The sequence below is a fragment of the Dermacentor albipictus genome, chromosome 4 (assembly GCF_038994185.2).
Source record: "Dermacentor albipictus isolate Rhodes 1998 colony chromosome 4, USDA_Dalb.pri_finalv2, whole genome shotgun sequence".
Taxonomy (NCBI): domain Eukaryota; kingdom Metazoa; phylum Arthropoda; class Arachnida; order Ixodida; family Ixodidae; genus Dermacentor; species Dermacentor albipictus.
This window is the reverse complement of record NC_091824.1, coordinates 94,053,805-94,162,251: the sequence shown is the minus strand read 5'-3', so window position 1 is coordinate 94,162,251 and position 108,447 is coordinate 94,053,805. Positions and strand designations below refer to the sequence as shown.

At 47.2% G+C, this 108,447-nt stretch overlaps 2 protein-coding genes across 2 annotated transcripts; both read left to right on the top strand.

The window, feature by feature from the left end:
- Positions 1 to 11,270: 11,270 nt before the first annotated feature.
- On the top strand, positions 11,271 to 25,029 carry LOC135919989 (uncharacterized). Its single transcript, XM_065454029.1, has 3 exons — positions 11,271 to 11,986; positions 14,949 to 15,169; positions 22,547 to 25,029. The coding sequence occupies exons 1-3, from the start codon at positions 11,350 to 11,352 to the stop codon at positions 24,623 to 24,625; spliced, it is 2,937 nt and encodes a 978-aa protein (XP_065310101.1). The 5' UTR covers positions 11,271 to 11,349; the 3' UTR covers positions 24,626 to 25,029.
- Positions 25,030 to 45,439: 20,410 nt separating this feature from the next.
- On the top strand, positions 45,440 to 105,891 carry LOC135920003 (homeobox protein rough-like). The gene is made up of 3 exons (XM_070537969.1): positions 45,440 to 45,710; positions 89,171 to 89,405; positions 102,839 to 105,891. Exons 1-3 carry the CDS (start codon positions 45,440 to 45,442, stop codon positions 103,086 to 103,088), a joined length of 756 nt encoding a protein of 251 aa, XP_070394070.1. The 3' UTR covers positions 103,089 to 105,891.
- Positions 105,892 to 108,447: the final 2,556 nt, after the last annotated feature.

Below are 108,447 nucleotides of genomic sequence, written 5' to 3'. Positions count from 1 at the left end.
GCTACAATGGTGATTGCTCAGACAAATAGCCGTTCGTAAAATTACGTACATCTCCCGTTATCGTTGGTTCATGGAGAGGGGCTGAACGGCGGAAGCGTTTTGCAAATCATTTAGTCTACGAATGTGCGCCGCAAACCATTCGCCATCATCGAAGTTGAAACACGTTCTTTCATCGAAAAAAAACGACTAATTGAAAGGTGCACCGTTATGATTTCGGAGGCCACGGCTCCAAAGACATGCTGCGTGAAGTCATCAAAACATCGTTGTATTTATTATTATTTTTATTAGTACTAGTAGTAGTAGTAGTAGTAGTAGTAGTAGTAGTAGTAGTAGTAGTAGTAGTAGTAGTAGTAGTAGTAGTAGTACTATACAGAATGTAGAGGCAGGAGAAAGTATTTGGATCAGGAGAATCACCTATTGAAATATTTACACATATCTAATTTCTGCTAATGGAGCTTAATCAAAGCACCAAAAAAGTAAATATAAAAACAATATAATTTGTATAACAATTATTTTAACACAGGCATCTATGACAAGACGCGCGCACATGCCGGGGGGCACCCGGTGCCTTCAGCTTCGAGCAAACAACTATTATGCCCAAGAAAAATAATATTTTATTTCAGGCAGGTTTCGCAGCCGCGTTTCACGCACTATCACATCCCAAGTCCTTGCAAACATCCTCAAGTGCTGTTGTGCCTTTCTATAGCCTTGAATAAAGATTAATTAGAAACTATAAAAATTTAAATTGTTTTAAGAGGAAGCTTTAGCTCGGGTGCTCCTATCTAAATACATGTAAAAGGAGAATTTGTTTTTCTGGGCAAGCACTGCACTAAATTTGGCGAGCTCTGTTGCAATTGAAAGAAAACGTAAAATCTAGGGACTGTTTGGTTCCAATATTAGATTTAGGTTGTCAATTTCTTCATTAAAATTGTCAAAAATCGGAACTTTTTAGAAAACGAAACTATAGAGTTTACGATTCTGTAATTCAGCAGCTAAACATGATACCACAATTATGTTAATTTTATCTAGTATTAGATCTAAAGTGGACAAAATTGATATATTACAGAGGAATACCGAAAAATTTAGTAATATGGAAACACAGCTTTTGCAGAAGCCTTGTCACAACGTGACAAATTCATGTAAAATGTGAAACAACATATCGAATTTGTACGCCTTCAATGATCTAATGTACGCCGTTTACAGAACCGCGATAGCTGTTCTTGATGCAGAGCTATTAATTTGTAAACTTCGTCTTTCTATATTTCTTAAACCACCGAAATTTTGAAAAAGCGTTTTACCGAAATTCAGCCCATCAATTGAAATTCTGCTCTAAATATTCACTAGAATTTAACTTTCTCTCTCAAATGCAACAAATTTCATGAAAATCGGTGAAGGGGTTATTTCAGAACAACGTTTTTGCGTTTTACATGTATTTGTATAGGCCGCCTCGGAGCTGGGCCCAAGCTAAAGCTTCCTTGTCTTGTATTCTCAACAGCGGCGCATATCCACTATGGGGGATTGGCCAAAAAGCAGGTGGTTTGCCCTATGCTTAGAATTAAAGCGAAACTAGCTTTGAATAGTGGAGCGTGTGACGATAGAACTGTAAAGCTTCCTATGTGCAAAGGTGTGCTTTCTCTTTAAGTGACACTCCCAGAGTGTAACTTAGGAAGGGTTGCTTTGATTTCGCCCCTAAAGTTAATGCGAAGCAAATGTATTTCATATCCGCTACCATAAAGTTCGCTGGGTATGGTGCAACTCTGCCGTCTATGTTTATGCTCCATAAGGCTTTTTCTGCACATCTTTCCTCCATGCTGCGCTTTCACTCCACTCAGTAAGCCACCGGTATGGTGGCGCCATCTAAAAGGCATCGCGCGAAACAGTAAGCCACATTGCGAGCCCCGCGAGAAGCTTGAGCCTTGATTGTATGGTTTCGCCATCTATACACCATTGCCCAAACTAACAAGCGCTTGACACGGCCTCTGAGCATTGATTGCATCGTTGAGGTCAAGTCGAAGAGCACATTTAATGTGAAATGCATTTTTGGAATTATCAAACCAGAGTTCTGGCCGACTATATGTCTAACCATCTTTCGTAGCCTGATTTCAAGATAGTGCCGTATGTAAATGTGAGCTGATCCCGAAGGTTAATGCAGTTTAAATGTATAGACTTGACCTCATTCCCGGTCTTCCTTAACGGAGCCAAAATCCTTTCAAATTTCTACGATTTCATTTTTAAGACAAAATAAATCTGTTCGCAAATTTGAACAACAATCGTAGCTGTGTTCTGCCTCAAGTTTTCATACACCTATGCACCCCCCACTCTCGAAGGCGAGGTGATGGCAGTTTCTATTGAGATTGCCGAGGCAAGCAGTTGGTTGGCAATCTCGGACGCCATACTCAAATTCCCTGCTCGGGAAACTGTGAGGCCCATGCGCAGCAATGTTTCTGTTTATGCTTATTAGCTCAACCGGCAGTCTTGTTCGAACTAAACTCGTAAGTACTACCGAGCTTTGTTGTCCAAATAGAAGCAGACAGTGGCTGGTCAGTTACCCAGCGCATGCCTCCGAACCCAGCAAGGCTTGAGATCATGCTAGTTGGTGCTCCATGTTACGCACACCCGTACGAGGACAGGAAACTACAAAGACAAGCGCGAGACGCTTACCTTCGTCGTTGCCTGAGCCCCCCTAACCCGGTGTGCGCCGTAATTCACAGCAATCCGAAGCTAACGCCCACGAAATCGTCAAACACAGCCAGCGCCGAGCATCTCGATCGCTTCGAAGAGCATCGCGTTGGGAAGATATTTTAGGGAGCTGTTTTAAAAAATGGTGGAGCTCATTTACAAGAAGTTCGGCTTAACTCGAAGAAATAAACATGCTGCACTGCGCCGGGTCACTGCAGATGGTGACGAGGAGGGCAATGTAATTGGATAGGCACGCACAACAAAACGCAAGGCGATCTTTTTTAAGTTGTATATTTTTTTGTTTTTCTTTAAATTGTCTGGGGCAGATGTCGTAATTAGTGCCGCCGAGTGGGAATACTCAAACAGACTTACATTTCTGGCACAATAAATCAAAACACATTCAACTAATTAACGAAAATTCACTAATTACCTTCTTCATAACTTAGACACATATTGCAATTTACGAATTGGAGCCAGTGAGACTTGAACACGTAGCCACTTGAAGTGAAATTCCAGGATGACACTAGTTCCGAGATATTTTCAAAAGTGTGGGACGAAGTGCATGGACGTTCCAGTTACTTCTGGCTTCATTGCATGAAAGAAAGTTTCGTAAAAAAGTAAGTGGAACAACAATGCATTTTCAAGACGAGTTTGATCGCGCATATCTCCAAACTCTCACTCCCGTCGTGGGATTAGCCGGGTCCGCATATTATCGCGTTTTCCTGGAACCAATAAACGTTTATTCACTCGCTCACTCACTCACCCACTCACCCACTTACTCACTCCCTCCAAACTGGTGTCATTCTGGAAATTCATTGTCAATGTACGCGCCACGAAAAGTCACCGTCTACAATTCTTAAATTACAACAACACGTGCCCTAAAGAAATTCATGAAAAAGGTAATTAGTGAATGTTTGTTGATTAGTTGAATCTGTGTTTCGATTTCTTGTGAAAGTAATGTGCGCCTATTTCAATATTCCAGCTCAAGAACTAGAATGTTATCTCAGCAAGCAATTTTTTAAAATGCCATAAAACCTATAGATTATCACCCCGTAGAGTTCCATACAAAACTCACCTACACTTCTTCCCTTTTTCTCTAGCAGTCTTGTTTCCATGAGACACCTTCCTAAATACATTTTTCAAATGCGCCAAACATTTTCTCGGCTACCATTGCATTTTATGAGCTGCACAATAAAATAATAACATTTATTCGGACATTACAACCTAGTGCGTTTGTCAATATGAAAATGGTTCTTTCTGAAAACCCCGTGCGGGTTTTCCACACACCCTTGTGCTACAGACGAATGACCATTTTCCTTCACAGGAAAATATATTACCTTTCCACGAATTAGCTGTAACATGTTCCTTTAGACATGAAAACTTTTCACCAGTCTAATCGTCACCAAAGAAGTGACAGTTTCGCAGATTTCGTCTTGCCTGATTGCTGCCAACCATGTTATAAATGGGGCGCAGCATATATATGTATATATATATATATATATATACACGTAAAACCGTACGTGTTTATAAATAAGGTAGAAGTTCCACTTCAAATTCTTCGGTATTATGAAACAACGCTCCTGTCAATAGTTACGGTGCACTTGAGCTTTAGTATATTACTCTGAGTACCGGATCATACTGGCTTATGTTTAAACGAGATGGCCGATTCGTTAGCGCAATCATCTCTGAATAGACGTATGATTTCTACTCTCTCAGTATCACTTTCCATGCCAGCAATAAGAGTTCGTAAATTTTCTCAACATACGGACACAAGCGACTCATCAATAACGTTCTTGACAGATTTCCAACATCTCAGGTTACTCTGGAGGAATCATTACGACAATTGGAGGTGCTGGTTGGAAGAGTGCATTGCCATAACCACCCACTAAACCTATATTTACCCATGTCTGGTAATATCACCGCTATGCCATTTTTGCAAGAAAATATTGGTCACTAATTATTTTTATTCTGTCACCAGTTCTTTGTGCAAAAAGAGTTACTTGGAGCTCCGCTTCGCAAACTTAAGTGATTCGGTCCTGCTCTCAGTTGGGAGGCTTCAGCACTAGGTTTTCCACTGGCGGCGAGGAGTTACGGAGTCGCCATCAGTTGGAAGCGCCTCCCTTGCGTAGTATGAGGGATCACGCGGCGCGCTCCTCATAGGTTTCGCTTACGGCGCTCAATAAAAGCACCACGCGGCAGCCCTCCTGGACATTTATGTGAGTACTCTCTAAAACGAGGGCAGTTTTTGACTGTCCATGTAATAATCTTGGGCAAACTGAAAGCACAGAATCGTTTACAGACGCTATCTCATTACCGAATACGTACAGCGTACGCCAGTACGCGCGGTCGCCGTGATGGAGTCTCCCGAACCGACTTCTTGCATAAAAGGTAGGCAAACACTGAGAGTAAACCATGTTAAATACGTTCTTATAGTGGGTTGTCTGTATAACCAAATAGAGCATAACAGAATGAAGCCTCACTGCAGCGATCGCACGGGTCTGAAGCGATCGACTGCGCGTCTGCATGCGTGTCCGCGCACAATGTTTTGCTTTCGCTATGAGCACGTTTTCGCACTATGCCGCGAACTTAAGGTACTAAGCATATGAGTATGTAAGATTACACTAGCAACCATTGTTGCGTGGACGCCATCAGAACTGTTCAAAAATAATTTTGTTATAGAGCCTTCGACGCCAACGGCGACTGTTCTGTGCCGTCGCGATGATTCAATCTATTTTGTCTTCTGAGTTCTTGGACATGTTCATATTATTTCTCAACTTGCGTCGCACTGTATGTTTATCGGTCTTCTCAGCGTGCGATTTCCCTCTGCTTTTTCGTAATCCAGTACATTAATGCATAACAGAAACGCGGCCATATCGCATGCCTTTTTTAATGTGCGTCTTACCGCTACCTTTCTGTTCCAGTGAACTCGCCAGTATCTAGCATCAAGTTCATTGACCAAACTGTCATGGCATTAACCGGGCAGCGGGCGCGGGCGAGCGTATCAGTACGCGTTTTCTGCTACTCGCCGAACATCGCAGTCACGGCGCCGTAGCAGAAAGCTTCCTCGCGTCTGTGATTGCTGCATACCCGAGTTGCAACCGATGGCTCGCTGCCGGTTCTAAGTTTCGCGAGCCAAGCTTCACGCAGCTCCTTGTCCTGCGGCTACGTGTGAACAAGGCTGACACCGGGCTCCGTTGCATACGTCGGCCGCTGCGGCACCGAGAAGTAGCCTACCATGCTGCACGTCTCCAAAGGCGGCCACTACCGATTAGAGTACTTTCAAATGGTGTCCCGCAGACACCCAATGTGGGCAAGCCTAACCACTTAATCACAAACGCAGCGCAGCTGGGACTTTCAACTTTCGTTTTCAGCTCTCTTCGGCGCCTCCGAAGCAGCCGACGAGGCCGCTGTGCCCACGTGATTCCCTCATGCCACGTCACGCCGACTGTGGCGCCAGCTCTTCCAGTGGTGTAGCTCGAGGCCAATACTGTGCCTATAGGTGGTGGTGGTAGCAACTTTATTGACATTCTGCTCAGTTATGTTCTGGCAGGCCCGAGTCCTAGGATGGCCCTCGATACTAAATTTCTTCCAGCCTAAATCGTTCAGTACACCCAACTTAATTTCTTTCAAAATCAACCATTTATTCACGTGGTTCAACTTATTCCATGAATAAATATTTGCTCCGAAATTTTGACTTCTCGTGGTATGCATTCGCTCCTGCAATCATCAGTGCGTTCAAAGCCACAGATGACCCATGCCCGCTGTGGGTACGTGCCATCTCTTGAAGACTTAACATCATCTTAAAATCGCATGCAGCAGAATAACTTCACGAATGATCCTGCACCCGTCTGTAGATGAGGAACGGGCAGGTAGGTGTGCTCTGCAGTGGGCGAATGAACTCCCTACGCGCTAAACTGTGGGCGGATCTTCTTTGCGGCAGTTTTTATACTCCCCAATAGAATGCGTTTACGCTACGATCTGTGGGAGGCCTGCATGCAGCCTGTATTTAAAGAAAAAACAGCCAGGACGGAGTAACGAAGGGCGTGCCGGCATGGTCTCAAGATAAAGTCGAAGGGATCGAGACGCGAGGGCACACAAGGGCGAGGGTATCAGACAATTTACATAGTAAGCAATACTTACAACTTTCATCCCGACAAGTAGTTATTCCTGTATATCCTCATCACCATTCATCATCTAATCATCACCATTAAGGGCTTCTGAATTTGGGTTTTTCGCCAGGGGGACGTTTGCTTGGCCGTACTGGGACATATCTGTGGCACGAGTATGCCACGTCAATTTTCCTGAATTATTAATTGGATCCTTCACGAAATTGCCGACCGTATAGCAAATCGTTTTATTGCAGTCAAATTTGACGTCTATGGCTGTCTATACGTGAATATACTTGATTCATTCCCATACTATTTGCAGAATTTTCTCTTTACGGGGCCTTCCTTCCTTTATTAAATTTTCTCTCCCTTCCAACCACCAGGTTCTTTGCAATACCCCGCAGTGCGTAAGTGAAATTGGATAAGGAGAAAGGCCGCTTGGATTTCGGCAAAATAAACGGACGTCTCGTTCACGTCTGGAGCGTCAGGCCTTTCGCTATGAAATCTGCATGCAAGGGGTACGAAAGCTTTATGAAAACGAGAACAACTTTGGCAAACTGGAGAAGTGCAGTTGCTTCGAGCGAATTTCGCTATCATTCTCTTTGTTCTTAGAATTCACAATTTGGCTTTGACGAATTATTTTTCGCCATGCTGCGGGGCCATTGTGAGTCAGAGAATTATCGCATTCATAGCACGGAGCGGGAACACGCGTCTCCCGCAAATGATTAGCTGAGCATATTCGAGTTATAGTTAAAGCGGTTATTGGTATTAATTAGCAAAAAAAAATATCTGAGGAAAAGGCAATGTCGGGCGTGATACTACTTTGGTTGGCTGTAGTGCAAAGGAATAGAGTTTTGTTGAATGACTTGGTTCAACATTCTGAACCATCCCATCTAAACGAAAAAAAGATACAGCCGACTTGCGCGACTCCGCATAATCACAACCCAGTTTCTAGCGAAGCTGTTTCTCAGGAATTTTCGCAATAAGAGTTTTGTTTGTTGCCTGTAAATAAATCACATAGAAAGAGAAAGCGAGATAGAAGATCTTTATCAGAAAACAGACTTTTGCAGGCGTGTATACAACCGCTGACATTCTAATCTGTATAGGGATGGGGAGGGGGATTAAAATTTTCCTGAGAAGAGCGGGGAAAAATTAGTAGGGTAAAAACAACTCTGAACTGTACGAGTGAACCTGGTAAGGACATATTACAGGTAAGACGGTGGGCGAAGTTGGTCGTTTTTATATTATATAGTGAATATTTAAAGCTTTCCGAGAAGACCAATTTCTGACACACAATGAAACAATAAATACAGGCACCCCTCCGCTGTTTTGAAGGGCCGGTCATTGGACCTAACATAATAGGCGACGTTAGCGGATCGCATACTTTGACAAAGTGCCCGTATATGAGTTTTGTTTGAAATATCGTCCACATGCAATGCTTTCGAACACTCATGAGAGTGGCTTGTTGGGCTAGTTGGTACATGGTTATGCTAGGAGAATGCCAGCAAACTTTAGAGTAGGAAAAAATCGAGAGGCAGACATAGACAAAGAGGCAATGCCACCTTCCTGTCTCTTTGTCTATGTCTGCCTCTCGATTTTTTCCTACTCTAAAGTTTGCTGGCATTCTCCTAGCATTTCGAACACTCGTTAAAAAATTTTTGAAAAGGCAGTAAGTCAACCACAGACATTTTATTTCATCAGAACATTGGTCACAATGCCCCCCCCCCCCCACCACACACACACACAAACACAAATTTCATCTCGGTTGCGTCCACAGTTCTCCTGCAACAGTCGGACAAATTCTGCGTTGTTCGTAAAACACTATAAAGCTACGGATCGCTTGCATACTTAATATTATGTACAAGCCATGATTAGCCTCCACAATTTGAAATTTCCTTATTCGTTAACCATACCCTATTTTAATGGGAAGAAAAAGGTCCCTTAGCTGGTTTACTGAGGGGCCAGGTTGTAAACGTCGTATGACGCATGAATATGTGTGAAGAATACCATAGGGTACAGTTATTATTTGAGACACTTGCATATTGAGCCAGAAGCACGAAAATTTTATCCCACAACGCACTTGAACTTCCTCCCATTTTCAGAAAATTTAGAGTGCTTGCCTTGTGCCGTTATTTTAATAGTTTGTCAGACATTGCGAACTACGGAAGTATACGACACTCTGGAATGCTTGAATAAGTAACATTCCGCAAAGGCTGTAGTTCACCTACACTGGTTAAACATTGGTCGCTCTTCAGTCACAACAAGCTGTCTACATCAGAATGTAAACGGCGCGCCTCAAAGAGTTCACCGAGGCAAACGCGAACCAGCAACTACATGCCATGCGTACCTTATAAAAATTGGGACCAGGTGAGTATTCAATATTATTTTCAAAGCACATAATTAACCTACACACTCCAAACCTTAACTACACGTCACCTATAATGTGTCTCCCATTTCCACTGAATTAGAAATCGCTAATGTATTTGTACCTTTCAGGCGTTTCATATAGCACCTCTATACAGGTTAACAACGACTGTTTAGACGTTTTCATTTACACCTTCTTGAAACACACAAATTTCAAAATTTGCCGGTGCATTTGCCCTAACATTACGCACATTTTCTCAATATATATACTTCGTGGATAATTTGGATTTTAAAAAAAGAACGTTGTAAGAACTTGCCTATAATGCTTTCGGCCGCTCTTTTCGCATTACCAGCTTCACTGTAAGGTGACTGGTACCGAAGACAGACGCATTTCCATCCTCTTATAAGTGTTTAGTTCCTTGCCCACGAAACGATGCAACCTCGTTCTTTGTGCGTGGCGCTCTTGAAACAGTTGCTGGGCGTTTACAAAATTCAGAAAACATTGAAGCTTGAAGCCTAATTAATTAATTAATTAATCCCACACAGGGCTGATTTTGCACAAATGCCCCAAGAAAAGTGCACACGAGGAAGGCTGCTGTGATAGCGTAACTGGTGAAGCACCGAGCGCATAATGCGAAAAGAAGTGCGGGCCCGGTTTATACCTGAGAGGTGTAATCTTTTCACAAACTTTCATTTCCATTTGCCTTATTACTAGCGCGATGCTGTTAGCCTCTTGGTGGTCGTCATATTTTATGTCCGCGTTCGTTAACAAAAACGTGGGCTGATCCCGCAGGTAGCGCATTATCGGGCAGACCCGCGGCGGAGGTGAAGCAGGCTTCAAGCGCTCCGCCAAGTGAAGCGAAAAGTGCGCACATTCTTTGAAATCACGCATACAAAATAAATGACTGAATTCGCTTCAATAAAGAACAAGCACAAAACAAGCACCCGAACCCTACATTCAATGACTGACACGTGAGGAGAAGGAGAAGTAGTTTAATGACAGGAAAATGTAGAGAGGTCGGCCGGAAAATGGAGCATCTGGCCTGCTACTCTACGTAAGGGAAGGGGAAAAGGGGTAGAAAAAGGGTCACAAGGGGGATGATCATGGGAGGAACGAAGTGAAGGACACATTGTATAACTGTTATCACAAGCGTGAGTCCAGGTCCGTGTAACCCGCGAGAAATTCCTAAGGGCGTTCTACATTCTGAAACAAATGTACACCCTTTGGGTCGTATCTTGCCACACAACAATGATCGTCATCTGTTTTGCTTGCATTTTCTTTCTTGAAAACGCTGAGCTCGCTACTTTACTGTCGAGAATGGTCTGTCGTGCTGATAAGGCGCACGCCGTTCGTGACTTGGAAGTACCGGGCTCACAGCGTTAATCGTCACACATGACGATTATTGTGTGGCAAAATACAACTCAAATGGTGTAAGTTTGCTTAAAAGTGTATGGCGCATCTCGACGCATGTGTTCGTGGCATAATGGTTTCGATATCGAGCTTCTGTATTAGAGGTCCTGTGCTATAAGCCTGCCGTCGAACTTCTTTAATAACGTTTAATTATTCATTACACAATACCTTGTTGAAAATGTGTTTACAAAGTCACGAAGCCGTTTCAAGACACAACGAAGTTTAGCCAAATCCATATAGTTCCCAGAATTCCTATGCTGGCTGAACCACCCCGATTGCTGCTCCCGTAGGCGATCCCGTTGCAGCACTGCTACGGGTATGCCACACAGAGTTTGGGCTAGAGAAACTACCGCGACCACAAAGTGATTCTCTCTACCTTTACTCTAAAGCAATAAAACGTTTCATACAGCTATTAGCAGGTCTAGTGGTTTTGCAACAGCTTCGCTGGATCTCCACTTTGACAGGGTCGGGTTAGCGAGTTAATTTTTTTATTCGTACACTCCTTCTTTCTGAAGGGCTCTTACTACGGTATTACGGATTACTTTAGTTATTTTTCATCAGTTGCTAATTTATTTATTCTTTTTCTTATCGTAATACTATCTGATTCAAAGCCTATCCCCTTGGATGGGTTGTGGAACGCGTATTTTTTCACGGAAATCTCCCTCGTCATCATGGCGGGCACGAGACACAATTGAAGAAGAAGAGGAGCTCGTGCATCTCGAGAATTGTCGTTCCTGCCAGCATATAGCAAGAATCTGCGTCTACGTTCGCCCGAAAGATCGACCACAGATGGAGAAATCAACGAAAGATGACGTCCGCTGCAGACCGACGGGCTTGGCGAGTAATGTTTCAGCCGAAACAGTCGCCCCGCCTCTCCAGGCCCCGAGCGGGTCTTCCAACGTTGGCCGAGCAACGACCGATCATTCAGCTCCCACCGCCACGGCCGTTGCAGGACGCTCTCGGCGACGTCGAAACAAGACATCGTCCACCTCTTCGTCCGTCTCGCAAGCCAACATCGCCGTCCGCCCGAAGAAGCCGAAGCGCTCATCGAGAAGCTCCCGGACCTCGTCCTCGCGCTCAGAAACAGCTGAACCTGTGGCGCTTACCCTAGGGGGCCAGTCGTCCACTACAGCGTCTGCTTCATCCCGCCCGGAGGACGAGCCAACGTCGTCATCTAAGAACGCCCACCGGGCCACCAGCCGCAGTGGCCATCCTTGCACAGACGAGCTTACGCGCGAAGACCGCCCAGGTGAAGCATCCAGTGTAGGAGGCCCCCGATCGCTGAGGGCGACGCGAGAACAGGTCGTCTATGACCCACGTCCAGCCGAGACCGGTCGCAAGTGTTCTGCAGAGAAATCAAGCCTGCCGGGGACTAATGCTCGTACCAAGCAGGCACCGGTGGGAGTTGGGGCTGCTTTTCCGTCAAGTAAGCACTATTGTTTCTTTTTTTTAACAGCGAAGATGTTAGCCTCTAGTTGGTCAGGATTTCTGGTGGCGCGACCTCATGGAAAAAGAATACCTTCGGGGATAAAGGAAAAAACTTAAGCGATTGAAACGAAAAGTATTTACATTCTTTGCTATCACGCATACTACGTGCAGCGCAACATTAGTTTAAATAAAAAACAAGCACAAAACAACTACCCAAACCCCATCATTGATAAGGCACCCCTGATAGCAGTGCTAAACACGTAGTGCTTCCGCATACGTTTGCCGGCAAAGATTACTGTTGCTCAAGCTGCCGTGATGATGGCAGCTTTCTATAAACGAACCAGCCGAGCAACAGTTTTCATTGTTGTTGCAGCACCGCTGTGAGTATGCAATGCATAAGCAGGCCTTCCGAGGAGCAGCATGAAGACAAGGAGCGGCAAAGGGAAAAGAAACTGCAATACGACCACTCAGGGCGTGGTGCCAAAAGTACCATTACTCCCATTACTCGAAATTGTCATTGCTACCGTTACTACCATTACCCTAAAGCAATAACGCATTGCACAACCGCCTCAGCAGTTGTAGTGGTAGTCTTCAACAGCTTCGCTAGACGTCCACTTTCGCGCGGCCGGGATAGCGAGTCAACTTTTTTTCACGCATCCTGCCGCAGACGGGTGGTCGACTATATGGAACGAAGGACAAGTCAACAGTCGAAGAACCCCTCGATCAATCCCGTTTAATAGCCGTAACACATGCATAAATAGTGCCAACGGCGCTGAGTCACTCTGGACACAGAGAGCACTTTGGGGCTACAATAAACGTGAGGTGGTGCGAGAAATTTGGAAATGATTAATGGTGCCAGCACTAACATTCGCGAATGATATTCTGTGCTTAAAATCGGGCGTTGTTACGGGGTTAGAAGTTAAAGATCGGCAAGCCGGTTGGCTTTAAGAGGAGGGGACACCGTGAAACCACAAAGGGGCAGTGCAGGATGCCATGAGCTAAAACTCTTTTGAAGTGGCAGAAGGACAGATCAAACTTGGTTTTGAAGAAATTTAACGCTCTCGCGTCAAAATTTGCTGTGAGGCGTGGTTCTACTACAGGCGGCTCGGGCCGCCGCGCGCGCCCTCCCGCTGTGTTTTGAAAGCCATCTGCCACGGGCACATAGTCCGGTGTGCGCTGTGTGTTCGAGCCTCAGCTCGCATTGATGCGAGACGCAGTACGAAGGTCAATGCGCTCGCTGCTGCTGCCGCGTTTCTTCACTCCAGCGTTTCGACAGCAAGTTTCCGCAGTCGAGTCAGGTGTGTTCATGTTTCTTAGTGCGTGCGTGACACCGTGTTTGTTAATTTAGTGAGTATGTCTATGTTTACAAGTTTGTACTGCTGATAAAAGCACTATCCTTATTTCCTATAGTTAGCTATCCACTAATTTGCTATCGCGATGGATGCCTCACCTTTCGGGTGACACTGCGACGTTTTTTGTTACAACAAAGCGTAACACCACAAGGTGACATGGCCAACCTGGAAAGTGTATTGCTCCCTCCTGCCAGGCTATATATATATATATATATATATATATATATATATATATATATATATATATATATATATATATATATATATATATATATATATATATATATATATATATATAGGCGGCTCACATCAGCATCACATGCCTGCAGTCCCGCATGACAGTTTTGACAGCTGAAGGTAAAGAACGTTTAGCTTCATGCGTACATATGATTCGCGTTGCCATATAGCCTAAATGGAGGTAGCTCAGCCGGGGTAGATGTACTCAGAAGTCTTCCTTATTCACACTGAATTCTTCTGAAGAAGGAGAAGTTGTTCTTATTAGCCTTATAGGAAGCTTCTAAAGAGGGCACGCCGTATCCTGTCTAACTGCCGTCACTGAGCTCGTCATGTCCTTTCCATGACGAATTCTTGAAATGCAGGATTAGTTGCGCATTGTTCGGAGTCATCACTGTCGAGCTTTGATGCTGGCCAGACCCCGCGAGTCGAGAGGGGCCGAGGACACTTTAGCGCACTGTGGTGTCACAACAGCAAGTGTGCTTTACTGCTGCCCTGCAAAACAGGAGTAAACTCAGGTGGCGCAACCAGGCAGCTTTAAAATCTTAAGTAACGAAAGTTAGTCACATCCAAGGCTGCCTGCTCTCCGACGCATTGGTGGGAGCTGGCTTATGGCAGGGTTGCTACGCAGTCTTCCTCTTGGATCTGATACACTGCTGAAATGCCGAACATTTATTATTTTTTACATGACATCCTCTTAAGAAAGATTATGCCAACTCTACTACATTGTGTCAAAGAACTCAAGCAACAACGCGAAATAAGCTAGATAACTGATTAGCACCCATGCTTGCCCGAACTATCTCCTACAATTATTTTATTTTATTTTATTTATTTTTCCTCAGAACAGTGATAAAATCAAAATCACTACTTCAGGAGAATTTAGCATCAGGTGACTTCGCAGGAAAAACTTTATAATTATTTCTTCTGTGCTTGCCCTAATAGCGCACATCGCTGTTTTTGTGTTGTCACTGATGGCCTTTTTTTGTCTTTCCTGAAAGAATCAACGTGCTCGTCAGCAGTATTTATAAATAAGCAAGCCAATAAGATTGTGCAGCTGTACCACCCTTATGTAAAACACGCACAGTCAGTTTGTCTTGATCTAAGATTTCAATCTTGAGTTCAGAACATAAACTCGTCTGCCGTGTCTGGAACTGTGATCGACCACAGTACGTATCAAAACTGCACTACCTTTTCACTCCTATGAGGTTTTCAGTGACATCAACACCCTGTGTTGACGCAGCAACACATTGCTTACGTTCACAGACTTCATTTGCAGCTACGAACGCTCAGACGTTGACATTCTTTTTGCTTTCCTACATGCTTATCAGTATCGTCTTCTAATTCCCGTCATGGATGCCTGTTGCGCCTGCGCAGTGCTGCAACACCAGCATTCCGCAATGAACCGGGATTCCAACCTGGAAGACGGGCGCGTCACGCATCGACCCGATACGGCGGTTCCTGGACCAGCAGGGGCCCCTGAGATAACTCGCGGAAGCTTATCCACGATGGATAGCCGGTTGAAGTTCCAGACTGACCTTGGCAACGGGACTGGCGCGACAGGATTGACTCCCAGCATCCTGGAACTCCGTAAACTGGTCAGTAGACTGTCGCGTTTCGCAGCTCCGTTTTTATTTGTTGGAGCCAGTGGGTCATCCGTCCATTGTTGTTGAGGTACACAGATAACATTCAATCTCATCGATAAGTAAACGACTCCGCTTAAGGGGCTGCTAATCCGGTGCAGCTTTTACAATGTTTTTCGTTCGGCAGGACAATTGGTCATTGGCAGGTCGACTTCGCTAATTACATGTCCAGTATCAGCCATCAGAATTGGCTTAAATTTTCTCAGTGCTTTTGCCAATGCTTTCTTTTTTTTTTTTGTAAGGTGTCACCCTCGCGTGTTGTGCAAACGCCCTACGACAGGAGGAAGTGGGAGGGGCACAAACGCTTGCAATAAGGCTTGTCGTGCTGAGGAAAGGGCCAATGGCCGCATGCGATACCGTTCGGGGCTTAGCCCACGATAAACCAGAGCGCCTAACCGAACCGCAACTCAACCAATAAAACCTGAGCTGAACCGTTATTTTTAGCCAAGCTGGCACCGAACCTAACCAATGTGTTTTCGCCCTTTTCGGTACTGAACCTGAACCAAAGCTTTTTGGAGAAACCCTTCCAGACCTGTCCGACCACAAGTTGAACCCAACCAAGGGTTGTTTCTTCCTGAAATTCTGCGGCCATGCAGGAGGATGCGCTGACGAGGGTAGCCAACGTTCCTCGTGTCAGTTTATCAACCCGAGCATAATGTTAACTTTGTAAAAGTAATCTGGCTCGGCAAGGTGATCTCATTGTCCCACAAAACTGTACGCATTGTAGGCGCTTGCCCTGCCATTATGATAAACTTTTCATTATATTACTCGTCTCTTGATTTCCCCAACTATTGCTGTTTCGCCTATAGCCACCCAAAAATCACCTTTGCTGGTTAATAAACTATTTCCTACAACACTTGTCTATGAACGCTCTCAAGCCACATCTTCAACTGGAAGTCCTCAGGGCTCACCAATAAGTACCCTACTACGGAATATTATGATTCTTAGGCTTGCAAATCTTTCCTTTCCGCCAGTTGTATGAACAGATGTAAACGACGACGACACGTAGTCGTCACTACTGCGACCAACCGCTGGGATCAAGACGCATAAGTCACCACCAGCCCATAAAAAATCGTGCTACATATACTTCCCCAATAGCCATGCCAATACTTTTACGCGACTTTGCAACCCCACTGTTCGTTCAAATTGAGTCACCCCCAAATGCGAATAACAAATAAAAAAAACTGACGTTACTTTTCATTCGAACCTTTACTGAACATCTCAACTACCTCCAGACAAAATCAGAAATTTTTAATACCATTTCCTCACGTTTTTAATGCATACTTTGAATGCCTAGATGACATGCGCCGTTTATATAGAGTTGGGCGAACAATAATGCGACAACGTCAAGCGCACCGTGTCGCAAAAATCCGGTGTCGGCGTAGGCGAGTCCCATCCACGTGCGCGATAATTCCCCGTATATATTTAGGTATATGCACTTTCTTTTGGAAAATACGAGCAGTTAGTGCGTAACGTTCGATTCGTATTCAGCACTTCGAATACTCGTACTTTTATATCATACGCATCACCAGTTTGGAGGTTCTCATCTCTCAATTCACTTCCAAACTGACCTCCACACAACCCACTCTCCTACTCAGCATCACCGGCGAATCCCGCACAACTCGTGCGGAACGCGTAGTTGTGAGTCGTGCAGCACCCGCCTGGTCGCATCTCTCGTCCTGCCTTGTTTTCCCGCTCACTGTTTAGCTATCAACATGTGCCAGCTAGGCCAGCAGTTTATTATGCGAAGCATACTAGCCGCACAACCACCCTCTTCCTTGCTGCGCCGCGCACGGCCGCGTAGCTACCATATGACGTCATAACAGCTGCAAAGCGGACGCTTAAGCTTCGCCTTCAAGAGTGGAACGCAAGAGCGTTCCCGTCGACCCGCCAAGGGGTGCAAGACAATGGGCTACGGCGCAGCGACTACGCGCCCCGCATTGGACGCGGTGAGCGTCGAGCAACGCAGCGTTCGGCGCGACAACGAAATGTGCGCCTGGGCATGCGCCGCACGCCTGAGCCGACGCCGACGACACCGGCTTTTCTGCGACACGAGCTCCTTAACGCTGTCGCGTTAAAATAAAGGCTAGTATGCTTCGCATCCTGGACTTAACCTTAGCTAAGCCACAGTCATTTTTTTTACGGGTACTATAGTATGTGTACTCCTAAAACTAACTGCCATCTTTCGCTAAGATGAACACGTAATAGATGGGCAGTTAACAGTGCACTATGCATTTACTGCGTTCTTTACCTCATGCACAACGAATGCGGGCAACTTCAAAAATCAAGTGAAGGAGAAAATATGAGGGAGCGGAGAGGTACTAAAGCATTTTTTAGGTTAACAGGGCGCCACAAAGCTCAGTAAATGTACAAATTCGAACCCTTAGACACAATTGTAGTGGCACTTGCTTCTTGTGATAGCCTGTTTTTTATAGTCAACGACCGTCCGAAAAGAAATGGTCTGCAGTAGATTTACACACCTAGAACCCAAGTAAACTGCTAGATTTCTCTAAAGGGCATCACGCATTTTTCAACCGGAGGCGCACGAAAAAATGTTTTTTGCCTTTTAACACACTTGAACCCAAATAAACCAGTTCACGAAACTGCGAACCGGTTCGAACCATTATGGTTTCTACTCCGGAGCTGAACCTGAACCGAACCGAAATGCGTGAGCCCGAACCGAGCCCGAATAGATTACGGTTCGACACCCAGCGTGACCCTAGGCTAGCTATCGATTGCAGTGCTTTGCACATGGGGTGGAACAATTTCTATTATCCCATTAATTTTTGACAAGAAGATCTCACAGACTCGTCAGCACTCAGGCAATGACTCTGCTACGCAGCTCCAATGTTACATTTGGCCGAATGACTGCTTACATAAACAGTATATGAGGCTCGTCTCCCCTTAAACGCCACTTTGCATAACTGAATAACTATCGTCAATGTTTGCCTCAGTAAGCGATCAAAGTCGCCCATCAAGGAGTGGCTCAGGTGATATGGAAAAAATGTATAGTTATCCGGCGAGTTACGTGCATTACCTTAGTTATACTAGGAGAATGCCAGCAAACTTTAAAAAGGGAAACAATCGAGAGTCAGACATAGAAAAATCGACAGGAAGGTCAGCGGCCACATTCCTGTCACAATGTTTGTGTCTGCCTCTTGATTTTTTACCCTTTTTAAAGTATGCTGGCATTCTCCTAGTATAACCATGTGCCACCATATACACCATATAACCGATGCCAAGTACCGCAATGAGCCGCTCTCATGACTTTAGAACGAGAAGAAAGGTGGTTAACCGAGGGGACCAATTTTTATTACTCATATCATGAGAAGCCAACAAACAAAGACACAAAGGAAAACCTAGGGGAAATTACTTCTACTTACTAATTGAAATAAAGAAATGATAAATTGATGGCAATGAAAGTGGACGAAATAACAACTCGCCGCAGGTGGGCAACGATCCCACGTCTTCGCATTACGCGTGCGATGCCGCATTACGTGCGAGTTATGACACTTTTCATAACTCGCCTTCGTCGTTCAGTATTGTCGTATGCTAGTTTTTCTCCGTATACGCACGTGCTCTCTTTCGCCGTGTGATTTAGTACATTTTCAGTTTGCCTGGCGATACGCCTCGTGTTCTTCTTATTTTTTTTTCTTCTCGTGCATTTACTCTTCTTGGTGCATTGCATTCAAATGTATTTTACATGAATGGTGCAATGACTATAACCTCACCTTGAATGCTGCTAAGACCAAAGCCACGACTTCCAGACGCAAAACAGGAAGCATTTCTTTTTATTATTCTGTAGCTTCCGTACCTTTGTGTAAGGCCCGTGAGATCAATGTCGTCGGTGTACTTTTTGATGCTACCTTACACTTTCCTGTTCACACTAAACGCGTTGCAATGCGGTGTGTGCACTTTCCTGACTTTCTTGACGTGCTATCGAGGGAATTAAATTCTCCTGCACCGTTCCGCAAGCTGTGCTCAACAATGTCTTCCTCAACTCGAATAAGCGTCGGTCGTACGTCTTAGCACACGCCACCACCGCTTTGCTAACACCGAAATTTGGCGTTGTTCTAGCGCTGTTGGATTTTTATCGTTGTCCTTACTACGCTGCCGACGTAATCGCTCCGACCTACTGGTTTCTTTTCTAACTTTTTTATGGTATCGTCACCGGGCCCGAACTCCTCAGTTGTATCATGTTTCATATTCCGTGCAAGATCACCAGAGAATTTAGTGTTTTCCCAGTTATTGCCTCTCATCACCAACACTCAACCATCCACAGAACACTGAGCCTCTGTAGTGCTTATTTTCATTATGTTTTTCATAACTCACTGTCACTGTTCTTTTCCGAGCTTTGCGTTGTGTCATAGTCTCAGACTTTGCTCAACTGCCCCATCAATCAATCAATCAATCAATCAATCAATCACTGCATCCATCCATCCATCCATCCATCCATCCATCCATCCATCCATCCATCTATCTATCTATCTATCTATCTATCTCTCTATCTATCTATCTATCTATCTATCTATCTATCTATCTATCTATCTATCTATCTATCTATCTATCTATCTATCTATCTATCTATCTATCTCACAGGCCCATTTAAGGGCTTTGAGTAAGAGGGAGGGGGTGGAAGTGTGCAATAGAAGTGCTTCAACAGGAGTAATCAGCATAAACATAGATGCAGCCAGGCACACCATAAATACAATGTCCAAGATTGTTTGTCCAGGGTAAGCATTAGACAGCGTAAACACAATACCGTACTCATACAACACTCAAAGTTCAATAATACAAGGATGAAAAACATCGAAAGAAAGCAGGTCAAGAATATCCTTATACAATGTTTCTACAACAAACTTTGCAAGGCGTCATGAAAGGCGCCATGATTTCTTAAGCACGCAATGTTATCAGGAAGGCTGCTTCATACTGTTATGACACGTGGCAGGCCTGATTTGTGAAATGACCTGCTATAGATGCGCTATAAATCATGGCTATTGTTAAGGCGAGGTGACATGCGCTGGTGCGTCAACGGGCAACACATGAGACTAAAGGAATTAGGTTCTGTTTTTTTTTTTTACGTGCCAAAACCACGATTTGATTATGAGGCACGCCGTAGTGGGGGACTCCGGAATAATTTGGACCACCACGGCTTCTTTAAAGTGCACCTATATCTAAGCACATAGGGTGTTTTCGTATTTCGTCCCCCATTTCAATGCAGCAGCCGTGGGTGGGATTTGATCCCGCGACCTCGATTATCATGAACGTATCAATGAAAAAGGCAAAGATAATTTATTGTGCGACGAATTTGAAGTGGCTGGAGCGAGATATCTGCTTTAATTGTAGTTACGCGGCAAATTCTGTCGTAGTTACTAGTGATGAACCGCGCTGCTCTATATTGAATTGATTCTAGCCTACAAGCTAAGTCATTTTCGATGTGGAGACCATAATTAAATTCTAACTGTGGACGATCGAAAATCTGATATGCCAAGTTCCGAACTCTAGCAGGGGATTTAGGCTACTTCCGTCGAATATAAACCAGAGCTTTTGAAGCTCTTGCGCAGGTAGCTGTTATGTGTTTACTCCAGAAAAGGTGAGTTGTAAGTTCGATGCCAAGGTTCTTATTGGAAGATGTTATAGGGACGACGGTGTTATTTATGGCGTAACAAAAGCGAGAGTCTCAATGTTTGCGCGAGAAGGCTATAGCTTGACGTGCATTTGTCTGAGTTTAGCGTCACCTGTCATGTACTGCACCTGAAACCGAAAAGGCTGAGGTCATTCTATAATAATAAATGGCCATCGGGTGTTGTTATCATACAGTATAGAATGCAATCGTCTACGAAAAGCCAAGTCTGCGATCATATGTTTTGCGCAAGGTCATTAATGAAAATTAAGATGAGGACGATGGACATCGCCATGGCGGTACGCCAAAAGTAACGTCAGAATGAAGCGATGAGTGATTATCAACGACAGTGAACTGCTGCCGCAAGGAGTGAAAATTTCGGAGCCAAGCTAAAGTTAACGAATACAGTCGGAGTGCGGATAATATTGAGATGAGGCGACAATGAGCGACACTATCAAACGCTTTCGAAACATCTAAGAATGCACAGTCGATTTGCTGCTTGTTATTCATGGTGGAGTGTGATTTTGTGGTATCTGAGTATCTGAGCAACTGAGTATCATAAGTCTTTTCTGAATTCTTGCTGATTAGAATAAAATATATCCAGAGATATACATAGATGTATGTCAGAAATAACGTTCGAGTTTTTCAAGTCCAAAGCAAGTTTATCAGATGATAAGGCTTGCCCAAGGATCTAGCACTACATTTGACTTAAAACTGTAACGGCATTTTTTATTATTTTAGTTAATATTTTCAATACCGAAAGATGTGGATGATTTGATGCTATATATTAATTGGTTGCATAAAAGGATATTTAATGTCAAAGACTATGGGAACAATGGAACAATCTTCCTATGTTTCCTATTCTATTCATCTTGCGCCTTGCTGTATGTGCACTTCCTGTTTCAAAAATTTTCATTGTATTTATTTTTTGTACTCATATTCCCGTGCAGTTTTTTACAGCGACGCTGTATATGGCGAGCCGATTCGTCCGTCTATCCGACGCCTGTACGCCGAAAACTCCTGCGGAGAAACCCCGTTTGCATGTGAGAAAAAAAGATAGAAGTGCGCGATTGGTTGCGCCAGTAGTTACGTCGTTGCTGCCCGTCGCAGCTGAGCGCCCGCGCAGCAGTTTCCCTCCGGCTCCGAGATAAGTAGGCCACGCGTCAAACGTGCTCCTGAGGAGCAGGCAGCTTTCGATCAGCAACACCGCGACCAGAACCGTGGACGAGCTCGTCTACTCCGTGCCGACGCTGCAGCCCAAGCACAAGAACAGGCTCATGCAGCCGAGCGCAAGCAGCAATTGCGTACCGAGGATCCGGAAGACTACCAGGTGGTCGCTTAATGAACCGCCACGATTATTCCGATGTTAAACACCGGGCCGCACGTTTTAGCTTCGCTGGTTAACCTTGTGGGCGGAGTGCTTGGGCAGTGATTTTTTGTAAGTGTATGCCTGCGCCATCACCCAGACATTATGAATGCTCCTGGACACGGTAATTGATTGATTGATTGATTGATTGATTGATTGATTGATTGATTGATTGATTGATTGATTGATTGATTGATTGATTGGATTGATTGATTGATTGATTGATTGTTTGATTGATTGATTGATTGATTGTGTAGATTAATACTCCATTATGCTTTATCCATCCAAGACGCCAATCAAGGCCACCCAAGAGTGATAATTTCTTCTACAATTATCTTTACAGGAAAAGCCTGCCTCGGAGAAGCAGTCACTGTGGCGAAGCCTACACGCAATTGTCCAAAAATCACCACTGTATCGCGAGACGTGCGTATCTGTGGTGATGCTAGGTACAGCTGCGGGAAGTCTCCTTCTGGGCTTACTCATAGTCGCAATCTTCTTCTATAGAGCTAATCCGAGCGTAGTCAACGTCTGTGGAAATAACGACTGTGTCGATCACGTTGCGACCCTCGGTTTGACACGAAACGACATCTCTGGTCCTTGCGAAAATTTTGGCCGATTTGTATGTTCCGGAATAAAGAACAGGTACGGCTCATTGGCCGGAAGCGTTGTATCGCAAAGGGTACTGGACTATACAGCCAAAGTTGTCATGCAACACGTGAAAAATTCAGTCTTCAGCAGGCCATCCGAACTAATCCGAAGATGTCTCGATCCAAACAGTCGTAACGACGTCATGTTGAGAGCTCTCGGAGACTTTTTACGAGACAAAAGCTTCGCCTGGCCGACCGATAATGATACCGGCGCTTTCCCAGACGCCGACTCACGAAATTATTCGCATCCCCTGAAAATATTGCTCGATCTCACAGTGACCTGGGCGATGCCAATCTGGTTCCACTGCGACCTCCTCGTTCGACGTGACAGCAATGACCGGGCATTTAGACTTAGTCCGTCTATTGTGGGATATGCGGCTAAAAAGTTTCAAGAGATCGTGGCGAGTTCCGACTTATACTTTACCTACGTTGAGGTCACAGCAAGCATAATTTTCCCGTTTCGAAAGCCAACACCTGCATTTGCTTCTTTTGTACGGCGCAGTAAAACCATCCAGGAACAAATCTACAACAACTTGTCATTTGTTTTCACGAGTTCCATTTACGAGCCCAAAAAAGTTCCATTGAGAGATATGCCTTCGTTCGTGCAGCAGCTATCGTTCGACGACTGGCAGAGGGTGCTGCAACAAGTGTACAATGTGCGTCCCCCAATCAGCCGCGATGACGTAGTGTTTGTGACGAACCATCGGCTACTGGTCACCATGTGCACGCTCTTCAAAGCCTACACTCCGCAAGAGATCGCGTTCCACAGCGTGTGGTGGTTTGCTCAGATAGCGTGTATCCTCACGAGCAGTGTCCTGTTCAATGCAATCAGCACAGTTCAGCACGGAGGTCACGTGTATTCCACATACTGCGCCATTGTCGGAAGGAACTTGTACAACGTTTGGCTGGCGGCTGCGTCTAAGACTGATACGTCTATCCGAGATCAGATGAGAATAGAGAAGTGCTTAGAAAACGTGAGGACTGCTGCTGTTGAAAAACTTGACGGTATCGCGAGGATCGAGAACTTGCCAGACGACGCAATCCAGACCATGTTCACGCAGACGGAAACTATCGTGTGGCCCAATGGCAGTTTGGCAAGCCCGGAAGGCTTGCAACGTCACTACGGTCCAGTGCATAATGGCTCCGACGGATTCTTTGGCGAAATGATTGCGACAGCGCGTTTCCAGCAGCGCTTCATCGGAACCTATGAAGGCAGTGTGGCTGCGAAGATATTTGTTCCTGCGAGTTCACGCCTGACTTACTACGATCCCGCACAGAACGTCATATCTGTGGCGACAGACCTGCTCGGACCGCCTTTCTACTATTCTAGTGGCACCAGCGCCATGATATACGGCGGGCTCGGCTTTCATTACGCCATGGAGGTTGTGATTGCGTTGAACAGCATGAGTGTTCTAATCCGCAACAACCTCACTTCGACCCCGACCCAGTCGTTAAATGCGAGTCTCTGGGTCCCGTGGACGTGCGATAATCGCGATTTACTTTTTCCGGAGCTCCCAGCGCTTGCCTTGGCCCACGCGGCGTACCTACGCTTTCGTGATGTGGACTCGGACCTCCCTCTGAAAGGCTTGAGCTACAGCCCGGAACAGATCTTTTTCATTACCTTTTGCCACTCGACGTGTTGGTTCTACCCGAACAATACCAATTTTTCTCCCACCTGCAATGAAGTGGTCAAGAACTTTGCGCCATTTTCGACAGCATTTTCCTGCCCAGAGGGTTCAGAAATGAACGCTGCAACGAAGTGCCAATATCTCTAGTACGTTTATGTTGTATTATTTGTATTCGCTTTTTTGCAGTAAATCCGTCTCCGTCACCAAATGTTGCAGTCAGCCATTGACACCTCGACGGATATCGCCTGCATAGCCAGGAATTTTGGGCATTGCCCTTCAGACTTTGTGTCAAACTTCACTGCAGGGCACCAGCTTATCTCAATGGGCAGCATTTCTTAAAATGATATGTCGAAAAGCTACCCGAATTTGGATAACTTTCAGTTAGCAACGTCGAGAGAGCAAGGCTGAAACGTTACGAACAGGCGACTGCTGGAGACAACAGGAACCATGGTGGCTGTGTTCTGTGCAAAACTCTAAAGGGTACAATAGATATGCTATTCAAAGCGCATTAGATGTGTTCTAAATTTCTTGGAATTTTTTTTCTCCATTGATATTTCGTCCTAATACGGCATTGCCCGTCAATCTCTCGCTTCAAGGAGATGTGGCCGCAGGCATCATCACCGTCGTTATCATGGTTCGTGCTCGTTGCTCACAGTGTGTCCTCGTAGCATGCGTCCGTGCTTGTACCGCCCCAGCCATCCAGAACTGTGCTCCACATTAACCGAACCCGCACACTTTTTTAAAGGGGATCAGTTTGCGAAGTCTCAAAGATGTGCAAAGCGAGAAATAAGTTTAGGCAAATTCATGTACTACACATAATTCCCTTGTTGGCTGCAGTTCTAGCGCAAGGAGCAGCGCTACAACTGCAGTATCTATAGCAACTATACAGGATCAACTATACAATCAACTATAGCAGGAAGCATGCATGGTATTCAATTGTATGCAGACAGTGATGGAAGTAACCAAGAGGCAATGTAAACACAAAATTGTATAATCACTTTTGTAAGGCGAGTAGATGGCAAGGCGTGCACCCATGCCCATAGGTAGACTAATGCCTTCAACTTCGAGTAACGATTTAGTGGGCCGAATGAAAGCGCATAGTGTCCAATGAATTTTCGTTGTTCAAGTGTGAAATACCTACCGGTCACACCTCAAGTCCTTGGAAAGATCCTTGTTTGCGTAGTAAAGAGTTCCTGTTACGTTTCTCTGGCCTTCCATAAACATCCGTCAGAAAAGGTATGAGTAAGAGGCGATTGGAGGATTGGTGCAAGAAAAGTAGGGAAACGACAAAAAACGGAGATGTACAAAAGCACAGTTCACATTAGGGGATCAGAAAATTTGGGTGCAGCAGTTCATAGTGTTTTTATTCCTTTTTTACTTTTTAACCTAGGTAGGACATTAAGGAGTATAATGGCATTAAGAGTATAATAGTATTAATTCTAGCCTGAAAGGTTTTAAGGGCTACTATTGGCACAAAAACAGGGCGTTCTGTGTTTAAGTTGTGCTCTCGTAGCAAACATAGGAATCGTTATGTAGTGATATCGCGCCTGCAGTCAGCATGAAATCAACGTTTTATTCCTCCATCCGGTGTTCCCTAGTCGCTAACTGAAAACTTGTTTAGTAAGTACAGTACGAGTCTTAGATGTATGGTTGTCCACAAACGATCCAAAGGAGATGCTATGAGCGTCCCCTTTGGCACGGGGCGGTGGGTTGCGCCACCAAGCTATTGCTGCTATACTCCTTAATGTCCTTCCTAGGTTAAACAATAAAAATGGAAAAAAAACACTATGAACTCCCACACACAAATTTTCTTATCTCCTATTGCGAACTGTGCTTTTGTACGTCCCCGTTTTTTGTCGTTTCCCTACTTTTCTTCCACCAATCCTCCAATCGCCTCTAACTCATGCCTATTTCGGGCATATATACTTTTCCACTGCTCTCGCTGAACCCAAAGGCCTCAAGGAGGCCAGTGGTGCCTAAATTGACCACTGGGTAGACGTCTTCACATTCTAATGAAACGTGCTCCATAGTTTCCCTAGCTTGAACGCAGCAAGCACATGTTTCTTCTTCCTTCTTGTAACTCGCTTTATAGGTGCGTGTCTAAGGCATCCCGATCTCGCTTCGAAAACTAATGAGCTTCCCTTTGAGTTATGGTAAATTGTTTCTTTCCTGATTTCGTTTTTTTTTTCTCTTAAGTAGTTACTCATGGCAGGTTTCTTTTCCATTGCCGCCACCTATGAGATTAGTTCAGCCTCCCTGATTTTCCGCTTGACCTTCTTTGTTGCTGTGTTGCCCACTCTACAGGACGCATATTTGCTGGTAAGCTTCCTAGTTCTTTTCCCCCCCTGTGAATCAGTTTTTTCTGTGCAGAAACATAAACATTCTCCCAGCCAATTTACTTTCTTCCATATTCCTCAGCCGGCCTTCATACTCAATTTTACTGCGAGCTTCCCTCACTTCAAAACTAGTCCAGCCCATATCACCCTGCACAGCTTCATTTGTAGTCTTCCCGTGAGCGCCCAATGCGAGGCGACCCACTGACTTGGTTCCCATCGAGCCCTGATTGTACCCCTGGTTTAAAGCCTGATGATGATGATTGTAACCCAAATGTACGCAGAGGACGCCATCTATAGTGAGCCGACATGAAAGGCACTCATGTGGGCCTCCTCACATAGCCCGCACACAGCTCCGCACATGGCCCACGAGTTGCACACACGCAATGTCGAAGGGTCCGTCCGTCCGTCCGTCCGTCCGTCCGTCCGTCCGTCCGTCCGTCCGTCCGTCCGTCCGTCCGTCCGTCCGTCCGTCCGTCCGTCCGTCCGTCCGTCCGTCCGTCCGTCCGTCCGTCCGTCCGTCCGTCCGTCCGTCCGTCCGTCCGTCCGTCTGTCTGTCTGTCTGTCTGTCTGTCTGTCTGTCTGTCTGTCTGTCTGTCTGTCTGTCTGTCTGTCTGTCTGTCTGTCTGTCTGTCTGTCTGTCTGTCTGTCTGTCTGTCTGTCTGTCTGTCTGTCTGTCTGTCTGTCTGTCTGTCTGTCTGTCTGTCTGTCTGTCTGTCTGTCTGTCTGTCTGTCTGTCTGTCTGTCTGTCTGTCTGTCTGTCTGTCTGTCTGTCTGTCTGTCTGTCTGTCTGTCTGTCTGTCTGTCTGTCTGTCTGTCTGTCTGTCTGTCTGTCTGTCTGTCTGTCTGTCTGTCTGTCTGTCTGTCTGTCTGTCTGTCTGTCTGTCTGTCTGTCTGTCTGTCTGTCTGTCTGTCTGTCTGTCTGTCTGTCTGTCTGTCTGTCTGTCTGTCTGTCTGTCTGTCTGTCTGTCTGTCTGTCTGTCTGTCTGTCTGTCTGTCTGTCTGTCTGTCTGTCTGTCTGTCTGTCTGTCTGTCTGTCTGTCTGTCTGTCTGTCTGTCTGTCTGTCTGTCTGTCTGTCTGTCTGTCTGTCTGTCTGTCTGTCTGTCTGTCTGTCTGTCTGTCTGTCTGTCTGTCTGTCTGTCTGTCTGTCTGTCTGTCTGTCTGTCTGTCTGTCTGTCTGTCTGTCTGTCTGTCTGTCTGTCTGTCTGTCTGTCTGTCTGTCTGTCTGTCTGTCTGTCTGTCTGTCTGTCTGTCTGTCTGTCTGTCTGTCTGTCTGTCTGTCTGTCTGTCTGTCTGTCTGTCTGTCTGTCTGTCTGTCTGTCTGTCTGTCTGTCTGTCTGTCTGTCTGTCTGTCTGTCTGTCTGTCTGTCTGTCTGTCTGTCTGTCTGTCTGTCTGTCTGTCTGTCTGTCTGTCTGTCTGTCTGTCTGTCTGTCTGTCTGTCTGTCTGTGCGTGCGTGCGTGCGTGCGTGCGTGCGTGCGTGCGTGCGTGCGTGCGTGCGTGCGTGCGTGCGTGCGTGCGATTAGCACCTGCGCAGTTTGTTGGTAAACTCAAATGCTATACACTGGACACAAGTTTCCTTCCAATCAACACGACTTTGCCTTGGCCAGCTCCATCGTCGAGGATCAGCAACGGGTGATTGGGAGGGCCCAGGACGTCGCCCGAGCTCAAGGCATTCTGGAATGAGGACGCCTCTCGGAAGCAACATTCACATAATAAAGATGATTACTCTCCCTCTCTTTCTCTCTCTCTCTCTCTGCCTTCGCGACGAGCAGCATCGCGTATGAAAGGTATTTTAGGGATGCGTTTCGCAGAGGAGAGCGAAGTTATAAGAAATGGTGGAGGTTATTTACAGGAAGTCTGACTTTACTCGAAGCAAACAACCTCTGCACAGTGCAGGCGAAGGATGGTGGGAGGCGTTGATGAGAAAGGCAAAGAAATTCTAGGGACGCAAGCAAGATAAGACAAAAGCGCAACCAGTCAAGGTTTCAGTCGCGGCCACAGCGGGGCGCTGCATTACCACATATTAGCAGTAGCAGACAATCTACATGCAAGCGCTCTAAGCAAGCTAGGGCAACAAGCAAAACGCTTTTTTTTTTTATGGACCGTCATATCCAGTGCCACATCCATCGGTATTGCTTCGGTTGCCTCGGTTGGCCCATTTCAGCGTCAAAGGCGTCCGTTTGAGAGCGACACATGGCTACACAGTGCCACATACTCAGTGACTCAAGTCGTTCCAATGCTTGGTTTCCAATCGTGTTCCCTCAGCACAGCAGCCCGATGCGCTTACCGATTCAACCATAAACTACCCCAGACCCAGGTTGGCGGGAAAACGGCTAGATGCATAGCTAGACTCTCCGCCTCCGAAAATGTGCGTGGAGTACCCAAAGAATGCTAATCACATTAATAGACAGACAGACAAATAGGCAGATAGTCATGCCCCGGAAAGGGCGTCAAATGCACTAAGAATGCTAATACCATTAATGGATAAAAGTGAGAGCATGAACACGGCATGTTTCTTCGCGATGAAAATGTTTAAAAATATTGCCGGCTATTTATGTGAGCCCTCACAATACTCTCTGAAATCGCTCTTCGATATTAAGCAGTGGCATTCGTCGTTTCTGACGTTTCTCATGTGAATAATGTCGACTTCTCTGGTCTTGTTCAAATGATAAGCTGTCAAAAGGAACTTAAATAGCAGGGAGAGCAGGAAAAAAGTGAGGTCTACATTTCGGCTCTTAACAATATCGATGTTAAGGAAATGCGTTTGATAAAACCCTTGAGATCATCGCTCAGAAATTTAGTCTATTAGTGACACTGTGTTACGTGAAATTTCGACATGACGCACGCACTTTTCACACTTCCGGTTGTGTGAACCTACTCAAGGTCAAAATACATCTGCGTTAATAATTGGTCGCAAGTTGAATTTTCAATACTGAAAGGAATCCGGTTTAATATATCCCAGAGTAATTGATAACCCCTAGTCTGTAGCTGAGTCCAGCTGGAAATCTATTTCTCGTAAAATTGTGGAAATCAATTTCGATCCATGTATGACTTCCTTTCTGTATGCAACTATCTCACGAATCTAACTTTTGAAGATTCTGTGACGTGCCAGGAACCAAGTGCCATTTGTTGGTAAACTTCCGAAGTGTCTCTGCATTCCAGTTTTTATGTCATCGCCCTCTGAGCGCTGTCCTCTAAGAATGCACCTTGCGGCATCGATGCCAGTAACTGATCTTTCATGGCAGCTCGCATAAGGAGTTGCATGAAAAAAAAAATTCGCAGTGAGCTAGTGAATCGACGAACTTCCATGTTGGGCAGAGCTATATAAACTCTTACACGCTTTTCTTGTTTGCTTCAAAGCAAAGGGAACTTTTTTCGCTGTTCTCCGGAGGTGCTTTCTTGGCTAATCTTGCTCTGCGAGTTGTGTAGACCTATTCACAGCCCCTGTGTCAACGACACCTGCCCTATGTGGGAGATTGGCCAAAAATTGTGTCGGCCAAAAGAAAAAATAAGGGAATACTGAAATATTAAAGCAATGAAAAAGAAGGTGAGTAAGTTAAGTTATGGGCTTTTACGGGCCAAAACCACTTTCTTATTATGATTATGACGCCGTAGTGTAGGACTCCGGAAATTTCGACCACCTGGGGTTCTTTAACGTGCACCTAAATCTAAGTACCACGGGTGTTTTCGCATTTCACCCCCGTCAAAATGCAGCCGCAGAGGATGGGATATCATCCCGCTACCTCGTGCTCAGCAGCCCAACACTATAGCCACTGAGCAACCAAAGCGGGTAGAAGGTGAGTAAATGCTGTTCAGAATCAAGCGAAAAATTGAGCTCAGTTCATAAAAAATACCAGATTAAAGTACAAAAACATTTCCTTTAATTTACTTTCTGAATTCATCAATCAAACTACTTGACACAACAGAAAAATTCCTGCTAGACCGAGCAAACATACCCGTCACTACGCGCAAGCGTCGAAGGCGCCCAAGGGTACGAAAACCGGAACGGGTAATAAGAGTCCGACAAAGCAAAGCACTTTTTCGAGATTTCTTTTTCCTGCAGTAGAATATCGTCAAGAGAGTAAACATTCGTCTATCGCTTCATCCTCCCCACGAGTAGAACAATATGGCGATGGCGACAGATCAGACCCGTGTAAATAGAAACACAAATATATGTCATAACGTAGCCCATATCGATGGCAACTACAAGTCTTCCTGGTGGGCATAGTTTACATTTTCTTGGACTAAATAGTTGTTTAAAATGGGAAGTCTCGACTCGTAATATGCCTCCGAAATCTGGCAGTTAAATTTAGATCGCCAGACCAGTTATAAAGATAATTTGACAAATGCATATGCTGTTTCGTTAAAAAAATAGTCCTGATACCAAAGGCACATTTTTGTACGAGAAGCAGAACAAGAAGAAGTAAAAGAAGATGCTCCAGGAGTTGTGGATCGTTGAGCAGCTACATCTTTCTAGACTACTCAGGAGCAACAGAAGGCCGGCTTCGCAGCTTCCGCGGCTGCCAAGTATCGAGGCAGCATCTTCCGAACCTGTGTCATGTCTGAGCGAGGAGGCGCTGATAGCGTCCAGTATCGATGACGGCCAACCCGACGCGCCAACTAGGGACGACGGGCGCCTAATCTTCCCTCTCCTATACTTCGCCGTCGCCTTAGTCGCACTCGCCGTCGCTCTGACCATCGTCTTTCAAGGGAAATCCCCGCTGGCTTCAATCTCGACCGCACTGGGGCAGTACGACGACGTTTTCGAGTCCGCTAGCTTTGCATCCTCCGCCGCCGGCTGGGTGCGTGAACGCGAACAGAGTGAAGCTCCACGAGTCTCCACGTCCCGCGTTCCCCGAAAGGTTAAACGTCGTCGGCCAACAACTCGCAGCGGACCGGAGGAGGACCTGTGTGTGTTACGACTGGCCAATGACAGCGTCTCAAGTACAGGCCGTTACGGAACGCGGACAACGAGGTGTCTCGTACTGTTGCACTGTTGCGCGAAGCTCTCCGAGACGATGGACATAAACTTCGCCGACGCAAACCTGAGGGAGCGTGGGCGTGGCATCGTAACCGCCCGTCATGTAGGCGTCATAGTAGCCGGCGGTCGTCACGATTTATCAGCGCACGGAGCAAACGCCACTGCGTTCTCTCGTCGCGCTGTCCTGTGGGCGTCGTGGAACAACTACAGCCGTATTTACCTCCCAGTTGCCGGCAAGATCGTTTCGGTCCTCAACACCACGAGGCTCGTTAAGGACGTGTTACGGTCCTCTAACGTCACGTTCGGAGTCGTAATGAAGGCGGCAGGGAGTTTAAAGAAGATTTCTGCTACACTGGGGAAAGGAAACCTCCTTATTGACACTAGCCCTTCGTCCGAAATTCTGTTTGGTCATGAAGTCAGTGAAAAGTATATTTGTTCTGTTCGCAGACTGATCTCAGATGGCGAAAGTGGCAAGGTACGCCGCCATCGGCGCAGGGACGGCGATAACGGTTCCGTGCCTACTTGCGAGCATTTGCGGTTTTTGTAGTCCAGTCTGGCACACTGCTTTATACAACATGCAGACGACGAATAGAGCAAATAGGTGCAAATGATTTGTTTTTCTTGCCATACGCTAAATGTATGGTAATACCGTGAAAGAACTGATACCTGGAGATACCTGAAGTCAGAGCATGGGTTTTGGGCTGTATTATTCGTAAAGTATCACAGTATTTATTCATTTATGCCCCTGATGCTTGATGGAGGAATCAATCGGCTGGTTGCACTTTTCCAGTTCCAGTTTACTGACCTTCAACATGAAGCTCAGTAAACTATGCTAATATAGCAGTTCATTATTGTGCTCCCTTCAAGTACAAACGTAGCCGGTAATGTTGACAGCCGACGTTTCATTACGGACTTTACGCAACACTCAGCCTCGCTTTAATACTCTTCATAATTTTTTGTAGTGGTAGAAACTAGTGGGCACATCAAATTGTTCATACTTATCAATATCACTTGCTTGTATTACCCGTGTGTCCTGGATATCTTTGATGCACTGATGCATCACTCCACGTAAGCCACTCCAAACAAGTACTTCTTTTATAAACGCTACAGGATCTTATGTCCGCGTGCAACGTCCCCCTCATTAACTTACCCATATGACATTGGCTGTTTACGCGCATGACGAGGCAAGAATAAACGTATAAAAAGCGATAATCTAATCGCCTGCTCCACTAATCAGTCTTTTTAACTGCATTCTGTTTAACGGTGATAGTGTAGCAATCCCAAACGCCTAAAATATTTTCTTCCCGGTTATTCTAGAAACGCTGTAACCCATTCATGCTACTGCATGCGTTCCTCTGCGATGTAATGCAAAATAACCATCTAGCGGGCACCACACCACAAGCCACATTTCCTCCCATTTACAGCAACGTACGTCCGCACGTGTATTGCCTGTTCGCATTCTGATGCCGTCTACTGTCGACGTACGGCTGCAAAGAGGCCAAAGAAAGTGTGCGAAAGTCTACATGTTGCTTGAATTCTCGCAAGAAAAAGTGTCTGTACATTGAACCTTTGCTAACCTACACTTAATTTCTTCTTTATGGAAACTGATTTTAACGAGGCCACCCCACATGTCATCTCGAATTTCCCGCCACAACGCTTGAGAGCGTGGGTTCCGATTGCAGCCACAGCGGAGCGCTGCATAAGCACATAAATATGGGCACAGGCAGACAAGCTAGATAAAAGCAATTGCATGAAGAGTTCCTCGATGCTCACACTTTAGGCCAGCTAAGTCAAGCGGTCTTGTTGCTCCATCTAGCAAGAGACGAAGAAAACACCAAAGAAACGCACGGAATTCGTGCCGTTCATTTCATTGTGTGCACGTTCGACCTCCAGAAACTGTTGCACGTTGTACAAAAAATCATCAGGGGACATTATTTCTCAAAAAAAAAAAGACGCAGAAGTTCATTTAGGACCAAAATGCTGAATTCTTTCCTGGCGAAATGTCTCGTGTTCCTGTGGTTACCTCAGAAAATTAAATATACAGGATTCGGGACAAAAATAGCTTTGTTCATCAAGCTTCATAGTGGTGACGGAAGTCATCATTTTTCCCGGTGATAGACACAACAATTACTACTTAAGAACAATTAGTTATTAAATCTTTTAAATAGAGAGTACAGTGGGTATGTTATTGTTGCAGAATTAAATACAGGCAGTACTCAAAGGGTGGCATTTCGCTGGAAACTTCGAGCCTAGCACCAGTTTCGAGAAATATGGACTCAAAGTAGGCTGTAAAATGCATTGTTCTTCGTGTTACAGTTAACTCACTGCTTTTTGTCTAGAGTGTGGAAACGCATTAACAGGAACAGTATTGCACTGCACTTACCAGTTCCAGTGTACTTATTTCTTGAAACTAGTGAAACGCTTAGAGTTGCTAGCAAGTGTTTATGCTTTGGGCAGTGGCTGATTTAAATTCTGAATTTGGATCCCTGATGTATTTAAATCTTAATTGGTGTTACCTTGATTATTAGCAATATATGTGTGATTATCGCTCATATTATAATGTCTGCCACTACTGTTAAGCTTAATCAGCAAAAGTTACTATTTTATTTCGAATCCCCGTTATTAACATACTGGTAAGCTTTATAGAAAGAAGTAACCGATCACGGCTAGAATTACTTATTTCCTAAATGTAATTGATTAAACTTACCAATTATTGCTGCGTGAAAGCAACTGAGCAATTACTAAAAAATGAATTCAATGCTTTTAAGTTGCTTTCCTCCGAATGTTTGTTACTTTTCTACAGATACTGGAAATGAAACGACCTGGGGCCCTATAACGTAAAACTATTCCAATATGTTTCTATTCCAATTTCCTGACGTCAAATTTGCGTAACCACCGACGCAAGCACCGGGTGGTCACTCATAGGGTTGTCTGAACAGACCAATCAAACGCTCTCCTCGTTCATAGGAGGTACCTCTTGTTTGCTTGAAAAACGAATAACATTGCCTACAGTGAGCGGCTTGTTGTATCTAATTGGCTGACAAGAGGCGAGGAGAACGCTCAAGTGGAGAGGGATTCACTAGGGCATAGCCAGTGCACTAAAAACCGATAACCGGATGAAGAGGGTGGTGCCGGCGTTTGCGATTGGTCGGCTTTCCCTTACTTAGCTTGTGGCGGCTGGTCGAAAATCGCGGCGGCATGCAACGGAAGCTTAACAATGAAGCTAAAATTGACCCTCAGCAAAGAAGAGTTGGCAGAATGAGGTAGTAAACGTGTCGAAAGTGCTTAAAAACGTTACACGGTCACGCAAGAAGTTTTATTATACGCAAATACACCCATGCTCTCCGGCAGGTGCCAATAGCCAGCGTCTCAGCGATCGGCGGCAGCTATCTTTTATTCCTTTCGGAACGGGCCAGCCTGCGGCTATTCCGAAAAAAATTCAGTTTTGTTCGGCATATTAATGCATCTTTATCGCGTACACGTCACTTTGACGCGGTGAGTTCGAGCGGTTTTGTGACGTCGCGTGACAGGTAGGTGAAGTGGGTGCAGCCCGAAAACTTTTTACCAATAGCCGAGGGCTAATGGCGAAAAGGGGTCGAATCAGAAATAACTGTTTTTCATTTTTCTGTCAAATCATGCATAATCAGTGTGCACACATCATATCAGATGGGGAGGTATTGCGGTTTTTGTAACGTCACGTGACAGACAGGTGAAATGGGGGGTGGTCGAAAAAAGTTTTTGACCAATCGCGGAGGGCTGATAGCAGAATTGGAATAGAAAAGTTTGGAATAGTTTTACGTTATAGCGCCCATGGCCTGGCTCTTTCTCAATTCATGTTCTGTAGTTCTTCACACATCACACATTGTTTACCTTGTCCGCGTGCGTGCGTGCGCGCGCGCGTTTGTGTGTGTGTGTGTGTTTCTGCGTGCGTGCGTGCGTGCGTGCGTGCGCGTGTGTGTGTGTTTGTGCGTGCGCGTGTGTGTGTGTGTGTGTGAGCATTCATGTCTTTCCAAGGCACTCTCCTCCCCTCCTTCCTTCCCTAGCTGCTGGTGGCAGAAAATAGCGCCTCTTCCTCTTCACAGTCTCTCTCTCTCTCTCTCTCTCTCTCTCTCTCTCTGCAGTGGTGTCGAAAGCCATTTCAGCTATCGAAATTACAAGTGGTTGGATGGTGTGCTTTCGCTGTTGTTGCCGCTTGAAGCCGTATATCATTGCAGTGCGTTTTTTTTTTCATTTTCTTTTATGCGAAGCATATTACGAGGGCTCAACCCAGCTCCTCAGGCGCGGCGGTGACCATGAAATCACGTGACACCGTGACGTCACGACAGAGGAGAAGTGGCTTTGGCTCAACTCTTGCAAGACGGGCTGGGTTGGAATCGAACCAGGGTCTCCGGAGTGTGGGACGGAGACGCTACCACTGAGCCACGAGTACAACGCTTCAAAGCGGTACAAAAGCGCCTCTAGTGAATGCGGTGTTGCCTTAGAAACGCGCTGTTTCTAAGGCGTGCGTCTCTTGCTCAGGCGCACATTTCGTTGCCGCGCCGAACGCTGCTTTGCTCGACGCTCACCGCGTCCAATGCGGGGCGCGTAGTCGCTGCCCTGTAGCCCATTGTCTTACACCCCTTGGCGGGTCGACGGGAACGCTGTCGCGTTCCACTCTTGAAGGCGAAGAAGTAATGCATGAGTTGTTTCTTCGTCTAGCCGAACCAAATATAGCCAAGCAACAGCAGTTCACCAGGCTAAACAGTGGTTCAACAACTAAAATAAAGGCTAGTATGCTTCGCATCCTGGGCTTAACCTTTCCTAAGCCACAGCCATTTTTTTTGTTACTAGAAGAACGAGAAAAGTGAACAAAATATTGTGCCACCGATGGTTATCCACCGCTGTTATACTAGTGGAGATAAAAGCGATAACCGCGCGCTGTTTATGGTTTGCGGGCACTGTCCAAGAAGAAAACAATATCAAATTATATAAATGCGTGTCTTTCACGAGCTATGTAGGCCAACTAGAAAAAAACGAACAAATGTTACGTCTTCTTCGTGGGGTGCAATGAAGTATCGAATGGACGATAATTCAAAATAAAGTATTTGCTAAAGGTCTTTTCAAGTAAATTTGAAAATGATATCAATTCTATCACAACGGCGACAATTCATAGTAGATGCAAAAACGCCTTTTTTCATGCAGCCAAGTGTTCACAAGTGGCGTATCACTGTGCAATTTAAAGAAAAGTGTTTTTACGCACAGGGTAAAGGCATCTTGCGTACTCGCTGAAGTACTTCATGCCCTGGCAGACTAGAGAATGTAGAAATGTAAAGGCGAGGTGAGAACTTCATTCATATGAAATATTTAGGCAGTTGTTTTCTCAACACTGTGTAGAGATCTTCAGTAGAAAACCGAACCACGAGGAAGTGCAGAGCAAAACATACTTCAAACATTAAACCACACAGACAAGAAAGCTCAGAATATTGGAATGAAGCTATAATGTTGCTTAAAGCATTGAAGCCATTCACTTCTATGAATGATCGTAGTATTGGGTGTGAAAAAGAAATGAGAAACAATCTGTCGCACAAATAAATCCACCCAACCAAGTCCGCCAGCATACACGAGTCTAAAGGTGTTTCCTCGCCTCGAAGGCTCATAGGTACAAGGCCACACGAATGTAGCGAATATTTTGTGAGAACGTTGAATGTAAGTCCTGGAACAATGAAGAACCTGCAGTACGTAAAACATTTTAAAGCGAAAGCTTTACTGGCCGCGAACCTGTAATTTCGCCGTGGCCGTGCTCCAAATAAGCACATGACGTCATACCGCGTTCCTCGTCGTTGCGTTCGCCTCCGCTCGCTTCGCCAGCTGCGTCGCATGCTTGATATCATGTCGGAGGATTGAAGAGGAGAGCTCGCGTGCGCCGCAACCACAGTTGAGGCGGCAGTATGGATGGCGACAATTCTGATAAGCAGAAGGAGGCCTGGAATCGACATCGGAACTAGAAGAAGAGGAAACGAATCACCCAGGAAATAGACGAAAAGCGCGCCGAACCACTGGCTAAACGCCGCAACATAGCTAGACAACCAGACTAACCTGGACGTGCAATCAAGATTAGCCAAGGCCAACCATGCTATGCCTTAGCTTTCGCTACGTATATCCTGGCATAGCCGAGCTAAGCCACTGCCAATATTTTATAGCTAGGAACAAGTTGCAAGCCGCTGCCCTACCAAATATAGAAAGGCGGTGTGGAATAAAAGTAGCCGAACAGCGTTGAAGATCCGGTACAGGTTTTCGGCAGCGTGAGCCCCATGATTATGCATCAAAAGGAACACCGATGCATCTAGGTGGGGCGCTTGTCCATTCCATACCAACATAGTGAGTCGGGGTGCATTCCCATAAACCAAACCAAAGACCTGTGCTCTTTGACCAGCTAATCTCGGCACGAGAGGCCATTCCAAATTTTTTAGTCGATGATAGAACTTTGTCAATGTTTGGTTTGTCTGAGCAGAAAAAGGCAAGATCGTCTGTGTAAACCAATACCTTGAGTTCGTTGCCAAATACGTAAAAACCATGAATGTCACTGCACTTTATAATGCTTGTACGCAATAGCTCTAAACAAAGGACAAATAGAAGTGGCGATAACAGACAATCTTGTTTTACAGCGGAAAGAATAGGCACCGGCTCCGAGAGATTTCCATTAAAATGACACGGTTAGAACAGTTTGTGTAGCACATGCGAACGCCTTTGTAAACAAAGGAGCAAATGTTAACGCATTCTAAAGGTTTGAAAGGGAAGACGTCGTTCAATCAATCAAATGCTTTTGCTAAAGCAATCTGAAGCAGTGCAAAGTTGTCACAGTAGAATGAGCAATACTGAAGAGCTGTCCGGACTCGGTGACTAGGATTAAGGGTTACGGATTGGATTCCAAGAGAAGGGAAGCGTAGCAAGGGGCGTCAGAAAGTTAACGGGGTGGATGAGAGTATGAAGTTTGCAGGGACAACATGGCCACAATTAGCACATAACCGGGTTAGTTGGAGAAGTGTGGGAGAGGCCTTTGCCCTGCAGTGGGCATAGCCAGGATGACGATGATGATAATGATGACGACGACGACGATGAGGAGGATGATGATTATGATTATGATTATGATTATGATGATTGTGGTAGTGGTGGTGATGGTGGTGATTCCCAATGAGACGCACAATAAAAGGGAACAGGAAACAATGTGTATACGATTGCAGCAGAAATTCATTTGAAGGAGGCAGTGAAATTATAATCCATACTAAATTGAGCCTTGAGAAAGTAAAAGCCTTTATCAACCTCCTTCAACAACCGCCTGGTGCATCTCTGACAGATGATACAACTATTTCTGAAATGTAGTTGACTATGCGAAGTTGTGACATCTTAGAAATGGTCGGTTTACCTAACAAAAGAACAATGACCGGAAGACAAGTTGCCTAACCAAGAGGTGAAGCAGGCCAAGGGCCCCACTCTCAAGAGGAAGAAAAAGATTGTTACACCGCATGGCCTCAACAGGTCAACTCATCCAGTAATGTTTGTGTGCTTACCTATGCACATGACATAGGCTTCTTTGGTCCTGACAGGAAAACAGTAAAAAAAAAAAAGATGGGGTTTTACGTGCCAAAACCACGATCTGATTATGAGGCACGTCGTAGTGAGTAACTCCGTAAATTTGAACCACCTGATGCTCACCAGGGGCTCCTTAACGTGAGTGGACACGGGCGTTTTCGCATTTCGCCACCCATCGAAATGCAGCCGCCATGGCCGGGACTCGATTCCGTGACCACGTGCTTAGCAGCCCAACACCATAGCCACTAAGCAACCACAGTGGGTAAGAAAATTGTAGAGTCTGTCCTTGTCGTAACGCAACAGTTTTGTTCAGTTTCTGGAGCAGCAGCTAACTTTGAAAAGAGTTCAGGACCTTGGTTTTCTATAGTTGATGATGCCAACTCATTTCGCAGTTATTCAATGAAGTCCGGACTTCATTCAGGTGTACCCCTCTCTGATTACCGCAATATTAAACCTCACTGGTCAGCGTAAGTTGGGGAAGTACAAAGTAAAGCTAACAGCTCGCAGGGGTGGCAGTTCTCCATATGTAGCCGAGCTGACGCTTGTAATGTATCCCCAGCAGCTCGACTACTGTATGTCATGCATCTATTATACTGATCGCGGCCTATGTTGCAAGCTTTTCATCGTGTGTTTGCTAATTATGTAATGCCACCGCTGAAGCTTGGCAGTTTGCCTTTCCACTTGGTATATTAACGACTGCCTCAAAACTGTTATGGCCCTTGCAGCATTATTTTTGTTGATTTTGGTGTTTTGGAAGCTAATTCTTGTGCGTTTCACATACATTCTGCTCTAATGTCTTATCGTATAATATATTTAACGCCCAGATCCGCTTCTAAATGTCTCTTTCATTAGAAAAGCGAGCTCTCCGTCTGGTTGTATTGCAGTGCACTGATTGCTTTCGAAGTGCGCTATGGCAAGTACTCCTCCTCCTTGTTTGTGCATGTTCCTAGCTTTCACATGTGATGACGGGATGGTATGCGTTTATAATCAGGAGCTCTGAATGTGTTAGGGCATTCTTCTTATGGATTGGATCCGCCATTCCAACGTATATTTAGCGACAAACTGGATTATTCGCGCGTACGTAAGACATAGCTTTGGATATATATAGATATATGTATATATATATATATATATATATATATATATATATATATATATATATATATATATATATATATATATATATATATATATATATATATATATATATATATATATATATATATATATATATATATATATATATGGAGCACAAGCTTGTTCAATTTATTCTGACGCGAAGCACGAATGAAACTGATTTCTATGACATTTCATCCTTCGTGTACAAAAAAGGCCTGCTTTGCCATTCCCATCGCAAGACCGGCGGATAGCTGAGTAGAGTGGGTCTTGTATTATCTGTCGTTGTTCGAAGACAGGCTGGTAATGATGCTTTCTCAATGTCTGCAAGTCGATCATGCGAATTATCGTGTACATATTCTTTGCACTGTAGAAGTGCATATTCATGCGGAAGCTGCATAGGAAATAGTGTCATTGGGGCAGAGAGAGAACGCGTGCAAAAGCGAGACTACAGTCCTAGCAAAATCTACCTCTATGGTCACCTTAGAGCATAAACTTGTCTTGACGTCGGTTCTGTTTCATGCCCACAAGACGGCACCGACCCTATACTTTCCTTTCCTACGTGAATCTAATAATAAGAAAGGGGGACAGTATTGATATCCAAGGTATTCCGCGCAATTCAGAGAAGTTACAGTGCTGAATGCATAGCAATCATTGATAATGTTTCTGTAAATGGAACTTGGCCCACCTATGCCGGTTTACGCGAAGCTCAAGGCAGGACCCATAAATCGCGTGTGATGAAGGTGCCCTTCCCGTCTCCATCACTGTTGGACGTGAAGGTATATCAGCCTTATCATCACTTATCGGGTGCGCAGTCGTTCTCCGGCAGGTCCTCTAACACCACTCTTGTGCTTCCCCAGTATGCGACAGCGAGAAACTTCACGTGCTTAATTCCTATAGTGCAGATAGGCTTATAAAATCGCCTGTCGTAGATAGGACAATTTTCTCGCATTACTCTGGCAGTGCGATGTTAACCAATCAACAACTTTCCCAAATAAAACTGTAATCCTTCGCGTTAGAGCACACATGTCTCATTCGCAGAATGCAACCAGTAATAACGCCAATTTCACTTAGCATAAATTCTGTGCTCAACACAGGGTCGAAAAATATTTCCTCAAAGTCTGTGAGAAAATCAGCACAACCTTCTTTCATTGGGGCTGGTAACTGTGAACTGCAACGTGAGCAAATACGTGTGCAGGATCTCCTGTGGGCTTGTGCGCGGACACAGACGAATTGAGAGCTCTATACATCTCTCTGCAGCTGGAAGGCCGGGAGATGACCAGGAGTTGTTCTTTGTTTATATACAAAAACCATGCAACGCCCGCTCACGGAACTTCCTGCATTTTAGTCTACGCCGCCGTCTTATCCACGTGCGACATAACCCGAATGTTATGGGGCCTTTTTTTTTCGTGGTATGTGCTACCTCCCTGTTATAAATTAGAGCACGCGCTTTTTTTTATGTCACGTGTCATCACCCTTGCTCACCTTCGTCGCACTCCCTGCCGCGGCATTTTGCAAAAGGGGCGATGATCACGTGCTTACTCTGAAGCACTTCGAGGCGCTCATGACTTACGTCCCCTTGGAGATGCGTAGTTTTGGACACCAACAGTACGTCGCACAAACGTCGTCAAAATTATCATGCTCGCGCGGTATTCTCGAGCGATCACTTCGAGGATACAATCACTTTCGCTAAAGTTGAACCATGAGCAGCACCTCGCCACCCCGCGTCCGTAATGAGGTGGAAAAATTAAAAAAAAGCTCGCAGAAAAACCAATCAAATGTCGCTGTCAACAACTGTAGTGTTGATAAAGGCCTGATTTGTTGAGAAAAAGAAATCTACGCCTTTAAACGCCCCATTGATTCTATAGAAATAAAAATGCGGAACAGATCAATTCTGATAAGGAAGGAGTATACAGAGTGTTTCACGTAACTTGAACCAAGGATATAAAAAAGCGGTTAACCGCAACTGAATGAAACCAACGACATATGGTTTGCCGCCATGTGGCGCTCCTTGGGATATTTGTTATATTAAGCCTAATTAATTAATTAACTAAGATAAAATATGAAAAATGTTTAATATTCCCGTCCGGGCCAAGTGCGCTTCGTTATACGTTGTAGAGGACATTTCAAAACTACCTATCCAATTTTTTGTGGCAACGTACATTCTGCGTGGTGATGTTTTTCGGGCGTTTAAAGAAAGCCCGCGAAATATATGAAATAAAACCACGTGACTGCGCTCGCGCCCTATCGTATCGCAGCGCGCTCAACCGTCCGTCGAGCGTATCGCGTATCAGGGACGACAGTGCTTCCTTTCCGTGTGTCATCGTCAAAGACGCCGGCGCACTGTCGAGCCGATGTCTGGAGCCGCGGCTGCTCACTTCGCCACGGTCCGCGCGCATGGTTCTTTCGTAGAAAACGCGTTTGAGAGCGCCGCTACGGTAGCGCATGAGCGCAGCCTCGTTGTTTTATTTCATATTTGGCTGGCTTTCTTTAAACGCCGGAAGAAAATCGCCACGCATCACGTACGCTGCCATAAAAAATTGAATCGGTCGTTTTGAAATGTCCTCTACAACGTATGCACTTGGCCCGGAAGGGAATATTAAACATTTGGCATAATTTATCTTAGTTAATTAACTAATTAGGCTTAATATAACAAATATCCCAAGGAGCGCCACATGGCGGCAAACCATATCTCGTTGGTTTCATTCAGTTGCGCTTAACCACTTTTTTATATCCTTGGTTCAAGTTACGTGAAACGCCCTGTATGTGTTCTGGGCTATGTCCAAAGTTTATAACAATCGTTCTTTTAAGATACGTGAAACGCCGTTAAAACTACAGCTGTAGAGTTCCTTACGGACAGAAATTTTGGCCCACCAGCGTGCCTTTCGCAGCCATGCATGCGTTGAAGCATTGTTCTCGGCGAATATGCTATTATCCGGTCAGGCAATGAGCTCAAAAGGAGGTTCCACATGCCAGTTCATGCACCAAGTGAGAAACGGCACCATTTCTTATGGCAGAGTGCTGGCCCGAACGGTACAGAATTTTTAACTCTATGGAAGCCCATAAAAATTGTGAAATTTTTGCTGAGACAGAAATAAATAGACAAAACGGAAGAAAATAACGCCAAAAAGTGAAATTTAGAAGTGGCCATACGTAGTTTAGCGACCCTGTATCTATTTACTTCACTCATCGGGGTTCTACAGTATTTATTCGTAATCCCAAAATTGCAATTTTTAAGACATGTAGTCGCAAAATTTAGCGAGAGTACAGGTATGGTTGTGCAAGCGATTGTCGAGCATTTCTGACTACCACCTGCTACGTCGTGCAGTAGTTCTCCGATTCGACGCAAGCACTGGTGCGTTACCATTACGTCTGGTCGTTAATTAGACCCTCCCCCCCCCCCCCCCTGCCCCGTTTTATCTCGTCCTGTGATTCACAGGCCTGCTTCTGTCACAGCGGCAATTCTGAACTTTCGAGTCCAGTGTAGTGGTACGCGGAAGTCGTCTGTGCCGTAGCGGACGAAGTTGATCAAACGAGTGACGTTTCTAGACACATGCATTGTAGCTTTGATGATTCTGCACTGTATCAACTACATTCCATGTTCTTCGCTCTGGACTTAAACCAATACCAGTAGAACCCTCACTTTTATTTTAAAACATTCTGTTCATCCGAAAGCAACAACATATACAAAGCAACTTTAAGGAGTACCGGTTTAAGACATCGATGTTTATATTCTAAACGCAAATTACATACCTGTGACGCACGCTGAGCTTTCGAGCTCCGCATATCAAGCATTCTCCCACAAGTTCACACTTTTGGGGGGAAAGAATATAGAGAAAAGAAATCGATACTACGAAGCCGTAGGAAAAAAGGAAATGAAAGACAGCGGAAACAAAGACGCCTCGTTGTCGTTTCATTTTTCGCTGCTCACTGTGGAGCCCGCGCAACGTCCCAACGTCCTGTCTTAATCTGCAATTCACGAAACGCATTATTCTAATGCGTAGCTTTCGAGAGCAAATACTATAGTGGTCGTGCTGAGAATCTTCATCTCCGCATACGAGCTCTCGTGCGTGTGAAAGTTGGGTATTCACTTCCTTCTCACAGCGCAGCAGCGTACTCAGGGAAAGCAGAAATATACGCCGGTGTGGTTGTGGATACGGAGGCAAAAGCGGCCGGCGCACGTTTCCCAAATAACCCCCAAACGATCCGTCCCGCCCCCATCACACCCCGAGTATGGCGCAAGCTCGTGGCCCTCTTCGCGGACCGCCGACAGCGGCAAGTGCCCCCTTCTCGGAATATCTTAATTTCGGGGTCGACCGAGCCTTTTATGCTGCTTCCCGCGCTTTTTGCGCCGCTCTGGGCAATATACATATCATTAAAGAAACGCGAGCATCCCCTCCTCCCATTTCCCAACTGCGAGAGAAGGTCTCGGCTGCGTCTGTCTGTCGCCCGAGCCCTGAGCAGCAGACGACGCCCCGCAATTTCACGGCGCAAAGTAGCAGACGAAGCGGTACTCGCGGCGCCGGCCGTGGGGGTGGGGGCCGGTGATTTCCTCGCCGCACGCGATTCGGATGGTGAGGAGCGCGAGAACGCCGCGACGCCGAGTAGCCAATGGGAACGTGCGCCGACCGCCCGGAAGTGATACAAAGCTCCAAAGTGATCACGTGGCTTCCGGCGCCGTCCAATGGCAGGCGTCGTCTGCTACTCCAGCCGCCTCCCCGGTTCAGCGTTTTCGCTCTGTTTGTTCTTCTTCGCTTGATCTTTTTCGCATCTTCTAGCGATCTCGCGCTCCCGCGCTATCGTCGCCGGTCCGCTCGCGGTACCGCCGATCTAATTTGAACGGCGTCTGTAAAAAGCGACGAAAGGAAGCGTATTAAGCGGCGAGAATCTTTGACCGAGTTCAAAAAGGTGGGCACAGCCGTTCGTACCGATGAGACACGTTGTCGGAACGGGGGCGGCATGAAGCAGGGTGACTCGGAGGGCGCTGAGGAGTCCGGCCCTCTGGAGGCCAAGACGTCATCCGGTGGTCGACCGTCGGCATTCACGCCGGTTCCCGGTACTGCAGAGAAGCCCTGTTCCCCGGTCGAGTCCTCACCTGCTCAGGCTCCCGTCATGGGACCCCAGCTGTTCCGGCCGTTCCTGCCAGCCATGTTCCCGGCTCTGGAGCCGGCGCTGTTCTGCCGAAGCCTGACGGATTTCGCCTTGAATCCAGCCGCATTACCCATGTTCTGTGAGTAGAGCAAGCAGTCTATGGGGTCGGCTTTTGCCCAGGTGCTGCTTTGGTAATTTCGAAGAGTGGCAGACCGAAAACACTGCGTTCCGGACTCTAACAATTGAAATAGACCACTAAATGAGCCGGTAAAGCTAAGTGTGACGTGATTTACAAAGTTAATATGACATAATCATAATTCGCCGATTCCTAAAATTTCGCAGCTTAGCAAGCAAATGACGAATTCCAAGTTTTAAGGAGAGAAAGAGTTTTTATAGCGGGCGAATGTTACTCGCACAGTCATTTAGGCGAACAAAATGATTATGCATACCGCTAGAAAATATCATTGCTAAGATGCAACGACTTCTAGTAAACCAGGTTAGCATTGGTTAATGTAAACTTTGTATCAAACCTCATTAGCTTGTTTTCTTTTCTTCTTCTTATGGCCATTGTTCACAAGCCTGCTGAAATTCGTAACTGTTTCGAAACAGTCCGTAAATGCAGCTAAGCATGAAGGCAAGCATAATATTTACACTGCAGTGACAAAATTACAAACAGCACCGAACAACTATTTAATCTGAACGTTTAATAGTACACTTATAAAGATTGTTCGAGTGATCTTTGCACTTTTGGACAAAGCATAAGCGCAATTTATTATCGATGAAATCTAGGCAGCACACGATGCTCTGCTACTTCAGCTTCACTGCTCAGTTACTCTTATTGCGGCAAAGCCTCCTTTAGCAGGCGATGCTGAGAAGCAACAGGTAGCGAACTACATAAATCAGGCTGAACAAAAATAACACAAATGGGAAAAAAATGTAGTGCGAGATATGCATAAATAAGAGAAACATAAGAAATGTGGAGAGCAACAGTTTATGGCTTCACACCAGAGTTGCAGAGTTGCAACTCCGGAGTTAGAATGATTGGGGCATTTTTAAACACTCGGAATGGAATGGGAATGGAATGATAGCACTAGTATGGCAGACAGAATGAAAATGGAATGGAAGTCCGCAATTCCGGAAAAGAGTTGGAATGGAATGGACTCAGTGGCGGAGCGCTAATACTCCAGTTTGAGCGACACCACAAAACCGGTATATTTAGCCACTTAAACTAAAGTATACATGGCCAATTTATGACATTTCTCAATTTTTACTTAATACGTACGACTCTTTTAGCATCTCCCTATATGACTTATTCTGCCGCGATAGTTAACAACACCGTATTCTACACATTCTATATTTCTGATGACCCGGAAACTTTTCTTCGTTACCATGATGAAGTCCATTATAGAGACAGCAATATTTCATCATCATCAGCCTATTTTTATCTCCATTGCGGGACGAAGGCCTCTCCCTGAAATCTCCAATTACCCCTGTCTTGCGCTAGCTGATTACAATTTCAGCCTTCAAATTTCCTAATTTCATCACCCCACCTAGTTTTATGTCGTCCTCGACTGCGCTTCCCTTACCTCGGCACCCATTCTGTAACTCTAATGGTCCACCGGTTTTCTACGATACGCATTACATGGCCTACCCAGTTCCATTTTTTTTTCTCCTAATGTCAACTAGAATATCGGATATTCCCGTTTATTCTCTGATTCGCTTTACTCTCTTCCTGTCTCTTAACGTTACGCTTTCCATTTTTCGTTCCATCGTTCTTTGCGTGGTCCTTAACTTGCTCTTGAGCTTCTTTGTTAACCTCCAAGTTTCTGACCCATATTTAGTACCGGTAGAATGCAATGACTGTACATTTCTCGTGCAAACAAAAGTGGTAAGCTCCCAGTCAGGATTTGATAATGCCTGCCGAATGCACTCCAACCCATTTTTATTCTTCTGTAAACTTCATTCTCATGATCAGGGTCTCCTGTGAGCAATCGAACGAGATAAAGGTACTCCTGTACAGACTCTGGAGGCTGACTGGCGATACTTAATCCTTGTTCTCTTTTCAGGCTATTGAACATTGTCTTCTGCATAATAATCTTCAACCCCACTATTTACACTTTCTTGGTTAAGGGCTTCAATAAATTGTTATAATTCGTCCCCAGCGTTGCTGAAAAGGACCATGTCATCTGCAAACCAAAAGTTACTAAGATATTTGCCGTTGATCCTCCCTCCTAAGCCATTCCAATCTAATAACTTGAATACTTCTCCTAAACATGCAGTTAATAGCATTGGAGAGGTTGTGCCTTCTTCCTTTACCCCTTTCTTGACAGATAACTTCCTACTTTTCAGGGTAGCTGGGGAGTTTTTGTATATATTTCCCAAGATATTCACGTATGCCTCCTGTACTCATTAATTACGCAATGCATCTGTGACTGCTGGTATATCTACTCAGTAAAATGCCTTTTCATAATCTATGAAAGCCATACTTGTTTGTACTTCGCAGATTTCTCAATTAACTAATCAATCATAAATGTGATCTACTGTAGAATATCCCTTCCTGAAGACAGCCTGTTCTCTTGGTTGACTGAAGTGTTGCCTTCATTCTACTGGAAATAATCTTGGTGAATATTTCATACAATACTGAAAGCAGGCCAATGGGCTTATAATTTTTCAATTCTTTAACGTCTCCCTTCTTATAGATTAGTATATTGTTGGGGTTAATTCAGCTCTCCGGCACACTCTAAGTCGTGAAGCATTGCTTATAAACGGCTGCACGTTTTTCAAGCATGATATCTCCTCAATCTTTGATTAAATCGGCTATTATTCCATCTTGTCCTACCGCTTTACCCCGGATCATATCTTGCAACATTTAGTGGGAGTGACCTCCAACTTGTTTGTCGAAAAGTTGGTGAACTCCTCACATTTAGTAAACTTATTACATTCAGTCAAGAAGTTAAGTTGCCAATAATTATTCGATTTAGCAATAGCACGCTTGACCTACGACAAAGGGTGGGAGGCCATAAGTGGTCACTTCGCAGACGGTCGCACGTTTCGCGTTTATACGGTGATTTTGAAAGAGCACCATGGGCGCAATAACGTAAAACTATTCCAAACATTTATATTCTAATTCTACAATCAGCCTTCCGGGATTGTACTTTTTTGGACCACCTCCACATCACCTGTCTGCCACACGACGTCACGGAAGCGGCGACAGCTCCCCATCTGGTATGACATGTAGACACTGATTATGCATGATTTGACCGAACAAAAGAAAAATAGTTATTTCTGATTCGACGCCTTCTCGCCATTAGCCCTCGGCTATTGGTAAAAAGTTTTCGAGCTGCACCCACTTCACCTGCCTCTCACGCGAAGTCACAAAACCGCAAAAGCTTACCGCGTCAAAGTGACGCGTACGAGTTAAAGATGCATTAATATGTCGAACGAAACTGAATTTTCTCCTGAATAGCCGCAGGCTGCCCCGTTCCGAAAGGAATAAAAGATGGCTGCCGCCGATCACTCCGGCACTGGCTACTCGCCCCTGCCGGAGAGCATGGGTTTATTGGCGTGTAATAAAGGTTTTTTAGTGGCCATACAATGTTTTTGAAAACTTTCGGCACGTTTACAACCTCGTTCTGCCAACTCTTCTTTGCTGCTGAGGATCCGTTTTAGCGCCATTCTTAAGGTTCCATTGCATGCCGCCGCGATTGTCGATGAGCCATCGCAAGCTATGTAAGAGAAAGCGGACCAATCGCAGACGCCGGCACCACCCTCTTCATCCGGTTATCGATAGTTAGTGCAGTTGCTCGGCCCTATCGAATCCCTCTCCGCTTGAGCATGCTCCTTGCCTCTTGTGAGCCAATTAGATAAGACGAGCTGCTCAGTGCAGGCAATGTTATTCGTTTTTTCAAGGAAGCAAAAGTGACCTCCTGTGAACGAGGAGAACGTTTGATTGGTCTGTTCATACAAATTTACGCGTCACCGCCCGATGCTTGCGTCGGCGGTTATGCAAATTTGACGTCAGGAGATTGGAATAAAAACATATTGGAATAGTTTTACGTTATACGGCCCCTGCCCCGTTCCCAAAGGAATAAAAGATGGCTTCCGCCGATCGCTCTGGAAATGGCTACTCGCACCTGCCGGAGAGCATGGGTTTATTTGCGTATAATAAAGCTTTTTGCATGGCCGCATATCGTTTTCGAGCACTTTCGGCACGTTTACGACCTCGTTCTGCCAACTCTTCTTTGCTGAGGACCCGTTTAAGCGCCATTCTTAAGCTTCCGTTGCATGCCGCCGCGATGTTCGACCAGCCACCGCAAGCTAAGTAAGAGAAAGCGGGCCAATCGCAGACGCTGGCACCACCCTCTTCATTCAGCCATCTATTTTCAGTGCAGTGGCTCGGCCCTATCAAATCCCTCTCTCCTTGAGCGTGCTCTTCGCCTCTTGTCAGTCAATTAGATAAGACAACCCGCGCAGTGTAAGCAATGTTATTCGTTTTTAAAGCAAATAAAAGTGACCTATGAACGAGGAGAGCGTTTGATTGGTCTGTTCAGACAACTCTGCGGGTGACCGCCCGATGCTTGCGTCGGCGGTTACGCAAATTTGACGTCAGGAGATTGGAATAAAAACATATTGGAACAGTTTTACGTTATAGGCCCCATGTTTCTTTCGCCCGCTGGCGAGTATCTACAAGGCGCGATAACAGGCGATAAGAAAGTTGTGCTGAAAAATGATTCCCGTTAATTCGCCAGAAATGTGCAACAAGAAAAGGCAGCAGACTTCCGCGATTACATTGGCTTTTAAACATTGTTATACATTTTGACACATTTACTACGGCAGCAGCACTCTCCATGAAGACCACCATCTTGATTTTGCTTGCCTGCTTTTTCCTCAGATGGTTGCGCTTGTCCGATATGGGGCACACGTTCTTCTCTAAATTTGTACTTGGCTTCTCCCAAATTAATAATAATTAGAGATATTACTGGTAAAAATGCCCTAAAGATATAAGGGGTCACAAAACGCGTTCATTGTTCTGCAAAATAAATATAGTATGTAACATTAGTTGTTACGTTAATAAGACTTCAAAAGTATTTCGTCGTCGTCGTCGTCGTCGTCGTCGTCGTCGTCGTCGTCGTCGTCGTCGTCGTCGTCGTTGTTGTTGTTGTTGTTGTTGTTGTTGTTGTTGTTGTTGTTGTTGTTGTTGTTGTTGTTGTTGTTGTTGTTGTTGTTGTTGTTGTTGTTGTTGTTGTTGTTGTTGTTGTTGTTGTTGTTGTTGTTGTTGTTGTTGTTGTTGTTGTTGTTGTTGTTGTTGTTGTTGTTGTTGTTGTTGTTGTTGTTGTTGTTGTTGTTGTTTCACTAGGCAAGAAAGCGTAAGTGAAAAACAATTATGGAGAAAGCTTCTCACTAACTAGGATTCGAAGAACGGAATAGAATAAACAATTATGGAAAAAGCGTTTCACTAACTAGGATTCGAAGAACGGAATAGACCAGGGGAGGTATTCTGTAAGAGTCCACCTAGTGGGCTTGTCCTTTTTGTCTGCTGTTGAAGTTATGATTGGCTGTGGCTCCTGGCTGCTGTGGACGCGCAGCCCAGCCCAACCAATGATAACTTCAACAGCAGATGAAATGGACATGTCACTAAGTGGATTCTTGCAGAATACCTCCCCAGGTCAGCCATTCTAGGACATTGAGTGGTCCACCTTTCATTATTCCGAGGAGTTAAAAGGAGTAGCATCACGGGGATCTCACTCTCAGGAATGAAGTGGAAATTGAATGGAGGGATCTACTTCGCAACTCTATGAAGACAGGGTGCAAAAGAACGGCGTCAGAAATCGTAAAGCCGGTGATCGCGTATGAGAAGCGTAACATATTGAGCAATAGGGAATAGAGCACATGTATTGATTGTTCTGCAGCCGAGTGATCAGTTTTTGTCTCTTTTAGAACGTTGGCTACATTAATGAACATTATACAGGAGTGTTCTAGTATTCTCATGAGTTATTGTAATTGAGGTGGCTTCATTCAAAATGCTGAAGTTTGTACAACAGCTGGGTAGCACATGGTAGTAGCTCAGTGGGTGCTTTTTTGACTAACGTGAGGTCTTTAAGCGGGAAGTAATTCAGATTGGCAAAGGCTCAGAATAGTTTGTTGAAATCCTTATCAAAACACTGAAATGGTGTTTCGCCTTATCTAGCGCGAGGAATTTTGTAAAGGATCATTTGCTTTTCTTTGGAGTCGGCTAAAGTATTCAGCTGTAAGCCTTCCTCTACAAAAAGTAATGAATGTGGGAGCAGATACGAAGACGGAAGCTCCTGAGAGATTAAAGAAGTCGCAGTTTCGCCAGAAAGGCGAGGCATTGAGATAGCAAATTATCAGACATCCATACGAAGTAAGGACAACACTTTTATCAGCCCTTATCAACATGTAAACATTCGCTTGCTAACTAAATTAACAAGCATGGTGTCAGCGCGTACAGCAAACATGAACACATCACACTCGATGAGCGCGGGCATTCGCTTTCGAAACGCTGGCGCGAGCAGCGCGGCATCAGCAGCGAACGAAGTGACCTTCGTGCTGTCTGTCGCTTCAACGCAAACTGAGCGCCGAGAACACATAGCACGCACAAAGCTACGAGCCGTCGACGCACCTAGACTCTGCCCCCAACGCAGATCAATTAAGATACGTACGGCCGCGCGACTGCATGCAGCCGCCACATACGCAATTGCAGCCGGAGTAGAACACCGCCCCCCCCCCCCCTCCATCCTCTTCCTTTGGTGCCTCGCAACATTGGGTGCACCTAACATTTGAATCGGCGACGGGTTTCGCCGCCGTTGTGCACAAGATTTCGCAGTTTTTCGCACTGCAGGGTGTCACCCAACCTAGTGGCCGTGTGACAGTAAACGAAGTGTCACGCCAACAAGCGTTGGTAACGCTTTTCACAACGATTTCAAACTAAAGCAATACGTGACAGCGTGCGGCAGCTTATTCAATAGCGCAGTTTGACTGTAAGCCATTAAAATATTACCAGCTTAACTACCAACACGCATTAATGCCCTTCCACAGTATTGTTGTAGACATAAAGCTCCGGTGCTGCCAAAAAATTACTGATACACACCCGCGCCGGCAACGCTTCCCTCGGAGCGGGCATGAGAATGGCGGACGCCGCAGCGGACGACGCAGTTGTCTCCACTCTGTACGGAGCGACGGGCGAGGAGGACATCGAGACACCTTAACATATATCATCGCTCCTGGTGAGCAGTTGTGTGCTAACCATACCACGCTGTATTAGGGCACTGGTCTTAGCGGAAGGGAGAGCATAAATGTCAAGCTAAATCTACGTGATCCTTTTACTGGGCGATGGCGGCGCTCCTCACCACGCCAGCGTTGTGAAACGCCCGGTCGCTGCCGGGGCGCTATTTCTACTGCGCTTCAGCAGTTCACTCACGTGCTGCGTTATGCCAATATCTTAAACCCGCGTACTTCTAAAGCACCTCCCGAGAAGCTCGAGCGCAACACCAAATCTTATAGTATTGTTTCCTCTGCTTCGCCCTTTGGATGAAACTATCATACTTATTTTTTGGACATCCTGAACAATCATAAAATACTGTCCCTTCAGGGTCAATTTTACTTTGGAAAGTAGGAAAAAGTTGGTGGGAGACCCACCTGGCGAGTAAACCGGCTGGGTGAGCTTGGGAACCCGGCCTAATGTGATAGAAAAACTATCCCTAAGCAAATGTAATAGAAAACGATCAGAGCGGTCGCCATCAGAAGCATTTTTGACAATCGTGTATAAAATATGTTAACCTTAGCACACCATGCACACCAAGAGAAATCAAAACCTATAACCCTACATAACAAATGACAATGTCAAAGGCCCGCTTTAAATCCAGATCTGTTGCAAATGTAGCCTATGACGCGCTTGTGCTCAATTCGCGTTACAATGTGCACTACACAATCCATAGTTCAGCGTAGTGTCGTAGCTGCAATTTTTCGAGAGCAGCGACTTTGCATGCGACGTCTCTCAAAACTACATGTTTCGTCCCACAGAATGCGTACCCAACGTAATTGCCAGATAACATGCCCGTGACACTGGTTTCAGGACCAAATTGTTTTGGCCGCTTCATCTAAGGCCACAACCGATTTGAGAAGTTGGCCTCACCTGGCTCGAACCCACCGATACTACTCGTAGGTAATATTATAAAGTGCTTCCTGTTAAGAAGCCCAACAGTTCAGGCCATTTTGGATGCCAAACTCTGTCGCTCATCCTTCACGCAGGCATGGGCCAAATGTGTGTGTGTGTGTGTGTACGCACGCGTGAACTTGTGTGTTCTTTCCCACTGTTCGCTGAACAGACACTATGCTATCTTATCCAGCAAGACGTGCGTACATGTCAAACTGGCATTCTTATAAGAACATACGCATTAAGACGTCCAGATAGAAAAGGCTGTACAAAGTTACTGGGGCAAGGTGCGAAGTCTAGCTGGTTGGTAATCGATCATAATTAAACGCAACTCGAAGACGGGTCACTGCGTCCTGCGCATCGTTCCGTGTTCCGTCTACACTTGCTCTCTTAACACTAATATGGCGCGTAGGAAACCTCTTCAAGTTTACTTTAAAAAAAACGAAACCAAGCCCGTCTACAACAAGCGAAAATTTTCACGCTTCTTTCCATTTTCCCGAGAAGTAGCATAAACTCTCATTGTAGGAGATTTCGCGAGTGACACCACCTTCGACTGCGTAAGGCACCAGTAAAAAGGAAAGTCTACGCAGCATGTCTGTTTAAATACGTGCGGACATGTAATGCTAAAAAAGTAGAACTAACGAGGATTCCGCCTACAAATAGCATACGCTCTTAATGCCAGTTCGAAGTCTACTGTTTCGTCGTAGGGACGCTCATGACGTCAACTCCAATGCCACAGGTCAAGTTCGCCCGCTATTTATACGTGTCTCACAACACATTCCACATTAATCGCTCGTGCTCACGTACTATCGAGAATGTGCAGCATTCATTCGCAACGAGCACACAATTTGATCACACAGTTTGGTGCCTTTGCTACAGAATGGGTGACAACGCTCAACAAATTTCAGAGACTACGGAGGAGTCTTTCCCGACAAACAACATGATAACACCAATAATCAGGTGAAACCAAGTGCCGGCAAAAAAGTAATTCAACGACGCTCGCCAATCTGTGTGATAATGTCCTGTATGTTCGCAATTCAACAGTCAACCTCGTGGATTACATGTTCGATGTTTACGAGAACTATCTCTTCGCCATGTAAATGTGATTTTCCTATCTTAACGAACATTGTTATAAGTTTTGTGATCAAACTCTGTGGTTTTACGGGCACAAACGACGGTTTGATTACGAGGCATGCCGCAGTGTGGGACTGCGGATTAATCTTGCCCGCCTGGAGTTCTTTAAAACGTGCACCCGTTGCATGCTAGGGTGGCGGTTCCTTGCGTTCCGATCCGGACAGAATGCGATCGCTGCGGCACGTAACGAATCCACGACCTCGCACACAGCAGCGCAACTCTCTAGCCACTGAGTTACACGCGGCGCGTGCGTGCACATCACTATGCAAAGTCGCCTTTCAAACGGCATTTCAAACACATTTCATTCGCCTTCGTCCATCGCGCCCTACGACGGCCGGGTGCCTCCACGCACCCTCTCGCAAAATTTCGAGCAATGCCGATATCACTGATCGAGATTCATCGCCTGGGCGAGTGCTACACACACTCCATCGGCGAACGGGGCTCACCCGCGCAGCTTTTTAATTGCTCCCAATTGTCGGGTGATGTCGGGGGGAACAAGGGGGCAATATGAGCGATCGCACGCGGTCGGCCGTGTAATGGCCGGCGACCAATTGATTGGCGGACAGCTGTTCCCCTTCGCGCGAGTATCGGCCAGGTGTTTAATTGGTCGCAAAAAAAAAAAGGAACCCACCGCCACCCTCTTTTTCTACAGCCCGAAAGACGGAGAGAGCCCGAAACCCCAGCACCCCGGCCGACGTCGATGACGCATGGCTCGCGGCGAGGGGGCACGCGAGCTTCGATGGCACACCTGCGCGTCCGACGCCGTTCGCATGCGTTCGGTTTCGGCCCTTCGCGCCCGGGGCCGTTGACGCGAAAGGGGCATTCACGTAAGCTTGGTTCGGGGAGGTCTTGAATGAATTCTCGGATTTTGACGGTAAACCGCGTGCTCCCCACCGCGGTGGCTCAGTGGCTACGGCGCTGCACTGTTATCGCCAAGCATGAGGTCGTGCGTTCGACTCCCGGCCGCGGAGAACTCGTTTTAGCGCGATAGCACGTTAAGGGCCCCACGTCGCAGAAAATCCGGCATCGGTGTCCGGCGCCGGCCGTCCTGTGAGCGAAAATTGCCCGTACATATTTAGGTGCGTGCAAACGCCACGTCTTGCTATATAGGATGCGGTATATGCGGGTTATATTGTCCACACCGTTCTACCAATAATGTTTCTCGCGCCTTGGCTTACATTCTTGACACAGTTATTTCTCGGAATTTTGAGAATGACAGCCCACAAGCAAATGTCATGAAACAAAACGCCGACAGCGCGTGCCTTTTATGGTAAATCTTCGCAGGTTGAAATATTAAAAGAGCCAAATGATAACAGAAACCTGAAAATGACGTGAATATTTAGGCACGGCTCTGCACCATCTCCGGGATCGGCCCACGCGAGAGGCTGCGTTTCCACCAGAAAGCTCGCCTTCGTGCATAGCGCTCGCCGCCAGCGTTTTTCGGTAAATATTGCGGTTACATAAGCTGCAGTTGCCGGGAAGCGTGAGAAGCAGTCAGGGCTTTTTGTATGCTATCGCGTTCCACTCTTAAAGAGAGAGAGTAAAACTTTATTCAATGTAAATAAAATAAGGCACGATGGTTGGAGCCCCTATTCCAGGGCCCCACTGGCACGAGCGGCTCGCTGGGCTTGGTCCAGAAGAGCCAACTGGCTCTCCCGACCCTCGTCCGCAAGCCATGCCTCCCACTGCCTATTCCTCATTAGTGGATGTTGGTGTAATATGGGACTGTATATGTCTATATGTGCACTCCCATGTGATGTGTTGTAGTGTGGGTGTGTCTGTGCACCACGGGCACTCGTCAGAGAACCTCGTTGGGTGTATTCTGTGTAGGTGGTGCAGGTTGGAGTATGTATTCGTCTGAATACGACGCCAGTCCCTCTCCTGTTGGCTGTTTAAATCGGAGTGAGGATGTCCAAAACGTCTCCGCTCCTGCCTTTGTTGTAGGAGGATGTCACGAGAATTCGGTGGAAGGTCGTCGCTAGGCCATGCCATTGCTCGGACGTTCAAACCTCGAGCAATATGGTCTGCCCTAGCGTTTCCTGCCAGTCGCTCGTGTGCCGGACACCATACGATAGTGTGGTGCCCCTCTAGTTGAGTGCCTAAAATCTTGATTATTGATTTGGGTGCCGTTCCTTGTAAAAACAGGCGGCCAGCCTCTTGTGAGTGGGATAATATGACAGCCGAATTAGTTTGGCGCTCGGCGTCCTGAATGGCCAAGGCGATGGCTGCAGCCTCTGCCACGCACGCCGAGGCGGTTTTGAAGGATGCCGTTGTTATGTTGTTGTTGCATGTAGAGACTATGGTGAAAGTGTCTGAGCAAGCGAAGCTTAAGCGTCCTCGAAATTTTGATGGGGGTGAAATGCGAGAACGCTTGTGTAAAGAACCCCTGGTAGTCAAAATTAATCCGGAGTCCTCCATTACGGCGTGGTCCTTGCATCGTGATTCTTGCAGTAAAACCCCAGCGTTTAATATTTATAGGGATGGAGCGTTATTACAGGGAAATCATACATACATAGCGAAGAGAGAGTTCTCATAAACATTCATAGCGCTACCGTTACATGGTCATCGTCACAGCTGCCATATAGTTAGGATCCTCATCATATCGTCGCGCCAAAGGTGAAATAAGTATAAAATTTGAAGGATTCAAATTTCTCGGGACATGGAAAAATATATCGTTTAATGATCATATAGAACACACAAAAAACATGGCAGTTCCCCGCACCTTAAGGCAAAGCCTTCAAAGTGATAGCAAGGTCGCCCGCGAGTTCCTCGGACGGCGTTCTAAGAATACGCGGAGGCGATGTGGCGCGTCGAAGCACACGAGACAACCGCGCTGCTGCGCGGCAGAAACAACGCCCTGGCCGATACCAGGCGTCTCACACTGCTGGCGCGATTAGGAACTCCCGCAGCATCGTTACGGGCGTCGCAGCTCAATGGCGCACGATATGAGAGCGACAGGAAAAATTGTCAACGTTTGCCAGCGCCTAATGAAAATATTAGATCGTTTTAGCATGGCATTGACTGTCGACCATTTCCAATCTAAGCTGTGCACGCACCACGGGGATGCGCATGCGCGCAGATACTTAGCACGAACGCTAATGTGTGTCTGCGCACTACGCTCGTACCAGCAGCGGCAGGGGCGAACGCTGTAGGACTGGCTGAGCGGAGCGTGACAGCACGGCCGCTCTCGGTTTCGTCGTTTTTGCAGCAAAATACCCCTTGTTAATCCTCGACGCGCGGGCAGCGCATGTGCCGTCGATACCGTGACAGCTCGACGGTGGCCACAATGGCGGCGGCGACCCCGACTTCGCGAGCGCGCCTCGAGTGTCCGCATTAATTGCTGTCGCAATAAATCTACAATACCATCACCAAAGTAAAGGCAGGACATTTTCGTTTAATTAGTGTGATTCTTTGTGGTTATTTCTACTATGCCATAGTTTTTTTGCTGACAGGCCTTCCTCTTATACAGGTGTTTTATCTGGGATATCCTCCTGCATATACCACGACGGATGTGTTAAATTTGGTTTGCCTTCACAAAGTTCAACTGGAACACTCTCTGTAAATTGGTCAATGCCGGCGGCCCTGTCATACACCAGACCAGCAACACTTCTATTCTTGTCCGCTGCTAATAAGAGCCGAATAGCTCGTGCATCGGCGGCTCCTATAATTCTGCCTGGTTCGCGCGTTTGATCATTCCTCATTTACTGATGGAATGGCGTTTTTGTGCTTACCACAGCGTCGCCAGTGCGATTCTGGCCCATGGCGGTGGAGTTTCGGCGTAGGCGAAACCCGCAAAAAAAAATGGTCAGCACACATCGATTAGGTGCAAGTTAAACATCAGAGCAAAAAGTAAACACGCTCCAAAACCGCTGAATTGTTTTCGTTTGCGGTCTAGTTATTCCATGCTTTTCTAGTGCAATTTTTAGGGAACGATTAGGATTGCTTATTTTTTAGGCTCTTCACCGTTTATAAATGTCTATTTTTATATCCCCGGTTACCCCGTCATATTAGCGAGTAGTCAGAGTTTTCACAAGCACGCCCGCCCTTATGAGAGTCGCATACCTGGTGGATATTTTCACGCGCACATTATTTCGCTTTTCTTGCCGGTGACAGTTCATTACAAGATTGTCACCGTTATCAAAGTGTCATTCGACATAAGACTCACTTACTGTATCCGAAAATTCATAAAGGTATACTAACTTGATATTTCTGAATGTTCTTTCTTTCTCTCGTTAAATCAAAATCCCAGAGTTCTAAACCTTATAAAAAAAATAGCGACAAACCTGATAGCGCTGTAAATAATTTAACAGCTTTTCCAAAGCCAGTTTGGTTTCGTTTCCCTGGGAGAATACTGTGTCGGGACCTGGAAGGCCACAGTAGTCACCTCTCGCAATTACAACTTTCGCAACTGCCACAACGACTGACCGAGTGACACCTGCAGCGATATCTTCGCGTTAATCGCTCCTCCGACATTCAATTACGGCTTCAGAGAGAAAGAGAGAGAGAGAGAGATAAGACAACCTCCATTACCCGGTCTACCGTACTTCACTTGAAAACAGCGACTTCCTTGAAGGCTGCGAGTCTATTTAGTACCACGTACATCGCAAAGCTCCTTTGGGAGCGCAGCAGTAAGCCGTGCCAGGTGTCCCTAGATGATTTCAGGCTCTCATTCACGCGAGATCGGGACCACGCAAGTAAAAAGAGGGAGAGAGAGAGAGAAAGAAAGAAACGATACGAATTAATCCTGCAATAGAGTGCATAGAAAAGCAGCAAAAAATATAAACGTAGAGTCTATAGTTCCGTCACCTATACCCTCACCACCCACTCCACAGAAAAAAAAAGAGAAAGAAATAATGTAGGCGATGGGACGAAGGAAGTGAGCGAGCACTGGGGGAGAGAATGCACATCGGGAAGGCGCGGGCGCCCGCCCCTCTCTCCACGGGCTCCTTGGCGACTGTAATTAGGCTGGGGCTCCCCAAATCCACCCCAGGTACAGACAGGGCCACGTCGGCTGCTGCCGCGTCAGGCACGGGACGGAGCGTGAGAGGGGTGCCCAGGTATAGGGAACGGTATGAGAGACAGGGTTTAGGGCACAGCGAGAGAGGAGGTCTCCGTAATGGCGCCATTGATTGCCCGCCGGGTGTAAAATGGGCGGCTGGGACATCCGTCATGCACACCCTGTACCCATCGCGCATTTCGCCCTCCTTGCCTTTTCTTTTGGAACTTCTTTCTTTACTTATTTCCTACCTCGCTTTAAGGCGCCCCGGCCTTTTGGTTTAGGGGCAGCAAAGCAAAAAAAAAAAAAAGAAGGCAGAGAAAAGGAAAGATGATGCTGAGCTTGTCGGGGAAGAATGGTGAACTTTTGGTACGCACTGTGTATAAGATGCGTTAATGCCGAAAGCAAGCATAAAAAGGATGAACTGGCCCTCCTAGGCGTATTTAACTGAGATGTCGCTATTGAGTTTTCTGTCATTGATAAAAATATATATTGCCTTGTCGGCGCTTTTGTGCGCAGGACGCTGTAGTCTACAACATTACACAAGGACCAATTCTTCACGAGGCCTACGATTATGCGCGGATATTTCGATGTGACTTACGCAGTGACGTGCGGCCAGCCGCTCGTTCTTGACCACAAAGTAAGGATCTCTTTCTCTTAAACTTGTTCAATTAAAAGTTACAGATAAGCATACTTGTCTGTCAAGAATCTCGGCTGCTTTAGGGCACACGTGAATTTGGGATCGAAAAAGCTCTCTGCGCTACACTTTTTGTTGCCTAAGCTATGCTCTAGAGAAAGGAAGCGACAGTTATAGACGATTGAGACCACAGCTACAAAAATGAACAGCTACAGAGGTATATTCGTTGCTCGCCTAATTCGAACGACGAACTCTCTGCCTCTGTCCATGGTTTCACGTGTGCGATGTTTTCTCATTCGTCAACGGCTCTCCTGTATCCTCGTTCTTTTCAGCTCTAGTCTGGCGTACTCGTTCCAAATCCTATCTGTTGTTCTCACTGCGCTCATCCATTTCGGCCGTCGTCACCTTGTTGGCACTGCAGCGTTTCAGAAGAGTGCGACACACTGTGCCATAAAGTAACATTCGTGCCAAAAACAAAACAAAAAAACACGTCGACAGCGTGCGACAAACGCGGCTCCTCACCCACAGTCCGATGTGTAAACCGTCGCACGCCCTCTCCGTTCAGCTCCGCCGCACTCGCCGCGACGCTGGCGTGCACGCGTGGCGGCCGGCTCGTTTAGCCGGAGTCGCCTCTTTTTTAATGACCTCCCCGCGGCTTGACTACCTCTGTCCGTGCAATGTGAACACCCATTTAGGGGAGAAAAGAATCGAGGCCGCCCCACTGTGGGTCGGCGGCGTTTGAGAAAGGGGGAGGGGAGGGTGGGGGGTCGCTTTAATGACACGCGCGTGCAGGCAGCTCGACCCATCGTTTTCTTTTGCGCTGTTCTGCGTAATCGGCCCCGCCGGTGCTGCTCCGGGACAGCTGGTGTACGTGCGGCATTTAGCGAGAATCGGCGACGCCGCGAGCCGATCGGACGTGTCGTAAGAGCAGAAATCTCGCTGTCAAATCCGCGGGGCGACAAGGAGGCTGCGCGATTAGCGCCGCACACGAATTCGCTCGGCGTTCGCTCGAGCCTTGTTCGCGGAAAAGCGCCTTGTTAACAGGAGGGCCTAAATTGTGATCGCGTCCAATGATCAGCCCCCCTCTCCCCCACCGTAGGCTCTGAGTGGGAGAGTGAGTGTCTCTGAGGCTCATTTCGCACGGAGATCGACGCATGCCACGCGAAGGACAGCGGTCTCGCGTGATATTGCCCCGAGGCAGACAACGGGACGCCAATCAACTAGCCTTGCGGCTTTCGCGTTTGATGCAACATGACCGTGGCCTGTTAACATAACCGTGACACACTTACATAAGCCTGACAGGGATTTACCTGTCATTTGTGTGCTCCTGAGTGCACGCACTACGCGAAGACTGCGGTTCAAAAGGACGCATGCACCGCCATAAGCCGTGAGTGACTATGGCTAACACTCCCAAGACTAGATGAGAAAGTGGGCTGGGGAACAATCGCCGCTGTATCCTTAAAAAATATATATACCACACGTGTACAGGCTCGCCTCTCACCGGCGGCAAGTTGCATTTTCCTCCACTTTTATTTCCAATTTTCTAACTATTTCTGCATTTCAATACACACCAAATTTTCCCTGTGATTTGCTTGATTTCATTGTGAGATGCGCATGTCGCGCTGGCTTCCAGTCGCATCGAGGTGGTACGAATGGGACGCGTCGCGTTCCCTCACCCGATGTAGTAAACCGCAGCGAGTCGATGAGCCTCTCCTTAGAAACAAGGGTCGAAAGCTGCGAGAGGCATGTTGAACTTTTCTGGGCTACACAATCCAAACCACCGCTTGCGACAGACGCTTGTGTATATTTATTGTACAGGGTGCGTTCTTACCTGCATGTGCTTCCCTCTCGGGTTTAGATTTACTTCCCTGCTCAAGTGTAGAGCAGCCGACAGGGCGCATAATTGGGTAAGCTCGAAGTCCTTCACATATTGTTTAAATTTCTGTCTGTTTTTTCTGTGTGTATGTGTGTATACGTGTGCGTGTGCGCGCGCGCGCTTGTGTGGAGGGGGGGAGGGGGGGAGGGGGCAATGGTAAATTCCGCTATTCATTTAAAATCGAACCGTTCTCCTCCAGCTCCTCCAATAATGGCTGCATTTCTATCACACGTTTGATTCCTACAAATGAGCAATCGGGTTCGATAGATTTTTGTCTCTCATGTTTCCCACAAGCCAAACTGTATGGAAATCATGAGAATATATAGCCTACACGCATAGGAACTGATGGACAATCTATTCTGCCGTCGTACACTTCGACCTTCCACGCCGATCGAGTACATGAAATGAAGTTTTTCGAGCACCCTATACGAAATGAAATTGCGACGACGGAACGACTGCGGGACAGAAATGGAGGGCGGGCCGTACATACTCGTAAGCCGGCCGGCGGATATATATGCAAAATCCACCGACTTTGTTTTCAGTTGCAAGACGTAAACGCTCGCCCCGAAACCCTCCTTTATTGATCCCTTAAAGACCATCTTGGAGCAACGCCTCGAGCCAAAAGGGCTGCGTCAGGCGAGGGTTGCGCACCCTTAATCGACGATTTGCGCTCCACAATCTCGGAGCAGTTTAATCTCGTTCGCCGCGCTTCGATTACGACGTACAGACTGCTTGCTTCTCGCGGAATCGCCGAGGTCGCCGGCGGCTTCGGAAACATTTCGCCGCTCAGTCACTTAAGCGATTTTTAATAGCATTTCCCGGTATATATACTTCGTTCTGTTTTCGCCCTGCTAATCTTCTCGCCCGGACGGATCTTTCCGAGGCGCCGTGCTCTGCATAATGCATGCGCGCGAAAGGGTTAGGCTATCATGATGACGATACCGAGCGTACTTGATGCTCTTTCTCCTCCTTTATTTTTTTGCAACCGATCACAGCCACTTGCGTGTTGTAAGGGGGGGACCTACGATTATTACTCGTATTTTGTAGCTAAGAAATTCCCCCGCACCCCACCCCCTACAGGTGCCCGTGTGTGCTAAGTGAGCAAAATGCTGAGAGATTTGTGACCCCGGCCCCCAGCTTTAGCAGAACACAAACACATATACATCACTGAAATGGGAGTCGTACCCATCTAGAGCGCGCTTATATTCGAGCACCATATACGTCACGTTCCTTCGCAACCCACACGCCTCCCCTTACATAATGCAGCGCCTGTCCGCCTCTCTATCCGGAATGCATTTAGGGCAGGCAAAATGGGCAGTTACGGCGTTTCAAGTAGTCCTCACTTTTGTAAAGAAACATTATATTCAATGTAAAAAATAACCATAGCAAACAGGAAACAGAAACCGTAAAAGCATCAGATGTTAGACATCTCAAAGGCAAGCAGTCGTGCCAAATCCACTGTAGTTCAAATCATAGTGAGAATCACTTGTATAGAGTGGTCAATCGACTGATTTCGTCGCCATCTTTTGTGAAGAAAAAACAAGTACAAGCCGGGGGCGAAGCAACAGGACCACGCATGTTCACGGGGCATGCTCTGTCGAAGCGCTATGAACAACAAACAAATCTCGAAACCAGCAGCTACCGCTACGTACAGCTACCACTATAGTATACGTACAACGGCTACGTACGTAGCTGTTGCGGACGCTCGCGCATTCCGCAGCCGGCCGCTCGACTAATCTATAGAAACGTGGTTATTCACACTGTACTCCTTCATCATCTTCGTCTTCCGAAGAATGTCGCGAAGTGGATCAAAATGTCACAAAACCTTTGTCAGTTAAATGTTTTGTCTGAGATTTGTGCCCTGCTTGCTTCAGAAAGCATGCATTTCTAACAAGTGCTGACATCTCTCACAATATTTTAAAACATAGACACAGCTTGTTTTCGCCCAGTTGTCTGTAGTCTCTTACGCTTTTTGTGCACATTGAGCGTTTCTTAGAAGGCACTCCGCGATTTTCTTTTTACCTCTCACTTTTTTTTTTACACTTCCGATTTGATATCTCCTTTTCCCGGAGCGTTTGGCGTGCAACTGAAGTATTGCTTTTTGCTTCCGACGAAGCCTATAAGCAAACCGTAAGCGATGAAGAGATTACTCCGAGCTCCCTCCTTTGATCCAGGTAAACCTGGCCTGTACCTATACCTATGCCTCCATAGCATTGAAACAGATATACAGAAGGTCTAAAAAAAACTTCCCGAACATCGTTTTCTCTGCCTGTACGCTGTTCCTTGGAGGCGCTCGTAAATGGGTGCAATAACGTAAGATGCGTTCCGCGATGGCCACGCGATCTTTCCACGGGGCAGCCCAACGTACGTATACTGCGAGGGGGTCGCCCAACGAATGTGGCGTGTTATACAGCGGTATTGTTAGACGACCCACGTCTTTCGATCCCGTCCTCAACTATAGCGGTGTCGATACGCCGGTGGGTCATCTGCGTTACAACAACAATTGCGGGGTAATCACTATGAGCGTGATTCGTTCGACCAATGTGGGATTCCTTTGTTCATCGGCGCCGAGAGATTCTGTTGGTCGGGAACAATGCGAGACTCATTCGAGCCTCCGCAGAGACGAACGCCCAGCGGAAGGGTGCGCGCGCCCAGAGGCTTTCGGAGAGCGACCGTGTGGGTCGCGGATTCGTGCGGCCGGCACACCTTATTCACGTGGTGATCGCGGGCCAGTGACCGTGAGAATACAAGAATGTGCGTCCAAAGCCCAATGTCGGATTCCCGAAACTTCTCGTTCGTGCGGGGTGTTTGTTACCGGCTAATACTTTTCGTCATTATTTCCCTATTACTTCATTATTTCATTAATCAATAAATAAACCATTCTATAAGGACGCCAGCAAAGCTTTCAAAAGCAGGTTTAACAATACTCCGCATGTCCCGGTCGTATTGTGTTCCAGCGCTCCGTTTCAAAAGAAAAAATAAGTGTGCTATATCCGATAACAGGGCAAACGAATGATCTGAAAGTAACGGCATCATATAGCGCATCTGGGGAGGAAACCACAAAGCTTTGCGTCCGCAACAGTTCTTCCTCATGGGCCGGCCACCTTCTCTAATTAGTATATGTCCAACATTACGATTGTCCGGCGCCCTCTCTTGACAGCTGTTCTATAGTAAGAACTTTCTTGTTGATACGGGCTGCGAATAGAGGCAGACCTAAATACAGTGGGAAGTGGTGCGTGCGTACAGTAACCTATACGTCTTTATGCCAACAACTTTAAAGGAAGACTTAGGGCTTACAGTTGGTTTGTGTTTACTCAACTTTCACAGCAAGTTTTCTTGGTCCTCCTGGTACAGCAAAGCAGTTTATATATATTTGCATACCTGGGCTAGATTCACAAAGCTTTTCGTTCGTAAGTGCTATTCACCATTGGCCGACCGCGATACGCTGGCATCTAAACTAGTCTAGCAGAGATTTTTTTTTTCGTGAAAGCGGGCCCTGCTTCTTCCGGACAGATACCACAGACTGTGTGCACAGGCTCCGCATGCCCCAAGTCAACAGAGGGTTTGAGCGTGACGGTATTCAGGCCGGTGTACGCTAGCAATCTGCGCACGACGTCTTAGCCAGAGCACTGGAGCGCATGCGCACGACGCTCGTGCCGGCAACGGAACGTCCTTCCTCGCTTCACTATAAAGCCGATCGAGCGAGGCTTGGTGATATGCGCACGCTTGGCTTCTTGGTCGCTTCGCAGCCAAGTGCATCTCTCTCATCTCGGCGAGAGGCTCTTACAAAAAATTTTGAAATACCTACACTGCCTACAGTGCCTCAGGGCGTGAATTCTGAATGGAACGGAGCCGTAAGCGACGCTCTGCTAAAGCTGTGTAGTGACGGCGCTGAGCAAGATCCAATGCCAATACCAAATGCAGTCATATGACCGATCGAATGTTGTTTACAGAAGGAGTAATCAAGGCTGGTCATCGCTTGAATGCCCTGGCTACACTGCTCAGGAGCTGTTCTCACTTCGCACTCGAGCAAATTAATCCACCAATTAAGTGGCAGTTCAGGTTTTCGGTGACGAGGTGAAATTCGTTGTTCCCCGACCTGTCGAATGGCCGAGTCAGGAACAGCCTCTACGGAAACAACGCCACGTAATGCAAGAATTCCGAAGAGTCTTGATTTTTGCGTAAGCGCATCTCGCCATCGCAGAAGCGAACTTCTGCAGTGACTGACTGGTTTCATTGTCTATCAGCAAATTAACGTCCGGACGAATTAGGCAAGCAACGAAAGAAACCGTTTTATTGAACGAAGCCGACCAATGGATTTTCTTTCCCGCGAAATTCGAGTTGAATCAAAGCAGAATCAAAGCAGCGATAAGTACTAAACCATAACTTATGCACATTAAACGCACATGTTGGAATCTATATGTCAAGCGAAGCGCTATTAAGAGAGAGATAGGGATTCTTTTGGAGAAAAATCAAGAGGTAAGTGAAGCGTCGTAACTGTCAGCAGCCACACCGAACCAGTGAAGGTAGGCAAGGAATGCTTCGCTCCAAACTCAAGTCACTATATCGGAAAAACCTTTTGAGGAATTAATCACCTGGAGTGAGCCGCTATGGTAGCCATTGTTATGCAACACACACGGACATCTCGTGCGAGAAGAGGAACTGCGGGGCCAGATTTCGGTTAGTCATATCCATTTTTCAGCAACGCCTGTATTCGATTTCAGGCACACTCCTACTATACTGTCTCTTGCCTGCGCCGTCTGCGGCAAAAATGCCGGGGCTGATAGTCGCGTGGGTTATAGCTGTTCCCCCGAAGAAACACATCTACGTGCGCGTCCACCCCGCAAGCCTGCATTATAAAGAGTGCAGGTGTTCTGCGCGAACCTGCACTACCGCGCCGCCCCACCAAGCGCACCGAGTGTATACTCCATCTGCACACGACGAGAGGAATCGGACGTCGTGGCCACTCTGGTACGACCGTCGTCAACGGAGGAGGTGGACCTCGCTCGTTCGCGAAATCTGCTCCGCGTCCCACCGCCCGCTTTTGATTGCTCGTCGACATCGTGGTCATTGCGATGAAGTGCGACATTTTATAGGCGAGGTGCTTCGGGGCGATCGCCTCCTCGTCCGCATCGATCCTCTAAAACGAACCGCTCCCGCTTTTTTTGGCAGTGGTATAACGCCTGTGATGTGGGGCTCCTCTAGAAGAAATAAAATGAGCGCGCGCGAGGATATTGAGAATGTCCGAGAATACCACCTGCGGCTGTAAGTGCACGATCTTTCGCGCCCACGCATTAGACGAGGGCCATCTTAAGCAGCGATTTGTTTGGTTCAGTACTCAGAAAAACCGGGTCTATATGTGGCTTGCATGGTGGGCACATTCTAGCAAAGCTGCATTGAGCGTTTTAAGAAGGGGCAGATACTGCGACACAACACAATGTAGAGCTGCACACCACTGGTCTTTCTTTTTATTGGTTTTCTTTCAGCAGTGCTGTGAATGAGCACTCAGAAGCACACGCGCATAGACAGTCATGCACGCAAACATTCAAAGGCTTAATAGTTTGTACAATCACCAACGCGTTCATTAGACGAGACGTTTAGTCGACAGTTTGATGCAATGCAGTCTGGCGAGGGGTACGCGTACTGAAGCAAGAGGAGAGAGCACTCAGCCAAATAAGAAATAATTAAGAAAACAACTATTGACGTTTGCGATGAGGCATCGCAAGTACCATAGGATGTACCCGAGCCCTCTGAGCCCAAACGTCGCATTCTTCCTTTCTAATCGCGGCTCCCGAGATAGTCGGATCTTTCAAGGATCCTCTATTCTCAGCTGTCTGCCACTCTAAAACAGCCATCGTTATCGCCTCGTCTAAACGGACTCTGTCACTGTTCAATCGGTATTAGATTGGCGCACCACTTATGGAAGCCACCACTACATACGTTCTATCTCATCGAAATAGCCGCGTTTCCTCGTGTACTGTACCCCCGGCTTTGCTGCACAGAACTGCAGCGCGGGAACTGGTACCGCGACAGACGGCGGGAATGAGTCCCATAACCCTCCCAACTTTCACCCTGCTCTCACGTCATGCGCACTGCCGCCACGAGCGGTCGTCTTGTCCGAGCAAGGCGGTGGAGCGAAGTTGTTTCCGAGAGCGGGTGGGGGCGCGTTCGCGGGGTCTCCGATTTCGATGAGATTTTGTGCATGCGTGCCTCGCTCCTTCCTTCGCCCGCGCTTGATATTCGAACGGACGATAGACGGCCACTTTGAGGGAACGACTACCATTCACGCGACCTACACACACACTGCCCACCTCGCTTCTCTCTGCGTTTCCCAGATGGGTCCGCTATAGGAGTGAATTTGAGAATGGCCCATCGCTGTTTCCATCGAATAAAGCATAAATTTTAACTTGAGATTCCGCACTTAACTACGTGGGTTCCACTTGATCTGCAAACGCAGAAGGAATGCAGAGCTATTGGGCGCGTGGAAAGTTCAGAGTCTCATCAACCCTACCCACCGTCCTCCCGTCCCACAACCCCGCCTCCATTTCGTTTGTTTTCCTCCCAACTTTGTTAGACACATTTTGGGTTGGATGATGATTCTAGGTCCAGGTTTTGTGGTCTCCACGTTAACCTAAACTGCATCTATGGTCGCAAAAAAACGCTGTTAGGGACCGCAGCTTCTCATTTTCGCATCGTTTGAGACTTGGGAGTAGGGCTATGGCCTGGTGCTGATACGGCTGTTCAGTTACACTGTAGAAACAGTTCGAAGAAGTGATAGCGGCCTTCGAATGGGACGACATTCACGCAAGCAAATGTTTATGTAGAGTTTTCATTGTTAGTAGTTCATTAGCAGCCATTATAACTTCTCCACACACTCTCACGTAATGGCGTTCGTCCTTCCTAGCACCGTGTTTACTAAACTTTCACAATGGCGCAGGTGAAAAAAATGAAAAAAAGAACAATGCATAGCGATGTAGAGGTGAATGGGAAATTTGTCTACCTACATGCCCGCTTTAAAACTTGGATTACATTTTAGACTAATCTTTTCGGAGGATGCGCTCTACAATGCCACTTAATTCTTTTTTTTTCTTTAACGTGACACATACGATTGTTCCGACAACTGTATGACGTTTTCTCTCTTTCTGTCTTTTTATGCTTGTGATAGCAATAGCTGGGCTATATGTATCCATTGCACAAAACTCGAAGCCTGAGGTGTCTGCTATTTTATAAAAGGAGGCGTTGTCCAGAAATTTCGATAAGTGCACCCGAAACATCTTTCAAGTACCGACCAGACTTGAGTATTGCTTATTTAAAAAAATCACCTCCAATGCACACCCTAAGGATGGTTAACCAGCTGAAACTTGCGGCCTTGGTGTTTATCACTGCGTTCATCCCTACGGCTCATTAAACGACGACTTGGTAGGCTGCCGGATCCTCGGTACGCAGTTGCTGCTTGCGCTCTACTGCTCAAACCTGTTCTTGTGGCCGGGCTGCAGCATCGGCACGGTGTAGGCCAGCTCGCTCCCGGTTCTGCTCGAGGCGTTGCTGATCGAAAGCTGCCTGCGCTTCAGGAGTACGTATGACGCGTGGCGACTTCGGCCACATTTCGGAGCCGAAGAGAAACTGCTGCACGCGCGCTCGGCTGCGACGGAGAGTAACGACGTCACTACTGGTGAAGCCAATCGCACGCCTGTTTTTCTGTCCTTTTTTTGTGTGTGTATGCACATGGAGTTGCTCAGGAGGAATTTTCGGCGCACGGGCGACAGGTGGACTGACGAATCGGCTAGCCATATACAGCTTCGCTGTAATATTCATTAGGTTGCATGACAGGAGTTGCTAGGTCATGTGAAGCAGTACGTTGCAGGGAAGCTATTTGGCACAGTCATTGACTCTGGGCTTTCGAGTGTCTTTTTTATGCATGTAAAACGGATAACTCTCAGCGCGTAATACGTTCGGTACACCAATTAGGGCCACTGTTAAGCAGTCTGGAATCCTATACGCCAGCTCTACTACTTGGACATGTTTGGTTGGCCGCTGTGCGTTGTCTGTTTGGTACACATTGGCTTACACGTACCTATATACGAAGCTTCATTAACGATTTTTGTAATGGCATGCTCTGCCCGACTGCCGCCGATTTCGTTCGTTGACAGTTATTGGCTGTCGGATCGTTTTACAGCAAAAACGCTCACCGCAACGCTCACCGCCCTCATAAAGCTCTAATGCCCGCTGCGTCAGCCAGTCACAGCGCCGCAATAAACAATTCGCCTGCTATTACCGCTATCGCGTACCGTCAATCGTAGGAGTCCCAACGGTTTCGAGTGTCGACTGTTGCGAGCGATCTCGGTTAACGCGAACGCAGTCAAGCTGAACGCCGCAACAGCCACTCCGCAAGCAACCCTTCCCAACCGCAGTGCAGCCACAAACGCACACCCGGACGCCACATCATCGCAATCAAATCGAAAGAAGAATACAAATGGATGAGCCGTATGGCGTGTATGCGGCGTCTTTCGCGCGTACAACCGAAAAACGGTCTCAAATCGCGTAGTCTTCAGCCTGCCTATAATAACAGGGTGTGTGCCCACGGAGCAGCAAAGCATGTGAACATCGGGGTTAAACCGGCTCGTGCTCCTCGACGCACTCCACCTTTCTCTCTCTCTCTCTCTCTCTTTATCTGTTTATTGCTTTAGTTACGTGGCTTTCAGTGTTAACGCTTCAGTGATGGCGTCATCGGACAGTGTGTCGGCAACTCGCAGCTGGTCCGGTCTCGTATTTTCCTGATAGAAAGTTTTTTCCCGGTGCGTGTTTTCTGCAGTCGCGAAGTCTGACAAGTAAATAACAGATCTGGCATAACATTTTTAAGCCTTAGCACTCGCAACGGAATCACTAGCGGCGGCCACGTGAAAACAACCGCGTGCATTCGTGCTTTAATAAATCTAAGTAGATTCTTACTTCCTTGAAATAATACCAGAACCAGCCACAAAATACATACCGGCCATAGTACATAGTCGCCCATGAAAATCTGCTACCACGAGCAGCTTGACGGAACATGTTACCGCGTGTATCGGCAATATTCCGCTGACGTATTTTCATCGGCTTTCGACTTGGCACCGCGCATTGTTTACGTGCGCGCAGATAGCAACAAATTCTGCTTCGTAAGCAACAGCGGTAATGAAAGTTGTTGACCTTTGAAAAAGTCTCTATAAATGAGGAAGTTGCCATATGTTCACGAAATCTCGTTCAATATTTCTGGCACCATGTTTGCTGCTCACTTTCGCCGTGGCACAGAGTGAAAACAAAGAATAAAGGAAGGAAGGTATTAGTGGCGATGTAGCTGTAAATGAGAGAGAAGTACGTTAGCATTATGTTGCAACCCTTTAAAGTCCCGGATCCACGATTTACACCTTGTGTGTGCGTGTGCGTGCGCGTGTGCGTGCGTGCGCGTGTGTGTGCGTGTGTGTGCGTGTGTGTGTGTGTGTGTGTGTGTGTGCGTGTGCGTGTGTGTGTGTGTGTGTGTGTGTGTGTGTGCGCGCGCGCGCGCACGCTCTTCTACGCTCGCCCATTCCCTTTCTACCTCTACCACGCGACCGGCTTACCACACCTCACACACACGTTATCCCACATTTCATTCCCACATTCGCATTTAAAAATTATATACAGCGACCAATTGGTAAAAGCAGCTTGGTCGGTTGCGGTTGTGTCATGCCCCGGAGTAATTAAAGCTTCACTGGGAGTTATGCCGCAAAAAGAAAAGTAATAGATGCGCGCTGCAGAATCAAGTCACTCGGCGCAAACCTTTCAAGTGTGGGCTTGTAATATCCGGAGCCAAGAAGCCGGACCCTCACTGGAGTACTCGAACGTCTGCGACAGCTGTATTTCTTTTTTTTCTTATTTTAGTTCCTGCTACAAAGGAGTATCTTGTACACTCGTCGTGTGTGGCACTTCAAGAGGCAAAAAAAAGAAAGAAAGAAATAAAGGCGCTACCACAAAATAAAACAGAACGCTAGAAATGCGGACCTCACGCCTTGGCACGTGTTCATTGTGGCGCGTGAAAGCCTCGCCGGGTGTGCAGCGCACGGTTGGATTGGCACAGAGGGCGCCTTCCGACCGCCAGCGTTCGCGGGGTGCTCGCGGAACGCAAAAGAGGCCAGCGTGCTTGTGACCACCACGCTGCGTGTATATACGGTGATGGCTCTCCCCACGAGCTAGCAAGGCCCGGAACGCAGGCAGGCCTGGTACGACGCATGGTGTCCCGTGGCACAAGATATCTGCTACAAAAAAGAGGCATAATGGCCGCAAATTGAGGGATACTTCCCTTCTTCCTATATATACCACAGCCCGTCACCTACCGCACCGGCCTCCTACTCACCCCTCTGATCTCACCTCCCCCCTCCCCTTGCCCTGCTCCTCCCTTAATTCACTCCCGCTCGCGCAACCGCCCAGTTCCCCACAAACATGGGTATTGCGATATTCGTGAATAATCGTTGCCTTCAGCCGCGTCATGCGCTTGTTCACATGTCTATATACACGCGTCGCATCGTATAGAATGCTATTAGCGGAGCATCCGCGGCCATGCGTGAAGACCGGTGAGCTCTCAATGAGCGGCGCTTTCTTTTTTTTTTCCTTTCTTTTTCGTCGCAGATTTGCCGCGTTGAACGGAATTGTGCAGCTATCACAAAAGATGAAAGAAAAAAGGTGCTCTACTATCTGTTGCGAAACGCCGCATTAGAATTCTGAGTGACAGCAAGCTTGCCCATACGCGCTGGTGCCCAGTGCCGCCAGTAAACTGACACCTTTGCCTTGACGCGGTATTAATCCACGTTCCCTCACCTAAAACGCCGTCCGCATTAGTCGTAAATTGCTTGCGCTGAAACGCAAGTACATTCAAGCGACTTGAATGTGCTTGTTGAAATACTTCTTCTCGGAACCGTTGCCACGAAAGTGGGAGTGAGTGAATAAACTTTGTTACGGGGACCAAGCTGTTAATGCCCAAAGGTGGACGGCCACCCTATTCCAGGTAACCGTGGCGCTGTGTTGGAGCCTATAGATCAGTTCACAGGCCGTATCTGGTCTTCAAGTCTTAGGCGTGTCAGCTAGGCCTCCCACTTGTCTCCTGTTGGTGCTTCAATGGTGTTGAGAAACTTTACAATATATATATATATTACAATCGGGTACAAATTTCTCCGCGCGAAATGAGCGGGATTCCTCGAATCCCGTAAGCTAGAATCAAACGTTCATCGCCTTCGAATTCATTAGAGAAGCTATTTGCGCCTGTATAGCACGTTCTACTACGATTATGTTGCAAAATAACTTTAGGACAGGAGAGGGGGCAATGCCTATTTGTTGTTGATGCGTCCTATAAATGTCTTGCACTAGGTTTGCAAACTTTTGCAAACAGTTTTTATATAAATCACTCGCGTTGTTGATAATCCGACCAGGTGGTCTTCCGAGGTATCGCCAAAATGTAACAGCCTGGTTCCCGCTTTCTTCAGCGTTTAATCGCGATTTGCGACTGCCTGTTCTGTGATCACATTTGCAGCAAGACATAAACAGCTAAAAGTGCGCTACCTAACCACTCTTTCAGACCACCTTAGGGTGTCGGTCAAGCTACAGTCTATTGAACAGTATTGCGAACATACCTCTTTAAAAAAGGTTCGTTAACTTTACTTATTATTGCTGTAAGTGGCCAAAGAAACATGCTTGCTTACTCGAAGCGACAGGTGCTCCGTAATTAGAAAGCTCGCGTAAGAGCTTGAAACCCGTATTTTGTTCGCCGTCTAAAACGCAACCACAAGCGGTGGCCCGGAAACCCCGACTCGGCTAAGTAGACTGCCCTTTTTTCATTAAGCCTATCTCTTCGTCTGCAACGCTACGACCAATATGGCTGTCCATCGGCACGGATCAAGCGAGCAGACGTTCTCCAGCGATACTTCCTGGTCGCGAGCTTCAGCCTCCCTCCGTGATTGGCTCTCGCAACTTTCTTCCTCGCTTCGGCGGCGTCAAAACCGTCACGGTCGGTCGCGCGCGCGCCCCAAAGTAAACTTGGGAGAGCGGTTCGCCACCGGCACAGAGCATCTGTTGCGGCGAGCGCCTTCCGCGTGCACGGTTCGACGCCTTCCGCGTGCAACGCGCGTGCGGCGCTGCGCTCTTCGCTCGTCACACAGCTGTCGCGAAGCTCGCAGCACCGGTCGCTCGCGGCGGCATTACGGCCGGGAGCATTTCTATTAAGCCTCCGTGTAGACAGTACTCGCGCTCTTTTACACCTCGGCTCGCTGGAAATCTATTACGCGGAAATGGCACCGTCATTAGAGTCGCCTTGGCTTCTGTTTCGTCGTTTTACTTCCGCCTTACGGGAAGGCACGTCTAATGCAGACCTCTCCCTGTTTTCTTGTATACGTATATAATTTTCCCTCTGGCTGTCTTCTCTACTCTGACGTTTAGGAGTAATCCTCGAAGTATGTGAATCACATCTGGTTTGCAGAGAGTGCATCGGGATGGCTCGGTTGGCTGAATGCATTTACTGTCGCCATATGCTCACTGATCTCGAACAGAGAAGCTGGCAAATGGATTTCCGTTGATGCGCGAGTCTCTAGGTCACCAGTGGCAGTGAGAGTTTAGCGGCTCGCACTCTTGTGTTTGTAACCTAGAGGCGTTCAAAGCGTTGATCACGTGGTATATACAAGGCGAGCTTCAATACGAAACTTCCCTGCCCTTTCCGCTCTCTCTCTCGCTCTCTAAATACGAAATCCCTCTCTATATGCAATTTGCCTTTACTGTCGCGCGATGCTCGAAAAGCTTCTGCTGTCATTCATAAAGGGAGCAAACGTCACTCATTTTGACGGCAAGGTCTTCTTTGCTGACTTTATACGAATTTCGCGTACCTGGGATCTGGATATCTATGTAGGTAACCTATAAACAAAATGGTAATTTAGTTGGTTTTTAATGGCATAGTGGTATCAAAATGTAAGTCTCAATGGGATAAAAAGTTGGAATTAGTCGCAGAGAAGGAAAATTTAACGATACGGACGGAAATACGGTCCAAAAAAAGAAGGGGGGGGGGGGGGCGCTGTATGCGTGCCAGCCAAAGTTGATCCGAAAAAACGCAACGTCGGCGTAAGAAGATGGAGAATGATGAAAAAGCTCGAGGCATGAGTGAAAGAACAAAGGGTTCCAAAAACATGTAAGGTTTCCACAATGGAACGAGGAAAATATTACAAATGATGCAAAAATATTTGCAGATATGCAACATACAACGCGTATGACGTAGTAGAGAGAGAGAGAGCAAATGATAAAGGAAAGGTAGGGAGGTTAACCAGGACTGAGCCCGGTTGGCTACCCTACACTGGGGAAAGGGAAAAGGGGACTTAAAGATTTAAAGAAGAAGAGAAAGTCCACTGGGGATATCGTTCGGTCACTCAGTCCGGGTCACAGACGCTGACTCAGTCCAGTAGCCTTCAAATATCGCAGCAGAGCTTTTGTGGCCTTTTGTAGCTGCGATATGCGAGGCCATGGTCCCAAGATCTTCTTCAAGGTGAACGGTGTTCTGTCTAGCTGATTGAGAGCTGTGCAGAGGTCATGCCTTTCGTTTTGAAAAGATGGGCAGTAGCACAGTAGATGTTCTATCGTTTCCTCGGCACCGCAGGCATTACAGTCGGCGCTATCAGTCATTCCAATCAAAAACGTATACGCATTCGTGAATGCGACGCCCAAGCGTAAGCGGCACAGCATTGTTGCCTCATTTCGCTGAAGTCCTGGTAACAGCCGCAGTTGCATAGAGGGGTCGAGGGAATGCAATCGTTCTTGGGTGAATTCAGGTGTGTGCCACTTCTCTAATGTCATACGGTCTGCTACCTTGCTTAGGTGTTGGGCTGCGTCGGTCCGCGATAAAGGTACAGAAACAAGGGTTGCTCCTTCGTGGGCTTTCCTGGCAGCTTCGTCAGCGAGGTCGTTGCCGGAGATACCGCAATGGCCGGGCAGCCACTGAAACACGACGTCGTGTCCTTTCGCTATCATACAATGGTGCATTTCTCGTATCTCCGACACTAGTTGTTCACACGACCCGCGACGAAGAGATGACAGAAGACATTGTAAGGCCGCCTTCGAATCGCAGAATATTGCCCACCGATTAGCGGGTTGGTTGTTAATGTAATCAACGGCACCTCGGAGGGCAACAAGCTCCGATCCGGTCGATGTTGTCATGTGAGAAATCTTGTATTGGATGCTAATTGATCGTGATGGTATAACCACTGCGCCGGTGGAGCTGGTCTGAGTGGAAGAGCCATCCGTATATATGTGGACTCGGTCAAAGTAGAAAGTGTTCAAACAATCCAGAGCTGCTTGCTTCAGGGCCAAGGTAGGCAGGTCGGTCTTCTTTCTTATTCCTGGTACCGTGAGACGCACTTGAGGTTGTTCTAAACACCACAAAGCTGAGGTTGAACGTGCTGAGGGTGTGAAGCCCGATGGTAGACAGGCACGATGGATGCTGACCTCGTTGGAGAAGGACGCCTGCGGTCGTCGTTCGGGCAGGCAGGCAAGAGAGCTTGATTGTATGCGTGAAACATGACGAACATGGGCCCTAAGCGTGTCGATGCTAATGTAAGTCGTGATCGGATGGTCTCTAGCCATTATAATGGTTCCTGCTGTTGAGGCGCTCCGCGGAAGTCCTAGGCAAACACGTAGTGCCTGTGCTTGCACGCTCTGCAGTTCTCGAAGATTTGACTTGCATGCGTATGACGTAGTAGTTTTGCGGAAAACCCGCAAGGTGGAGAGAAGTAATGAATAAAGGGAAAATGAGACATCCACCTGTTCGTAGCAATTGCTACAAAGGAAACCCATACGGGTTCCTCGAAAGAAAAACCTCAGCGTTGAAGAAAAATTCGTCCTGGTCCGGCACTCGAACCCGGAACCACCGCCTTTCCGGGGCAGCCGCTCTACCATCTGAGCTAACCAGGCGGCTAGCAGATGGCAGGGCGAAGTCGAATTTGTCGACAACACGAAGCAAAGGCAAGAGTTTGACGTAGTAGTTCTGCGGGAAACCCGCAAGGTGGAGAGAAGTAATGAATAAAGGGAAAATGAGACATCCACCTGTTCGCAATTGTTCTAACAGAGTTCTAGACATCCACCTGTTCGCAACTGTTCGTAGCAATTGCTACGAATAGGTGGATGTCTCATTTTCCCTTTATTCGTACAACGCGTATGTACGGGATTTTCACATTTCGTCCCCATCGAAATGCGGCCACCGTCGCCGATCCCGCGTTCCCGCCACACCGTAGCCATTAGGCCACTACGGCAGGTCGTTCAAACGGACAGTCAATTAATAATCTTCAGAGCAGCCCAGGAGTGGCGCTGCTTAAGTTTAACTAGAGAGATTTAGGACGACTTTCACTTACGCCCGTTCGTACACTTTGGCAACGGAGTTGATAGCGCAAGAAAGTGAAGTTTATGAGTGATGTGGTCACGCGGCAGTTTGTAGCTTGCGCAACGCTAGTATAGCTTTCGAGAGGCACCAGAGCCTGCCTACGGAACAAGCGCACAAAGTTTATCTTACTTTTAGACACTTCTAAAACAGCCGCTCAAATCAACTCGCGGTAAAGAACGCGAGCGTATAGGGCGCGTGCGAATGCACGCTTTTGCGCATAAGCAAAAGAGCTCCGAGAGCCCGCTCCGCGCACGCAACCTTTTTCCCCGCGCCGAAAATCACTCACACCCGTCCGGCAAGCCGCGTGCGTTCTGCCACCGCTGTGCTACGTTGCCGCGCGGCAAAACAATAAACACGCGGCCGCGATTTCGCGTTCGCGCAAATCTAGACGACTTATAAGAACTTCTCTCGCGCGGGGAGCGCATCTGCCGAGCATCATCAAACTGTTGGCGTTCCGAGATTTTGATTTAGAGCGCGCTCTCCGACGTCCGCGGGCTTCCGACGCGGGTGCGCAGGCGAGAGTGCTCGGCACTCGTGAAATATGGAGCTCCGCGTGTTGATGGATGGTGCGCGTCCTTCGTGACTTTGCCAGAGCGTATGCCTCGCCGCATTGTTTTCGTCGAATGAAGAAAAAAAAAACGACCACCTCACCCACTCACCTTCAACTAGACAGTGCGCGCGCGCGAGTGTCCAAACGAAAAATCTTTTCCGGAGAAGCGCCGGCAGCTTCTTTCTTGTTTCTTCTTCCCTTTCTCCTTCTGCGCTCCTCTCTCGGGTGCCGAAGAGGCGAGCTCGGTGGGCTACCGGTGCTGCTGCTTTGGCAAAACCACGTGCGCGTCTCGAAATCAATTTCGCGTTTTCGAATTACGCGCGCGCACCCCCTCCTGCTCTAATGAACGAGGAAACTCATGAGGATGAGCAATGGGCCGCCCTGCTCGAGGCGTCCTCATACATGTTTATAAATGAGTGGCCGATGATTTCGGTTTGAGATGAACAACTTCTCGGTGAAACGGGAAACAGTATACGTCGGTTTCGTGTTCTTCGCTCGAGTTTGTTCCCTTCGGGAAACGTAATGTAGTCCGTAATTACTACAGCGCAAGCGACGAAGACGAATGGGAGACGCGAAACGACGGCACCATGCGCTATCAACTGACATTTTCTTTCATTTTTTTATTGTAAACAAGCAAAAACGAGGTAAAAATGATCGACTGGACTATTCTGCGAAAAGAAGGCCCCACACCAACTGCCGAAGACCTTGAAGAGTGGACCAAATTCATCACAGGAAAGGTAGATCAATGATCAACTAACCACGGAGACACCGGCAATGGACCTCCCCCTTCTCCACTTGTGGGAAGCTCGTAGAAGTCTTATCCGTAGAAGGGGAAAAAACGGAAATGGAAAAGAGTCCTGAAAAACCGTCTTGCTGAGCTGACCGAACAAGCCGAAGAATACATCGACCAATTGAAAGGCAGAACTGGAACCAGTTGTTTGACAAACTTCAGGGAACTCTAAGCAACCGCAAGACATGGAACATCCTTAAGTCAAAGCAGTACGGAATAAAACACAGTCAAGAAAGAACCTCACGAAGCCCCGCCGCAATTGCGGAGGCTCAGAAGACGAAATCTTGGAAGAAGTGCACAAGAAGCTGACAGGAGGCACACAAGCCACATCAATCTCTGGAATGCACCTAGATTGCACGGGAACCCTAAATGGAGAACTGGACCGCCCATTTACACAAGCAGAAACGGAAGCGGCAGTCGCAAAGCTCACCTGAAGCACAAGCCCAGGTGAAGACCGCATAAACAACAAAACCCTCCGCAACCTAAGCAAAAACGCGGCAGAAAAAAAAAACTATCAACGAAAGCTGGGCAAGTGGAACAATCCCAGCAATTCGGAAACACGCTGAGGTCATCGTGATCCCGAAGCCAAACAATCCACTGGAAATAGGAAGAATGCGCAGGCCAGCTGCGCATGATCCTTAACAGACTAGCTTCATACATAGAGGAAAACTGGTGTATGCCCGACATCATGCATGTATTCCGCGCTCACTTGTCCACTCAAGACATCTTGCTACAACTTAAGGAGGACGTCATCGATCATGTCGGCAAACACAACAAGAGCGCCCTCCTTGCCATGGACGTGAAAGGAGCCTTTGACAACGTTTCTCACGAAGCAGTATTGAAGAATCTCCAGGACATGAACTGTGGCGAAAGAACGTATCGCTACGTGCAAAAGTTCCTGACCCGCAGAACACTGACAGTTGCCCTGGGCAGCCTAAAACTGGATAAGTTTGAGATGGCGAACAAAGGCATTCCTCGGGGCTCTGTCATCTCGCCTCTCTTTTTTAGCATATAGCCATGCCGAAAGACAAGCCCTCTATTCAGATAGCATCACCATCTGGACAACAGGTAGGTCCGCAGGAACCCAATAGAATGCACTACCTAGAGGCGATGGACCATACAGAAAACTACCTTATGGCGTGCGGGCTCGCTTACGCACCAAAAAAATCAGAGCTTCTCATACAAAAAGCAAGAACAAGGGGAAAACCTCCATAAGTTGAATTCCAGAACCAAAACTCTGCAGTAATGGAGCGCAAATTCCTAAAGCGGAATCTCAGAATCCTCGGCTTACATGTACGGAAGGGTGGATTGGGCGCCTCCTTTCTAGCCAAACTGCACGAAACCATCACGCTAATAGCATATTTGATACGACGGCTAGCAAACAGAAGATACGGCTTGGAAGAACAAGATGCAGTCAGAATGATCCAAGCCCTCATCATCAGCAGAATCACCTTCGGCATCCTTTACCTAGACCTAAAGAATGCAGAAATCGAAAAACTGAACACCCTGATCCGGAACGCCTTTGAGATCTCCGAATGCTCCTCCACACGACGACTACTCCGCTTAGGTCTCCACAACACCAGGGAGGAGCTGGTCGAAGCACGCAACGTTAACCAGCTCTAACGTTTCAAACTTACTGATACAGGAATGGCAACACCCAGAAGATCGGGATATACTGAAGCTATACAATTGCGCGAGGAGAAAAGGATAATACCAGAGACAATTCAACAGCACATCTTTTAGCCCCATTCCAAGAAATATGAATCCAGCCCACCATGAAGGAAGAAAACAAATGCTAGCTCTCCCGTAATTGAGAGTAGATGTAAGCATGAAATGGCCACCGGCAAAGCAGATTCGTTGTTGATGATACAACCACAATCTTAAAATGGGTCTGATCGACGAGACAAGCGATTACACAAATGGGACCAAGCAATGAAATTTCGTATGCCTCACAAGCTCAAAAGAAGCCACACGAGCATGGTGCACCGGATTCGCCTTGATGTCGCATTCACCAACCGTTATGGACATCGGATAGCCCAAACTGTGAATACTGTGAGGTGCCAGAAACACTAGAACACATATTTTGCGTGTGTCCCGCGTACGCGCAAGAACGACAGAAACTTGTCTCTTCCATTGCAACGATCCATAAGGGACCGCTATCAGACGAGTTTTTTTTAGGTCCTTGGCCTAACGCAAACAGCGCAGCCCTGGTAACAAGTGCCGCTATAGCTTTTCTCCAAGCCACAGGGCTGGACGCACGGCTTTAGAGATGCCACAACTCTGTGAATTTGTATATACGCATCTCTTCCTTATACCATCATCATACATCAGCCCTTTCCCTCCCCGTCCCTTTTACCCAGTGTAGAGTAGCAGGCCAGAGCAAGTTATAGCTCAGGCCGACCTCTCTGCCTTTCTGTAAGTAAATTTATCTCTCTCTCTCTCTCTCTTTAAAATGGGTGTAGCGCATGTTCGCAACGGCACACCATACCACACCGCACCATGTCATATTATGCACTGGTCCATTAGAACATAATAGTTTCCTGCCACAGACAGAACCTCATTGCAAGTCTCGTCTCGGTCAAACTTCCATCCGCGGTGCGTCGAACGGTACCGGCTTGGACCAATGCTTGGACACTGCCGGACGCTAATGGCGTTGCAGACGCACCGGACGCATCGAGGCCCTGACGGGCAGCTGGCGTTGAGACGAGCACAGGAAACTCTGTCTCAGCGCCAAAAGATCACACTCAAGTGCCCTGTATCTGCCCTTTGAACGTCGCTATTGGAAATGACAAATAAAGTTGCAGTGTACTATAAAAATTACAGCTTGAGTGATACTGTGAAGAAGCGTTTGGAAAAACTCGGAAGCAATGTTTTTTGTAACTTGTTTGAGAAGTAACTAGCGTATGTAGTGCGGTCTTGACAGGTTGCCCGGATAATCTCGTTTAATTCTCACGACTTGCCTGAGCGTTCTTGTTTGAGTGTTCTTCGCCGCTGGTCTACGCGGTACGTAACTGTCTCCCGAGGCAAAGTCTTTCTACAGCCAGAATAATGCTCAATGCTGTTGCCTGAGTTCAGACTGTATCTGCATGTGCCCCGGGTACCTTTCATAAATTCGAGGCTGACAATAATGCTTTTGCGTGGATGCGGTAATGAGTTTTGTTGTTGTTGTTGCTGTTGTTGTTGTCGTGTATGGCAAAGCCAGTGTCATGTAGACACCATTTATGATTTCATTTGTTAATCTGTTTTGTTTACATCAAATATGATGTATTACATGTGATGTACTTTATATTGCACTTTTCGTTCATACCACAGTTGTAAGCGTGCCTACGAGTCAATAAATTTCCTTGTCAGCTCAAGGCCACTTGAAGGTCACCGATAACGGGAACTAAAAACATTTCGTGCCTAAAAACCAGAATAAGGTCTCTCGAAGGCCTTATGGTACGAGTCATGCTTTTAAGCAACAACAACAACCTATGGCCGAAATCCACACACACGAAACACCGATGCAAAGAAATTTGCAGGAACTCCGGCCCATGCGACCAGCGTTGTTGACAGCAAGGGTAAAGAGAGATCGACAGCTATCACCTTAGTAGGAGAAATAGATACGACGGAAAAAAAACAGCACTATATAGCGTTGGACATCTCAGTCTGTGGAGAGAGAGCAATAATACTCGCAGATTCACCAGCAGCTTTCCAGATTTTATAAAAAGGGGCTATTTACATGCAAGCCCTGCAAATGCTCACAGAAACGGCAATGGAGAACCTACCAGATACACATATCGTTTGGACTCCGGGGCACGAGTTCCTGCTGGAGAACGAGATAGCCGACGCAACTGCCCGAGCTCACGTTCACCGGGATATCCCCCAGGACGCGCCAAGGAGAACGGATGAAGTCCCGAACAAGTACAGCAATATTCTGCAACACTACAGGCTAGGCAGAAGAACTTACCCGTCACCTCGCCCCAGCCTAAATAGGGAAGGGGCACCAACCCTCGGAAAATTGCAAACCAATAGCTACGTCCACGGTGCCCTAATGCACCGAACCTCACCTACTCGGCATTCACATTTCTGCGCGTGCTGTGAGGTCTCGAACACTCCATGTCATATGCTACGAGGATGTGTGAAAAAACATGGCACCGTAGACACCCAAACACCAGCCGAAGAGCGGTAGGACGCCACGCTATAAGACCCGCCCCCGATGAGACAGCGCAGCCTGATCAAACGGGCACGAGAGATGGCTACATGGAATAAGGAGGCCACCCAACTAGGGCGCAGACTGCGCTTGCTCAGAATAAAAGTTTACTCTTTCGCTCTCTCTCTCTCTCTCTCTCTCTCTCTCTCTCTCTCTCTCTTTGGAAACTAGCGTTTCATAAAGCCCAAGCTTCTTCTCGCGCATGCTAACTATATTTACACGCCACCACATCGCGATCTTACAAAACATACCGGCATCAAAATAACGTATCAGACAGATATCTAACAGAGCAAGCTCCTGTCATTTCATGTCTCCCCTTTGTCTTCATTCTTTGTGGTGTAGTAATTATGAATCAATGTCAACTAGCCTACTTCACCATTCCCATAAAATAGTCCCTATAGTGTTCATGTTTTCATCGCACCACACGGCGTGCTATACGCGAATGGAGAAAAGTGAATTTCTGACAGCATAACTTTACTTTTTTCTTCATGTGGCATGTTGTTGCAGGCAGAACATCAAGGCAAGTAGGATAAGTGAGTTGATGTGGTTATTGGCGGCAGGTTGGGACTGTGTTCAAGCAGTTATACTTCGCATAAGCTTCGCAAAGGAGCTTCCTGATTGAAACAACATTGTTCAAAGCAAGCCGGTGGACATTACAAACATTTTTCGTAGGAATGTCATGCTATTCTTTGCGGCTTATTATCCTGTGTCATATACGCGGTAATCATTCAGTTACGTTGAGATTTGGCGTGGCTCCTTCTGGTCATCTTACCTTGCACAAAACGAAACCTACCGTATAATCTGGACGCGTAAATGAGTACACAGTTTTAAAAGAGACGGAAAGCTTTCTCTTCGTCACCTTACAGAGATATTGTAGAAGAAGCTCAACAAATATGGAATTTTTGTTCAAGTGCGCTTGGAATTAGGTGTGCCGAAAACAGAAAGAGAGACCTTCGTAGCCTTTCCGCAGAATTGAAGTGCATAGAGCAAAATCTAAGACTATCTTTAGTAATACTATACGCAGCGTAGCGAATACCCATTTTTTGCTTCCAAGTTCGCAACACTGTTTCAATGCGGCAATCGTCCTCTCGTTCAGCCAGAAGCACTGCCCAGCTCACGGTAGTCGCCGTGCAATTACACTGGCCACGCCGGTACGCGGATACCGAAGAAACCATAGCTCTTCCCGGCCGAGCGCCGGGCGGTTCCATTTGTCATCCGACTCTATCATAATCTCAATAGTGGATCGTACTGTAGCCGGGTATGAGTGCATTGAGTGGGGCACACGAGGGGGTTATGCGAGAATCCGTCGGAACTCACCACACGTGCGTATAATGTACACACCGTGATTGGTTTTCTTTTTTTTTAGAGAGCAAAGGGCGAAAGCTTAAACCAACCTTCGTCCTTTCCAGTCGTCGATACGAGAGCCTGCCTTTAGAGAAAGCGTCTAGAGGGGAGGGCCAGCGCAAGCGCAGCAAAAAAAGAAAGAAGAAAATGAGGGCACTCGTCGCAGCAAAATCGTCTCGACCGACCCCCATCAAGCGTCTATCACTCTTTCCCTTATGCGGAAAGTTTTGTTATACAGCGTTTGAGCATTAGTATTATTAATGGTCACCGGTGCGCCCCCTCTGGCAACGTTCCCTCTTCCACTGTGCATTCACTCCCCACCGCTTACAGACAGAAACGGCCTGCCACGCGTCTGACTATATGTATATACGTTGCCGCTGCGTTTGCTGCTCCTGCTGCTGCTGCTGTTGCCGAGATGTTTCTGTAGCGCGCCCCGGAATGAGCAATACCCGAACCGCGAGCAGCAGAAATCACAACTGCACGCGTATAGATGGCCACAACATACGCGCATGCGCAATCCCGCGCGACGCGCGTGCAGAGACGACGACGACGACCAATTGCGTGGCAACATGTACGTGCGGTATACGGAATGCCAGCTCGTACTTCCCACAGGCGGACCGCACCCGAATAACACGACTTAAATGTAATCTCGGGCTTCTCCGTTTAAAGCGAGACACAGGAAGGGAGGAGGGGGGGGGGGGGGGGGGAATTGAGAGAACGGCAGAGAAGTGGATAATATGCACAGGTAGTGAAAGCGTGTTTAGCTACGAGCTCCGTTTGCGGCGGCAGCAGCAGCAGCAGCACCAGCGGATGCTGAAGCAACTTTCAAGCGCACGCGGTTTGCTGCTAAGCCTAATGAAGGGAACACATGCAAACGTCCCCTCCTCCCCCTCTACTCTTTAAGCCCCAACCCCACGCCGCCACCCCCTCTCCTCAACGTCCCGTCTCCTTTGCTTTTGTTTTCTCCCCGCAAACGCGGTGCAAGTCAAAAAAGCCCGCTTTCCAGGAGCGGCGCGAAAAGGTATACGTGTGCGTGGGCGATTTTAAATAAGGGAGCACTGCGTGCTTTTGGCGACCGACGCACGCGCATCACTTAATGAGCGACGTGTATATATTGCTATCCACCACCGGCAGCGGCGTTTCGTGACGATATCGCTGGCAAAGGGAGCCCTGCTTTTAAGCCCTATCGCCGAGCAGAACAGTGCGTGTGAATGTATGTAGAAGGTGGAGGGGGGAGGGAATACGCGGTTTCGTGATTACACGAGAACAGGCATTACAATGCCCTTTGAATTCTGAAACAAGGTTATTCTGTGGCGTGCGACGGAGGGTTGTTTTATGCGTCTCTTGATTGAGGCCCGCTTCAGGTTTATGTGTATACGGGCTGCCCTGCTGTGAGTCAATATGTTTTTTTGCCTCCGTTGTCATTTGTTATATATAAAAGGATGAATGCACTTGATATAAACGCATCGCATTCGCGTTAATCGCTTTGCTGCGACATGACATTGGCAGAGCGAGAATTTCGTGTTCGCTTGCTACACTTTGTTACTGCTGTACTTGAGAGACGACAGTTACAGGCATTCCTGCTGGCTCATAAGTAGGGAGTTATGCAATGCTTTAACTGGTGCGTGCACAGTAATGACACCATATGAAGCGTTGTCGGTGCTACGATAAACTCTGTGAGCACCTACCAGCAAGCGTTTTTGCAGCTTTTGATCTCTTCGGCAGGTATCTATTTTTATATGATGCCAATTATACAAGCCAACAAAAAACGAGGTCCTCTTAAGTTTGGTCCTTCCAGAATAATAGTGAAATGGCGACTTATTAGCTTCAAACATTATCAGATCTTCATGGACTTCAGAAAACCGTATAAGCAGACCAAATTCAAACTCTAGAAGCAACGGCATCTCTATGGGAGACAAAGCGGATACATCGGCTAGTTTGGTCGTACAAATTTGGGTGGGCACATCTTTAAGGACGCGGGCAAATGTTAATGCGCGTTATAATGCTAATGTTAATGTTATCAAATCAAATCAAGTCATGTTTATTTTTTCAAAGAGCATTTGGAAGGAACATTTTGAACATTTTAATGTTATTTTTGTTATAATGTTAATTCCCATTATAAAGTATCTGCGAATAATATTGTCGCAACTATATATGCCGCGTGCGAAATGTGCTCGTTTAGGTACACATATCTTGGATGTTTGTTTTTCTTTTATTGTTTCGGTGAGGTGCACTAATTTGCCATCATGCTAGGAGCTGCTGGCAAGTATTGAGCCTTATTCATAAAAAAATTGAGCTGGGAATCTGTGACTGCCACGCTATTGTACAGATTCCACACCCCCACTCCCCCACTCCGAAAATCAATGCACTTGCTACATCTGTCCTGCAATGAAGAGATGAGCGCACTGGTCCCCTCTGCGATGAGCAGCCAACAAGCCCAACTGGTTGGCTGTCAGTTGAACACTGCTCAACTGAATAAAGGTTGGGAGGGAAGTTACGTAAATTCATTGATTACATTTTAGTAAGTGCCCAGTTGCTTTAATAAGGCAGTAATTTCGCACAATCAATTACATGTTTAACGTAGTAATTATAATTGTGGTCGGTTACTTCTTCTCTTTTTTTGTAGCGTACAATTCGGCTCACTATGTGCCATGTTACTGAGATTTACCCATGTCACCAAAATTTTATTTGTCACCGATTGCACAAATTATCACTTAAGATGAATTTGCCCGCTTGTAAGGACACAAAGGGACAACATTCACTGACCAGTGCACAGTGGTGTTCAAGTGAAGACCTATCTTGAGCATTGCTTATGAGGAGATTCGCTTGGTTTGGCTGGTATTTCTAGGTCGTGTGGAGGTGTACGTTGATGTGCAAAGTCTTTGGAAATGAAAGCCTTCTGTCTGCTGGTGTCCCGACTATTTCGCAGCATTGGTTGCCTCCAAAAGAGTCTGTAATTGTCTCCTTTAAGTGTTTTTTTTTCATTTTTGATTGGAGAGAAATGATAGTCGGAAGGAGCCGGGTGGGTGGATGGGTCACCGATTCAAAGCCTAAGGAGGTCAGTTTTGCCATTGTTTCTCCTGCAGTGTAGGTCAAGGCATGGCCATGTAACTGGATCACGCATTTGCACAGCTTTCCTTTACGTATTTTTCTTAATGCTTTGCCTCAACTTCACCAATAAAGCACAGTAAAGTTTTCCATTGATAGCTGAACTGTTTTGGAGGTAGTCCAAAAGCACGACTTCCTTCTTATACGAAAAAAAAACGATTGTCATTTGCTTCTGCGCCAACTTTTGCACACGAAACTATTTTGACCTGCATGGAGGAACCACTGAGCGTCCATTCAATATAGGCTGTTCCTCTGTCTCATGATCATAACAGTAAATCCATGTCTCATCACCCGTTATCAGTTTATAATACAATACAATGCAATACAATACAATATAGAAAATCTAGCTCATACTTTGCAAAATGTTCCAAAGCAGCCGCCAATGTCTCCACAGGTTTCCCTTTGTTCAGTAGTGAAAAGCTTTTGGATTCACTTTGCGGCAAGCCTTCTCATTTCCAAGTCGTCGTGTATAATGGCACCAACTCTCTCGCGTGACATTTTCCCATATGTAGCAATACTTATATATGACGGTCTTCATCAGGGTGTCATAGATGGATTTCACATTTGCAGGCACCAAAACAGAAACATGCGTTCCGTCGGGTTTCTCACTTTCAACACCGAAATTGGTTTTCAATCTTGAAGCAGGTCAATGTTTAATAGCAGCGTACGAAGAGCCACCGTCCCACAAAAGTTTGTGACATTTCCTCACAAGTCCTCTTTACACGTTTCCCTTTGGAAAACGGGAACTCGATCATGGTCCGATGTTCATGCACATTTGAACTTTTCTCGGGGTGACGCCAAGTTCACTTCGGGCTCGGAAAATAAAAATAAGCTGAAAACGCATTTAGCTGATTTTTGGAACAATAAATATTGAACAGTTGATCAATGCACACTGCAATTTACGCCTGCCTAGCTAAGTTTCTTTTTTTTTCTGGGTAAGGCTAAATACTTATCAGCACTCCTTCGTATAGCCGTGTTTTTTCTGCTATGCAAACTACGGGAGGCAAAGATGACATCGCGCGTGGTTGTAAGCTGTCCAAGTTCTTGAACATCGTTTCGCTACACAAACGTTGAATACAAATTCTTTAGTTCACATCGTGAACTAAGGGAACCCGCCGCCCGCCGAGGCATAGCACAATGGTTGTTGCGTTCTGCTGCTGAACATGAGGTCATCGTCAATCAGTCACTCAATCGAACTCTCTCTCTCTCTCTCTCTCTCTCTCTCTCTCTCTCTCTCTCTCTCTCTCTCTCTCTCTCTCTCTCTCTCTCTCTCTATCTATCTATCTATCTATCTATCTATCTATCTATCTATCTATCTATCTATCTATCTATCTATCTATCTATCTATCTATCTATCTATCTCTCGCTCTCTCCCGCGACGCAGTCCAGCGACGGCGGCGCAAGGACGGTCGCCAGCGCCGCCAGCGCACCACGTTCACGAGCGAGCAGACGCTGCGGCTCGAGCTGGAGTACCAGCGCAGCGAGTACATCAGCCGGCCACGGCGCTTCGAGCTGGCCGAGGGCCTGGAGCTGACCGAGACGCAGATCAAGATCTGGTTCCAGAACCGACGCGCGAAGGACAAGCGCATCGAGAAGGCGCAGCTGGACCAGCAGTACAGGTACAGGTGGGACACCCGCTGTGTGCACACAGTGAAACTTTTGATTTTGGGCGATTCGGTTCATGGCTATTGAAAAGGCGCAGCGCGACTTTTCAAAGACAAAGAAACACAAACCATGCCACAAGCGCTGACTAACATCTGGTTTTGTTTGCACCGAAACCGGCCTATTCATGCGCAAAAAGGCTTGCTATGTAGCACCGCAGTTAGTACAGATATGTTCACACATGATCAACCAAAAACAAGGTACCGCAAGCGTTTAAGAACGCGTTGCTAAACCCATAGAAACAGTAAGAACAAGATAGGCTCATCGAACATAGTCTACTATCGCCACGCATCTCAATGCTTTGGGCTAAGGCGAAGTCACTTTGCATAAAAAGAAGTATGATAATGGAAACAAGGAACATGCGCACGGAACAAGATATCCACACACTTGGTTTGAGCAGGCTTCTGTAACGAAAAGAAAAACACCTTTAAATGCGGGTGAAACGTTTTAAACCTAAACAAAACGTTCAAGAAATTCAATGTCATCGTCATTGAAAAATATGGATGGCTTGCTGACGCAGTTGTCCGTCAATCTTTTGACAAAAAAGCTCCCACAATTTCTCGCTCGGTCCTGTCTCTTGCTTTCATCGGAAACCTAGTGTTGTCCAATTTCGGCTTGCAGCCGCACAGCTTGCAATGTTCAGCCAGAAAGCTGCCTGTCTTATTACGTACATTAAGATTATGCTCCCTGGCCCACTCGTTGAAACATCTCCCCGTTTGGCCTATATACCGGCGACCACAACCCAAAGGAATTTCATAGACAACGTTTGTCATACAGTCTGTGAATTTATTTCTGTGCTAAGTAGTGCGTTGTGGCAACTTCTCTTTGTTTGTCATTGTACAAATTTTTGACAAGTTACATGGCGCAGAAAACACAATCGGAACCTCATGCTTCGAACCAAGAGCACCACTTCGTGCCACAGTTTCCGAACATGGCTCATGGCAACGCGTCTTCATTCGATACCTTCGAAAGCATCTGCGGGTTCTGGTGAGCGGAGATCTCTTTTCAATAAGGAATTCTTCGGACATCGTAACATTTTTGGATGAACTGTCACCTGGGTCGTACAATGGGTTTTCAGTTGATATACATGAATTGTTGAAATGTTGTCTATGAAATTCCTTTGGGTTGCGGTCGCCGGTATATAGGCCAAACGGGGAAATGTTTCAGCGAGTGGGCCAGGGAGCATAATCTTAATGTACGTAATAAGACAGGCAGCTTTCTGGCTGAACGTTGCAAGTTGTGCGGCTGCAAACCGAAATTTGACAACACTAGGTTTCTGATGAAAGCAAGAGACAGGACCAAGCGAGAAATCGTTGAAGCTTTCTTTGTCAAAAGATTGACGGACAACTGCGTCAGCAAGCCATCCATATTTTTCAATGACGATGAGATTGAGTTTCTTGAAGGTTTTGTTTAGGTCTTAAACGTTTCATCCCCTCCTAAAGGTGTTTTTGTTTGTTTGTTTGTTTGTTTGTTTGTTTGTTTGTTTGTTTGTTTGTTTGTTTGTTTGTTTGTTTGTTTGTTTGTTTGTTTGTTTGTTTGTTTGTTTGTTTGTTTGTTTGTTTGTTTGTTTGTTTGTTTGTTTGTTTGTTTGTTTGTTTGTTTGTTTGTTTGTTACAGAAGCCCGCTGTTTGTTTGTTTGTTTGTTTGTTTGTTTGTTTGTTTGTTTGTTTGTTTGTTTGTTTGTTTGTTTGTTTGTTTGTTTGTTTGTTACAGAAGCCCGCTGTTTGTTTGTTTGTTTGTTTGTTTGTTTGTTTGTTACAGAAGCCGGCTGAAACCAAGCGTGTGGATACTTTGCTCTGTGCGCATGTTCCTTGTTTCCATTATCATACTTCTTTTTATGCAAAGTGACTTCACCTTAGCCCGAAGCATTGAGGTGCGTGGTGATAGTAGACTATGTTCGATGAGCCTACCTTGTTCTTACTGTTTCCATGGGTTTAGTAACGTTTTATTAAACGTTTGCGGTATCTTGTTTTTGGTTGATCATATGTGACCATATCTGTACTAACTGCGGTGTTACATAGCAAGCCATTTTGCGCATGAATAGGGCGGTTTCGGTGCAAATAAAACCAGTTGTTAGTCAGCGCTTGTGTTGTGGTTTGTGTTTCTTTGTCACCATCCCAGTCACGCAGCGCCTTTCGAATAGCCGCTGTACACACTGGCTGCTGTCGCCCGGATTGACCACTGTCGGGGATTGCTCAAAATCTAGATTCGCGCACTATAAAAAAAAATTAGATGGCGCCATTGGACCCGCCCTGTTGCTGTACATCAATACTGCCTTGTAGAGGGGGTCATGGGCCTAGTCAAGTTGTCGAGACAGCTTTTAGCTCTTGACCCTTTCCAGGACCTATTATTTCTGGAAAAATAAAAATTGAAATTGAATTGAATTGAATATATACACGAAGGCAGTAGTCCTTTGGATCCGGCGTTCAAGAATGTGAGAAATGTGCAGGGACACGTAAAATAGAAGAGAAAAACATTTAATTTAAAAAACAAAGAAATCGAAAGTGAGTCCTTGGTTAGAAAATGCAGGATGTAGGCGGAGGTAGTAGGACGCGGTACGTATTCCAGCACGGAACTTACATCATCGACGGTGGCACCAAGCTTTATGAGGAAGGCAGGAGTTCCGACGTGCAGATATGGCTGTAGAGGTACTTCGCTTGCGAGAGTCCAAGTACCGGGGTCGCAGGAGTCGTGTCCGGGAACTTAAAAGTCACTGCTGTTGACGTAGTCTTTCCGGTATACATTGTTTCATGTATGAAGGAAGTATAGTTCTCCAGATCCAGTGTTCAGTCACATAAAAAATGTGCAGCCGCACGTACAAAAGCAAAAACAAACATTTGTAATGTTTCTTAATTTAAATAAACTACTGTTTTTGCTTTCCTACGTGCGCCTGGACTTATATATATTAGAAGATCTATTCAAAAGTATACCCCGGAGCAAACTTCAGCCGTTTGTCGACGACAACAATCGGTAAAAGGCGAAAAGGAGCCGAAGAAGAAGAAGCTGTTCAAAGAACACACGCGCCCCGCGCACTGGCGTCAAGGAGCGTTCCAGGGGCCGCCATTACTCGTCTGCTTCCACCACGGGCGGACGCGTCTCTCTGCACTCCGCAGACGTCCAGGAAGGCGCGAAGATTTCGTCGGGAGGCCGAAGCGACGGCCGGAACTGTTTCAGGCCACAGCAGGCGACTGCGCACGGGCGTCGTGGCCAGCGCGGGACAGGCGACGCTGGGAAAGGTCGAACGCCCCGCACCGACGAAGACCTGGTGTGCCGAGATGCAGCCGGCTGCTGCCGACCATGCCATTGGACCCGCCCTCGAGGCGCCCGTTGACAGGCAGGTTCGCGCAGCGACATCAAGGGACGGCGCCGAGCTGAAAACAACGAGAGCGTGGTTCGCGAAGCCGGCTAAGCCCAACCGCTTCACTACCACGACTTCACAGGGGACAACAGAAGCCGTGGTTGCCGCGCCACCAGAGAACGATCCGAACGCGCCGTCCAACGATAAGAAGCCGCAGAGGAAGGCTCCGAGGGTGCGCCTCAAGGAAAGACTGAGCAGCTCTTCCACGGGGATGACCGACGCCCCCGAGGAGGCTAGGAAACACCGGCATTTCCAGCGAAGAGCCGCTCGTCTCGCATCAGTGTTGGACTTGCGGCCACGACAAGGTGCGGCAGGGAGTACCTGGGACGCGTCCCGCAGCGTCGCTTACGGGCAGAAGTACCCTAGTCGGAGAGCAGCGCACGACCCAGCCACGAATACTCCGCCGCCTGAGAACGACTTCAACGCGTCGTCCACCGATGAGCAACCAACGAAGAAGGTTTCGAGGTCTTGCCGAGCAACGAGCCGCCGATTATCTCGTAACCGAAGACTGAAGCGCCTAACACCACAGCGACTACGAAACGACGGCATCGCCTGCAAGGAGCCGCTCCTCTGGCAGCAGCTTTGGATGTGCGAAGCCAACCAGCGGCACTCCGGTCCTGGGATGCCAGCCCCGCGCGTTGCTCTTACGGCGATACCAACACGCCGAAGCGCAAGTCGGGAGCTTCGCCGACGGCCTGGCAGCGCTTCTGTCAGCAGTGCCTGGGGAGAACGGGTGCCGAGGCAAGAGCCTCCGCCATAAGACCCGCTGCCGTTGACACCAAGCGCGGCGTGGGACGCCGCCGCAGCGCGAGCAGCCCATCTACTGCTAGCGCTGTCGGCAAAAACGTCTTTCCCGTCGCCTGCCTGCCTGTAGCGGCGACTCACGGCGAAGAGTAAGGAGCCGCTCCAGAGGCTGAAAAGTGCAGCAAGCGCTCGTCGTACACCTCCCGTCCCTGCAAGCCGACGAGGGCTGGAAAGCCAACCAGCGGCGGCAAGGAGAGAAATAAGCAGAACGTTGAGACAGCCGCTATCTTGAGAATCGCCAGCAGTATACCGGACGTTCGGCGTCTTCGGCAAGTGTAAAATAGGGAGACTAACAGTTCCAGTTGAGGTCAATTTGTTTGCTGGCAGCGTAAATCGAGATATTTGTTTCGCGTAATTTTTCGAAACCGTGATGTCAATTAAACTTTGTTTATCCCCGTATTAGCCTATTATTTCGGGCCAGAATGTGCCTCGGTTCAGGATGGCATACTATTAGACTAGCTGGGGCTTTATCCTTAAGTCGCAATCTTATGTACACGGTAGTGAATATTCTTAGCAGTGCATGTACCCGTTCTTGCCGGCGACCGCTGATTGTAAAACACGCTCAGGAATAAGGCTTTAGAAAAGTACCAGCCTGGGCCTCAGTTCGCTCTGAAAAAACGCGCAGGGGCTCGCCATATATGGCGTGCCCCTGTAGCACTACATCAAAAAATTGGCAGAGGCTTAGCTTGGCTAAGCCTAGCGGATTGCGAAAGCAGTCTTCTGTTCAGGTTGTAGAGTTTCATACTGCTCATCGAATGTGTAGATGCAGTCTCGTCGCCATTGAAAGCATCCATAAGGCTTGCTGTCGAACGATCAGGTGTCGCCAAAGTCGCATCAGCATTGAGAGCATGCATGATACTTGTAGATGCACCCAGATCAAGAGATGTTGAACGCATTCGCCTGGCTGCATAATACGCACGCCGTTTAGCTAAACGTTGTTCCCGCTCTTCATCCGTTTCTTCCGCACGTCGCTGCTGCTTAGCTGCAGCACATCGCTGCAACTTCGCCTTGTACACATCATCCGACGTACCGTGGAGGATTCGTTGGGACGATCGCGACGAGCCGAGTTGGGACCCCGCTTTTCCACAGCTGATATGACGTCACACATAGGTCACGCTAAAGGCCAATGCTGGATTCTCCGGGACGACGGCCAAGAGCGGAAACCTCAAGCAGTATTGCTTTGGCAATAAGACGAAGGAAATAAATCGCAATGAATGCGTGCGTACTTGAATATTCTTCGTTGCCTGCACGTAACAACGTGCAGCCAGCGTATTTCCCATGCTATGTATATATATATTATGTAAAGTTTAACTCTGGCACGATTCTGGTGTACCACGAGAGTCCGAACTAAGTGCTTTTCAAGATCGTTCTTCTTTCTTTTTTTCTTCCTTTCTTTTTTTTTCTTCCTTCCTTTTTCAATCAACCTATAGCCCAACGCCTCAAAAAATTTGGGAGACACTTAAGCTTTTCCTGTAAGAGTGTAAGGCGACAGCATTCAAAGATCCCTGACCGTTTCTCACGCTTCGCGGTAACTGCAGCTTACGTAACCGTAATGTTTAGCGGGGAACGCTGGCAGCAAACGCTATGCACGAAGGTGAGCTTTCTGGTAGAAACGCGGCGTTTGCGTATAAGCCGATCCCGGAGGTTGTTCACAGCCGCGCCCAAAAAATTTCATCATTTTCAGGTTTCTGCTCTTGTTTCGCACTTCTTAATATTTCAGTCTGAGAAGATTTAACATAAAAGGCATGCGCTGACATTGTTTTGTTTCGTGACATTTGTTTGTGGACTGTCATTCTGAAAATTACGAGAAACAAGTTTGCGAAGGATGTAAGACAAGGTTTGAGCAACTTACGTGATAGAATTGTGTGACAATATAGCCCGCATATATCGCATGCCACATAGCAAGGTGTGGCATATACATATATACCTAAATATATACAGGAAGCTCACGGGGATGCCGGTGCCGTATGCTAACACCAGATTTTCTGCGACACAGGGCCCTTAACGCTGTCGCATTAAAACACGCTCGTTTAAGTCGGGCGTGCTAGAGAAAAAAATGGCTGTGGCTTAGCTAAGGTTAAGCCCAGGATGCGAAGCATACTAGCCTTTATTTTAACGCGACAGCGTTAAGGAGCTCGTGTCGCAGAAAAGCCGGTGTCGTCGGCGTCGGCTCAGGCGTGCGGCGCTTGCTCAGGCGCACATTTCGTTGTCGCGCCGAACGCTGCGTTGCTCGACGCTCACCGCGTCCGATGCGGGGGGCGACGCCGCGAGCGACGGCGCGAGTTGGAGCCCCGTTTCTCCTCTGTCGTGACGTCACGGTGTCACGTGGTATTGAAGGCGACACCGCCGCGCCTGAGGAGCTGGGTTGAGCTCTCGAGCGACGGCGCGAGTTGGAGCCCCGTTTCTCCTCTGTCGTGACGTCACGGCGTCACGTGGTATGGAAGGCGACACCGCCTCGCCTGAGGAGCTGGGTTGAGCTCTAGTAATATGCTTCGCATAAAACACTGCACTGAACGTGAGCCGAAGTCCCACAATCGCAATTTAGTGCCCTAGTTCTTGAATAAAACACGGTGTACGTCCTGTGATTGAAATAGCAAGCGAAAACAGTTCTCGAAAACTTATCCAGCAACTGGATTAGATCGGCACTGGTTCACGTTCGAGACATGCTATATACACACCAGATCAACGCCCAATGTTTCCTTTTTATGCGAAGCATATTACGAGAGCTCAACCCAGCTCCTCAGGCGCGGCGGTGTCGCCTTGAAACCACGTGACACCGTGACGTCATGACAGAGGAGAAGTGGCTTTGGCTCAACTCTTGCAAGACGGGCTGGGTGGGAATCGAACCAGGGTCTCCGGAGTGTGGGACGGAGACGCTACCACTGAGCCACGAGTACGATGCTTCAAAGCGGTACAAAAGCGCCTCTAGTGAATGCGGTGTTGCCTTAGAAACGAGCTGTTTCTAAGGCGTGCGTCTCTTGCTCAGGCGCACATTTCGTTGCCGCGCCGAACGCTGCTTTGCTCGACGCTCACCGCGTCCAATGCGGGGCGCGTAGTCGCTGCCCTGTAGCCCATTGTCTTACACCCCTTGGCGGGTCGACGGGAACGCTGTCGCGTTCCACTCTTTAAGGCGAAGCAGAGTAACGCATGAGTTGTTGCTTCGTCTAGCCGAACCAAATATAGCCAAGCAACAGCAGTTCACCAGGCTAAACAGTGGTTCAACAACTAAAATAAAGGCTAGTATGCTTCGCATCCTGGGCTTAACCTTACCTAAGCCACAGCCATTTTTTTTTCCCCTTTTGTTAGACGGAAACATTTTCCGACTCCTCGATGGAGCATACGCGTCTGTAATATTTGACGATATGTGTGACGGCGAAAGAGCTCAAGGAACGCTGGCAACCAGTTGTCCATCTTGAAATAAAAGGGATTCATGAGAAGAAAGTGCTTTTTACAGGCACCTCTCTCTCTCTCTCTCTCTCTCTCTCTCTCTCTCTCTCTCTCTCTCTCGACAGCAGATGATAATGATTAGGATAAAAACTTTATTGGTAAAGAAATAATTCTAAAGAAAGTTGATGAGCCCTGCATTGAGGCGTATCTTTTGTATTACACTTTAGAGCCCCCATAGGACCTGTAAGGTATTTTAAATAAATGAATAAAAAAAATAAAGATGAATGGCCGGAAGTCCCTGGGTGTGAGCGGCCTGCGTGATCCAGGCCACCACTGCCTTTTGTACGGCTGGGCCAGAGCTGCGCATCAATGCCTCCCATTGCTCCATAGTGTTCACATTATTGTGCGAAAATATTTTAGTGCGTTTCCACATGATGTGGGTGAGCTTCGCGGTTTCATTACAGAACTTGCAAGTATCTGCGCATCCATCTGGATGGATATGCGCGTAAAGCGTCGGGGAGGAATATATATTGGTCTGTATAATCGACGCCAGACCTGAGCCTTGGACAGCTGTTCATGCCCTGTCGGTAATGTGCGGCGAGCTAAGTGGTGAGCTTGTGTGATTTCCCGATGACTAGTGAACGTGTCCTTATGGTCCTTCTGTCCCTTCCCAGCATGCTATAGCATGCTATCAGGTGGTTATCAGGTGGTGTTGTTATCAGGTGATGTTGATGATCGAAACATTGCCGGGAAGTAGTGAATAAACCGGAGCCCATCAGACAAGACTGACGTGTTGTGGCTCGTGGCTGTGCGCTAGAACAGGCTGTGCTGAGAAAAAACATTCTACCGCGCGCGTAGTTTTGGACAGCTCGCTTAGGGTCGCTGATGATGGTTGTAGCTTCAGTCGCACAGCTAAAGCTAGCGCGATGGCTACCTCCTAGGCTACTTCCACATTCGTCGTAGGTAGTGTACGAAAGCTATAGAGGTGCACCCCATTCACGTCCGTAATCACCGCCGTCACGGCAGGATAAGTGGCGTGATCCGCAAATAGAGGAACACTATGCAGTGATGCAAACCTAAACGCATCTTCACTAGACTCAGGGGGCACATAAATCTGTCAGGAGCAGAAGACGCGCCATGGCGCACGGTCTGACAGCGTTCCGACGAAAGTGTCAAGTTCATCGAGTGGAGTAGCCGCGACCAACTGAGCCGAGCCGCGCATCCTCCTCACAAATCCTCGAAACCAAATCCCCGATCGTCGGAGCGGGCACAAATCTCGTCCCAGGCCTACAATGTGGCTGCAAACCGTTAGCGGCCGCGCCCACGGTAGTGAATGGACAACCGATAACCCCGCAGCCACAGCGTCGTCGACCGGAGGCAGCTAGCAGCGCGGCTGCCGATCGGACGGCGGTGACCAAGCCGCGCGGACCAGACGCGCCAAAGCCGTCGTGCGCGTCCCGCAACAAGGGGGAGAAAGGTGGATGATTCGCGAAACGAGGCGGATTTCGTCGCAGCCCGGGAGCGGGGCCGTGTTTGAACTGGGGCCGCTCAATAATGCAGCGCCGGCGCGGCCCCCTTCCCTCCCGCCGCCCGAACCGCGAGCAGCACCTGCCCGCGGCCGCGAACAGCTTGTAATGGTTATGGCCATGAATATTTAGCGAGCTCGCCCTGCCCAATTTCCCCTCGTCGGAAGTCAGGCGACGAAACGACCGCACGCCGCGGACGGGCGACGAGGACGGATTGCATGCCTCGTGTTCTCCCTTGCGCCACTCGTGCCCACTCCTCTCCGCACAACCTCCTCCCCCCCCCCCCACCCCGCCTTTACTACACATACCCTATTCCCACCTTCGTGCACTCGGGAGTCGAGCGCCGAGTGGCCCGCACGCTCGCGCCCTGCTGTGTATGCATGCATCGAACAACGCGTGCGTGCGTGTACTGAAGGACAGTTCCGCACGCACGCAGTGCCGACGAGGTTGCGTTGTTCAAATGCGCGCATTTTTCTTCGGAGAACAGCTGCGACTAAGCGACCGGGCGAGATATTATAGGTCGTGGTTTTCAGCCGGGCGGTGGGGTGGTTTCGTGGGACCGTGAACGGCTTTCAGCGCGTTTGGGCTTCGTGCTCGCGAATTCTTGGTTTTCAGAGACGCGAAATAACCGTTTCTTGGTTCTAGCGCGTGAGAGAACATCAACCGCGCGTTTTCTCAGCTGTATAATACGGCATTACTGCGTGTGAAGGTTTGCAAAGGTTTGACTGGTGGTGTTGGCGATATGTAGCTGAGCATTCGACTATAAGTGGAGCGCTCTAATCGTAGAATTATGCAAAACTAAGTCGCAGTTTCGCACGAAAGGAAAAGCATCGATTGCGATATGAAATCAGTAGACGCAGCTACAAGAAGTAAGGATCGTAGTTCTATAGTCCGTATAAACTCAGAAACATTCGCTTGCTAACTAAATTAACAAGCATGGTGTCATGCGCGGACAGTCAAACATGAACCCATTCCACTCGATGACCGTAGACACTCGCTGTCAAAACGCTGGCTTGAGGAAGAGCGGCAGCAGCAGCGAGCGAACTGTCCTTCGTGCTCCATCTCGCTTCAACGCCAACTAAGCGGCGAGAACACAGCGTATACGATACCATCAGCCATCGCCGCACCGAGACTCCATAGTAATTGCAGATCTCCATCAAAATGGGCCAGCGCGTCCGAGCTCAGCCGTGCCATACGCAGGCGCCGCCGGAGTAGAGCACCCCCCCCCCCACCCCTCTCGCTCCCAGTGCCTTGCCCGCAGTGGAAGACTGTGCGCTTCCTCCCTTGCGCACGCGAGATGAAGCCACCATCCTCAGCTCACCCTCGCGCACTTTGGCTCGCACCTACAACATACGGCTCGCGGCCACAGTGTAATCGTACTTAGACTTGCACGTAACATCACGGTGACACCTATGGCGGAAATACGCTTAGAGTGTCCATATAATTGCTACAGCAATAAAAACACATTCTTTGTGGATTATGTAAAAACGTATTCTAGAAAGATGTATAATGAATTGGATAACAAAAACAAGTTCGCTACATTGTAAACTTGCCCGTCATGGTCAAACTAGCCCACGCAAGTTCTGGAATATTGTCAGTGGTTCGGAGAATCGTCTTACCCAACTGGCACGCGATGATAACACTTTAGTGATTTCTCCACAGTGCTGCTCATTGTTTATTGGTGCGTTTGTTTGTTTCTTTTTCTTTCTGTAAAACCACGCGTGCTTTTTTTTCGTGTTTTCACGACCGTAACTTTCCTCCTATAGATCCCACAATCATTGATTCTGTAGGCATTGGTAAACTCATTAGTAATCTCAAAATTTCATCTTCGTCTGGCCATGATTCAATTACGTCAAAAATATTGAAAATGACTGAAGTGTACTCCCCTGTTAACTTGTCCAACATTTTTGCTCAATCTTTAGCGTGCTGCACAATTCCCGGTGATTGGAAGGTAGGGAAAGTGGTGCATCGTACCGATATAGTTACAGACCCATATCACTTACAAGCATCCCATTTAAGCTTCTTGAGCACGTTATTTATTCTCATTTGATCAAATTTCTAGGAGACTATTCTTTCTTCACTAACTCCCAGCATGGTTTCAGGAAAATGTTTTCTTGTGAAACGCAGCTATTATCTTTTACTAATGATCTCTTTATAAATAACGACGTCAGCTCTGACACTGATTGCATATTCTTGGATCTCGCTAAATCTTTCAATGGAGTGCCGCATGACTTACTTCTCTTTAAATTAAGCAAACTTAACTTAGACACCAAGGTATTTCACTGAATTAAAGATTTTATTTCTGACCGCACCCAATTTGGGACTGCTAACAACTGTTCGTCCACTCTTTCGCTTGTCTCATCTGGTGCCCCACAAGGATGTGTTTTGGGACCCTTCTCTTCCTCATCTACATTTGCCTCCCTGACTGTATCACGTTTTCGTCAATAAAGCTTTTTGCTGACGATTGCGTCCTCTTCAAGAACTTCAAGAAGATCTTAACCACTTGTTCTCGTGGTGCAATAAACCCATGATGCGGCTCAACATCAAGAAGTGTAAAAGCATGCGAATATCTTGACGGGGTCACACTGTTAGCAGTGCGTATTTTCTTGAAGGCATCCTACTAGATCCTGTGACTTCAGACAGGTACGTCGGCCTGCACATCAGTTGTGATATTTCTTCGCGTATACATGTTAACTATCTTACTAACAACGCAAATCGCATGCTGGAAAACTTACGACGCAATTTTTTCCGATCACGTTCGTCAGTAGAACTACATCTATATAAAACTCTTGTTAGACCTAAATTAGATTAAGCATGCGCTATCTGGGACCCCAAAAACATTACACTTACAGCAATTATTGAATCCATCCGGAATCACGCAGTTCGTTTCATTCTATCAAATTACTCTCGGCATGCCAGCGTATCATCAATGAAAGCAACACTTGTCTTACCTGAACTATCTTTGCGCCGCAAATGCTTTCGCCCTTCATTGTTCCACAAAATCTATTGTTATAATAAGATTCTAAATGACGTTCTTTTTTCCGCTTCCGTCTACGTATCGTCGCGTTCTGACCGTAACTAACTCTCTCTTTTACTGTGCAAACATTTGCTATTTACCACTCCTTACTGTAATGCCCTCAGGCCTTGGAAGTATGCTAAATAAACAAATAAAAAAATAAATAAGTCTATTTAATGTAGCCCTATAACCTGTGCAACATAAAGATGAACCGGAACATGCAATAGCGTGCACTGAATGTGGGCATTCTGATTCGATGGATGGTTCCCCCTCGTAGCGACCATTCCCCTCACCGTCAAAATTTTAAACGAACGCCACTTACTTGACAGTTTAAAACAATTAACAGGTACCATGAGTATGTATACGAATGAAGCTATAATATCGCGTTAAGTGCAGAGAGCCGGAGCTTTTAGCCTAGCGCCAACGCTTCGAGAAGGCGACTTCACTGACAGAAGCAATTCTTGTCGAAACACTGACTCCAGTCTAAAAGCTCCAGGCTGAAGCTGGCCTTATTTATCAGAGTGTGCCGCTGTTTATGATGTTGCTTTCAGGTGTTGCTACAGAAAAGTAATCACTAGGACACTTTCTGGTGATAAACAAGATGTCCAGCATGCAGCTGACACCTCTTTAAGGGCCTACTTCAAGCAGGGACGGCGATGCCCAATAACTAAACGTTACGGATGAAGGAAGCCAGGGAAGAGCGAAACGCCATGAGAGAAAGCTGTCGAAAAATTTAGTACCGCTAGCGAACATTCGTGTACAACTGGGCTAGTACTCTTTAACGGACTGCAATTCCTCCAGGAGGGCAACCAGCGGGATCATATATAAGGAAGTCAGAGTTCACCCTTATTACTTCTGCCTTACCTTTTCCCTTGTAAGCCATATTACCGCTAAGAAAAATCATTTTAAGAGAACCATTAGTAAAAGCAATCAGATAGCGGTGCCGCCGTCATGATTTGTAGATACGGACTTAGTTTAGGGATTTACTGGCCAACGCAATTTGTCGAAGCCAGCCTGCAAGCACCACACTAAAGCTTAGTGAATTTCTTTCGCGTGGCCATGGTGTACTAAACAAGCAACATGACTTTGTAAACATGTGAGAAGGTCAATTTTGGCCACTCGTCTTCTTCGTGCTTCTTGAAATTACACTCATGCCATTCATATCAAAGACAAGTCCCTTTGAGTAAGCAGTCGCTGGGTGCATTTTTGCGCCAGGGCAGCCTCTCAGAAAGTAGAAGGCATCCACTCCATCAAGTAGAAAGCATCCGAGAACGTTAACTTGTGTTCCCTTTCTCGCAGGTGCCTGGCCCTGGCCAGTGGTCTGGGCTCGCTGTGCGCAGCGCCCTCCGGTGTGGCCGGAGGACACGCGGCGACCAACGGCGGCACCCCGGCCGGCGCACAGTCTGGTTCCGCCGCCGCCGCTGCGGTGCAGCCATTCTGCGGAGCGTGCTACTTCAAGCCTCCCTCGATGCTGCCGCCTCCTTCAACGGCCGCTGCCGCGGCAGCTGCAGCCGCTGCGGACTCTGCCGCAGCCAGATTCGGCCTCTGAGAGGTCAATTCGAAGTCAAACTCTTTTACATCGTCCTCTTATGCTGACGTCCTCTCAAGACAGCTGCACAGTCAGCCGACGTCTTCTCAAGACAATCCACTTCAGTGCAGATAGCGCACGAGATCCTGCAGTTGTCGAGGAGACGCACTCCAAACGACTATTGCTAATGCGACTAGGGCACCGATGATTCTGCTTGATTTCTTTGTCAAGGGCTGGTCTGAAGCACAATGTGACACTTAAGCCTTCCCCATATCGTCATCTACCCTAGCCTGTGAGCGCAGGCACACTATACGCCAAGTTTCGATTGATGTTATTGGTGTACTCCAAATGGCACCGAGAGTCCCCGTGCCTCCTAAAGGGACGCGTATCCGCGCCGAGCAAAGTTGGGCCGAGGCGGTCAAATGTTTCCCAGTGATCAGCAGCGGCAATAAGCTAACGGTGAAACGACGGATGCGGGGGCGGTGTCCCACTAGCGTCTAAATAACGCCTCTGGAATTGTGTGGTGGCAGTCGTGCCGTGACAAATAAGAATGATGAACTGGATAAACGCGGAAACTAGTGTGCATTTTAGTCTTTGACGCCCGTCGAAAAGTCTATACCATCCACAATGTCATCGTTTCATATATCTAAAACCTGGGAGTTTTTCTCAAAGCACAAAATTTGTCCTTCGAAACCGGCTTGAGGAAGCTCGAATGGGCTCGATAATGCCATTCCACTTGATGCGAGGTTAAACTTCTTTTCTATATATTGCTCGACTCAGCACGTAGGAGACTCACGTACGGGTTTTCGCGTTCTTGCTTTAAGATATCCATTCACGAACATGCGTCAGTGCAAAGAGCTCATCGAGAGCGGAACGAAACTTAAATGTAAAAAACATTTGTGTCATCCACTCAAGCCATCGCTGTAAATTTTCAGACGGGTACCCCAAACAGGCAAAACGTACACGAGAGTAAGTCATATTATTGAAAGTTGTGTTGAAATTTCTCAAGATGAGCAGAGGGCGGGCAGATCAATCTCAAGCCGATCCGCTAAAATATCGGTCGATCAGCATTGCAGTGCTTGATATCATGTTAGCAAGATTCACCTTGTGGTGTAGCTGACGCCGCTTGCTTCGGTTGAAGCAACGTTGCGAATGAAAACGACCATTTTCTACTAAGAGCACTCCAGCTTCTCTGAAAGAGAGCGACACTTTGAAGAAAAATGTGTGTCGCTTCCCAGAGCCATTCTTTTCTTTTTACAGCGGAGCTGCTATACGCCGACTTCTGGAGGTTTGCGTGCGTAGGCAAAAAAGATGGCGGCCCAGCGCTAAACGAGCTAAAGCATAAAGCAAAAGCGTGTCGCCAGATATGCCCCAGATGCGTTTAATCGCGAGCCGTGTAAGAATGTATTGTGATAAAAAAATGTAAAACCGGAATAGACACGGTTTAGTACGGATTGCGGTTTGACGTTACGGGCTCTACAGGCAAACCACGTAACCTTATCTCAGTTCCTTTCCACTTGTGCAATTGGTAGGCCACGTGCGGTGAGGGCTGCCGAAGAACAGCGCGCCTACGAAGAACACCGTCGCGAACAGAAGCGGGAATGTGCGCGGCGACGGCGGGAGGCACGTAATACGGACGAACATCGTGCCGCAACCGCCAAGCGTGTGCACCTTTGGTTGGATCACCCCAGCGACTCCGCTCCCATCGTAATCGTGGGTGATATCGATATAGACGTGTCTCGGCCAGACGGAACGGGTTCGTGGTCTTTCTCTTGGAAAGGCTCGGCATTCAATGTTACAGAAACATCAGTGTGCCTATCGACGCGTCATCGGTCGTGTACACATGGGCCTCACATTGGCCAAGAACCTTTCCAGTGTCGCCACAGAGCCACTGGCCGTATATCAAAGCGATCATAAAGCGATAGTTACCTTGGTGACCAAGTAACTTCCAAAAAGCAAACAAAAGAAAGTTAAAAATAAAAAAAGCATTGAGTATGCAATTTAATAAAACAACGACAAAATTTTGAAAAAACGAAATTCATTGTGGTATTTGTCTTCTATTTTCAATCAAGATATTTAATATCAACATATTTATCACCATATATACAGATCAACTGGTCACCCACCTTTACAGAGTGCAATGGCTCTGATTTTTTTTTTTCTGTTGGTCCTTCGATGCGGTCGCATGCCTGATAAACTATTCTATCATTGTGTAGTCGCTTATACGTGTTCACGATCAAATGAGCATGTATATATGCACATCGCTCGCCAAAGCTTCAATCATGTGCCACATTTTTTTTATTTTTTATGCTTGCCCTGTATAGCATGAAACAAAACGGTACAGTGACTATCGCATATGACTAACTCCTTATCGCGCACTTTTTCTTGCCGGAAAACGTGACTCAAAATGCATTCCCCTTCTCATGGTAGTACACGAAGCTTTGCTCAATCCTTATGCGCCGTTCCTACCGGCACACCGAGATCGACTGTAAGCGCACCAATCAAGCCTTCTTCGACGTCTTGCCGATCGAATCAGCGTCGCAACACACGCGCGCGCAGTCGTCTCTCTTGTGTGCCGGTGCTTATCGGCAGGAAATTACGCCCATCGGAAGCGAGGCCACTGTTCGTGTCAAGGTTTGAAGGGGCACTTGCCAATGCGTACTACGTACACACAAATCCAAGCACGCCACTCACCGAATGGCCTTCGCCTAACGAAACAAAAAGCCAAATTCCGACTACGCGTTCCTGTCGCGTGTCTGCCTGACTAATCCCGTCGAACAGAAAGATTCCGGCAGCGACGTGTTTTTCCATCGACTTGTTTCAATCTGCATCTTCCGCGTGCTCATTCGAAGGGTCGAAGTGAGGAGGGGTCATACGGTCTAACGTCTTGTTAAGCTTCTCTCTGCAGAACCCGTTAAGAAGGATGGTTGTGCGGAAGGGGGAGGCACTTATTTTTGCGTCCTGTGTTCAACACCAGCTGTTTGATGATGTTGAACAACAGGACGCGATGTGAAAAAGACGAAGACCCAAGCGAGCACTGGCCCTGTCAACTACCTTCTCATTTTGTCATTTTCTGTCGCGTCCCTTGTGGTTTCTTGCGTACCGAGATTTTCCTCATTGCCCTCTGTAACAATCAAGGTGTTCCGTTCAATGCACTCTTTACTCTGAAATTTAATTTACACGAAGCCTATCGGGAAATTTTTGGGCCGAGAAATTCAAATTTGGTGGTTTGGCATAATGACGCCTAATTCGGCCAGGTCTTCGAAGCCCTGTACTAGCGGTCGGTCAGTTACGGGGATGTGTTCGCTTTTTGCGTAATGGTAACCACAGCGTGACATCTCACTGGAGTTGTTGCGTGATAGCTCCGGAAACTCACTGGAGTCATGGTTCTAGCCACCCTAGCCAAGGCTAATGCTCTAGAGAAAGAAAGGCAACGCGCGCAAAAGTGATCAATACGGTCCTTGGCGTATTTAGGAGGTACTATGACATAGTAACATTACTACTATGACATAGTAGCATGTAACATTGTACATCGTAACATTGTGTTACATTGTAACAAGCTCATGGCACTGTTGCACCGACACGTGGTGAAAATGTCAGTAAAGGAAAAGAGACCGGTGTCCTCGATCCCTCTACCTCCTTTCCACACATTTCACCGAAATAACGCGACCTCCCTCGTGGCCCAGCTGTTGCTTAGAGGCATTACACCTATCGATCATATCAAACAATCAATCACAATATGCGCTCATGTGACACATCCCGCATTGTCTCATTCACTGTCCGACAGACTGCTGCGACATTAAGCGCGTATACTTACAATGTACAAATTGTGTATAAAAGCATTCTTGTTTTGTATCATAGCTGCTCATCCTCACAGACGCATTTAGAAACTACAAAGCCGTGCGTTTATGTCTTCTTATCATTCTATACTGTGTGACTGCGCCGGCGACACGAACCGGCACTCGAAAACTGTACATTTGTGTTCCTAAACGTGATACTTTCCGCAGCATGTATAGCTTGAACGTGTTGAAATAAAGATGTTCTCCTCCGAGCGAAACCTTGTGGCTGCAGTTCCTGAACAGGCACGTACCTTTGGATGCGGTGACGATGCGGCCATGTAGACAGATCTCCGAAAACGAAGCGCATAGCGAGGCTCACTGCACGCGCTGAACTGGAGAGAACAGCGTTCGTCAGTAGAGGCGAGTCCACTCAACTTTTGCACCGTTACTAGCGCGGGCGCAGCAAGTATACTCAAGGCGCGGATATAGTCCGGCGTTGCCGGTCTATGCCTGCTGCCGGCGGCCGGTGAAGTCGGATACGTTGTGCCGGCAACTCCAGGACCACCGTAAATTTGCCGCCTGCGGAAACCACGGAAACGTGGGCCGCTGCAAATCGGCGTCGAGCTGTAGCCGCAGCGCATGCGCACAAGTGAGCGGGTGCTTTGGCATTTGGCTAACGTGGTGACTCGGCGCAATCTCTTCTGTGCACTGTAGGCCAGCATGTTGCCGGCCAGCCAAGATAGCGGGCGATGCGCCCTGGCCTAGCGGCTTCGCCTTGGCTTCGGGGTGAGGTAGGACCGTAGGACGTGCTCTATTCCCGCGCTCACCACGCCAGCGTGCGCCGAATGCCGCCAGCCACGCTGGCTTGTGCGGTGACGCTAGACAATTTATTTCTTTATGGCTAGAGTGTAGAGCGTCTGCTCTTTGCACCGGCGTAAATGCGCAAATGCGCCACGCCCGTGTTAACAGTATCATGACCGTACTATATATCCGCGCCTTCAGGCGCAGTCTAACCGTTGTCTAACCCGTCTACACTGTGGCCACTACGGCAACGGCGGAGCGCCTCGCTATGGACTCGCTTGCAGTTCGCGCAGCGCCATGTAATACCACCGATGATAAATTGTTGGACATGCGTTGACAACGGACAGAGTTGAGGGTTTCGTGATTCCTTCTCACGTTCTCGGTTGTGGGCACCCTGTCAACTTTGCGTATTACTCTTTCCTGATAATTAAAGTGTCAGTGCGCACAGCCTAGCCACTGGGGAAAAGAAACCGTGATGCGCTTAAGAAAAGTTTGCATCCTTCGGAGGCTTATCTTGCCCCACAACAATAATCGTCGTCATTTCTATCTCGCGCGCCTTTCCTTTCTTTAGAGGTGCGCGCCCGGAATGTCAGGCTGGGCACTGTCGTGCTCCAACGCGGAAACATGACCATTCCTATTTTTATTTGTGCTGTGATATTTGTTTTTGAGACATCCGACGAAACAAGCTTGCGTCGTTTCGTTTCCCTCGAAGCCCGAGCAGCTAAGGTCGCGTAACACTGTAGTAATAACCCAAGCAGTAGCAGGGCTTTCTGGAAAACGGTTGAAATCTGGGCCAGTTG

Bases quoted from the DNA above. Each gene is read 5' to 3' on its own strand.
- LOC135919989 (XM_065454029.1), top strand. From the start codon at position 11,350: ATGGAGAAATCAACGAAAGATGACGTCCGCTGCAGACCGACGGGCTTG. The intron at 11,987-14,948 runs GTAAGCACTATT...GCGCCTGCGCAG, and splicing joins TGGGGCTGCTTTTCCGTCAA to TGCTGCAACACCAGCATTCC. The intron at 15,170-22,546 runs GTCAGTAGACTG...TTATCTTTACAG, and splicing joins TCCTGGAACTCCGTAAACTG to GAAAAGCCTGCCTCGGAGAA.
- LOC135920003 (XM_070537969.1), top strand. From the start codon at position 45,440: ATGAAGCAGGGTGACTCGGAGGGCGCTGAGGAGTCCGGCCCTCTGGAG. The intron at 45,711-89,170 runs GTGAGTAGAGCA...CCCGCGACGCAG, and splicing joins AGCCGCATTACCCATGTTCT to TCCAGCGACGGCGGCGCAAG. The intron at 89,406-102,838 runs GTACAGGTGGGA...CCTTTCTCGCAG, and splicing joins CAGCTGGACCAGCAGTACAG to GTGCCTGGCCCTGGCCAGTG.